This window comes from Bombus fervidus, chromosome 13 (assembly GCF_041682495.2).
Source record: "Bombus fervidus isolate BK054 chromosome 13, iyBomFerv1, whole genome shotgun sequence".
In the NCBI taxonomy this organism is placed as follows: Eukaryota; Metazoa; Arthropoda; class Insecta; order Hymenoptera; family Apidae; genus Bombus; species Bombus fervidus.
This window is the reverse complement of record NC_091529.1, coordinates 10,840,610-10,984,788: the sequence shown is the minus strand read 5'-3', so window position 1 is coordinate 10,984,788 and position 144,179 is coordinate 10,840,610. Positions and strand designations below refer to the sequence as shown.

Here is a 144,179-nt window from a genome sequence, read left to right as displayed (position 1 = left end):
ATATCTTCAAATTCTGTATTGTAAAGAAGAAATGAAATTTTTTCTAACACGGCTAGATGAGTTTATACGGTCAGCGTCGCGTATAACCGTGTTTCGATTTCAACGAACATTTATACATAGTCGCGCAGTCGTCGATAATTTGCTTGATGCGATATTTAGATAATCCAACTTCTTGTTATTCGAGAAACGTCGACGCAAACTTTCGCTCTCTCTTTTCTCATCCCGATAGCGGTTCGTTGAATTAAATAAAGCTATAAACGCGTACCCTTGCTACCATAAACGCACGACCACGGAAGAAATAACGCTACCCAAGAAGCAGGTCTATTCTCGGTCAGAAATGCTAGCAAAACGATCATCGGTCTGTGCTATTCTTATCGTTACGAGTATTATTAACGACTCGCGAAGCGATCCCCAAAATTATCCGCAAACGAATCTCCTAAAGATCGAAAATCGTTCTATCGAAAGGCTCGTTCGCGTGCGAAGGGCTGTCTTTCTTTACTCTGCTAACGATCTTAGTAAATAAACTTAGCGTACGGTGTTCGCATTAGGGTAGACCCAATTAGCCACTAGACCGATGGTGTACGGTTAGTGGAATCGATGTACGACGAGGTTGTACGATTTACCAAGCGTTGAAGTCTCTAAGCTTTCGACGCCTGAAATAGTAATTTCGGAAATTGTAAACGAAATGTTCGTATATAATGATCGTAAAGCAAGATAGATTATTTCGCGTTGATTAAACGAATCGGGATTCGATTATGGTAAATATCTCGGACGTAATCGCGGAAAAATGTTGTAATTACAGAGAAACGTAGAGTAAAATTCTTTCGTGTTCTTGGAAATTATGCCAAACATTTTGTTTCGATCCGAAGCAAAACTACGCTAAAATATAATATATTTTTACTTTGGAATAAAATAATATAGCGAACGTAGTACATTGTAACGCTATTTTAAATTATTACAAATTGCATAATAGCTGTTTGATAAATTTTTCCCATTGTTGGGGAAGAGACTAGTTCGGAATTGTACGGTGTCAACTATCAATCGTTACAAGGAATAAAAAATAGAAAAAATAGGAGAATGAAATATATCTTAGTAAAAAGAAATCATGTTATCGAGAAATGTTAATTTACGAATGACGTTTACATTTCGAGATTCAAGAAGACGTTTCTATAAGACGCTACGCAAGTGGTTGTATAAATCAGCGTTACCACTTAATATTTTAATTTACGGCCTCGTTAGATCGTCTTCTCGAACTGTACTTTTAGGTTGGGACGAGTTGTGAATGTCCCGTTGAACGCGTAGAGCTTCGTTCCAAAGGTTGTGTCGCGTTTTCGTGTGCACCGTACTATCTCACAGAGACAGTGAGTCACGCTGTAAGCGTGTACGAACGTCACGTTTAACCCTCTTCTAGTACCTAGAAAGTAAAACGATCACGTGTGGGCACCGTTACGATTTTGAGGCACTCGTAAAAGAGGAATTATCAATGATCGTCGATTCATCTTGTTTGTAGCCGCTTATCTTTTTCTTCTCTTAATTTTACACGATGTTTCGTTTATCCATGCAAAATGCGTTTCTTCGTGATAGGAATTTTCCTTATTTATTTTATTTCTTTGCAACAGTAGGGCGGTAAATATTAATTTTTTATTAGCAAAACTGCGACAGCGTAAAGATGAAAGAAATCGTCGGATTTGATCGCGGGCCAAACGCTTCTATTATTGCAACTGTACAAAGACAGAATCCACTATATCGCGCAACTATATCGCGTTCCAAGTACAATCGCACTTGAAATTAGTTGCAACAAAGCTAACTGAGCGCACTCGAAACGCTATTATCCGAAATGTTATCCGATCGCTACGATGAAATAAAAAACGATTCGTTGTTATTCAGGTTTTTATAAATCAATTTTCCCTCGAACATTCTGCAATCTACGATCTATTATCGCGTCGATGCATATTCGCTCGATCAACTACGTTCGTCCCTCAAATTATACATCGTTATTTTATATAAAACAAATTATAAATTTAATTGCCATAAATACTAATCGAGTACTCGAACAAGTTAACTATTTAATAGCGCGACAGAGTAAAAGTATAGTTACGCAAGAACGAGTTAAACGACGATGTTTCATGAATTTTAAATGTACGCGAACGTTATACCGAGGATGAATATCTTAAGCTCTCTTAAACCTCTCACGATATTCGAACACCTGTTACAACTCCTCAACACCATGTTCCAAGCATCCTGGAACGTCCGAAGGGCGTAACAAAAATGCTTTGGTACAGTTGCACGCCGTAGACACCTCAAATTACCCCGTAAAGAATATTCTCAGCTAAAACCGGACCTCGAAAAACTACATACCCCTAAGCGAATTCAATACTCCGATTTCGAACAAGTTGACGAGACATACGTTTAACGTACAGAATTTTCGAGATATCGAATACCGCAAAGAGTAAATATACGGCCGAGAAACGATACCATACCATAACTGACGCGTACTTTTCCTTGATTAACGCGAGCATAGATTTCAGAGCGTTGGGAGTTTAACTCGTCGATTAAAATATATTTTCGGAAGAAATTTCGTGGTTATTTTGTATAAATATTTCTAGTAAAGTTTATTTACAAATTATGTACACGTTAAATTGGCTTTGATTCGAAAATAAAGAAAATTAATAATTATACTATTGGCGTAAAAGAAGTTTCGGAAATAAATTTCCTTATGGCTGAGAGAGTTCCGTTGCATGGACGTGGGTTAAGTCAAGTTTTGTTTTAAATTTGATTTTTCTTTGGGTCGAAAGTAACCTATTTGGGCGCAATAAAGAATCTAAGAATAAACTTTCTTACGGTGAGAAAAGTCAAGATATGGTGCCTTTAGTAGCTTAGTCGAGCGAACCGATTAGAAGGCGATGGTGCAATTTATCCTGCTTGTCACCCTCTCGTAATTGCAAGCTCGGGAGCAGAGCTCCTCTATTCTTTGAGATATACTCGTATAGCTTGGGATACTCGTGGGACCCTGGTTCCAACACAATAACAATAATTGTGTCTTCAAATTATCGGATCGCTCGAAACGTTTCTAGCGAAACTTGAGAAAAATTTCAAGCCCATGTATTTTTATAAAATTTTCATAGAATCGAGTAATCTTTTCAAATATTGCGTTTGTCGGTGAATCTTTGCCACTCGTCGACAAAATGATCGTCGTTGTTTCGATAATCCTCTTGCCACGTAACCGATTATGGTCGTAGTTTAATTATTAATTGATAGAATACCACGCGACAAAGCCAAACGACGCATCTCCCTTCTAGTCTTCGTCGAAATCTTAATATTCTGTTTTACAAACACATTTTCTCACCAACCAGGAGAGCTAATATTCGTCGTGAAAGATTCGTCGCTAAAAGCGAAGAGGGAAACGCACAGTGAACTTCTATTCCGACCGCTCGAAGAAATTCGACGGTCGACACTCTTAACCGCATGATGCGGTTTTCCGCCCTATCTCGTCCATGTGTGTACGTTCGTCTTCCGTTTTTTCTTTTTCTCCCTTCGCCTCTTTCGCGTGTCTTTTTCCTCTGTCATTTTGCCTTCTTTTTCTCGCGGTTTGCACGCGTACACACTGGACATCGATCCGGCTAACGCGTGACCGACGCACGTACTTACACACTTTCTCATCCGCATTCTTCTCCGAACGGTTTTGCTCCGGTGAAAGAGACGACGAGAGAGAAGGCGATGCATGCAATTGGGTCCAGCTTGCGGGTCAGTCGCGGCTGCATCGTGTTCTCGAAGGACACCCGTGTGTACTGACTGACATCCGTACGCGTCGATGATTCGACCGCCGACTTTTATGCAACTGTCACGTTAACACGTTCAGAAACAAAAATGCGTTCCAACGTACGAAGAATAATATCGTTTATAATACTTAATGGGTGGTATTTAATGGGATTTTTATGCGATTATGAGAATTTAAAGATACACGGAATATAGTACTCTGTGTGATATCTGATAGGTCGTGTTTTAAAATTAAAAATTTAAAAATACAAAATACGTTTAAAGATACTCTGCGTGATATTTAGTAGGCAAGCCTGTCTAGGTCTTAATTTTTTAATCGTGTCCGTAAGAATACGAGCTTGAATATGCGCGAACGACTCGATATCCCAAATACTGAAAAGTTAATTAGCCATTTTTATGGATATGCTTTGTCTGGAAATATTTGTCGAATCGAAACTTGGTTATACAATCTGTTAGCGTGGTTCGCGATCTTTCGAGGCTTCCGCGGCAACGTTGACGGTCGCACTATAGGACGACGTTAGGTCATCGTCGGTAATTCGTCCGATATCGTCGAATACGAAAGAAAATCGAACTTTTCACATTCCACGATTTAATCCGGTTTGATACGCACGCGTTTCGTACTAGTTACCTACTTGAAACTGGAATACTCGATTCTGAGAACTTTGAAAAGTGGAAACATCATCGTGTAAAGTTCAAAAGATTGTACTTTGGCATTTGATTATAGATTCAAAAAGCAACCACGATGACACGGGTTTTATTTGCGGTCAGTTGCGAAACGTTTCGCTTTGAAAGTGTTCCGTTTCTCGCGTAATCGACCGGCTCCTTCGTTACGTTTTTCGCTATGAATTCTAAAGTTACATTGCTGGAAATAATTAGAGGTTCTCCAGATTCGAGGAAATTTACATCGGAAACGGAAAAAAGTCGTGGAAACGGAAAAGCAAGCTTTTCTTGTTCTCTATTTAATCTCGTGTTAATGTCGTTAGGAACGATCGAAGAACATTTGTCGATTATGACGATAAAAAACGCTTCGAACTGTTTCGTATAATGTTTCGTTAAAATCTACATAGTTGCGGAACTTTGTCGAAAATCGGTCCGTAAGACAATTTTAGTTTTCTGGTATTAATCGCGTTGGAATTGATAATTATCGTGGCGTTTAAAGAACCTTGTTCCTCTTCTATCTACGAAATAAACAAAAATTTTATACGAATACACTCGTCGGCATTTATATATTTATCACAGACTTACCGTTATCTCTCTTAGGAAGTTTCTTAATTACATTTTGATGGAAAATTTCGTTTCGAATAAAATGGTTGAATTTTTTTTTTTTTATTATTATAACGCGCAAATATTCCTTAATGATCGTTACGTTGAAACGACATTAAATATTCAGCTAATTTTCAAAGGAATTTTACTTCAAAGAAATAAAGTCCGTTCAACGAGTCGGCTCGTCAGCTGTAAACAAATGCACGTGGCGCCGACAGGGACGCGTGCGAACGCGCAGCATGACGATAAGACGATCGTCTACGTCGCGAAAGATTTCTGTTGTTTTTATACGTTCTATAAAAGAAAAATGGGCAAGGAAAAATAAAGAAGGAATAAAGACAGAGGACCGAAAGAAAAGGCAAAAATTTGAGAAGTTTGGCCTACTCGTGTCTGTTCGCCAACGCTATGCAACTTCGACGGACTGTTTTTTAGCGAAACTGGGTCGAAAATATATACAAATAAAACAATTTCGTACGGAGTGCAATGAGAAAGACCCGAGAGAGGATAGTACAAATCAACGTTACGTCGAAGGAAGATCTTTGCTTATACATATATCTATGCGTATACTTTCGTAATAATAATGACAATAATAATAATAAATAAATTAATACGAAAGTAAATGTAAATATGCAACGGAGGAACTAATATAGAAACGTAAGAAATATAAATAAATGGAGAAAATAAGGAGTAAACAAAGATACAAGCAATATCTCTGGCCTATCTCACGTGCTACAGTACAGGAGACATACAGCTGATGTTGAACGGACTATAAAAATATTAAAATTATTATTTTCACTGTCAAGTAGAATTACTTCCAAGCTCTTGACTTTGAAAGAAAGATAAGTGTTATCTGCTTTCGTTTATTTGTCCCAAATAAGTATAAATTATTCTTCGGCGATTACCTTTACGGTGCATTAAAATTATACTACGATTAGAATAAATATTCCGAAACGTTCCGAAAAGTCATCAAGATTTCAGAAGAATCGAAACTATTCTACAGGAATTTTATATCTTAGAAAGGTTAAGACCTTAAAAAGTTTAATCTCCTCAAAAATTCTATTAGACCGTTGCATAATAAATACCGCTTTCTCACGTGGTCTCGTTTCAGTTATTTCGAGTTCATCAAACATTCAGCGGCTAATTTTTTCGTTTGTCTATCGTTTCGCGCAAATGGTTCTACTCCATAATAAATAACATTCGGCGGTTCGATTTTATTTCGTAAAGCAGCAGCGTTTCACTATTTTTAAAACGCAACAACGGAAGCATCAACTAACAAATAGTTTTCATTGCTTTTATGCCTATAAAAAGAATATACATGTTACGATAGTAGAGATTTCGTAAGACGATAGACATATTTCTTTTCGATATAAGATACAGTTACCTATTGAAACGTTTTATCTCGAAACGATATTTATTATCGCACCTACATACGTATAAAATTATAATTTTTCTATCGAATCGCGTTTGAAATTACGTATAACATTCGTTACACGGGAAAATATTTCAAGTACAGGTTGTTATTATCTTATCTTTTTTGTTCTGTCCTTCGTACGTTCTCAAACGGAATAGTATTTCTTTTCTTTTTTTTTAAACCACCTAACACACTTCGGAAGTTCATTGGTCTTACTACGTGGGATGTCCAAGGTCGTTCAAAATCGTTCACCGCGTCTCAAAGTCCATGTTCAACAGTAACGTATTTATATTTTATACGAAGAGTGGCTCATTGAACTTAAAATAGTTGCACTCTCTTTTAGTGACAAAAAGGTAGTTAAAAATATGCGAATGCTATCGTTAAAACGTGATTTATGCCAAGGTCGCCTTAAATAGCATTTTGAAGTTATTTTTATTTCTAAAGTAGAATCAGGAGAACGTATCATTAAAATACTTAATCACGTAAAAATCTCTTAGCTACGATACTAGCGTAATTATATTTGAGATATTTTAATTAATCATAATATCATAAAACGAACCTTGGTTATATTCTTAATTATAACGTATCGATTACTCCGATTCCAAAATGCGAGCCACTCGCGAAATGTAGACCGTGACCTTGAATTATTTTTTTTTTCTCTCACTTATGTTTTCTTCGAACGTTTCCTCGATTAAAATCTCGTTAAGAATTAAATCGATCGGCACTCGTCCGCGATGATGTCCATGATATCGTTTCTTGCGAAAAGTGTATTCATCAGGTCGATGTAGAGATTCGTTCGTTCGACTAATCTACGATCGTCATTGTTTTCTTAATTATTGACAATGATATTAGAACTTTTCGATTTGCCGATAATCCAGAAAATAAAATAAAGAAGAAACAAAGAGATATAGATTTTACGATGGAAAGTACTCTGGGCTAAAAGGATTATATTAAAAAAAATTGTGCTACAGTTTTTCTTAAGAAGATACCGTCCTTGACTATCTATAACCTTCCACCACATAGATTAGAAGCGTAACACCGACAGTGACCAATTATCGTAAAGAAGAGGACATTCTGAAAGCACTTAAACCGATCGAACGAATTCTTGCATTAATTTGTAATAGGTATAATTTATATCGTAAGAAAGAAACGTGGAAGGCAAAAGCGCTTTCAAGCTTCTCGTCGATGATATACTTTCAGACTATGTGGCTCGATTTACTCTTCCAAATCTCAATACCAACCATACCGAATCATATTTGACATTCTATATTTTTCGTTTAGTGCCTCGGACAATAATCTTACTTTAATGCCCACTTATTTAATATCTTAGATAGTAGTAGACGTTTATTTTTATTCTTCTTAAAAGCCATCCGCCTCGGATAATTATTTCGACGATTTTAATTCTAGCGAATCTTTGATTTTAAGTAGAAATTTCCCTGAAGCAAATCGAACGTTCATTCACCGTAGCAATTAAGAACATGTTCTGTTTATACCTTATTTGTATCAAGCGTTAAGGAAATGAACTTCCTCGTTCGTTTTCCTCGTTCTATTGTTGCAAACAAATACCGCTTTGTCCCTTTGCGCGTCTTATATTATTCGTCTCATAAAATCGGAACACTCGTATCGTACGATCGTTAGAAAGGTGGCAAGTGAATTCAGGGAGCATCGAGCATTATTCTCTGGAATCGAGAGTCGAGAGTGATAAATAACTCTCCGCTTTGTTCGGCAAACGTTGCCGGCACAGATGCATTTCCACGGGTCTCGTAATAAATTTATAGATATTTCCGGGTAATGCTGGCTGACAATGCCGCTGTTTTGCGGTGGAAATATATCGGGCCACGGGCTGGAACGTGTAACGTATCGAATGGTCGAGTCTCGAAAGATGAAATAACGATCGCGAATCTGTCGACTCCGCGTTTTCTACATCTTCTCGTTTCTTCGTCTATTTTTAATTTTGGCCGGATAGACGATGATACTAGTAACGCTTGTTTTATACGTTTCTTTTTCGTTTCTATAAATATCGTAATCGTATTAGTTTTATAAATATTTTCTATCGTCTGGAATTTACTATTTTGTTTCTAAGTATCGTTAAGTTTATTATAAGTAGGTTAATTCGTAGAAATTTATATTTTTCTAAATATAATTGGAGGTATAGTAGAAGGTGTCGTATTTTGGATAATTTATATAGTTTTGTATATTACGTGCATTTTTAAATCTTCGGTCACAAATGCAGAAAAATTCACAGTCTCGTTAGAAATGTTAATGTTTTGCATTTGGAGCATAATCCATCTCTCTTATACAGATATTATAGGAACTAAAGAGAAATAGGTTCCGAAAGGAAGATGATTCTAAATATCTCTGAATTTATTTATGTTGATCGATATTCTTGCTCTTCTCACTGTCTATCGGTAAGACGAAAATCGAACGAATCAATGTCACCAAACTGACGCTACTGCGCGCTGTTTCATATATACAAATATATGTGTGTTCTTCCACCAATATCGAGTAAAGTATTCGCACACCATTGTATTTGTTACAGCATTTATGTACCAACAAATTAGATCCAAGTACATCAAGTTTCATATCGTTCGGTAGTACTTTCGTACGATTGTAAAAACGTAATGCCATAGAAATCAAGTCTGGTGGCTGATAAAAAAATGTCGCGGTTGAAAATTAAGGCATCTAAAAATATCTTTCGTAGCCACTGTATTAACCGTCTTCCTACGCACAGACCCCATAATTAAGCCGCGACAATTTCGATGTAAGAACGCCGCGAAAAGAACACGACTTTCGTCAGAAATCACGAAGCAGTCGGCTCTATCCAGATAAAACTGGGTCGCCGAAGCTTCTAAGAGAGATATCGTTCAGCGAGAACTAGGATCTTCATTAAATATATCTGAGAGCTAGACACGAAGTCAGCCTTGATATTCGGTCTCACGCGATCGATATCGTCGAAGTAGAGTTTCCTTCCACGAGGATGGAAAAGTATCGAACCGAAAACGGCTTTCGCCGAAGGTTAGTCGATGTTACACAACCTCCACGATCGGCCGTTTTCATATACGTATGTACTTGCGTTTCCTGCGTCTCTTTCGCTTTTTTTTTTTATACGTACATATCCAATGAAACGAGCAACGACTAATAATCTACCAAGTATAATTACAACTAAGAGACAGGCTGTGACATAATGCTCGCGTGCATTGCTTAACAGGTGTACATGCCCGTCGTTGTATTTCTCGTACTTTGTTTGAAAAAAGAGAGAGAGAGAGAGGAAAGACGTAAAAATTCAGAATTTATAAGTTTACGATATAGGGCTCTTCAAGATCATCTTAAGGTCAGATAAATGTCACTATGACCTGTGCACTTTGGTATTCTATGAAAATCTGAAATATTATTCCCTCTTTTTGTATATTTCGTCAGACGTTTTACCGTTATTATAGTTTTTAAGAATGCATTGTCGAAGGTGATGATAATTTTATCGAGTTTTCGGGCTTTTTATGCGACTTTATGTATAGGCAAGTCGGGAATTAATAGGTGAAAGAGTATAGCTGCGATCTGTGCTACTTCGATTAGATCGTGCTAGGAAAGTTACAATTAAGAGTTTAGTTTCGATTTTATCGTCGTTGGTTTGGTTGAAATTTGAAATTTTTATGGGATTTTAGGCATCCTGCGACGTGTTCTTTGAAAATCTATGATAAATTTTCATATTGAATCCGTTCTAGAGTTACTAATTACTTCCGCGCTTTATATCTTATTAGTATCTTCAAGCTTTGTCATTCGTGAACAAAAATTGACTCTACAAAAGTGTTGTAACGTTTCACCAGCATTGCAGGTGGATCGAGTATGCTTGTAAGGATATACCAGCGCGTAGTGTTCGGTATCAATGCTTCCTTTAAATCTACGATGAACTTTAGCTGCAATGCTGGCGCAACGTTGGAATATTTCCAAAAGGACAAGACGGAAGTCTCGGGTAATATTAATCGGTTCAGCTCGCTAAGCGTAATATCGATGGTTATGGTCTTTGACTATTTAACTTTTACTTTACTTTAACTCGTTACCGTTATCTTTAGGTTATATACGATCGTAATAGTTATTTAATGTTATACCGCATTCTTCATATTTATCTGTATTAAAGATCATTATCGTTTGACGTATATATCTGAAAAGTGTTACAACTTGGAATACCTTAGTCCTTTGTTAGAAAAACGTTAGAATCGTAAAGCGAGAGATTTCAAGAGCTACAAATGGAAAATTACAAAAATGATATCCGACGATTGCTTCTTACGATATATCCTTTTCGTCAACGTTACGCGTTTGGTAAATAATTTTTCTCTCAGGCTGCCAAGAAATTTCCCAAAGTATTGATTTTAATTTTTCCGAAAAATGTCGATTTCAAAGACAGATTAGAGATAGATAGTTTTATTTTAGCCTGACAGCATTGAAATAGGATTTGGATCGCGAATTTTCTAAACTTTTCAATATCGCACGTAGCTTCTTACTACAAATATCTACGGTTATTATCAACAACAGTTTGATTCTTCGCACTTGATCGCAAGAGTATCGATTATTATATTTTAGACTCTTTTATAAACTTCATGGATTTCTCGTTTATTGCTTAGGATCGAATAGGTTGTTCCTCTTTGCGATTATGTTACATCAAAGTGCATCCTTTTCGCCGTTAAATAACATCAAAATCGGAAACTCGACGAAATTGTACTCGTGAAAGATTTTTGCTAGCAGTTAACGAGTACGATCGACAATTAGCGCGAAAAAGGATATGGAAAAACTTCCTTGCGATCGATCGTTCTCGGAACTGCGATTCGATTCATCCGCGTGAAACGAACAACAATAAATTCTTTAATGCAACCGATGTTGCGTAATCTGGTTTTTGCGCAAGCGAATCTGCATGAATGTTTACGCGGCGATAGTAAACGAGCATCGAGGACGATTGTTACAAACTGTTACACGATTGGTCTTTTTTGTTGTTGTTTCTTTTTTATTCTCTTATATTTGCTTCTCGATTCTTCGTGCGCAAGAATTAATGGCCGATATCGGCGAGCTACTTTACTTCTCGCCTTTTTCTTTTTTTTTTTTTCGCAACTCTTTATGGTTTACGTTACACTCTTTGTTTCGATCATTTTGCCTGTATCGGTTTAGCGACTCGCGTTTAAGAACGCGTTATACTCCTTGGTGTATATGTACCTTTGTGTTTTCGCAACTAACGACAGTATTTATACTGCTGCTCAAATATTTGGTATTAATACTTTGCTGTTATTTCAAAGGATCGGGGGAAAAAATTAAGAAAGGGAGACAAAATGTCTGTGACGAAAAACGAGCGATACTTGAAATAAATTTACGCGTTATTATTATTCGAAATATCCCTGTACTTATTGTTTTTATTAGTATTGTTTATCGCAATTCTCGCCTTTCGACACAGTATGGACTCCGGTTTACGTCATGTTCGGTTCGGTTACCACTGTCTTGCGAACTAATATTTTCCGTAAAAGATAAGGACAGAAAACGTACTTAATTATAACCTAAGCGGTTTCGTAAAAAGCGTTCGATAGAAGTCGCGCTTATGGTTGCGGAAAAGGTTGTCGGCGATCACGTTCACCGAACGTGCATTTGAGGAACGTCTGCATATCCGATAAATGCCCATCGAATCCACGGTGGCGTCGTTGTGCGTTGATATTGATTTGTTGCGAATTTATATTTAGACTCGACGCGAACTTGCCTTGGAACGAGTTATTTATCCTTCGGTGTTTTCCTGTTGAGAGCGTGCTCGCTTACGGGGAATTACACGTCGAAAAGCTTCTTTATCATATCGTACCAGTTGTGCCCGTGCCGTTTATTCATCGATGGCTCGCGTTCGGCCTCTGTAAAATATCAGACGTCGCCCGTTCATTCCGAGTCTATAACGTTTTCCACGTTTCTTCCTTTTCTTTTTTTCTTCGGCAAACAGGTCCTGTCGATGCACGACGAAAACGCGATTGTTACTTGCAATTCGGGATGAAAGGTTCGGTGTTTTCATCAAACATGAAATATAAATTTCTTCGTTATCTCTTTCAATTATTTACGTTATCAACGTTGAGAAGGAGAACGCGAATAACAGTAACTCAATTCGTATTAGAAATTCGAGACTGGTAAGATTGTTTTACCGAAAGGTAAAATATACATTTTTTTAACTATTTTATTCGGTATTTGCGTTATCGTCGTTGCCAAGAATATAAAATAATATAAAGTCACATAAGAGTATTCGAAAGTATAGTATACGAGAAGTGGATGTATCTTTGACGTGAAGTTTCTTTTTAGCTTTATTATATATTGTTATTTTTAGTAATTCTATTATCGTTATTGGAAGATGTTTCAGAGTTGGTTATAAATATTGTTGGAGAAGTGTTTTTGTTGTGTAGAACATTGGCAACTCACAATGGATTTCGTTGTTATCGGATAATATTTCATAATATTACCGGTACGTTTAGTGCCACGTGGGTATGAGACCTACTTAAAGGATTTTCGTTTAGATCAGATTTTTATTTATTACAATATCGCAATACCTTTGCGCGCATTATTTACGATTCGTGACTTTCGCGTTCAACGATTAAGCTCTGTATTCTCATAGATTATTTTACAAACTTCGCGCGACGCGTGACATTTTTTACTTCATTCTGTATATCTTTTTCATTCAAAAGGAATTCCTTTCTGTCGTCTCCAAATGAACGATAGCGCGATAGCTAATGAATTAAAAGATACTTTGAGACTATCTCTGCCGTTTCATCGGCACCGATTCAAACTATTCGAACCGAGCACGGTGAAACCCAAGTCCACGTTCGAAACTCATCGCGATTAATATCGCGGAATTTACATTTTCTTTTTACGAACTCAAAATCTGTTGCCATGGTACTTAATAAATCGAAAAAAGTGACTAGAAACGATCTCTGTTTAAAAATCATCGTGACCGATATTACGAAACTTGTACAAATATCTTCCTACGATTTCCAAACGATCACCGAGACTTTTAAAACCATTTCTCTACGACATCTCTATTAACGGCCTACGTTCGCGACAAGTACTAAAAAATGTCGTGATTGGCAGCATGAAATTTATGCAAATGTCTTCTTCTAATCTCTAAACTGTAACGCTCGACGCCACTTGCAAAACCATTTCCGTTGTTTCTCATCGGCGTATTTAGATCCAACTTACATCTTTATTATTTCGCGTTAATTAAGCAAAAGAATACATTGGTGGTTGCGTGCGTATGGTGAAACTCGTGTGGGCAACGTCTGGTGGGCACGTGTGGGGGTACACGTGCACGATTTACCTGGCGACGACGAGGCAAACGGAGGAATGCGTATAGCGTGTGTAAGGCACAGTACCGTATCAAATAACGGTTGTGCCACGGTAAGCCGACCGTGTACAGACATTTTCGCCGTTTTCACGAAGGGTGTATCGCTGTTCGATCCAATTGGAAATTGTTTCGTAAAAGCCTTGTCAGACGCAGGCTAACGATCGAACAATACGGTGTTTCCGCGATAATTGTTTCCAAAGGGTTAATTGGTCTTTTGCATTCCACAGATCTTTAGCTATGCACAGGAATTCTACGTTACGTACAAGTACAATAATTTTTATTTTTAATTTAAATACGTAAAATTGCATCGTTGCTTTAAACGCCAATGTTTTTCTTCAAATATCGAAAATCCCTGGCTGAAATAGAAAATTTCAGTTTCCTTTGAATCGTTAGAATGTAAAATCGTTATCTACTAAACATTTTCCTGGTAATGTGATTCGATTATCTCGTTTATGCGATATCCTTATAGACCGTAGAATCTTGGAAAATACCGCCATTTTTGCTTGATTAACACAAATAAATAAACGGTACTAAGCGCTGTCATTTTATATCTTTATCTTTCGAATATGGACAATGTGGCGTCTCTGTGATATTTATTATATGCTTCTTATCACGCATAAATTCAGTTCAATAAAAAATCGAACGATCGTAATAGCAGTCTTCGTTGATAATCATACACAAGTGTGGTCTTAAGCGTGCATTTAATCATTCAGTTAAATAGATGTTTCATTCTTTCAAATTATACTTTGAATGAAATTCTACTTTCGATCGAACTGTATTTTCTATTATTAAAAAGTTCGTCGAGTTTGAAGAAACCATGAAAGAATTATTGCTCGTTTGAATTTTATGCTAAACGTTTCGTTGAAACGTTAATGGCTTCTGTGTTTATCGAAACGAAGAAAGCGATTAAGAAATAAAAGTTGCGATAGGAATAAAATATGAAAAATGAGTGTATATAAAAATTGGTTACGACTATTTCTTTGCGTGGAAACAAAGAAGATAGGAAGAAAGATCTTGCTTTAGGTTTAGCGAAAAGAAACATCACGCTGCTTTAAAAGTACGAACGATTTTTCCTTTTCCTTTCTTCGGGTTAACGTCAGTCGCTAAATAAAAGATATCGCTTATTGCTTGTTTTACTTGTCGTTTAGTAACTACTTCGCGCGAAATCGTAGTTATTATCGTGTCTTGTATTTACAAATAGCCGGCGTAGAATTTTAAATATGCAAAAGCAATCGATAACGACTTTGTTCTATAACGAATTTTCGCGGTGAAACTTCTGAAATATCGTTCGAAATAAGTCAACCTTCTGAAAGATATTAGCACAGATGCGTAGATTTAGAGATTATTTTTAATTCAAAGTATAGCGAAATAATATTACACGAATAAAAATTAGTTCAAGGTAAGTTTGGAGGAACGAATGTTCCTTTCGCGAATAATTCATCTTCAAGATCTCGGAAAAATGACAAATATCTTTTTCTAAATTTAGTATATTTATCTCTGAACCACTTATGCCGGAAGCGATAATCATTTTTCTTCTTTCAAATTTAATTTTCATGTTGCGTACGTATTGAAATAGCTGCGTTCAATTTTAGACGTTTTAACATGTCTAGTATTCACGGTGCAACTTTTGAAGTGTAGGTATCATCGAAGATAAAACGATCTTAGGTTTGACTACGCGTGTTTGGGAAGAATTACGAAGTAAAATGTTATTCTCATCCGAAGTTGATCACAGAATTCCAGAAAATCTTATTTCACTCGTATAAAATAATCTCCAAAATGTTAGATAGTTTGGAAATAGAAATTCTCTGGTGTTGGAAATTTCCTTTCTTCTCTTTCTTTCGTTCGTTCGTTAGGAGGAAAAGCTGGTTTAGTCATCGGTTAATCGCTGTATTACTTTCCAATCAGAGACGATAACCAGCAGAGCGATACGATTGACGTAGAAACTTCAAAATGTCACTAGAAGTGTTATGGACTTTAAAATATCTAAACAATTCCACCTTCTTCGTAAATTTTTTTCTTCGTAAAAAATTGAGGACAAATTTGTCGAACTCGGGAAAAGATAACTTACAAAGAGTTCTATTTTTTTTTTTTTTTATTCAAATTTTAATCCGTTTATATAGTTGAAGCACGAACTTGAGGAAGAAGAATAGAAATATGTTACAAAGTGATAAACTTCGAAATATCTAAAAAGTTGTATCCTTTTTATATAATACTACAGTCTCAACATCCTATCGCGTTTCACGTAGACATAAAAAAAATGTCATAAAAAAACAGACGAACATATTTAGCAAAGAAATAAACTAAGAGACACTTAAAGCCTTCCATTCTCCTTATTAATACGATACCGCACGTAGACTGCAGTATTTCATTACCATTTCGATTCACCTTCGTAAAAGAAATATTAAAAAGAATTTTCAAGGAAACGTAAACATCCTTTCCATGTATATTTATATTTATAATGTTATTTATGTATAATAATTATGTCTATTAAATCAATAATATAAAATTTTTTAAAATACCTAAAGTATTTTACTCTCTTTCGAATATGCGACAAAAATCAACGAAAATCTAACTGAAAGTTACAAAAGCTTGAAAAGGAAGACTGAAAGGAAGAAATAAATAAATACACGTAGAAAGACATAATATACCTGGAGAAATTAAATAAGTAAATAAATTTCCATCTCTCCTTTGTGGCAGAAAGGCTGATATCTGTTCTAATGGCCTAATATCTGTTTAGAAGGACTATATCGTCCAGTTGTTCCTGTACAATGGACATCCCATTGTGCTTGAAATAAATCTTAGAAGGGAATATATCGCGTGATATTAAGTGCACGTGTAGTTGCCTTTCGTCTGGCGAAAGAAAGTAGTCGGTCCCGTTACGAAATAGCGAGTGAATGCCGACTATCTGGGTCAGACAAAAGCGGAACTTCCGCGACTATACTCGAGGGCTGCCGAACCGTTTAACCTGGAACATTAGTTCAATTTTTACGCAAATTACACCCCCCCCCAACCACCACCACTATGTTTTTGTCATATATGTACCTTAGAATTCTCGTTTTTATCGTTGCAATTTACGCGTTCTTTCTTCTTTTCGTTTTTTAAGAATAGGGAAAAGAGAGACAGAGCCCTAACTTTTAAGGTTAAATGGTATTGTTTCCAAGTTGGAAAATAAATATCGAAGAATCGTAATAGTAATTTATTTGAATTTAGAAGAATAGATTTGGGATATTTAACCAGTTGGAGATAGAATGTTTGTTCAACTTTATTTGCTTTTTCATGTAAATTATTTTTTACGCCTTTGTCATATTCCTTAGATTTTTCTTTTTATTATTTCAATTTACTCGTGCTCTCTCCTTCTCTTTTAAGAATAAGAGAGGGGGCTGAGAGAGAGAGAGAGAGAGAAAGAGAGTTCTTGCTTTTAAAATAAATTAAATCGCCTTTAGTTTCTTCTAGTTTTTAGTTTTCAACTTTTAATTTAGCGTTTAGTTTAGTTGTATCAATTTTTTGTTAGTTCGATCTAGAATTAGTTCCTTTAATTTTTACACGTTTCTCAGTGCAAATTATTCTCTTCGCGTTTATCATATATTCTAGGATATTTATCTATACTAATTTTCTAATTTATTCAATTTCAAAATACGTACGATCGACCGTGTTATAGGAATACTCAAGTTCAGTAAATTGCGTAAGAGTTGTTTTAAGAATTTCAATTTCAATCTAGTTTAAATTTTTATAATTCCTAAATAAGTCGAATCTTTAGTGTCGTTAGAATTCGATGAACTCACATTCGACAAAAGTCATTTAGAACGTAGAATGCAATGGTAAAATTTCTTTAGTTTTCCAGGAATATTGTTAGACATTTCAAATTTCAATTTGTCAGCTCGTGTACTTATCAAGATATCCAATGACAGTGGTATAAATTTCCTGCAGGCTCTTCAATTTGTTGAGGAAAATGTGCATGGTCAAAGAACTATGATACATACGTGTACCATATATTACCGGTGAATGGTACTTTCCGTTTTGTGTTCAGACAGGGTGAACAGACTTTGTAAGGAATCATAAATCACCTTTGTGAAAGTGTTGTAATGGCGTTGGGTCTGCGTTGGCCGACTACCCTTCACCTTCAACTTGCATGCACCCTTTGTAAGTGCAACGTGCTGTTGGTTTCCCGTATCTATAGCTTTCGTGAATCTTTTACGTCTGTTTGTACTCCCTTTATTACGAATTTTCCTGTAGTGTTTAACTAAAAATATTTCTCTCATTTTCTTCGTTTTCAGCGGAGACACATTCTTTTTATACATAATTAATATTTTTCCTAATGGAATTAAATAAAATTGACTGTTTACGAATTTTACGACAGGTTCGGTAAAATACTTTTTCCCCCAAAATTTGTATCAATTGTCGTTGACAAACATCTACGAGATTCTCAATCGTGCAAAATTTTTTGCAATTATACCAACTTCTTTTTTCACGATAAGATTCAATTGGATAAAAATATTTTCCTAATGAGAAAGTTCTTCCTATCGAAATTGCTTACATTTCTACGGAAAAATATATTTACGCTGTCACAAAGAAAATTTCAATATCGGCAATGTCGCGAGAATCCTTATCCTTAAAATTCTTCGAGGCACATTGTGTCATATTTCCGACGAAAGAGCGTTACCCAATTAAGATACAACTCGTCGGAAAAATTTCAACCGGCCGTTGGAACGAACGAGATTTCTCGGTCTCTTCTATATTTAACCGCGTCTCGATTTTAATTTCGGAATATCGTTTCACAATGTCAGGAACTCGCGGTCGCCTGCTAAACTTCTAAATCGAGATGTTTACTCGGCCGGATATTAACACAGTCTGGAAAGTGCGTTCCTCTTTCTCTCTTTCATCCATCGAGGATCAAACGCGAGAATCCCGTCTTTTATCGTCGGAAAAAATGGCGAATCGTTTTCTCTCTCTCTCTCTTTCTTTTATTTTCGTCGAAAAGATTCTCGCTCGCCCGCGTTTTGAAAGGATTTTTCGGAACACGGCAGACACACAATCGCGAACAGAAAATGAGAGAGAGAGAGAGAGAGAGAGAGAGAAAGAGGCTTTCAGAAAAGTAAAAGGTGAAGCGCCGAACTGCAAAGAAGTCTACTTTTCACGCGTAAACGGGTATTTCGGGTTTTAACTTTCAGAGCGGCAATCTCGCGTTTAACTCATTTACCGCTATCGACGCATGTGTTGCGTCGCTTCAATTATTCGGGGAAATATGTGTTACAAGGTATTCGTGAAAACACGAATTTGCATAATGTATCATCGAAATAAAGCCGTTACGTTTAAAGGTCTCCTTTTACAGAAAAAAGGTTTGAACGTGTTCCGTCGAGTCGATTAGTTTGGTACACGTATAGTTGACGAATTTTCAAAACTCAATTTCGATTTTCGAGGATAAAAATTAGAAGAAAATAAAGAAGGCACGCGATTAACTAACAGCCCAAGTTTACTAAACGTTTGAAACGAATGCCAGGCAAGTGCTAGACACGGTCGAGTTTTCTTTCCAAAGATCGCATCGAGTAAGTCGAGAAATTGTTACGAACGCGTTGCACGCATGAAACTTGAACGAGTACGATTTTTCAAAGAGGTAGGCTCGGCCGATTTTTGCATCAAGGTTTTCAATTATCAGGCAGAACGTGAAATCGCAGTGTGAATGGGAGAGACAGAGACAGAGAGAATGACTGATACGAAGCGCGTGGATAAGATAGCTTCGTAAATATAGGTATTTGTAAACCAATTCTTGGCTGTAAGTTCGAATAAACATGTATGTTATATCACGAAGATAACTAAAGAAATAGAAACGAGATTTCTCCCGCTTGTTAAATACTTATTACATGTAACGAGTATCGTACTCGGAATGTTTTGCGTGTTTTTCTATGTTATATATGTGTTGTATGTATTTTTGCATGTTGAGACGCGCACAGACAACCGCTCTTATACTTGTAACGATCGTTGTCGTAAAGTTACGTTTCAAGGGAAGCGAGGGAAAACAAGGGATAAGCAAAGGGGTAAATAGTTCGCAACACGTTCGAATCCACGAACAGGCTTGCGTAATCCGGATAGAGGGAGGTTAGAGGCTTGTCGACGGTGCTCGAGCTTGCTCGTGGTCGCTTTTACTACCTTGACATGGATTCTCGGTTGGCAGTCAGGGCCGGGGACGCTCGCGAAGGACCCCCACGTGTTAATTTCACGCGAAAACCCTTTTAGCTACGAGGCGAAAATTCGATCGTCGTTATCGTCCTCGAATCGCGATACGATTTTCGCTTGTTACGACGCGGACGAGCTCTAAAATTCTTGGAAAACACGACGCTCGTACGTGCAAGAACTTTCATTGACCGATGGTCGATTAACAGACTGCGGATGTTTATGAATCTAATAGGGTGGATTTAAGCCGCCAAAAATTTGCCAAATCACGTAGTATATAAATATAGTAAAATATAGTTAAATTTCAGAAGCAAAGTGTTTGTTATAATATTTACCGGTTGAAGCTATTTAGTTTGCAATTTTTGCAGTTTCGTTCGTAAAAATATAAAATTACACACACACACATGTACACATACACATACATACACATGCGCGTACGTGTGTGCGTGTGTGCGAAGATTCGAACGAAATTGAAAGGTATTTATATGGATAACTCCTTGAATAGCACAACGTGCAATTAATAAATATTCATTTACCGTAAAAACGTATTAAGAAAGAGAGGAAAAAACGTGGCTCTTATTGGCGAACAATGTTTGCACGTTTTATCGTAGAATCTTGAACTCTTTTTTATTTAAACAGCCCCAGCAAACACCTGTTGCTACACGACGAGCGACACTGAGTAAAAATTCCGCCTCAAACTCTTCTAACCTAATTCTAATAGACTCGATGCTTTGTAGTGGTGAAAAATCCTCTCGCGGTCTTTTGCACGTATTTACATTCTTCGAACGTCAATTTATTGTATTACTTTATTATCGTCAGTATACCATAACGCGTAGATTAACCTACATAACACAGTAGCATCGTCTAGAGTCTAGGGGATGATTTCACGCGCGAGAAGAAGTAGAAACCGTAGTTTATGTTTCCGTTTATTCTATTACATCCTGAAATTGTAATTAATTATTATTTTAGTTAAGCTGGATATTCGTAATCGGAGGTATAATCTTATGTAATAGTCTTGTATATTAATAAAGAATAGAAAATTAGTCCGTCTATTTTTAATAAATATTTCTTACTTCGTCTTACGGTGTTGGACTAGTAATTGAAAAACAAAGATTGTACATTTCGAGATAATATTTTTAGCCTGTACAAAATATTCAAGCCGCCGGATAAGTAGTTTTGTAACTAACTTATAAATAGATGTACAATTGCATACTTTACAACGACGTTTATACTTACTAAGCAAATGTCTAATGACTACCTCCTTAAAAGCAAAAACTAAACCAAACTTCTATCCGAAAAAAAGAAAAAAAGAAAAGAAACGCGAAGAAAAGTTTTCTGACGATTCCTGCGATCTAGACTTTAAAAACTCTCGAAAAGTTCTTAACAATTCCTGAAAAATTAAAAATTCAATTTCTTTCCTCGACTGATTTTTTTACACGTTTCGCAACGAAAATTTCACGAGGTATTTGCACGAGCTCGTACAGCAAAGCGATAATATATTTGTTACGTGGAATTGACGAAAACCGCACTCTGTACCTTCGTTCGCGTTCAGCGTTGAAGTCGCGTTATTTTTCGCTCGAAGGTGAGAAGCGGAGAGGATATTGTCGCGGTATCACCGCGACTTTGGACCGTTGTTACGTTCGACGAAATTTCACTGCGTTCACGTAATCGAGAAAACGAGGAAAAAGAGAAAGAAGACGAGGAAAGAAGGAAGGATGGTTGCGCGAAAGGCGCAGAAGTGAAAGCATCACTGGTGACGTTCGTTCCGCGAACAGATAGCGGATCTTAACTCGATTTCGAGGCTTCAAGGGCAGTAAATTTCACTTTTCGTTGATTTTCGAGGTTTTGACGTTCTTTTTCTCTTCCATATAATTATGCAGGCTTTCGTAAAAAAAAAAAAAAGAAAAAGAAAAAAAGAACAGAAACTGTGCTTCTGTCGTCTGAACAAATGCACATCTTCTTTTGTGCGAAACATCTGTTGTTTTCTTTAATAAATCGATTCTTCGAAACATTCTGTCTAACGAAGCAGCGAAATACCAACAAGATCGGTAATTCGTGAGATATTTCAGATTTTTGTACCATGTATCTCGTTTTTTAATGTAAAATATCTCACGAATCATCGATTTCTTTGATACTTTCGCCTTTTTTCTACGAAAAAATTAATCGCGTCAAATTATTATATATTCCCCTCGAAACCATCCAACTTTTATGTGAAACATTTTTCGTTTGTATCGATCGAAGCGAATCGAAGCGAATTAAGGGTTCATCGTATAATGGACATGATTTTGAAATTTGTTAATTTCTTAAAGCGCGCTTCTATCCTATTGTTTTCTTCTTCTTTGATCTTCCTGTCTCTGTTTTTTTATAATAATTAAAGTTGATCGTTTTCGATCAATTATTTAATTCATTCTGTGATATTCGAAGATTCTTTAGAAACACAAAACTTTCCGTTCTTTTTATTACATTTAATCTGATTTTAATCGTAGATCTTTTTATTTCATAATAATTATTGTTCTCTCCTACTGCAATTCATCTTTCTTGAAATTCCCACTAAGCGTTAATAATTATTATGTTAATAATATTCTAAATCACGATACTTTGCTGTCGTGTCTCGTTTTATATTGGTCGAAGTAAACGAAACAACGAAAGAAAAACTTGGCAATGATAAGTAGATACTGAAAATATTCTTCTTAAGGAGATCAATGTTCGTGCATTTATATGTTAAAAGTACATAGTGACGACGTTAAACCTTATTAACTCATTACCCAATGATTTCTTTAATAGCTGTTTAAATAATTAGTAGCTGTTCGGTAATTTAACATCGCGCCACGTGGCATAAGTACGTCGAAGTACATAGTTCCATAGCATTCTTATACTTTAATTCTCTTTTATTAGATTGTCCCAAAAGTTTCGTTCTTTTTATACGCAAATTAGTAGGTGCACGACGCGTTTTGTTTTATATTATTTTATTGAATTACGTATGATCCATTTTGTAGTAATAGAACAAAGCGTGTCATGTACGATTCGATAAAATAATATAAAAGGAGAAACGCTGTGCATCTATCGTTTCCTCGTAAAACGAAAGAAACTTTTCGGACAACCTAATAAGTGTAAATAGATGTTAGAAAGCGAGAGGTTTAAAGAAAAAGAGAATACTTAACCTTTCGACAGTTGTATGTAATTTGTAGTATGACAAAATTACGTTAATAATTATACGACTGAGAAAAACGTCCATATTTCATTTTCTTGTTATTTCACCATTACACACAGCTCAAAACAAATAGAGGATCATTTTTCATGTCTCTTTGACCTTTGCGCATATTCATTTTTATTATCTCTATATCTATGTATATTTTCTTGCTTTAACTGTTTTCCCAGCATTATATCATACAGAGTTATTTATAAATGCATATCACTGCTTCAGAATGTAGATTTGCACGCGAAAACAATGAAAAAACGTCGTATAAATACGCGTGTCTCGGGTTATGGATAGTCGAAGAGAAGGTCGTTTCAAATTTTCATCTCGAACGATTTTCTTCGCTCTCGCTCCGATACTTTTAACTCTCACTCGCGTAAACGAATCACAGTCACGAACGTGAAATTCGACCGATAGAAGTCTTCGACGAAATTTAGATAACGAAGCGACTTGCGTAACGCGAATCACTGACAAATGAAGAACACCAATTAAGAAAAAAGAGGAGAGGGAAGGTAGAGCGACACGGTAGAAGCAGTTTATCCATGGCGAGCCAAAGGAAAGGCGGCGGTACCAATAGGCTGTTTCATATTTCACGGTTCGACTGGAACCGAGTCACGGTTCGTTCGAGATCGGCCATGATTCGAAGTAATTTAAACGGAACACCGATCTAACGCTTCCGGGCTGCGCTTTTGCTCCGCGTGTGTTCGTCCTTTCGCCGACTCGTTTTAAAAACACACAGCTGCATTCTAGCGGACCAGTATTTACGTATGCTTGTGTACATGCCTACCCGCACACCTGCCGATATTAGCCGCGCCGCAGGTGCGTACAACTTTGCACACCACATCTTGTACGGACCACCGTGCGCACGATATTTCACGATCTGGCCACACCGAGACGAATGACGAATCTTTGCGTCTTGCCTCCCTCCGAATCGGATTGTTTACACCGCGGATTGTTTTACTACAAACTGCTTTACTCGCGAGTAACAAGTGCTTCTGGCGAGGGAAATCGAGTCGACGTACAGTCGATGTGTGATATTGCTCGACGTTAATTCGTGTTTTTGAAATTCTTCTTAAACAAAGCTATCGGAGCGATTCTGACGATCACACGCGAGTCGCAATTTGTCATAGAAACTTTGTAGATTCGCGTTTTCCAGTGTCCGAACGATTCTTCGCAGAGACTTGTTTCTTCTTTTTACATCTTGTTAAATTATTTTAAATACACTGTTTTTAAATACACTTCTCGCCACGATTTCTTCGGTATTATGTAATACCATTTATCGTTACGTCTATATATATATGTTTATTCAGCCTCGAAGCCAAGAATTACACATTTATACCGTACGTATATTTTTATACGTATATAATATCATACCGGTTGATTTAGAGTTGCGAACGACGAGGATACGAGTCGTAGCTTCTTCGATGGGACGTTAAAGTCGAAATTTTCGAGCGATTTAAAGTATTTGTGTTATAGAGGGCTAATAACGTTTCTATTAAAACGTCAGTTAAACGTGTTCGCTGAAACGTCGACTAAAAAAGAACTTGATCAATGTCGATGAACAGGACGAGAAAAGAAGCAAGCGAAAGAGACGTTAGACAGAAGAAAGTCTCCCGTTTCGTCTCTTTTTCGTTTCGCATGCAAGGCCGAGATCGTAGTCGAGCCGATTCGATAACCGAACTCGGGAACCGTGGCGAGCGTCATTTTGCAATCACCTTCGTCGACCTTGTCTGGCTTTCTTGAAATGACAATCAGAGCGTAGATACAGACGCCAAACTCGCGAAATCAAAATCATTGCTGCACACTTGTCTCTTCCTTTTCTTGTCAAAGTAATTTTCGCTTAAACCGGTTCGAAATATCTAAAGTTTCTCCATTTTTGCGTATCTGTCTAATTCGCGTCTAGTTTTAAAAACATACAACAATCCGTTTAATTATCGCGCCTTGACTGTATATTGTATATTGGTAAATCGCGTCCTGCGTTCTACTTCGATGGAAACGCGGCTAATTCGAGCTTTTTCGAACATTGGCGTACAAATTTTTGCCGTCGTTCACCTCGAACAATAATAACTGTGTCTGCGTGGTGACTGAAATTTGCATTGATCGTAAAACGAGGAAAAAATATGCTCGGATATTTAAATACTTAATAACCTTTTCCGCGAATTGTTGTTAAAGTAATTAGTAATTCTTTCCGTCCACGTTGGTTGGAAAATTTGTTAAACAATTCGGGAATATCTTGCATCGAAGACGATGGACTGTTGCGCCGAATTTGCAATAGATCAATTCTTACGCATACTTAAGCTATAAATGTATTGGTCTTTGATAAATCTTCAATTTCGTTGGATCGTATCTTCTTTACGAAAAATGTAAAAAACATATGTTCCTACTGTAAACGATTGATAGAAAAATTGTTTCTCATAGGTCGATAAGAGTTCGATTTCGAGAAGAGTAAACAAAGAAGATTCGGGAGTCTGTTTTGAGTAACATCGTCGACGAATCTGGAAGACGGCAGAGAATGGCCGAAATAGTAATTCCAATAATTGGAAAGGCACGAGTTTCATTGACTTCCACGATTAACTTTCTGCTCTAATTGATTCACATTTTCTACTGCGTAAATCGATGAAATGCGTTAGTTCCGTTACGAAACGCTAGACCAGCGCGGACGTCTTTTTCCCTTCTCTCTTTTTCTTTATCATGATATTGCGTTCAATTTAGGAAACGGTAGTGAAAATTTGTTGGATTAAATAATAAAACTATTTATATAAAACTAATAATAAAACTAGACTTTCATGAAATTAGGATTTCAAAAATGACGTATTTTTATTCGACAAAGCTGTTAATCTGTAATCTGACTAGACACTGTAAAAGACTATTTTAAACGTTCCATTAAATCGCAGAGAGAGAAAGAGAGAGAGAGAGAGAGAGAGAGAGAGAGAGATCCCTGATTTTGTAATAAATTCCGTTCTTCGAACTCAAATTTTTTTCTACTATTAAACATTACATATTGGATGTTTTTTCTCTCTCCCTCTTTGTTTTATTTAATTTTTGCCTTTCGGCTTTGAATGATTTGCCAACTTTACGAAAACAGCCAGTTTTCACAATACCATATCGAATATTAAATATTAAATATTAAATACAATCGTGACAAAAAAAAATTACTCGTAAGAAACGTTCGATTTTGTCGGTTTCAACACTTTGGTTCTCTTTTGTCCAACTTTCTTACTTTCTTTCTTCCTTCGAAAACCTTGTGAAATTATCGTGGTTCTTAGGCCGAGATTCTGTCGTAATCGCTTTGTTAAACATATTTTATTCGATAAGGCGCGAACCCATTTCAAATCGTTTGCAGATGACTGTTCTCCCACGATATCTAATTCTAATCGACGCTAACGTTTTATTTTTAACCTCTTGTTTCTTTACACGGGCAAAGACCACCGGTCACTTTCATCGAACGAAATGCTTTCTAGGAAATGAAGCGATCGAGAGAATCTCATTAGCCGGAGATAAGGTAGTGCAAATGTTGCTTTAATCAAATTTTGATAAAGTAACCGGAATTTAAACTTTGTCGAGTTGCTTCGTGTTTGCTCGAGGAACAATTTACTTGAGAATACCATTTGGAATATTAAAATGATATTAAATTTTCATACAGCTGATCACGAAAGTGTCGCATATGAAGAGCTTTAACACTTATGTTCATATTGTGTGTGTGTGTGTGTGTGTTACATTGAAGTTGCATTAGCGTTGCAACGAGACACGACTGTCACAATTGCGTCAAATTCGAAATTAATCTTGAAATGTACACAGCAGCGAGAATAATGTAATTTATTTAACCGAGAATGCAACATATGAAAACTTTATCCTTTCTCTTTTACAAACTTTCGGACAAGCATAGTTATCTAATATCATCTTATTTCACATTTATTATATAATATACACGATCTGTTTCAACTTAGTTTGGACAATATTTATCGAACGAACGATCGTTTATTTTCCTACAACGATGTACATTAGCCAAAGATCAGAAAAGAAATCTAACGGATACTTTGTACTAATCCTGCGATCGCATACGCGAATAATCGTGGAAGTCTAAGAAATCTACATTTTTCCTAATTATGGGAATTATTATCTTTATTATCTTGTATTCCGCGGCATTTTCTTGTCTCGTGTAACGTTTCCTAACGTTTATTTCACAGATTGTGGTCGATATTCCAAAGGAAATGCTCGTTTTCAAATTAGAGGAACAAGGGAAACACGGGAGAAACGGGGACACGCTTCTATTTGCAAATTTTCTTTAGGAAATATACCGCTAAAAACAATTCACGAACCTTGAATTATTATTATTTCTATCATTTTCTGGCGCCTTTGTGCCTCGTCTGGGACCCTTATACCGCGACCAGAGATCGTAATTTAGATAGTGTCGTTGAAACTGGATTCATGAGTTTATATCTGGCGGATTTCGCCCGTCTAAATCAGATTTTTACGAAATATTTATATCGTTTGAACCGAGCGTGCCGCATATTTTTTTCTTTTCTTTCAAATTACATACATTTTTCATTCTTTCGATCTTAGTCCGAGAATGCTTGCAGAAAACACCGTAGGTGGCAAGAAGCGAGTTCTTCGTGAGAAAAAGAAAATTTACGCGTCAATGTAGTTTAAATTCATGAAAAAGAAAAGTGCGTGTATCGTCTCTTTCTCTTCGGAAAAGAAACTCAGTGATTGTTCGTTCATTTAGACAGACGACATAGGCAAAAAACAATCGACTAATTTTTATTGGCATTTATATCTTTTTTCTATAGAGGCGACATTGCGACACCTAGACCCATGTATCTTCCAGCGTTATTAACAACTATTTAGAAAAGGAAATTGCATTTGAATTCTATGCTATAGTATTCTCATTGGTATGTGCAACATTTTCCAATAAAAGTCGAAATTTTCCAATTTTAGCACGTACAGTGTTTTCTAGGAGAACCGTTCGGTTAACGATAATCAAATTTAACCTGAATTTTATTAGATTCTGAAGCTTGTTATTCACACTCGGCTTATAGCAAGTTAGACTTAAGAAAAATTTATTTTTTAGTTATTACGTTCGAGATCCGCAGAGCTATCATAATAATAGCCATATCTTTCACCGACACAAAAGTATCTACGTGATTGTTATTTCTGATCTAAAATTAAATATAACTATGCTTATTTATCGATATCGAGATAGTCGATCGATTATTCGAAAGTACGAGGAATGAAAGTTCAGACGATCGAAAGTCCGATTGGAGGCATTCAAATAGAAAGTCTAGTTAACAGTATTTCGATAACCGAGCTCCGATGAAAGTAGCTGCCCGTTTTCTGAAATCGATAGAAAACAATTAAAAAATCGTTATTATACCATCGAAATTCCACTCGTACAATACAGTACTTCTTTGACGGATGTCTGCGAGCATCGATCGAAAATTTGGCATAAATTCTTTGTCGCTTGTTTTATTTTTTGAGAAAATGGAGATATTAAGAATTTGATAAAAACTGCAGAAGGTTAACCGTTAAAGATCGTCGCTATAAATACGTTACGTCAGAACGTCCAAGTTTTGATAATGTCAACTCGAGAGGAATAACACAACGTTACATAATATTACATAATATTATAATAAGAATTTATTCTTTTCTTTTAGGCTGACAGCTTATTACAAGCTGATTATTACGCTCTTATTCTTAGTTTCTTACGCTATATTGTTTTGCTATTTTATAATGCTGCGTTATAGTATTTAATTCTTTCTTAATATTCAGAGTGTATCTGTTTGCGAATGTATTATAGCGTGGCGGTAAATGTTGTATAATATGTTACTTCGTAATATAATAAAATATTATCACCTGTATAAAATGTTGTTTCATTTAGGGCTAGACATTTCGATGTAATTATAAATCAATTTTTCAATGCAATATGTATTACTATAATGGTAACTAATACTCGCTTCCGTATACGTATATTCGTATATATTCTTTATTTATTTAATCCTAGAAAATATTCGACAAAGTCGCAAATGTAATTCAGAAAAGTTAAGATGTGTAATTGCACAAACATTGCAAAATGGAATTCAAGAAAATTGAAAAATCATTACGATATTTAAAATTCTACAAAATTGCCAATATGCAGTACGTATACTCTAAACGCGAAACGTTCGAACAACATATCAAATTATTCAAATAGAAATACAAATTTTGAAATGTTGTTCACCTCGTAATTTCGCGTAATTCACAATACAATTTACGATACCGTTAAATTCGAACGACCCCACTTTCCATTCTCAACCTACCTACGTGTCGCCTCTACCATTTCCTCTTTCTCGTATCCTAACGTTCTTCCTATCCTTGGTCGTTCCTTAACTTTACATTAAGAAGCAATAAAAAAGGAAAAAGAGAAAGGTAATTTTTATCACGTTTTGTTAAAAATATTTTTTTATTTTTTTGATTACAGTAAACCTGGCAGACAGCGCAGGCCAGAGGGTAGACATGACGCACTTCGATCTGTTGAAGGTCCTTGGAACCGGAGGTACGTGAACAAAATCCTTTATGGTAGCGATTAAAGTCCACGGTAGGACGTACAACCGGTCCCTTTCCCCCGTAGCTTTTCGCGCTCCAACCATTTTAGCGTTCGTAACCGGTTGATTTTTAATTGCGATCGTCTCGCGTCTTGGCGACGCACCATTGCGAGGTTTTCCCTTCGAAGCGCGGTAAACACACGCACCGAACCTTTATTATCCGACGATTCGCGCGAAATAGAACGAGTTTTAAGCATCGTTTCAATCGATTCCGCGTGGATTTTTTCTTTTCCTTTTTTCTTCGACGTATGGCGTTTGTATAAATTGCCTGATTCAGGGGCGGAAGATACGCGAGAAGTGCAAGAATCGATAAGACGTTGATGAATCGTGAAAATTACGGCAGTTTCGTTACGAGGAATAGACGCGGGATTGTACAAGATGTTTCGATAAATGTTTATATTATTAGCCGATAAAGGAATACACGATAAGAGATGGTAGTTTAGTTGGTAGGCGTAGAAACGTATTCTTCCGGATCCGGATTTCCGGATAAAAGCGAGTGGATTAATTTTTACGTCTAATGTTTATCGGTAAGTGTGATTTTTAGATAGTCTCTTGTTTCCAATGTAATTCAAAGTTTTTAAAAATTCTTCGCGTAAGTCGAACCGACCCGTAAGTGTACCGTATTCGTTGTAAAAGCATGCGAATTGAATTACGATGGAGAAAAATCGTTTTCTCCGCTTTTTTCCTCTCCGCGTTTGCATTCAAATTAGCAGATGCGAATAGTACGGAGAAACTCGATAGTTTAAACGATTTAACGAGCAGACCGATCGTTCATTTCGAATTAAAAAATCCTCGTTGAAACATTGAAACATCTTGTACAGCCCCGATCAAAGTTTCATCATTTATGACCACGTTAAAGATCGTTTCTATTTAATTGCTGACGTTAGAAACCATCCACGCGATTTTAATCCAACTTCGCTATTTTTACTAGTGCTTAGAATTTTATAAAATTCAGATAACAAAATAAATTTCTATAATTTTTCACGTTCCGTAAATTTTTGAAGATCGTTTCTATTTATAGCTTTCAGCTCTCGGAACGTCCAAAAATATTGGTCAAAGCATCGCCGTTTTCCACCTTTTCGCTATTCACAAACTTCCACGTCCGAAATATGTATCGGTGCAAACCACTCGATAAACCAATCTCACTCGTCGATCTAAAAAATCTAAAAGTTCAAATTCAATTTCTTTTTTTTTCTCACACCAGCAGCTTATCGACACGCCGTGTATCCGAACCAAAGATACACCAAGTCCGCTGAAATTTTGCGACAATGCGAACCGTCGAATTTAAAAAGGAGAAAGAGAAAAAACGATGATATCGAAACAAATCTGAGCGCGAAATTTTCGTTCGATTAATAATCCAGACGAGATTCGTAATTGTTCTATCGACGAACGTGTTTCTCGTTTAAAGAATGTTCGACGATGTTAACGAAAAATGGAAATACGTTTTTTTAACGAATTAGATCACGATAGAAAGAGACAAAACGAAAATCTTTTGCGCAGCTTACGGAAAAGTGTTCCTGGTGCGTAAGAGAACGGGCGCCGATGCCGGTCGTCTCTACGCCATGAAAGTCTTGAAGAAAGCGTCGATCGTACAGAAGAAGAAGACGACCGAGCATACGAAGACGGAGCGACAAGTTCTGGAGGCCGTCCGGGACAGTCCTTTTCTGGTTACGCTGCATTACGCCTTTCAAACGGATGCAAAGCTGCATCTTATTTTGGGCGAGTACATTATTTTTCTTGAAAATTATCGAAGAAATATTCGCCAGAGATATAGTTACAACGGGAAAGACGCGAATAGGGAAAGTTCGCGTACGCTAGATTCTCAATTTAACATAGTTTACTTCGAATAATCGTTTGATAGCTTTTCTAATCTTTATAAAGGGGCTATTTCCGTCTAAAATAAAGCGCGTGCCTGCGATATATCGCTCTGTAACAAAATTTAGTTTACTTGTTTAGTGGTCGTGGCTCAGAAAGCTGTGTACGGTATTTCGTTTTGATAAATTTTTCCAGTCTCGACAAAAATATAGCCACTCGGTAATGAGCATAGTTATACAGTGATAATTACAATTAACGCGTAAAAGGAAGTGCATTATACGCTAAGTAAACAACTTTAAGTACAACTTGTTAACAGCAGCAAATACTGGAAAATTAGAAAGAGAAGAACGCGTTTTAGCGTACACGACTTAAGTCGATTTAAAGTGCACTTTTGATGTAAAAAATGAGTAATTAGCGATGTTAAAGTACATGAGAAAATATTTGCTTGCAAGAGGATAGGACATGGTTTGTTTATCGAAAAAATTAATAAACTCTTTTTAGCTTCGACAACAGATCAGACACGAAAGATTCTTAAAGTTTCCACAACTATGCTTTGCATAAACTATTTTTATACGCGTCTTTTTATTCTTTATGTACGCATTACAGTGGCCAGTATGTCATACCGAAAAAAGTATCTAAGAAAGCGAAAGAACGAACAGCTGAGAAAGTTTTTAGATGCTATCCTGACATCATCGTCGAGTCGTCCGTGTAACGTTGTGCAATCTTCCTCCCCCGTAGAAACGTGTAATCGCTCGATGATTTCGTCTTCTCTTCAATTATTTTTCTTTAGACGACATCACAATGTACGAATTATTTTTGTTTCGCAATATGTAGGTCGGCTACTGTAACGTTTCCACGAGTCGGTTGTCGTTTTATTCCAATTTACATGCATGGAAATTCATTAACGATAATATTTAAACGTTTATGTCGATTTTGAAATATGGACTGTTTCGCGAAGCCCCGATATTGAAAATAAATTATTCATATTGCAATTAATATTTAAAACGCAAACTTTTCCGAAAAAATTGTACGTTTTATACCAATTTTGTTTTCGGTATATTTTTTGTATAGATTTTTTGTTCAGATTTCCAAATAATCGTACCTCGCGGAATATTTTATCGGAAGTAACGATAATTTCTAGTAGAAAAACACGATTTTAGAATATTTACTTGCGTCTTCAAACAAATTCACAGTTTTACTTTAAAAAGTTTGAAACGTTTGATTTAGGTAAACGATTCTACGATATAACATTTGTAAATATTTCTCAGGTTTGCACGTTCCTTAAAAATCTAAAACAGAGCTAGAAACTGAAATTCGAACACGCGAACTAGTATTAATTTTCTTCCGCAAAGTATTTCTTCGGTAATCCGTTTCGTTAAAGAGAGAGGATGACAATCGACGAAAGAGAACTATCGCTAGTTATCAAAATATCCAAAAATAGTATCGGACATTTTCTATTCGCCAGGAGAACACGATTGAATTCCAAATCTCGCATGCAGCAGTTTTGTCAATGAATATTTCATGCTTTACAGCGTTACAGCCAAATATCTCGTTGACGAGTGCCACGGCAGATAAATAGAGAAAATATCGTTATACGTTTCGCTGATTCTACGGGCAATTATCTTTCTCTATTTTTTCTATTCCTTTCAATCCCTTCGACGTTCGTGATATCTTTTAATTTGCAAGAATTCACCGACGATCGACGAAAATAAATATTTCGGAAAGAGAGAGATTCGGTCGAATCGAAGATCGTGTTCTCAGGCGTGTTGTCTAATTTGTCGAACGATAAAAATTTCGAATTTTTACAGATTACGTGAGCGGTGGAGAGTTGTTTACGCATCTCTATCAGCGAGAACATTTCACCGAGGACGAAGTGCGAATCTATATCGGTGAAGTTATTTTGGCACTAGAACATCTACACAGGGTAAGTATCGTTGTTCTCCAGAATATTGGAAAACTTACGCTACTTCGAATAATCGATTTAAGAGAATTTGCCTATTTAAAGATCTTTTCTTTTAAAACTTGACGATGTATGGACGAGACTTGCTACGCTTGCGAGTAATCGAGGAGTTTAAAATACCGATATAAGAATCGAATAGAAGCGTGCACGATTTTATTTGAAATTTCATTTCGAATCAATTTTCCAATCGATACGTTTAAACGAACGTTTTATTCTAAGCTTCGTCTTAAAGTCGATCGAAAGAAACAGAGCAATTAAATACGTTTCTCGTATCTCTTATAGCTTGACGATTGAACTAAAAGTGGTTGAATTTAATCTATCCATATCTCGACTATTCCTAGCTATATCGCTCTTCTAATTTCATTTATATTAAACTTATTTGCGTACGTGATCTCTACTTCAACCGTGACCCGCGAGATTACACGAAAAGGAAAAACGAACGTAGTCTCGAATTTTGCAGTTCCATATTATTACGAATATTTGCGCGTTGCACTGTAAATTATTAAAATATTCCATTCTTATCGTACAACCTGATCGACGGAACATACAATGTTGCCTTTTCTGTTGCAGCTGGGTATAATTTACAGAGACATTAAGCTAGAGAACATTCTGTTGGACAGAGAGGGTCATATCGTGTTAACAGATTTCGGGCTGAGCAAAGAGTTCCTGCCGCACGAAAGGGACAACAACGCCCGAGCCTACTCCTTTTGCGGAACTATCGAGTACATGGCACCGGAAGTGGTACGAGGGGGCTCAGCGGGACACGATATTGTAAGTCAGGATGAATTTACGTCACGATTTGTTCCCTTCGTTCTTGGAACTTCGTTATCGCGCCCGTACTCCCCGTCTGTCAGATACATTTTTATCGATTCGTTATTCTTTCTTCTCTGGTTACTTGAAAAAAAAAAAAAAAAAATGAAAAAAGAGAAATGAAATTTTGATATACTTTGTTCTTATTTTGTATAAAATGTATCATTCTTGTAAATCTTGCATTCTCTGCTGGCAAAGAGTAAAGTAGAATTTATGTAACTTGTAAATATCGCGAGAAGGATCATGTAATTATAGTAATCAGAAAATACGAAGTTCGCGTCGTATAAGCACACAGTGAGAAAGTTAGCATAATTAGACTAATTAAAAAATATAAAGATAGATAAAAGTGCACAAATTTCTTACCACGAATATTAGCTTTGAATTTATAGAACGTTTGAGAAAGTGATTTGATTTTGATCGATGTCGAGTTAGTTTTTATTTGGTCGCTCAAATTACTGGAAAACAGTGCTGCCTTTTTACTGTAGCGTAGCCCCTTCGGTTTTAAAGTTCCAAGAACGATCTGGTTCAAAGAATTTTCTATTCTCTATAATATCTATCGATGGTGAATTTGCAGGCGGTGGACTGGTGGAGCGTAGGCGTACTAACGTACGAGCTGATAACCGGCGCGTCGCCTTTTACGGTCGATGGCGAGAAGAACACGCAGCAAGACATTTCGCGTCGGATATTAAAAACAGAACCACCGATACCGAACTACATGGGTGCAACGGTTCGAGACTTTATCCTACGTCTTCTCGTGAAAGATCCGCGACAACGACTCGGCGGAGGTCCAGGAGACGCCAAAGAACTGAAAGAACATGCTTTCTTCATGGAAGCCCCGCCACCATTTAGCTGGGAAGCTCTGGAAAGACGCGAGATCACTCCGCCTTTCGTTCCTACAATTACTCACGAACTGGACACCAGCAATTTCTCGGAAGAATTCACAAAAATGATCGCAACCGACAGTCCGGCCGTGGTTCCGCCCAATTATGACAAAATTTTTAGAGGTTACTCCTACGTGGCGCCATCTATACAGAATGGAGACAATGTAGTTAGTAAAGACACAATTAAAGAAGCCACGACAGCCAGTACACAATATGAAATACCTTCAATGTCGGACGCGCTGGCTGTGAGATTCGAGGAGTCTCCGTTCTTACAGATGTACGAATTAGACTCTCGAGAGGAAGCCTTCTTAGGAGATGGTAGTTACTCGGTTTGTCGTAAGTGCAGACATAGGAAAACGTTGAAGGAGTACGCTGTGAAGATCGTCAGTCGCAGAATCGACTGCGGAGCAGAGGTGAATTTGCTGAGAACCTGTCAGGGACATCCGAACATAGTCAAATTAATCGAAGTCCATGAAGACAAAACGCATATGTATTTGGTAATGGAATTGTTGTCTGGAGGAGAGCTGTTGAGGAGACCGAGGCCATTTAGCGAGCAGCAGGCTAGTAAAATAATGCGGCAACTTGCCTCTGCGATCCTTTTTATGCACTCGAAAGGTGTGGTCCATCGAGATCTCAAGCCAGAAAATATAGTATTCGTTAACGAGAGCGAAGATTCGCCAGTGAAGATAGTAGACTTTGGTTTTGCCAGAATAAAACGTGGCTGTGAGCCTCTACATACTCCCTGTTTCACTCTTCCATATGCAGCTCCAGAAGTGATAGCCGAACAAGGTTACGACCAAAGCTGTGATCTTTGGAGTCTAGGTGTTATATTGTATTCCATACTGTCTGGAAACCCGCCGTTCAGGACAGATTCGCCAGATTTGGCCACCCTAATCAGGGCAGGTGAGATCGATTTCGATAGCGAATCCTGGAATCACCTGTCTGACCTCACCAAACAGGTCGTCAAAGGCTTGTTGACTATAGACCCGAGCAAAAGACTGACAGCTAGTGGCCTGGTAAATCATCCTTGGCTAAACGAATCTAGTTCGGTCGAAGCGGCTAGTTCGGTCGAAGCGGCTAGTTCGGTCGAAGCTGCTAGTTCGGTCGAAGCGGCCAGTTCGGTCGAAGCGGCCAGTTCGGTCGAAGCGGCCAGTTCGGTCGAAGCGGCCAGTTCGGTCGATCAAACCGCTACAAATAATTTGAATACACTATCAGAGAAGCCAGAAGGATTCCGATTGCGGGAAGTCGACGGAGCCAGGCTTGCCCAGCGCCGGAAATTGCACAAGCGTTCTACTTCTAGTTCCGTATCGTCATCTACCTCTACCATTTCCGTTAGTCCGTGTATTCAACCACCCAACACCGCAACTAACCTAACAACTTCCGCTTCACCGGCGCAACCAAGCGCCTTCGATTTTGGCGAAGACAAAGTAAATGAATATCTCAGCTCTTTGTCCTCTTCCTCCGATTCGAATTCGCCAAGGATCGCGCAACAGGAGTCGTCCAACAAACGTAAACAAGACGAGAACGAGGAGACCACGTCGAAAAGGCATAAAAGATACGCGCAATGTAAAGAGGATTGTAACAACGGAACTGGCCCCGTGACTAGGTCCAGGAAAAGGAAACTAGAGGAGCAGAACGTAAACGAAAACGATGTAACTATTATAGAGTCTTGCGAGACAAATCACGTGGACTTTAGGGAGGTCCGTCGGAAACAGAGGACAGGAAGACGACCCAAGAGGTTCGCCACCATCATCCTGGAGTAAAAGTTTACGCCAACTTTTTTTCGTATCTTCCCTATGTATATTATAAGCATTTTACGTAATGTGATGTCGTTATCTACCTTCGAAGCTCGAATCGACTCGGGCAACACACATTGCGTCATTCCTATTTCCGGGACTTCGCCCGTGAACTATTTGAATCCTATACGAGTTCGTCATTTTGCAACATTTTGACCATTTTGTTTTTTATCATTAACATAGGGTATGTTAAAAAAATTGTTTAGTTTTATTCTTTGATTCTTTAGCATTTTAGGTAATGTCGATCGACATATTAAGATTACGTAGACTGTACGAGATATAACGATAGAATTAAATCGTATAACCCAATATGGACCAATGAAATAATGCAATGCAATTATATAAATGCAATATTATTGAAAAACGTATGAAAGTGATTCATACATCGTTTTCTTAAAATATAAAGTACGTATCGGAATAGTATTTTGTAAAAGTTCACTACATAAATCAAAGATTAAAAACTTCCAGAATTGAAAAAGAATAGTTTATCGTATCGTTATAAATAGTTAAATTTCTTCAAGTTTCTTAAGATCGTACGATCTACGCGAAAGAAGAAACAACGATGAAAGTAATATTACCCAGACTCTTAGAATTTCCTTTCCGTAACATAATATAGAATTCGATAATAGGTTAACACGATAATGTTAATTAAGCGTTGTTGTAAGCAAGTAACGTTTCATTTTGTTGAGTATAAGAAAGGTTTAAAGCAAACCTTAAATACGTTTAAGATATTTTGACGAACTCGTACAGGATTCTAAATGGAGTGTCCCAAGACGACACTGTTCCTTATCGCAATTTTTAAATTATTGTAGATACGTTTAATTATATGCCATGCTTAGGGTTACGAATCACCGAACGAAACTTCGAGAGATAGTATTTTAAGTAGAAAATAACGAATACGTGTTCCTTATCTTTTGAAGCCACTCTGAACGTGGATGGAACTTAACCTAAAAAAAGAGTATTCGTCGTTCTTAGATAATAATATTATTATTTATCCTATTAGAGGAGCTTCAAAACCAAACGAATAGATAATTTCTATTCTTATCAACTATTTTGTAATAGATTATACGCATTATCATCCTTTTTGTATTTAGATTTTTCAACCATTATCAATTTTCTATGGGCAAATATCTGATCAACTCATCGATACTGTTTATGCGTATACCGAGTGTCCTATGGAACAAGACATAGCGTTCGAACGACAGAAGATAGAATAAAATTTCATTTAGAAAAATTGTATGATATCGTCCGATGCATGTGTCTTCTTGCAGTAGGACGCTCTGTATAATAAAGTATCGGAATTAATTCATAAACGTTCTCGTCGCGGCGAAATGTCGATTTGTACAGAAAACACCGAATAAAAGAAAACCAAGATTTTCGCTCAAAACGCGAGGAAAGATGGAACGGTCCCCCGAGATCGATTCCCTGTAGATTTATTTTCTTTCTTCGCGTTGTCTGTGATCAACCATGTATAAAAATGGAAACAAAAGGAACAAGAAAGTCGTCCAAGTGTTTGTCGACTTTTCTTAATCTTCGCTCTATCCCTGATCCTTCTTAGAGGAAATTAAAAGGTAAAAGAAGGGAATAGGAAGAGGAAAACTGAGGAAGGCGTAGAGAGAGAGAGAGAGAGTGAGAGAGAGAGAGGAAGAACGACTTTAAGACTTCATGTAAAAAGAAAAAAAAAATTCGATTCGTGAAAATCACGCATAGAAAATGTGCCTCAAACAGACGATTTATAAGGCGTGTGTGAATATGGTGTACACGCGTTTCAATTTTTTTTTTCTCTCCTCTCTTTTTTTTGGGGGGGGGAAGAAACAGAAGGATCTTCGTTTATTTCAGATGAAAAAGCAGGTTAAGAGAGGTTAGGAACGATAGAGGCGCGTGTATTCTCTATTTATTGTATCGACGCAAAAGTAAACGTATTGTGTTGTACGCGTCGATTATTATTATTAATTATATACATAATATATATATATATGAAAAAAGATATACACACAGACTCAAATCTAAACAGTTCTGTTTACACTAGCATATATTATATCGGATACATGCTATTCTTGTACATTAATTTTTAGCCTTGAATCTTTATAAGAAAAATATTATATACAAGAGGAAAAAAAAAATATATATATATATATACTTATACACGCGCGGTACTCACACAAAATCATATACCAGTGTACATTCTACATAGAATGTTCAAAGATAGGGTTGATCGAAGTCATTGAGTATTGTAACGATTAATGATACAATGTATCGTTTACACGACGATTCCTTCGTTTTGTACGAATGTGTTTTACGTATTATTACTTTCATAGATTATTTTTTCCTCTTCCTTTCGAATGATAAAATGATCGTGTGTATTATAAAAGGTATATTAACGAATAGATCATCGAATTATTTGTAATGAAACAGACGAGTTGGAGGGAATTGCACTTTGTTAGAAAACGTTGAAATTGAAGGTAGTTGAGATTTATTTTCGTAGTCTTCGATACCGTTTCGCGTGATTCCACTTCTTGCTGCTTTAGAAATTCATTGTATAAAAAATTTATTTAGATTTTTCGAATGACACGTATTTTTTTCTTTTTTTTTTTTTTTTACAGATAATTTACAGAAATAAATGTTTTGTTCTTTCAGTTGATTCGTCGTAGCAAGAGGTGAGAATAAGTATCATCGAGGCACGAAATAAATTTAATTCTTTCACGCGTGACGATAGTTCGTTAGTTTTCATTGTTTTTATTACAAATTACAATTGGTTATGCGGTGACTCATGGATATGTTCGAGTCCAGACCTTTTTAAATTTAATTCTATAAGAGTAAAATTCCAGACAGACGATTCTACGTTAAAAAATGAGATGTGCAATACAGTTTTTACGTGCGATTTTTCCCTTTTTGAGAAATTTCAATTTGAAAATTCACGCGAACCCCATTTAGATTAGTGTTATTTAAAAATAATATTTATATTTGTGATTTGATGATGTTTTGAAAAGTTAGTGTAGAAGCTCGTAAAGTCTCGTATAGGAAGGGGGTCCGCTTACTTTATTTATTCGTTTTATGACGTCGGATCATTTGGTAATACCTTTTAACGTTGCTATTTATAGTTTTATCTTTTATACTTTAAAATTTATAACCCGATATCTTCCAAACCTGTTGCATCTGCATCTTCCATACCAAAATGACGTCTAACACTTTAAGTAACTTCCATCCATTAGTTTAATGTAGAGAGTAAACTTTAATTTGCGATTAGTTTAATAAAGATACGAACAGATCTGCGAGTCACGATGTATCGTCTTAGTGTGTAAGCTGAAAGAGGAAAGAAGGGTGTTGACTGCTGTGAAGAAAAAGTGCAACGTTAAAGAAATAATAATAAAAGAATAAAAATAAGAAACGAGATAGGTGAAAATGAAAAAATAGACTGAAAATGGTTGTACACGGACTCAGGGAACAGAGAGACACAACCAAGGACATAAATTCTTTAAAACGGAGAAAAAGATCGATTATGAAAAGGATGAGAGCGTTCCACGTGGATGGAGAAACGCGTGCTTCTACCAAAGACGACCGAAGTAAAATCGCTCTGCAAAGACCAAAAAATTCAAGGAAAAGTCATAAAAAAAATCAACAAAAGATATAAAGATGAATAGAAAAAATTTAATCTTTCCAAAATATCGTGAGGCGTGTAAATTTTTGCTGAATCGTGTGTGATTTTCCAGGCGTAACAGTTAAACATAATAAATAAATAAATAAATAAAAGAAGTTAAAGAAGAAACGGAGGGAAAGAAAGAATTATTTAAATAAGAAATGCATAGATATATAAAGAATATTATATATATATATATATATATTATATATATTTAATATAAGATGATCATATTTCTTTAATAAGAGGATATTTCTATTTAGGGATCATACGAGTCATTATTGAGTCCTTAATAAGTTGCAATCAGTTGGATAGTGTCGAGGAGAATAACTGATTTTTTCTAGATACATATATCACTGTTATGTTATTAAAAGTAATTAACAGAAAGAGATGGAGGGCTAGGAAGATAAAAAACAAAAAAAAGCAAAGAATTTGTAAAAATATGTATATTTGTACAGGGCGTCGAAAGAGTCTAGTGCGCATTCTTTTTGATAATTCGAAATTGATCGGATCATCCATGTCAATATATTCACGATCGTTAGGTTTACGTCACGATGTTCGTTGAAATAATATCTCATGGCATTTTTATTTCATTCGAACGATGGTTAGTACACGCCTAGTAGAGTTCGTTTCTTTCTTTCTTTTTTTTTTCTTTTTTTTTTTTATGTATATGTATTATGATTTTCCGTGAGAAAAAGACCGAGAGAGTATTCTTCGGCGGCATGTGTTCTATTATTCGTTGTTTCGATCGCGACTTTTCCTCTGTCCATAGATAAAGTTTGCGATAGACTTTTCAGGCATCCTATATACATATATTATATATAATTATAGCTTCTATTATACGATAAAGAGTGCTGTTCTGCTATAAGTATGTAAGAGAGACGAGGTACCTTTGTTACTACTGGTTGTTAAATATATCATAACATAATATTTATTTACATAACGAATTTTTTACTTCCCTCGTGTATCCCAATTTTTACAGCGAATATCTTTGTTAAACGCCTTTTCAAGTGTATTATTTTATTTCGATTGTCTCGTTCATTTCAATAGTTCTTGGAAATTTTGGTATTGTTCATTTCATTATATTCAATCTTGGAATAGTTCTCTTACTTCTGCGCTCTTGTATTTTTATATATCTTTTTATGAAAATTAAATTCTACCTTATGTTGTAAATACTTGGGTCCTTTGGCTTTATAATTTTGAAATTTGAATCGATATTATTTTATTTGTAGTACCTTCGGTTGAACAAAAATTTTTTTTCGATGGAAAAAAAAACTTGACCGATCCTGCCAGGATTCGAACCTGGAATCTTCTGATCCGTAGTCAGACGCGTTATCCGTTGCGCCACAGGACCCAAGTTGCTAGCAATGTCTATTATTTTTAAGATAAGTATCATTTATAAAAACATTATCTTACGCATATTCTTAGTTTAACTTTAATTATAATATAACGAAGGAAATTCGATTAATTTCTAATTTAAAACAAATTAGGTAAGAATACGTAAGCTAACGAAATTATTTGTAATGGTATGTTATCTTTATTTTTAATACTTTAATGACAGTACTTAAATAAGCAATTCAGTATGTAATAAGAAATCAATTGTAAAAGGATAGTAATAATAAATATACAAATGCGTATTTTATTTCTTAACCTCAAAATTAAATCGAAATACATTTTGTACATTGTCAATATTGATACATTTTTCACTAGAGTTCAAAGAACGTGTCACAGCCTGTTTTTCTTTTGTACATGCAGAAGCAGCTTTCCTTAGAAATACATATTTCCTATTCTCACTAGGCGGAGACATAAACTTGATAGAAGATACTGTTTTGCCAAACTTTTGCTCGTCCAAAGCCATTTTTTCTCTGTAATTCCCTAAAGTGTTACGCATTATTTGCCTCTTTCTTATCAGAGGCGCGGTATTACTTTTTAGAATATTTATATTTTTATTTAAGTCGTGTGTCTGCCTCTCAGGAAGCTTTCCAGTGCTCAAACACATTTCTAACTGTTGAATACACCAGCATAATTCTACTTCAAATTGATCTTCGGCTTCTTGGCTCAAACCACTATTAGTTTCTACATCGACACTAGCTGAATCTGGCAGTTTTGGTGGTTCTGCATTTTTTTTATTTGCTGTCGGCTTCTTAGCATTCTGAAATTAGCGTTTATCGTAAAGTAGTGATTATTGTTATTGTTAGTCGTGATTTAGTCTAGGTTAGAATTAATAAAACATATATTTTCTTTTGAAACGTATAGTAATGGAAAACGAAGATCAAATTGATATACCGTTCTAGGTTTTGGAGGCATCTTTTATTATTGAAAATGGAGTAGTTCAGTATTTTGTTCTAATTGCTGAAGTATTTTTGGTTATGTAGTCTCTGGTAGAATTCCCGTGTTGACGTTGTTAGCCATTGTTCCTTTAAGTTTTAGTAAATTATCACTAGATGGTGAAGCATTCGCATCATGGCGCGAAATTTAATTTTTATATAAAGAATATGTATTATTTTTAGAAACGGTAATTCAGTTATGAATTTCAAGCATGTGATGGTACTTGATATATAACGAAAAATTCTTTTTTATTTGATTGAGAAGCAATTAGTTAAATAGAATGATACGAAAAACAAGATGTTTATAAGATTGAAACATAAATACTGTAGACTTTTGTCATCGCTTTAAATAGATGCAAATGAGTATTCACTCGTTGTGAGATTTACATTACACAGTTTAAGAGATAGATTTAGAAAATTGCTTCCAAATGACATCTAGGTCGGTCACCTGTTAAAATTTCAGTTTTTTTTTTCTCTTCTTTAGAAATTTCATAGTGGATTTGAAATAAATTATACATAGATAACTAATTTGTAAGAAATCTAGAAAATAAGCTTAACATAACTAAATAGTAGTTAAAGTTCAATAAAACCTAAAAAAATCTTGCTATAATTAAAATTTATGTTAATATTTTGTGTCATTTCCATCGAATTTGCAGGTATTTTGATTTTTAATATGAGAGTTAATTTAAATTGAAAGAGATTAAAGGTGATATTCTTATATAAACGAATTACAACTGTATTTTACTATTATCAAAATATTATTACTGAAAATACATTGACTTATACAAACGAAACAAACATGACACATATATTGGACTAAGGTACTAAATATTTTGGAGCTTATAATGACTAATATAATAGTAATTACGCAATAAATAATATCACATTCTTAAGATTCAAACGGAACCGTTAAACTAGTCGCTTATTTCAATATGATAAAGAAGTCTATGGCATCAACATTGACAATATTCTATTGCCACTCATCTTATTTACGTCTCTTCTATGTTCATTAACATATAAAGATATAGAATGTGTCTCTAGGATAGGCTCGCTTAATTTCAATTTTCGCGCCAAATTTTAACAAATTTCATTTATCGATAATAACGTGTTATTTGACAATCTAAGTAGACTTATTTATTTACTATGTATCATTGCAGGATAAAATATAAATATCTGTTATTAATATTGATAGTATTAATATCACTATATATATGATATATAAAACAATGTAAACATCTATTGTCCTAAATAAAAATGTGTAACAAAATTTATTAAAAGTTATATTAAGAAAATTTTCGTTATAAGTATGTATGACTATTTTAACTTATCAAAGCTTCGATTTGAATATTAGTAGAATTGTAAACAACAGTATTTATGATAAAAGATATTACGAAGCGATATTACCAGTAGAAACTTCTAGAAGTTATTTGCGATATTTTATTATTTCGTCCTGCAATGTGCAACTTTCAAAATTGTTTACATCTCTCTTTAATATCTCTTTCTTCCTTTGTAATAAACTTTGAATTTTCGTTGCAACACACCAATGACTTCTTATCCCGAGTTTGTACGATTTAGAAAAGAGAGACGAAGATTTATCATATATATATATACATATATCGACCTGTAATATCGACCTGTAATATCGACATGCTTTTCAACCATCGAGATATAAAGATAGAGTATGCGAGTCACATGTAATTGAATACGATATAGAAATAGAAAGAGAGAACGCTGCGTAAAGGCTTCCTCTGTTCTCGTCTTGTGTATTGTACCCTGATGCTGTTCGTTGAACGGTATTACACTTAAATACCTACTATATGACCGTGCGTAGGTTATTAGACAAGGATATAAAAGATTCTTCTGCAGCGTTCTCTTTCTATTGCTAGATTTCTTTTTCAGTTCCCTCGCAGTCACGCACTCTATCTTTAATCTCTATGTTTTCAAATATCCGCCATGAATCATGGATATAGCAAATCTGACAAGCACTTCGTGATACGTATATTATTCGAAAACAATTTATGACCACGATCCAATAATTCCTTCTTGTTTATGCTTCTTGGATTTATTAATCATTTGTAAGTACGCAACACGATGTATTCTTGGTTTATGCAACGGAATAGGTAAGTGCACATGTTGTTAATTTATTAGAAGAGTGATACAAAAAGATTGGCACAATCATTAGGAAAACAGTGTTTGGAATAGAATATAATTAATCACTCTGTTATTTAGCAAGAAAACTTTGCCTTTTTTACAATGTGATTAATGGTATTGTTTACTACTAGAAGAAGGATTAAAGTCTGATCTTAAATTGTAATGTTGTCCTTGTTAAATACTAGAATTTTATTGGATAATTATTCTATTCTAGTAAACGATATTTATTATTTTTAAATAGTTCATTTTTAGAGTTAATTTCTGCAAATATCTTGGAAGTTGTGTTTTTTTTTTGGACGTGTCACTCTTTTACCAAATCAATCATGTTATATTTATCAAATAAAACTTACAACATTACTCTCAACACATGTTCATGCATTTTTAAAAGACAAAATTAAGTTTATTTATTTAAGTTTATTATTCTTCTTCGGTAGATACTAAATCTTTTTGAAGAATCAGTGACACCATAAAAAGAGAAATGAAACAAAATAAAAAACTAGATACTTTCTAGTGTCAAAAAAGTCGAAGGAAGAAGGAAAACGGAAATGATTGTAATTTGTAATATCATAAGTAACGTTCACTGATTCTCCACAGATCAATTGTTTTTTATACGGTAACGAAAATCGTCTATTTTTAATTAAGCGAGATTTATCTCGGGTCGATATCGTAGAAAACCTAAAAATTTCTATAGGTAAATTATCGACCAGCGGGAAATACGATGAACATGCGAATTCTCGTAGAAACTCTAGTTAATAAGGATCAGTCTTTCTGAAGTTCGAAACATTTGGGTTAAGCTTCTCAATTATCGAGGCAAAAGTTATACCGTAAACCACGTGGAATTCGTGATTTCTTTCGAATCGATCGGATTAACGAGTTCGTCCCGTTACAATAACATCACCAACTTTTTGACGTTAAAAGCGACACAGCGACACCGTACCTCGTTAGCTCGACGATTAGTTCGAATTTTTTAATCATTTTCACAAACCTAGTTTTTCTTTTAAATAAAGGTGAGTCGTGTATGTGTTTTTAGTTGGATAGTTCTTCTAAAACGCAAGCAGAAGCGAATGAAATAAACTAATGATTTTTTGAACTACAATTTGCACAGATAAGCTAACTGAGATGATGTATAAACTGTTTAAAAAAGAACGATTTCTGTTAAATTTTATTCGAATTTCAATTTTCATACGTTATACAGTACCGTGTTTTATTCCTTTTAATTTTCAACAAGGGAAACTATTTGTTGGCTTTGCAACATAGAATTTTGTACAGTATTCTTAAAGCATTCTTCTTTTATGATTTACAAACGTAAATACTTGAAGTGCGAAAAAAGGAAGTGAAATTTTATCGTTTGTAAATTAAGTTAGATGCAATTCGAAGTTAGTTAGATTTTATCGCTCAGATCTAGGACAAAGTTAAATTTACCTCGACCTAGGTTATATCGCCATCACCGGAGCAGATAATTCGCGAGAGGTCCACGGTGCACTCCCGTCAGACTCGTGGGAAAGCCATCCTGGAGTTTTAGTCGGTAAGAGTCCGACACTACTCTGCCGTTGCTGGTGCAGCAACAGCGGCAGAGTGTCCGTGAGGATTTCTTCACGTAAAGAAAAAAGAAAAAAAATATCACCATATAGATGATCATACCAGATCAGATTGATTTTAATTTCTGAATGTGAAAACTAAGATCCGAAGCTTGCTGTATTTACACCAGGCCAAGATTAGGTTCCAATTACTTGACTATTCGTGAAATAAATGAGGAGATACAAATCCAAAGAGGCCAACCCCGACGTAATGCTTATGGCAGTTGCGGGCTCGGACCTCGTGTACCTATTCAATATCAGGAAGAGGAGTTTGCCGAGTTTCACGTAATCCAGCGGCCGCACGGGTTGCTGGGTATGCGTAAGCGCACTTTCCCCTCCTCGCGTAGAAAAAAAGAAAATAGAAAAGAAAAAAAGATAGAAGGTTCGAAATGTTTACTCGCACTTACACAGTCTCATTTTCCCTTTCAGCATCAGCTCAGCGAGCTAAAATATTTTTGTATCTTATCGTCATATGCTCTCATCATCCCGTAAAATTCATTCATACGTCTACCCTGCAATCGCTTAAAGTTCAATCTCGCAATTCTTAGTTACTCTGTAATAATCGTAATGATAATTAAGCGGGGATAGTTGATCTATTTCAATTTTCAAGCACCATCACCATCGCGAACTCGCCGCGAACCACAGATACAAGACTAATTTCGATCCAAGTTCCACTTTCATCGTTCACGATTTCAACGTTTTTACCTAAACCGATGTCGCATCCTCGAAAACTCAAACAGTGTTTTGTTCGTTGGTTTCGTTCCATAAAGTCATCGAGATCTCTTCTCGTCTAAGCTCCGACCTTCTGAGAGGACTATTTTCCGGGACAGTGCACGTGCTTCTTCCGGCGAGTTTCAAGGACTTTAAACCGGGGAACCACTTTAACAAACGCCACCATTTCTTCTCAGATTGGTTCACGTTCGAAAGCTTCACAGTGGCATATCTGACCGGCCTCGATTTTCTCGAACTCTCGCAGCAACCGACGTCCTTGTCTTTGATCTCTTTCGAGTCTTCCAGTCTCCCAATGTCCTCGTTGCCCTTCTTATCAACGTTGGTCCGCGTCGAGCCTGCGTTAACATGCTCGGTCAATGGCGCGTTCTGCTTTAGGCTGCCGTGGTGGCCAGAATTTCCGGAACAGTCGGTGCTGTCGTGGATGATTCCGGTGCCGCCTGTTCCCACGTTTCTAGAGCCGATCGCTCGCTGCTGCGATCGTGGCAGACTCGAGTACGATCGTTGCTCCGTGCGAATCGCCAGGCCGGGGATTCTGCAACTCCTTGACAACGTTTCCTGCGAAAACAAGAATAATGCTTGGTAGTTGAGCAGCTTGCGAGGACGAGGACTCAGGACAAAAATAGAAATCCACTTAGAAGTCTGCTCTAGTGGATTTTCTGTGAGTAGGACACTGAGTAGGACTCGGTGTCGGTAGGAATATACCGCGGGTCGCAAGTAACTTGTATTTGTTGGAGAATTCTAACAAATTTTACTTCGTTGAATACGCAAACTCGTATTTTTATCAGTCCACTTGAAGAAATGGAAAGTAAAAATAGACTCGTCTCGCTCATTAAACGTTACAACGAATACAAAATTGGAATTTTTACATTTTCAAATTTCCCACAAACGCATAAACATTGACAGTTCCATCGTAAGAAACGTATGGTACGAACGAAGCAATAGACTTGCAATAAAACAACTAGAAGATAAAAACCATGGGAAGCGTGTAATTTATACGAAATATCAATAGATGGTCTGTTACTTATGGCCGACAGTGGTAGATTAGGTGGACTTGGTTGTATTAATTTGATTCGTGTAAGTCGATTGATTAACGAGAGTAATAGAGCGATTAAAGGATATTGTGTGCTACGAATGATCGTAATATAGGAATAATGGGATTGTGTAGGAGTTTGGATGTGTTTCTGATTGCTGAAATTGGAGAATATCGTGGAAGTTAGCGTGCCGGTGGTTAGACGCGTTTTATCTGACATAATTGGGGAAAGTTGCAGTTTACATTATCGAGTTCTGTACTTCTTAATTAATACCGTGGCTGTGAAAGGGGAGATTCGACCGATATTCTTCGCGTTACTGTATGTCTCGTTTAAGAAATTGAAAGAGGCTGAATTATTTAAAAATTACAAACTAACCCTTTAATGGCTAAATGAACTAATCGCTTTCAAAGCAAACTATGTCCTATCGAATACAACCTGGTTTCTTAATCAACCCATACGTACTAATCCAACAAAGTTTCATCGGATAAAGGAGCATAATTGGATATCAATCAAGTGGACCATTCTACTAGATTAATCTTAGAGCCAACTTCTAATTATGTGGTGGATACTGTTACACCTAAAGAAGGACACCGTGACTCACCATGAACGCGACTCGAAATTTGTTCGACATGATATTATACAAAATCGGGTTAATCGACGTGGACACGTAATAGAGTACGCCAGATATGTAGGTCATCAGGGTATAAAGGAACTCGTCCAACTTGCTGTTCGAGCTCATGTGATCCTCCGAGTTCGTCCCGTGTGTGGCGACCAGTCGCTGTACGTGAAACGGCGCCCAACAAATAAAAAAGGCTATCACCACTGCAACTGTAACACAATTCCGTATTTTGTTTATTAGATTTTTTTAAATATACCATTCGATACGAGAGAAAAAAAAATGTCAAAAGACGAAGATACAAAATGTTCTTATTCTGCGGGTAACGTTAGATTCCGGATTGATCGTTCTAACTGGTATCAAGAAAGGTCGTTACGGAAGCTATGTGAGATTTATTTGTTATCGGTCATCGACAGTTTGTTTCTCGTAGCTATCGTTTTCTCATGGCTCGTCGTTTTATAATCGAGAAGTAAGATTATCCTAATAACTGAGAAGCGAGTTTGGTCTATCTCGAAACTAGATTTTCCAGCGAAATTACAAAGAAGGTTCCGAACGGGAGGTTCCACGTTTAATACTACAGGCGCGACGACGCGATCATCCTCCGTTATTCCGAGCTGTCCGACGATCGTCAAACCATAACAGCCTGCGACAACGGGTTCGCGCGGCTCGCAGTGTCTTCGCTGCTGCATCGTTCAGCGGCTGCGAGCGACGGTTCTCCCTAATTTCGACTTGTCTCTATTTGCTCAATGCCAGAAAGAAACGGAATTAAGAACTTGTTAATATTAACTAGTTTATATTCGATAATAAAGAATGTAAGATTGATACAACTACTACCATTCTTATATGCTACGAGATATAATACAATGGTAACTGTAACAATAGGAAGTGGTAACGCAATGGAAATGGTAACGCGTGACATTCGTAACAAGAAAATAAAGGCGCGAGACCAGCGGTACAGGTCTTTTTATACACTGGCCTTCACCACAGAGAGGAGTTTAGCCCACGTGCAGACACAATTTCGCCTTTGACGACTGCTGGTATCAGGGGTGGTATCGGAGCTCGCATTCGCATCCCTCGGGCGTCAAATACGGAGCAGCGATAGACACAAAAATTCGGAGTATTTACATGGTTAGAATAGCAAGAGGTTGGTAGGCCAATGTCATAAATTTCACGTCTGTTTCGTACCTCGCCGACGATTACACCACCGATAAGTCGTTCGCGATAATTCTTACGTTCGACGGAAGAAATCGCAGAGGGTGTAAGATTCGTGATTTTTTAGCAGATCGATAACAAAGTTCCATTTAATTTCACGTCAATCCGCTCCTTAGTCAATGACAGAATCAAAACTTTTTGACTATAGGATTACGCGAACAAATTTATAAGTTCCAATTATCCTCGCGTTGGGAGTACTCTATTTTTTAGAGTGAAACTCGAGTGTCGTTCGCAAGGGAAAACACCGTAAAAGTTAGGTAGGATTAATGGTGCCTGAGGAGATTGATGAAGTTAATCTTTTAGGTGAGTTGATCTTCGTAATTATTAATTAAAAACCAAAACAACTGCCATTGCAGCTAATTTTAAAATATTACATTTATATAATTGAAAGTTTTGTAATCCTTCGTTGGAGAAAAGGAAATCTACGATAGCGTAACGAATTTTGCTTTCATTGCCGTCCAATTAAACGATCTATTTCTTCTTTCTTCTTTAATAAATTATAATAGGAAACTGATAATCTCATTTTACAAATAAAATTATATCCTGTAATTGGATCGTGCGTTCCTTATTGTTATTGCAAATTCTATAATTACGTACGTAGCTATCGCGTAATTTGTGCGATTTTGTAGTTTGTCATTTAGAAAAGCGTTCCGCGTCAAACAGACGTATCCAGCGAGATCAAAATGGATTTTGGTAAAACAAAATGGGACAACTACTTTATAGAACGTGGCTGTTTCTCCTTTTAAGAAAATTGATGCAGGATCTCCTAAAATTCAAATCCCAGGATATCGTCCGGCAATATCAGAAATTTTTCATCTCGTTCATCCAGGAGGAGAAAACTTTTCGTCGGAGGAAGTATCACCCAGTTTCCCTCCGTTTCGTTTAAACTGCTTCCTTCCACGGAGCGATTCGAGTCTTGGTGCGAAAATCCCGGTCATTTTCTCAATTTCAATGGAAACCAGTTTACATAACTCACATAAATTTGCGACGATTTATCATCGACGCAATTTTCTCCTACTTTACGTTCAATCTGTTGCTTTTCGCTTCGGAAGGAGAGAAAAAAAATGGGGGACAAAATTGGAGAAGAAGATAATCGAAATGTGTCGCGACGTTTTGGTCCAAGCGCGTTATTCTCGGCGAGTTCGTGCGATTACGAGGCGATATTGCGCGGGCCGCTTTTCAAAGAATATGTAAAGACTGGAATTGATATGCGACTGAGGTCAAGATCAGTCGAGTTATGGCATTTCATAGCATCGTGCCGCGTACGCTCCCTTTGAATAATTCATCCACAAAACTGGATGTACGTTCGGCTCGTTGATTTTGCTTTCTTTCCAGAAGTAAGCTCCTCGCCCCTTTCTTTTTCCTTCAGTCGCACATTTTTTCCATTATTTCATTATTTTCAAGTTTTCTCCCTTCGTTCATATAGTCCTAAGTTTATTATTCTCCCTTCGCGCGTCTGCTATGTATTTCTATTCAGTGTTTCATTCATATTCTTTTTGCCAAATGTTATTGTAATGTAGGTGTAAAGGTGAGACACTAAGATCAAGCGAAGCGTTAGAGATCAGAAATATCGGTCGAACGTGTTCCAACTGCTTCGTACAAACACGCGATATTATTCCGAATGTTCCTACCGGTAAACGTTGGAAATAGTAGACTTTCCGATTAAATACTCCTGCATTCGGTTCTATCGTTCCATCGATTCAATTTCACGCAACTTTGAACTAGATTCTACTTAAAAAAATATCTTCCATAATATAACATCCATAATCTTGTCATTACTAAAGTTTGTATATACAGTAGAAGAAAGAAGTATCGATCGAACAAGTTTAAGCTGTATGAAACAAGCGCGTGGAACAATTTTGAAAATTCCTAGCAAAAATCGAGGTAAGTTATCCCGAAACTTATGGTAGAATCGTTGCTTCGAACTTCGAGACATGTACCGATATGCAATCTATTTTTAACTTTTTGCTCGTATTAAACGTCTAAACGTACTTGAAGTTACAGTTCAGTGGCACTAGTGTTCCACGATCTCTTAATTGCGTCCTATTTATTTCAAAGTAAATTCTGTAAAAAAGAAAAAAATCCTTCTCCGATAATATTTTTCTTTTTAAAAACTTCGATTATCAAAGGTACCGATTGAAACAAAATAAATGCAACGTATTGGCAGAGAGAAAACGTAAAAGTATCGAATATTATTATTCGTTACATGTCCTATTATTATCTATCGTACGATATCGTTATATCGTCGTTATTAAGGGTTCCCTAACAGCTTACGGCGGAGGCTCGAAGGGGACACGTTTCACGCATATTCGCAAGATCCCAATACCATTTAGTTCACGAAGAAGTTTTCCTAAGGTAACGCGCCATAATATCGAAACGAAAGTCAAACACTATCGGCGAAGTTGGATGTGGCGCTCGTAGTACCTCGTAGCTCAAAGAGCAACGGGATGGATATCCTGTTTGTGAAAGGTGAGACGTGACCCGTGTAAATTCCGCCCCTAAATCGGTCCACGCCGTGCTTAAAAATTCACCGTGGATGATTCCTCCTGAGACGATGAGATAAACCGTGTTTTCAGTCTTCTTCCTATTTCGAGAACGCATTTCGTTTGTGATACTTTTCGTACGGTTTTTCACGGAGATTCGCCTTAAGAGGCTCGAAACAGGTTCGATAGATTTGGAAGTAAAGTCGGACGAATAATAACGAAACACGTACAAGTTAAATATTATCTGACGTAATATCTTAACATTTTGAAAAAATGTACGAGGCGGCTGTACGAGTCAATGCAATTTTAGTTTTTAATTAACTATTTGAAAATTAATCTTAAGGTATTTTCATATAATTTACGATTAAATTACTATAAATATATAATATAGCGCTGCTTAAATTAATCGCGGTATAATTTGAAACAAATCTTTCTCTTTGTGGAAACTATACATATAGATATATAGAGATAGGAGGTAAATAAATAAATTTTGTCGAAACATTGCCCCATAATTTGTTTTACTCCTGCGGATATCGATATATGTATTTCACGGAATACCTGTTAACTATCTAAAAGCAAGTTTGTTACCAACGATATATAATATTTATTTGCGCTGCTGTAATTAAACCGTATCCTGCTATCAAAAATAAGGAAGTCTTTGGATATTTCGCGCAACAGCGTGTACCATCAAAGATACGACATATTAAATTCTTTCCCTCCGATCGGATCGATAAAACGAGATTATTAGTCGGCGAAGCTGGCTAACCGAGGATTACTTGTTTTTCTCTTACCAGCTGCTTTTTGCCTCTATTAATTGAACGAAGTTTTTACGTGATTAAGATAAGAAATTCATGCGTACGCATTTGCGCCTTGTTTATGTACGTCCGATAAATGACCATCGACTAACGGAAATGATGACATATGAAAGAAAGAAAAGTAACGAGAGTAAAACGGTCGGGCGACTTCTGTTACATCGTAATCTATAGACGGAATAATTAACGTCGAATCGGATGTATCGAATTCTCTAGAGTAAACGACTACAGGGAAACAGGAATCGGGAAAAAATCGAGGTCGTCCTCGTCGATCATCGTAATCGACGAAACGGGACAAGACGAGAAAACGAGTAGTAATACAAACTACTTTTCCGACAAAACAGAAGCCGAAGGAAATCAATTACTCTCGAACGACGATAAATTTTCCTGCTTTGAGAAGAAGCCGGAAAAAAATATAAAAGGAAACAAAATAAAAGATAAACTTGTCGTACACGCGCGTAAGCCACGTAGAAGCTAAAGTGAGATTCGCTTCATCGAGATTAATCGTTTATAGTTGAGAAATTACGCATCAATCTTGCATTTAAGTAAAGCGAGATATGTACGGAACCATAATTTCATTCTAGAACCTTGAACGTTGCAGAATTAGTTCGTTTCAGCATAAATCGAAATACGTCTACATACGTAGTTTCGAGTGATTTATTCGAAATTTGCAGTTTAAAGCAAGATTACTACCCAACGCGATGAATTAAACGAGATAATTTTCAAGATACACGTAATGCGCGAAAATATATAAATAACTAAAGGATATATATATAAATGGCGCTCGTTATAATATTTGGCGAATGAAACTATTTCTTTGTATTCACAAAAATGTGCACAAGCATCAACGGTATGTGATAATTGATAAGCAATAGTCAGTTTCTTGAACGTTTTTGAATCTCCCGCTACGGTTGCCGCAATTAGCCCCGGTTAAGGTAAAACAGGAAATGTCGATATCGGTCATTGTGATATTCAAAGGAAAAGAACAGATAATAAGATGGAAAAACGGTTCTCGGCTTTTTTGCTCGTCTACCTTGCATTCGATGCTTTAAATGCATTTATCGCAACGCAGATATGCCTCTGAAAGGAACATCTGCTGCGTTCGACGTCGTTTCCGATTGGATTTCTGCTAATCCCCTGCAAAATATATGCACCAGATATTTAAGTTCGATTCTTTGTTTCCGGACGCTTGAATATCTCTCCTTTGATTAAAGTAATTCGATGATTGTTCGCTGTAAATCGCAAATGGCGTTATTGCGCGCAAATAAAACGGACGAATCGACGATAGAAATGCTTTAAAAAGATCTTGTTCTCGTGAGAATTCAACGTTTCGTAGATTTCAACGAGAATTCTTAATTTTGCGAATAATGTTAATACGTTTTAATGAAAATTAATTGTAATATTCAATTTATTAATAATCAATATACAGTGGCTTCAAAAGGTATTACGTACTCTCATTTTTCAACGAAACGCTACTTTATCAGGTTTTATATTTCGCTTTCATAATGCTAAATTTTTGTAGTCGCGCGAAAACGCTACCAAGTGACACAAAATTCCATATACTCGTACCGAGTTAATTGGTAACAGGTAAAACTTGTCAACACTATCGGTAACCATTGTACGTATTACGATCTATTTTCTTTTATTATTTTGTACTACGTTAAGAGATATTTTTTAAGAAACAATCGTGGTTATTCAAAAATATATTACCAACTTGTTGGAACAGCGAAAATCGGCATAGGACTATTTGTTATCCTATTCGAATAAAGTCGAAGCGACGTACATAAATCTTCTGTTTAAAACATCAATCTTCTGGATCACTATCAGCTCCACGATGAATCTCGTTCTCCTCTTTGGTTTCTTGCTTATCCCTTCTCAAATTTTTCCCTCGATAGTCTCCCTTTATCGTTACAAACTGAAACTCGTTCAAATTGGAGATTTCGACAACTATTTAAGAAACACAATCTCTCTTTAAAAGGATCGATCCGGCGAGGTTTCGTCAAAGATCGGACGATAAGATTAGAAATCGTCGATCGAGTGAAACGGCTAATTTCAAAACCGAAGACTGGAAGAACGTTCTTTAAAAATCGTATTGCTGTTCGTTGGATTGAGTATTATATATTCATTTTGTAGTTAATAATTAAGAGATAATAAAAATAATTAAGATATAATCCTAGTAATTGAAACCGAGACCGACGATATGGTGGAATTGGCGTTGTGAAAAATAATCTAGCGTAATAATAAATGATCTATGACTTGATACAATTACGTGATTTAATTATGTAGATACGAGTTACTCTGCGACATAATTACACAGACGCTGACATTAATTGCAGCCATGAATTCCAAAACAACTCAGGTCCCATCGAGGAAATCAATCTTTTTTCTTAATTCAGTATCGAATAATATTCATTAATTTGTCCCTAACCTTGTCGATTTATCCTGTGGAGTATCGATTATATATTTTTATATTGTATTATATTTTGGATATTTTATATATTTTTCCATATTATGTACGTTTTGCGAATTTTTCCACTTTGAAGTTTCACATAAACGCACAAAATCTCATAGAAATCTGTAGTCTATCTGTAATCCTCTCTCTTCTCAAGGTCAAATTTAATTTCAGGTATTTTTTTTTTTTTTATTTATTCATTGACGTGATCAGAATCCGTGTAAACTCTAAATGTCATAGAAAGCGTGGATTCTCATCCGTCGCACGTATTCTGGTCGAGCAAGTTGTTTTTTTTTTTATTAGATTAACGATCGAAATTACCGACTCGCGTTATAATTACAGCAATTAGCGGATATCCAGACATCGAGTTAATACTCGTTCGTTTGTTATTGTCTTTGAATTTGATTGAAAGTGTAAAGTCATTCTCTGGCTAGATCGGCCATCGTTACGATATTATGCGACAGATAGTTTATGAAGAGACGCGTAAGTACACTAACTTAGGAAACGAACGTTTGATCGATATTTTTCGTCATTCAGAATTACCTTCTATATGCAAATATTGTCCACATTTTTTGCTGTTACGATACTCTGTATAATTTGATTTGTAAAAATTTTCTAACTATTTTTAAATCAGCTTGTATCATCATCCTTGATAGGACCTTTCTACATCTATTAGCGAGTTACACAGGCTTATTAATTATCCGTTGCACAATAGTTGCGAAACATAAAAGTTCTCAAACGATAAAAACATATTGTACGAGTTGATTCTTTCTAGAATTTCTTCTATTAATCCCAAAGTTGAGAAAGAAAGGACACATTATGCATTATGTTCATGATCCGGCCTGATCTCTAATAGAGCTTCTGCAGATTTGCAGTTTCCTCTGTCAGCTAAACCTATCGCTAAACGTGATCTTGCCACACATACTGTAAAATAATGTTAACACAACAACATTAACAAAATGTATTCTGTTATTAAATTGTAATATCACAGGATAAACTAAGCAGATTGCTGTTGACTGCAGCAGTACTTTACGAATAAAAAGATTTCATGCTACTGGGTGCCAGAGAACACGCGAGTCTCGCTTCGGGAGCTGTACATTCAGAAACAATGTAAATATATTATTATTATTATATATTATTATATATCATCTTTATAGAAGATACTCAAAATGACTAGGTTGCACTTTAAGGCAAGCTCGTGAACGTTTTGCCATTCCGGCTATGCTCTGTATGGATCCTGATGTTTACTCAATCTATTGGAAAGCTTGCTCTATTCTGAACCTTAGTATTCAACGTTTTCAACAGAGTTTGCTCTGTTCGCAAAGTTTGCTATATTTTATAAACGAAAACAAAAATATTCCGTTACACGCGTTATACTTTCGACTTGCTTTTACATCAGGAATTGTCCCATTTCCTAACTATTTCCCCTTCGAGGCTAAGAACTGTTTTGGTTGAACCGTCTTACAGCTATCATCGCTTCCACTAGGTAGATTCGAATGCACGCATCGATGATAATATAAATCGTATCTTATTGTTGTTCGTTTTAAAGTAATCGTATCATTGCGATTATCGTTGAAGTTGCAAAATTAAAAGGAATGAATCAACCTATATACTCCGATGGCTGAGTCGAATCCTTAATCAAACTTTCCTACGTCTATATAACATCGTTTCCATTAGCCGAACCTACATAGCCTTGTTACCGTAGCCATTATTAAACCGTTAAAGCGAAAAAAGGTAGTTCGTACATAGACGAGCATGCAGTTTCTAGCAGAACTCGGATCACCAGCCGCTATTCTCGTCACATTCATCAATTCTCCGGAGCCTATCGTCGTGTCCACGATAAACCAGCTCTGTTAATGAATTCACAGGCCGCGACCGGATCATTCGACAGGTACAAGGTTTAATCGTCGTGATATTGCACCGACACATGGTGCATCGTAATATCACGTTCAATAATTGCGCAATCGAACATGGATATGACAGTTGCTTTAAAGGTTAAGCAATACCTAACGCTGTTCTATCTTTTTTCTGCTATTTTTTCCTTTGCTCCCTTTTTGTAATTTTTCCGAAAGAAGGAACTTTTATGCCAAGCTTCTTTTATTAGTCAGGTCTTTATTAGTAATTTGGGTTTTCATTAGTTCAAAGATTGAAGAAAACCTCAAAACTGCTCTATTTTTTCAGAGAAGGTACTTTTATGCAGCTTCCTTTATTAATCCGAGCAAGATCGATAGCCGTTCAAACGTCGAAACAAAGATAGGAGGGAACGTTTTTCAGTTGCCTTTTATTCAAATTATAATTTTACGTAAAGCTGCGGATATTGCCGCTTCCTCGATACGTACGATCGTGCTGTACATACGATTGCTCTATTGTTCGAGCGATTGTAAAATAGTTGCCATTTTTTTTTTTTTCGCTTCGAAGGGAGAAATCATGCTGTGTCTGATAAAAGGAAAAGATTGAACGATATCGTTATATAAAGACGTCGTAGACGTATAGTTTGTAGACAGATACGTAGTTCCTTTGTCAAGTGGCTCGTGTTCTGTTATTTTAAAGAAGTTGAGTTTGGGGCTCGTCAGGTTCTTCCGTTTCGTTTTCGCGCGTTTAATGAAACATTGCATATACGTGGGAAATCGATATTTGGAAAAAGAGCCTCCACGATCATTTCTGTAAATTATTGTCATTTTTTACTGCAAGTAAAATAATCTTCCTTTTTCGCTGTCGTTTTATTCCACGTTAAAAGTAAAGTCTGTGTAACTCTATAAACGAAAGAAAGTTTCAACTTTGAATGTCTCGAAACACGATTTTTGCAGATACGCCAGAATTCCAAATAACTGATTCGTCTTTCTTAAATTTTAATTTCGTTGTACAAGTTCCTGTTAATGAACGACGGGGTTCACAGGTTAAGTAAGTAATTCATCGTATTTGCACAATACTTAATCATTTTGGCAACAATTCTTTTTGCAAGAAAAAAAAAAAAAAGAAAGGAAAAAAATAAAAGAAAAAGAAACGAACGAACGAGACGAGACTATTCAAGCGACTTTTCTATGATTTTATGGAACATTCGAAAAAATGGAAAATTTCGAGATGTTTTATATCTACGAAAAATCGTGCACGTTCAAGTATTAACAGATATTTGTCTTTTTCCACGATGGCATTTTTCAATTATTTTCGCTATTACGAAAGGCTCGTCGAAATAAAAGTCGCGACTTGAATACGAACTGTAAGATGTTCGTGAAATGTTCGTGTTTTATGCATTGTATTATTACGACTCATTGCAAGCGTGCAACAAAGACTCTACGGTTGAATTATGAATTCGTCCCGGAAGTTTACCTACAGAAATAATGCGAATTCTGCGTTTCGTGTGCTGCCGATGTCGTATATGACGTACAATTATAAATTATAAACTCATTCAATTATAAACTCACGATTCCGATTCTGATTTCTCATCGGCCTGGCAAACTACGAATATTAACCAGCCTGCTACGAGATGGAAGTCGATGAGAAAATTCTCGATCAAACTTTTCCATTTAATACGTTTCCATCGAACGTTGCTTTATCGAAATTTCCACTTGAAATTTTCGCTTTATAGTATTTCCACTTCGAATATTTCGCTATGAGACAGTCGAGTATTTTACAGTTTGACACTTGGGAAGATTCATACAAAGTTTTTATTTCCGAGTAATTTTAACAATTCTTGTGCCTGTTACGTTTTGTACGTACACGTACATTTACGTTTAATTTATATACACATCTTACATGGTAATTTCTATTTTAATTTATATAATAATCTATATGTTAATTTGTATATTTGTATATTCATGTATATAGTAATTTATATTTATATTGGGCGATACTTTCATCAGTTTTATTTGCATATACTCTTTTATTTTAACCTTTTATGTAGAAAGTAGCAACGCGTTTAGTTATCCATATTTCATATCTCGTCTTACTTCATCGATTTAATATTCGATGAAAAGAAAAATATAAAAAGATAGAGAAACGTAAATATGGAATAAAAGGGCGTACGGTTCGCCCGCGAATTATATTCGACCGATCGGCGCGCATTTTGCCTATAATTATAACATGATGTTATTAATAATTCTAATTTATATTTATTAATTTTAATTTAATTTATGTTCATTAAATCGTATTAACTTTATTATTATTTTATTAATTTACATTTATATTTAGCGTACTTAATTTTAATCTCGGCTAAATTTATACCATTAAATACAAGATTCGTTCCTTGAAATTCTCAAAGAAACGGTAATTAATTTTTGGGCGTACGCATAAAATCATTCCTTTTTATTCGAAAACAGATATCAAAGAATCGACGTTCCAAGACGATACCCCTTCTGTTCCTATAGTATATACAGAAAGAAACTGCAGATCAGATTTAGCAACGAGACTAAAAATAGTTGTTATTATCTCATATGTATATGGATCGCTATTTTAAACGCGTTCGATCGAAGGATAGGATGATTCGTATTCAAATTGGAGAATCTGTCATGCGAGATAAATGTTTCTGATGATTTATTCCAAGGATCGAAACGTATATATAATTATCTGCGTTTATACAAATTATTTTTCCAATAGCCGTTCAACCGTATTGATCCGTGAATGTTTCCATGAAGCGATCGTTTAACTTTGGAAGTAAAAAATTGGTAAAAAATTTACAATAAAGCAATGTCTTAGATTTCTTGTCGATATCGCCATTAATGCTGGAACCATCGATCATGCATGTAGATATGTAGATTACACGTAAGCGATTACAATTAAAACGATACGTCTAACGATATGATAAGTCTACTTTATCTCGATGATTGCCGATGGCGATTTTATTAAATTTATCAATTCGTTTGTATATTTTTATTAGTTTATTTTGCAAAAAAGTAAATGCCAATCCATAGAACGATTCTTACGTTATACATTTATTAATATTATCGAGCTATAGTTTCATTTTTAGGCTCGTAATCATTTCGCAGGGAATTTCCAAGTTACCGGAGGTGCGATCCGGAAAGTATCTCGTGATTCGAGATCGTCGAGATTCTCGAGATTTCCGAAATTTTCGAAAATTACATAAACCAGATTACGGAGCGAAGGTATTTCAGATATAATATTTCCTAATAAAATATTATATCCATCACGTACTTCGCTATTACTTTGCTCCATATTCTGGCCTAAATAATTGTGTAAGTCTCGAGAATCTCGAAATTCTCGAAAGTCCCGACAATTTGGAATTACGAGATACTTTTGGGAACCCGACCCGACCCCGAGAGAAACTAAATCTCGAGAGATATTTTCGCGTTCTCGCACAAACCCACATATTAATTATACTTGTCACTGTTAATTATGCCATTAAAAAACGCGATGAAATAACAACAAGAAATAAAATACACTGGACGGAAATAGACCTAGCCCTTTTCAAAAATTAAAATCTCCAAACTAAATTTACTTACTTTTAGATTATCAAGGGTTGGTAGATTTCTGCGTAACTTGGCTCGACTCTTATTACGCTTACTTATTATCCATTTTTATGTTACTATTTATTTAGTACTTTATCCTCATTATTTGGCATTTATCTTTATCGTACTATTTACTTAACGTTTCATTTCCATCGTGCCATCTTTTCTTTAAATGTAACGTAACGTAGAGAACGTTAAGAATTAAAAGTTGATTATTCAAAAATTATTTTCAGTATACAAGCATAAGTATATTTTAAATAACAATATGTAAATATATATATATATGTAAATCGATGACACGAACTCTAGTATCGTTAAAATGTCGGAGGATTGGTCCAGAAGACCTTTGTATCATCGCAGTGCTGACGTAAACCGGTTAAAATGGATATCAGTCGGAACAGTTGGCGATTTATGAAGTTGTTATTGGTGCTTTCGATGCACCTGGACTCTTTTACCATAAAGAAGAACAAATTCGCGAAATTGCCAATGTTGACAGTCGGTGACGGCGTATTTAGAGATTTAACATTCCGTCTTTGTTCTTTAAAAATTGCTCCCACGCTCGTACCGAATGAATAACAAACGTAATTTCTGGAATTCTCCTTTTCTGATGATATTTCGCGAATATAGTGGTAACTGGCTGGCGTTTTTAAGATTCAAGGCAAATTTTCGACATTGATCCTTTTCTCCGTGCAGAGGAATTCTCTTTCTTCGAGTTCCGAACGATTTCGATCTTTATAATTCGTATCTTTCGCGAGTGTTTCGCATTAACCGAGTCGATGGATCGACCTCTTAATACTTACACCCTTACGCCCACAACTATCCGGACACTGATGTATTTGCGAACTTTACATAATTACCTCACGTCACTTTCTTTTATGGAGTTGCTACGTCGTTTTACGGTCTCGATGTTATCTTTGGAAAATATTAAGCGATATTTATTAACAAATAACATTGATCAAGTTGTCACAAAGATGAATCGGTACGTCTGCGTTGCTCTGTTTTCACGTTTATCGATCTGAGATGATTCATATCCGTCCAAAGGACAGAGATATCAAACTTTATAGGAAGCGTGCAGGAAGACAAATTGAAAGCAAAAGAATCAGACATTCTCCTTTTACAGACATGTTTTTCTTTACACCTCCGTACCGCTCCTACGTGTACGTCTTCTCTCACCTATCGTTTATAATAATTTTATAACAATTTTGTAATAATTTGATCGTAGGACAACGTAGCGAATCCATAAAAGAAACTGAAGCAAAGCGATTCTACGGAATCCGCGGATACGTAAGCGTCCGGGCACTTATGAACGGAAGATTAAACCGCTTACAAGCGAGCAGATCTTAACCAGATTCAAAATTTAATAAAGACATTTCGACATTAGTATCCTACTAATTTGGGAACTTCGAGGTAATAGCTTTTCCCATTCAAAGTTCAATGCTCCATCGAGTTCGACACTTCGAAATTTAATGGATCGTGAAATGTAGGGGAGACCCAACGAAAACTGGATATATGGGTAAAACCAGCAGCTGCTATTATTTCTACAACGATTTGAAATTTTCCGCGTCAATACAATCGGTGATTCTTGTTATTTGGCTTGATGTCTAAATAAAATACAAGCGCGTTACACGCGTGCCTTCTAACGTTACGATACTTTTCGCATTTGCCGGTTCTCTGATATAATTTTCAACGAATTTTGAGCTTTGTAATTATTGAAATCGTTCAGGCAAGTACCTTTCGCCATGAATTATACTATTTGTCGCGTATCAAAATACGAACATGCGAATGGTCTTTTTTTAATTTGCCATGGTGGTACCGATAACTTATAATATTTATAAAATTGTATATCGGGCTAGAACCTGGTATATACGCAAGTTATGTTCGTGCTACGAACGCATCAAGATTCTTACATTAACATTAAGATTATTTCAAGATTTAACAAAGCGTTTCAGTATCGTAAGTATCTTAAATCATTTCACAAATTCTCAACTTACGAAATTTCATCGGTCGAACCATTGAAATTCATTTACGAATCCATTCCATTCGTAATTCCCTTCTCCTTTTGAAGTTTCAAGTGAAACTAGACCGACGATCAATGGGAGATATTTCAGTTTCTAAATGAATAACGATTCCCGTCACTGATCCTGATTGACACTTTCAACCCTCTCAATTGAATCGAGCGTCAATCCTCCACGATCGATCTAATCCTTGATCGAAAAAACATCCTAATATATCAAAACGTTTACCGGAGCATCTTTTCGTTGACGAGGTTTTTGGGTTTTGTAATCTCACGAACGCCCGACTATTCGACCATGAATTCCGCGAATAATTCCGATCTCGCAGTAGGAATTCTCATTTCTATATTTTTTCGAAACGTTACGAAAAATCTGTGGGCGACTCTCGTCTACGGTTCGAGTAACAACGAATAGCGAATATTAGGTCGTTTCGCGAAGATCGAACACGGTTCCGCTATTTTTCTTCGGGTAATGTGGAAAACTGTTGATTATAAGATACGAATTTTATTATCGTTATAAAGAGACAAAGGATGTTTCCGACGTTTTGAACGTTTTCATTCGATAAAATTTTATTTTTAAACGAGATACGCTTCGTTCGTGTTATTTCTTTGTCGCTTCACGAAATATCTCTCGCGTTATTTGGTTTTACCCTTATGCTCCAAATTATGGTATTTTTCGATACGTTACGCCGTTTATATTCCATTAAGCGTATACCAATCATTACGAGCTAAAGTGTTTATAATTACCGCAAATTGCTGCAATTTAGATCGCAGATCGTAGAGTAAGATATATATTAACAAATTATTTCTTGGAATCGTGTATTTTCATACCCGCACGTGGAGGTGTCATTTTGCTTTAAAAATAAATTCCAATTAAAACAAGAATCAGCAACAAGTAAAATGGAAGACGTCGAAGTTAAAAATCATTTAACATTGATTTTTTATATTTAACGTTGAATTTATCCAAATATTAAAGGTAAAATTATATCGAGCTGAATTATTGAATTTGGAAACTGGCAAAAACGAAGGAATTATTGAATTTTGAAATTAAAAAATAACGAAAAGTGACATTTTTAACGAGACTGAGAATTTCATTATCGACGTAGGTTTCATTTCTTTATTTATTTATCCCTTTTATAGGTCAGAAGCTCTCGTTTCTGAAAAAGCGCTGATTCGAGTTAAGTGCTACTACCTTTTGATCTAAATCAGACAACCCTTCAGCAAAAGATGTTTCCTTCCCTCTTTCCTAGTTGCACGATCCTTTCCTTGGAGAAAGGATCGAACTCCAGGTCGTCTTCTACCCTTAAATTCCCCTTTTTAAACAACTCACTGGCTGACACCTGATAGTCGATAAGTTTGACTCTTTCTATGGTGGACAATAATAAGGGGGGCTTCTGAATCAAGCTTTTCCGTTTGATCCTCTCCTGCTTTTAAGAGAATGAACATATATAAAACGTTTTCTTTTGCTGTTTAACGACCGGTACCTCCTTTGATAACAAGTGGATGAATTATAGGGTCTAAGAATTTAATTAAATGGTCAAATTGATTTTAGATTAAAAAAAAATAATCTTCCAGTTTGGACGAGAAATTGTTCGTTATGCTTTTTTTTTTTTTTAAGAAAATTGTTACCTCGATGGTTATTTTATTTTATTGAATTTATTTATGTGCATTCAGAAAACGTATTTTAGTGAATTAAAATACGACGATAGTGCCAAAACATTTGATCTATCGATGGCCAGATGTTAGAAGATTAATTACCATTATATAGAATGGCAAGAATTAGCAATTCTTATTACATAGTAATGTAATTACTTCCTGAATAATATAATACATTTTTCATGATTTGGATACATCTCGAGATCTACTCCAATAAACTTTTACATTATACATTTGTGCAATATTTTACTCGTACATTTGCTTCTCAATAATGTATCAATAATCCCCCCAGAAAAAGAAGAAAGGAATCATTCAATGATACGCATATAGTTTTAAGATGAATGTTCGAAACATTCGCAGAAACCCATTTCTCGAATTCCTTTTCGTAAATCGACATTTTACATCGATATTAATATTAACGATATTATACGAAAGTTGATGTTTTTCTTATATATTTATACCAATATCATCCCTATCTACTTCAAAAAAGAAAGAAGATATCTCATTTCGTTGAGTATATTTCCTTTTCTTTTTTTCCTTTTTATTCTATGTTAATCTCATCCTCTCCTATATTTCCCATTTACTTCGTTTCGCTGTTTTCACGATCAACTGACTTCGTAAAAAGGTCCACGTTTTCTTTGTCATATTTTTCGCTTCGTTTTAACGATCGCTTAAAAAATGCCATATCAAACATACCGATATGAAACTGACAAGAATTACCGAGAAACGAAACTCACCAAGCATCTTCAGCACTCTCCTCGACGATTTTCCAGGATGATGCCTACAGCTTCCACTTTCGCCGCTGCCTCTGCTCCTCTTCATCATATTCGACTTCCTCAGTTTCAGTCCGATCAACGCGTACAGCACCGTAATGAGAACCATCGGGACCACGAAGAAGAAGAAGGTGGACAATTCGAAGGAATGCTTGACCAGAACTCTCTTCACGGTACACATCACCATCTTTGGATTGCTGTGATGGTGGACAACTCCGACTTGCAACGCCAGTGGCAATGCGAACAACAGACCCATTAACCAAATTACAAGGATCAGCTTCACCGCTCTCGTCAGCTTCGACATCGTTTGCGACAAGAACGGATGACAAATAGCCAAATATCTTTCGACGGTGAACGCCGTAATGGTCAGCACCGAAGCGTTCGTGGAGGTTTCCGCTGCCAGGCCACGAAGAACACAGAAAACTTCACCGAATATGTACGGATACTTGAACCAGACCATATAAATCTCTGCCGGGAGACCAGAGACTAACAGCAACAGGTCCGACACCGCCAGGCTGAATAGATAATAGTTGGTGGCTGTGTGCATCGACTTGTTGCGCGCGATCACGATGCACGTGCTGATGTTTCCGATTGTACCGGTTATGAAGATCGACAGATAAATCACGGTCACTGGTATTACGATGTATAAAGAGTCTCTGAGAGGCAGAACGGTGTTCGTGGTGTTGGTGAAAGCGGTGAAGTTTTGGAGATAGGTTTGTAGAGCGGAGGAAATGACTTTGGGAGCCAGGGTAGTTGTAGGGTCCATGGTGAAGGCTGGTCATTCCACGCGAATCGTTGGTGTGTTTTTGATAGAAGTACGTGGGTTGATACTAATTGGTTTTCTTTGGTTCAGAAACTTGATTCCATCGTTTTCACTGGCAGATTTAGAATTTTGTTATTGATGGAAACGAAATCGAGTGTAATTTAGTTTGCGTGTGAATCGAAGAACCATTCATTTTCAATATATCGTGGAATTTCTATTAAATCGTAAAGTTTCAATTTTAAGACTCTTTCGTTAGAACTGGTAGTCAATATTGGTTTGGATTCGTTCGAAGAGCTGGTTGCGTCGTTTTCAGTTGATCGTGGAATAAATCGAGAGTTGTCAGAGTTTTTGTATTATTAATAGAATTTGAAGTTTTGATGGAAGAATGGAAATGATTTGTTTGAACTAAGTTGGAGACTGTTTCTGTTGAATGGAGCGGTCTCTCGGGTAAACTTACTCGTGTGATTTACTTTGTTGGGTCCTCGGAGCACGTTTTACCCGATTTAAGGAAGATTAAGTTTCAAAAGACGGAGTAGTGGCTCGTGGATAATTATTTGCAATTTTTCATTTTTACGTTTAAGCGTTCAATTTCGTTACAGATGTTTAATCTGGAAGCCCAATTTATGGTCTGCTTAAGGTATGGTCTATTTAGATATTTATTTTTAGTATCAAGTTCCTTGAGTTTTTAAACGACACATTAAATTCCTCTCGGGCACTCAAACTTAATTCCAAACATTCGAGCTCCTAATTATCACTGATAGAACCTTTGTCGATCACTCAATGTTGAAACTTCTCTTTCTGCTGAAAGCACTTCCACTGTCAATCTCATTTTTCTAACTTCCGCAACGTTGTTACGCGAAACTTCTTAGTCTCCCTTAACTTCCAATTCTACTTGAATAAAATAGTTTCACAGATATTCTCAGTTTTCTTCAATTTCTTCAGTCTTCCTCGACTTTGGCGCTATTTGTCTGCTAAGCTAGAGCAGCTATTTCTTTAATCGTCGGTTTTCAAGCTTTTTTGGACTTGCTTTTACCGTTCTTCTTTTAGGAAATTGCAAAAGAGTCCATAGGAAACAGTTGCGTGATGTTATCTCGATCGTTGCAACGTCTTCGACTTTTTAAATTCTTTCCCCGCTAAACCAAAGCAGTTTTACCATCAGCTTCCGGTTTTCAAGTCTTTCAGCTCACTGATTTTCTAATTTCCATTAAGAAATTTTAGGGAAATTCATAATACGGATTCGCTTCGGTTCTGCCAGAATTTTCCACAATTTCTTCGCTTGTCTGCATCTCGGAATAAATCTTTTCCTCTAAACCAAAGGGTCAAATTCCTTGCAGAAACTTTGTAAAAATTCACAGAAGACAGGAGAATAATATTTATTTTAGGTATATTGATCTTCACTCCCCAACTTCCTTAAAAAAATATAATGAAAATCCACAAAAAAGGAGGAAAAGAAAAGACAGCATAATAATATTACTTTAGAATTGTAATAATTTCCTCGACTTTCTCGATTGCCAAACTTTTTCCCCTCTAAACCAAAGCTCTTCAGCACCCTCGATCTTCAGTTTCCAATTTCTTTAAATTTTCCAATTTGCAGCCATCTTAAAAAGTTTTTGGGAGAATCCGCAGAAAGCAGTATAATAATTTCTTGGTCTTTCTCGTCCTAGTTACTGTTTTCTCTCAAAACAAAATCACTCGGGCCCGTGATCTTCAGCTTCCAACGTCTTCGAATCTCCAACTATCCAACGTTTTCTTCTTTCATAAGCGAAGCAGTTGCGCTCTTGACCTTCACCTTCCGACTTCTTCGAACCTTCAACGCTGCAATTATGTCGAAGAAATTTTGAAGAAATCCACAAGACCGGTTGATTAATGGCGCGGCTGTGTTTCGAGCTCGAATAAAACGTGGCACTTTGAATGTTTCGCGGAAAACGGCGAACTGACACGGACGCCGCGCGAATCACTACTGCGTTAGCCCTCGTCGCGGCGAGTGACATCGAGCACCGGCGCTTCTGCGCACCTCCGATCGGCGGAAGCGTCCTCGTGGCTTCCTTCGTTCCTCTTTCCGCGTCCTGATCGTTTCACGTTCTTCTCTTTTGTCCGATTATTCACCCCTTCCTCCAAAACACTCTGCCATTATTCTTCGTCTCCGACCGAAGCAAGAATTTCATGTTTCTTCACGTCCGTTTCTTTTCAACTTCTACTTTTCTTCTTTAACATTCAGCTGAATATATTTCTTGGATAAATTGATTTGTGTACGAAAGGAGGGTTTAAGAGGGAGGGCTTCCACGAGTTTGGAAAGAACGAACGAACAAGTTTGAAAAAGAATTTGGGAAAGGGACGAGAGAGAAAGAGAGAATTGACCGCGTCCTTTTTTGTTTCTTCTCTCTCTCTCTCTCTCTCTCTCTCTCTCTCTTTGAGTGTGTTTCAAATGGTATCAACGAATAAATTAGAAAATGTTAGTCCCCTTATGTGGTACAAGTTTACACGTAATACGTAATATAAGTTAATCGATAATGGTAATATAATTAAATCGAATAATATATTAAATGGTATTATTTTGTGATTGAATTAATCAGCAGCTCGATAAAGCACGATGTCGTGTTGACATATGCGTGTATTGTTTAATTTATATCAAGTAATATACAGGACGTTCTTAATTTAAATGGCAAAATTTCGTGGGCGTGTAGAAGGCCGATAAAATAAGAAAAGAAAATCATTTTGCGAATCGCTCGTTTTTGCTTCATTTTGGAGAAAGTCGCGAAAAGAGAAGCAGGAAGGTTTTCGTTTTTTTATTTATATTTGTTTATCCGTATTATCATCTATTTAATAGATGAAGATACTGTTCAAAATGCTGGTCTCTTGCAGCAACACAAGCATTACATCTAACAATGATCGCTCTAATTGCAGTCAGACATTGTTCCGACGATATTTGATGCACTGCAGCTACGTCTCGGTCTCGTCTCCGTTAAATAAATGATAACACGTATAAGCGGGAAAAAATATAGTTCAATACTCCAGGAGTAACAAGATAAGCGAGAAATTCGGAGAAGCAGAACAAAAAAAAGTTCTTTTTAAAGTTTAGCAAACATCGATCGATGTTTCGGCTCTTAAATCGAGCCGACTAATCCAATGGATTAAACGTTGCCTGCGTGACGTTTCTATTTCCGACGTGATCCATTCGAGGATGCAACGATTCGCGAAATCATCGAACTGCTTGGCTTTCGGAGACTGTCATGTCAAGTATCCCAAAGCTAAAGTTGTAAGCTTCCTTAAGTTTCATTAACTCCTGACTGATCCGTTCCATCGATACTTTATTCGATATTTTTCTGTTTATAAGGCTACTCTACCAAGAAATTCCGTCACCAAACAGCTTTTCTTCTCACGAACCCAGCAGGCGGCACAGTCGTTTTCTTTATAATATGATGTAATATTGTTGCCCGATTTAAAAATAAATCCTCCGCTAAATTGCTCAGGGATTCTATAAATAATTCTAAAGTTCCACGAAATATTTATAATCTTCAGAAAACGAAATGAATCAAACGAATTTTTGACAATTCCCGTTTCTCAAATTCTTCAAGATCGAAATAAAATTCGAGACGAATGTGCTTGGCAATCGTCTTCCGAGAAGCTTTTAAAACCGAGATAAAATTCACGGCACGAAATTTGCTTAGGTATCATCCTCCAAGAATTTAACAAATTTTTTAAAAATTGAAATGAAATTCCAGGTAAAAAGAAGTCTTCCAAAAGAATATCGACATCTACCTATGCATGATTTATCGATAACAATGTTTATATTTCTAAGAATGTATGTATAAGCGCGTTCGAGATGATTTAATTAAATTGTGAGATTTTAAACTGTCCAAGTTATTAAATAATAAAGTTAATTAAATTACTATATTGTAAAAATGAAAATTTGACGTACATTGCACAAAATTCATATAGACAAATTTTAATTATCTTAAAACGTGATAAATTTTACCGTACGCGCAAATTTTTATCTATTAAATTAAGTTGAACTAAAAAGATTCATTAAATCTTCGCACGCTTTATTTCTCATTCAAATTCTTATTAGTTAAATTTAATTAAGCTAAAAACGAAATGAAAATGTTATAGAGGTTCTTTTTAGAAAAAATGAAAACACGATACAAAAGGAAACAAAACAAATAAAAGTCCAGATATATAAGGTTCGCTTTTATTTAAAGAATTTTGCTATGAATTGCTGAACCTTTATGAATACGAATGGACATTTATTTTAACATTTGACAGCATACAAATTTTGTTATTCCAGTTTAATCTGTCATCTATAATTTTAACATTTATACAACAATTATTCAGAATTATTTATCGACTAACGATTTATCTATATTTTTAAACTTTTTCTTACAATTTAACTTTATTTACAACTATCTTAAAATCTTGACTCTATCTTAATCTTGCTTTAGCCACAAGTTTTTACTAATTGAATTAAGTGAAAATACGAATAAAAGCAGTATCATAATAATTAATAATTATACGATTGTTAAACTTCTCATAATCGATAAAATCGATATATAGCGTGCTACTGTTCTACCAATTACGCGAAAGCGAAGTAAAATGACACCAAAGAATAAAGTAACCGTCATAAACGAAATACGTTACGCGACATTGTTTATTATTTTTATTAATTAACAACGCTTTCCAGAAGCGCGAGATGAAAAGATCATAGCTACTTTTGCGCGATCCCGTGATTCTAATTACTTTGACCGGCAACGACAGTTAATAACGTTATTGAACATTCAGCTAATTCTGTTCCGACGCTATTTACACATGTCTAACAGTAATAAATGAGATTGTTACACTTCCGTCTGGATACTGTTCGGTCATCGCTATGCAACAAAGTCACCTATAAATATTAATAACTCTTCTAGGAAAATAGATCGTTATTTAAGTTGAATTAATCGACAGTGTGCGTCAGCGGATTCAGTTTGAGCGCAGACTTAAATTATAAATTGTAGCAAATATACTTAAACTATGTATTACGGTAACCAGGTTGCGGATGCTTATTTTCCTGTCGGAAATTTAAAGGTACGAAAATATACAGAATGCACGTAAGATGAGGAAATATTAAAATATTTAACGCGAGACAAATACCGTTCAAACGTATTATAAATGGGAGAATAAATCTCGGCTTAGATTTCATTTTCATAGTTGCGTTTGCAAACGTATGAATTTGTACATGCGCGGAATTAGGAAATATCTGCAGTCTACTAATAATTGGATAGAGATTTAGATTTAAGAGATGTAGATTTATTACAGTTATAAGCTGAATTATAAGTCGTAGGAAACTGCGATTTTTCTCATTTTTAACCGTTTGGATTCTACAGCAGCGTGCTGTTGCTTGTACTTAGATTTGCAACGAATAAATACCCTTCTTTCTATTTCTATTCTTTCTTCTGATGTTAATTCTAGGCTAAGTGACAATGATCAGGTAAGTACACAGTTCGGGAGAAGAGTCATCGCGTCGTTGGTACCGGTAAAAACATAATTTGTAAATTCGTGCATCGGTGCACGATATTATACGAACGGAAAAACGTGTTCAAATATTACTAATATATTAACGTTTATATATTTCTAATATAATACGATATTAAATTTTAATCTTCGATAAAATAATAATGTTGCGCCTCTATTTGCTAAATTCATCAAACTAGCCACTGTATTGTATAGGTTCTTTCGTATTTCGTTGCATGGTTTCGTCATCGCGGTGGCAGTCGTCTAGAAGCAGTTGGTCCCGTGACCTTGGATTCCACAACAACCTCAACCAATCCTTTTCTCCAGCCCCTGCTAAATCTTCGCTTCATTTCGCGCGGGAAACAGCCCTTTCCCACATTCCACCATCCTTCTTCGCTTTTTTATTTCACTTGTTCCCATTCTTTTATCTTCCACGTCCTTTTTCCTTACCTTCCTTCGGCATAGAAAAAGAAGAGTCTCCGCTATTCCCCACGCAAGTAGCTCCTGTTCGCAAGTGTCGAATTCGAAACGCGTCGTTTAACACCTTGATGGCGACATTTCTCTCCGTATTCTCTAGCTTCTCTGGTTTCCTTTTCTCTTTGGACGCTGTTTAGTGGTCTGCGAACTCGTCGATACGAATTATACTAGTGGCTTCGTGGCTGTTTCTAAGTCCCTCTTGGTTACTCGATTTATGCTTCGTTGAGTTTCGGTTCAAGTAAATTGAAGTTTAATTCGTAGTTTTACTGGGTTCTCGGCATTTCACGCCATGGTCCTAGCAAGTAGTAAAGGGATGGAAGGCGAAATGGCACGAGACAAGCATTTTTACCGTCGAGGAAGTTGTTTGGCTGCAGTTTATGTCGTGTAATTAAACTCTTTCTCTAGTTCCTTCTTTCAGTTTGGATGTAGTAGCTTTGACATTGAAAATATTTGTTGCTTCGTGAATTAGAGAGATCTTTGTTGGAATGGAAAAATATCAGCTTGAACGTTTATGTAACTAAATATATAAATAGCAGTAATAACTTATGTAAATAGTAGTTTATGCAATTAACCCTTTTTTTTGTATTCCAACAGTACTTTGATGGCGTCGCTATGGAAACTTTTTGGAAATGTATACCGTGTAGTTTGTTAAATTATTCGTTTATATACCGTCTATTCGTCGTTAATTAAATTAACTTGTAAAATGTTATTTGTATTACTAGCAAACTCGTTACCGTTACGTAAAAGAATCTATCTTACATTGGTAATTTGTAACTTGAAATTTGTAAAATTTTGATAATAATAAATAAATTCAGTTATATACGAAACTGCTTTCACAAGTTTAAATGATCTTCAAACATCTTCGAGCCTTTCGTTTACCGAATTATAAAATTTATGTCTGGTAAAACAACTATGATGTTTCGCGTACTTGTCAGCTCTTTGTTTCTTTTTTTAGATATGCGGGACATGTAGGTTCGACAAGGCACCAGATGTATTCTTGATATTAACGTTTTTTTCTCGAAGGAGACTGTGAAAATGTCCTGACTGATTGGTTGGTGCAAGCTGTTCGTGGACGTAATAAACAGCTTGTAAAGTTCTTCGTGGTGGTGCTAAACTTTTCAATTTTCTTCGCTCGTGTTGTCCTAGGACCTCCGTAACTGACACACTTTCGCAATGTTAGAACTATCACGATTTTCGAGTAGATAATTGGCTCCTTGTATATTTTAGCGTCTCAGGTTACAATAATAAATGTTAAACATTAGACTATACGTATTTATATGGATACTCAATTTTAAATGAGATCGTACGCTAATGGATTTTAAATCTTACGTGAAATAGACTTGCAGATGATAATCGTAAATATAAAAGAGAAGACTGAATTTCAAATGACAGAAAATGAATTTTGTTGATTTACAGATCGATTTATAATCTCTGTTAGCATATTTAATCAAGACAGCATTAAAACAAATTTAATTGCAAGTAAAATTGGATTTCGAATAAGAGAAGAACGCGCTTGTCCGGAAGCATTGACAATTTTAGAGTGGTTTTGTAGTATTAGAACGTAGCGTATAATGTTAGTTAAACTTCTTTTAAATATCGTTTCTGGAACATGAAGCGAAGAAGCTGTTTCATTTTATTACTTTACTGTAATTACCGTATGTATTATTTTTCAGTCGAAAAATAAATCGGTTGATTCCGGACGCGTATTTAATTGAATCTTTTCGTGAAACAAGCACGGCAGTTTTACATGCTTCGATAATCCAGATTGCTGACCGCATTCCTCGTTAAACGCACTTTTATACCACATGTTATTTTCTCGGTTTGGCCATTTCACGCGAGGAGACCTCTTAACGAACCACATTGATGTTCGGTTCAGAATCTTTTTGTGCCCTGGTCGTTTGTACTCGTGTGGCCATTTTCCGTTCTTTGAACTCTACGTATATCGGATTTTTCTTTTATTTTGACAGCTTCTCGTTTTCACAGTGATATCCTACATTCTTATAGACGTTAATTATCGTCGCTTGATCTCGATATATTTTCACTCGGATACCATAAACATTTCTGAGTGGTTTAAAAATGCCATTAGCACCGTTACGAACCTATAATGATTTTATCGGCAACGTTCCAAAGAAATCTGAAAATAGATTTAGAAATCACGAGATATTTTGTGCAACTAATACGTACTTATATTTTACAAATATCGCAAAGGCATTGTTAAACACCATGACAATGATTATATTGGTAAAACTTGATTGACAATTGTACCAGTACTAATTAAAAAATAAATAAATAAATAGATAAAGACGAGAGTGCTTTTTGGACCACATTTTTCAATTATACTGATCGTTAAAGAAGCTAATGCCATTCTTTTAATGCACAGATTCACTCGTATAATTTGTAGGAGGAGCCGATCGAAACTATCGAAAGGTCGATCGAAGTAATTTCTCGCTATCTCGAATCAATTTATTTATAAGCACAGATTGAAATTCTAGTTTGTATGCGAAGTAAAAGATATTGATACTGTTTCGCAACGGAAAGGATCAAGTTCGACGTTTCGCTGAAATTGCTTTCTTTGGAATATGGAATGTTACGTAAGATTCAGCCAAATGAATTTAATTAATTCGTTCACTGGGAAAGAGCTTCCTCCCCCTTCGTTCTCGCGAATTGAATTTCGTTTCGAGAAATTTATTTTATGAAATTTTGTATATGTATAGCGCTCTACTTTCGTGCCATACGTGGCTTCCATCGAGACACTTTACGAATTCACGTGTATGTTTCTGTATCGATCTTGAGGTTGCAGATATCTGAAATGCGTACTTAACGTTTCGTATGCCACCTCGTTGGCTATGTTTGCCTAATCTTACACAATTATTATCGGCGAGGTTGTTATGTGTACTGAACTGTGGCCTTTTGGAAGAAACGAAGATAAAGTTCAGTTAACTGGGAAATATTTCTTTTATAATGTTTTAACAACCGGAAAGTCTTAATTTTGTTGTCTTTTTTATACTATTTATGAAACATAAAATGATTTCTACCGAAATAATAATATTACTTAAACAGTATTTTTATCCTGCTCTTAAATTTCGTTTGGCGTACTTCTTTTCTTAAAAAACCTTAATTTTGATAATTGTAATTTTAAATTTCTTTCATATCTAGTATTTACTACATATAAGATAATTTCTAACAAAATTGTAACTTTGTTCGAATAACAATCCTGCCCTACTTTTGAATATTCTTTGTAGATTATGATTCACTTAAATACTTCTTAAAAAACTTTCGTACTTTCTACTTAAAAAGGAGTTTTATCTAGATAATATTATATCCTACTTTCAAATATCTTCTTTGGTGACATTCTCAGTCAGTTGTTTTCATCAATATAAATTTCTGATAGTAACGAATTACGTTAGAAACTTGTTATGATTTAATTAAGCATATTGTCGAAATATTTACCATTTATAGAACCGAATACAGTGATAATAAATTATCGAACTGTGTAATTGACGCAGAACGTTAAATAACAGAATGTAATACCAACCTTGAGTTTTACCGTAATTCTACCGAAATATAGTGGCCTTGAACTTCAGAGTACAAAGCAATTCTTCGTGGGAGCTTCAAGATGAGTTTAGGCTTTCTACGCAGAAAGCATCGTTTCCCCTTCGTCGTCAGTATGGAAATGTATATGTAACAACATTTTCATGTGTAGGAGATATCGTAAAACGGGGAAAACTTTACCAATTCAAATGTCGTGTTGTAAATCTGCCTTCTCCCGCAAAAACTTTTTAAATTCTGTACTCATCGAGTGAAAGTACACTCTGATATTTCTATCCCGTACTTTATTTTTCTTCATGAATGAAAAAAGAAACAAATACATATATAATTTCATTTCCCAATGATATAAAATTATAGAATAAATCATCGGTGTATAACGGTATACGTACACTATAGGTGCAAAATTAGACATATCGCTATGAGTTAAAATTAACAGAAATGTTGATATACGTAGAGTTCAGTTGTCTCAAATCTAAACGATGTTAGAACATCGATTACTATTAATAATGAATTCTGAATTTTAATTTCAATCTTATGATTCTTAATTTCGAATTGAAATTATGAAAGTTGTCAAGAGTATGCTATTCAATATGATGTAAAATTTTCAGCTGCTGGTATATATATTCTAAAGTTAATAAAGAAGAATCGAATCGATAAAAATTAATGAAGAACTCTCGTCAGATTGTATTCTCGACAGCCTTTTACGACCATTAATTTCATCATTCATTCTTTCACCATTCATCTCTTTACCATTTGATCTATAAGAATTCTTACATACAATAGAACTCCATTTATCTGAACTTCAGTTATTGAAATAATATTTTCATTAACAGTCTGTAATTGATCACGGTTTTTTTACGATTCAGAAATCACTAGGTAACTAGTATTCGGTACAAATGAATTGCTTGATACAACCAATACAAAATAGTGCATTGAATCGTTTCATTTTCACGTGAATTTTTATCATACGAACTGTTCGATTATTTATTCAATTATACATAGATTGCTCGTTCAGATAAACGAAATTCTATCGTGAATATAGTAAAAATGAATAAATTACACGTAGATATTTGTATAAATTATCCGTTTATTCGTGATCACGTTGATTCGTTAATTAAATTTAATTAAAACCTAATTCTACGTTCTATTCAATATTAATGTATCTATGTATTAAAGAGATCACACGTCGGTATATTATTATGGTACAGCACTGTACAAAACTAAAAATAGCGATATAGGTATGGCCTTCACAGTTGAATTATTCCTACATTCAGTGGTGAATTAAGCGTAAGCATTTTCATTTGGGGCTGAAATATCATGGCGTGGTTATTCGTAGTACAGCCTTTTGCAACAGCTCAAGCCACTAGGTATAACCTGAAATGGTCCACGGAAAATGTCACGTAACTGGGTGTAATAAGTTTACAAATGTGAAACAGGATTTTGGATGCAATTATTAAAATTATCTATTATCGAAATTATTACACAGGATATCGTTGATTGTTGGTGAGAGGAGAATCTTTTTATATCTCGTTGCGATTTACGAAACGTTTGTTTTCGAATGTAACTCGATTTTAAAGTACAGTTTAAACCCAAGTTTCACGTAAGAGTGACTTCAATTTAGATACAAATATGAATATAAATTAGTTGAATTAATTTTATTTCAACGTTAAGTCGATCAAGTTAGTTCTATTTCTATTGATTTCGATTCTTTCGCACAATAGATAAACAGCTTCAAACTCGACAAATCAAAAGAAAAAAGCAACAGAAAGTAGTGAAAAGACAAAGCGTAATGGAATATTAAAAATCATAGCAAAGTGAACATACGAAAATCTCCCCTTCCGCAAAAATAAAAGAAATCTGCAAGAACCACGAAAAAACATTAAAAATCACAGAAAAAGCAAACGTTTCGTATGCATCCACTAATTAATTACACAGTAAACTAATTATATGCGAAAAAATTGCATAGCTTGCGTTATTATTTCAATTATAAGAAACGGATAAATGAAAAAAAAAAAAAGAAAAAACTAGGGGGAATGAGCCTCGATATCAAACATTCACAACAGGTACTTAATTTACCTGGATGTGGTTGGACACGCCGTAGTAAGGGAAGATGCCACCAAGGATATAACGGTAGTATCCGTTGTGCCTAATACGATATTCACCAGCTTTGATGTCCTCCGGGACCTGCCACGTAATGGTCACTTGACTGGAACCGAGAACCATCGACGTCCTCTGCCACTGGAACCTGTACGGATGATACAGCAAGCAAACGGAGGGAGAAATATCGTTATTATTCGCCTGTCTGATGGTCAGAGCCTGATACTCTTGGCTGATCGATACTCTTATCCTCCCCCTTTGTCATTTCTCGCACCGATTTTTCCGGCTATCATTGATTTATGAGGGACCTCCAATGTTTTTTTTTTTTTGTTGTACGAAATGTTTGAAAATAGTGTGTTACTTTCTTTGAATTATTTATGATATAGTCGTGTTTTTATATAGTTAAAAAATGTCTCATACCGGAGGAAAGAATATGAGAATCCTTTACTTTAATTTTATGCCAAAGATTTTTCTTGACGTATTAAAATTCCTTTCGTTCGTCTAAAGGAGAGTTTTTACTTTTTTGTAGTATTACATGAGAGAGATTTAATATAAGATATGAAGAGGGAAATTTCAAAGTGGTCCAGGTTTGCGGTTGAAGTAACTATGACAATGGGCGAAGTTTAGCGATTTAGGTACTGACTTTTAACACGTTGCTTTGGTTAAGAATGCTTCAAATTGATCGTGCGGATATTTATGAAAATTCACATCTTCGTGAATACAATTTATAAAATAGAACTAAATGGAATTTTTTGTGTTTCGTGTGTCCTGTGTATCTTTGCATCATTAAATTTCCTATAAACGCGTAAGAATCCTAAGTCTACTAACGGCTAACGTTTAATAATCTGAGTAGTTCAGAGACTATACCGATTGAATACGTAAACAAAAACATAAAGATAAATTGCGATTGAAAATATTATCTTTTAAAATTAATCTTGAAATTTGCGATTATTCACGCTATCGCTACTGTAATAAACTCTATAGAAACGAGTCATTCATTTTTCAAAAATGAAATATTAAATGGAGAAACTTGTAAAAAGTGGAAATTGACCAATTTGTCTTCTGCGAGATTCGTTTGTTCTTATCTTACGTATTATGTAGGATATTGAGTCTTTCATAGTATAGGACGAGAAAGTTATTGTACTATTGATTTCACATCATCAATATTATTACATGTCACGTAACTGCTAAAATTTATTGCCTATAAATAAGTGAAAGCACGTTTGCTGTCTAACATACAGAGAATCTTAACGATAAAAGAGTCATCATTTTCCAAGATATTCCTCCTGAATTCTTTTTCATTTTGACACATGTATATTCTCTTTTTAACACCGTATACAATATAACTGTATGTTAGTATATATACTATATACTAACAATGAAACGATGAATTAAATATTGCGTCTAAATATACCTCATCTAAAATAAAACTACGCTAAAGTAGACATGGCCTGTATTTTATTCCAAATCGAAGCGTTCACGTTGCTGCATTCGTCAGAGACCGCTAAATTTCTTATAAATTAAATCAATTAATTTAATTAGAGAATATCTTGTTTTTGGTAAAAAATGTTTTATGATTGTTTGGTTAAAATGTAACATATTAGTTTAAAATTCGCATAAATATCCGCAGCCTAGTATTTGTATTTTCGTATTTGTCAGTTTGAGGATTTAAAATGAAAATTGATAAAAATATATACATACCTAGTCTCCCAACTGGCATCCGTGGCAACTGGCACCCATACCTCATCGTCGGTTAGCCTCTCGATCGTCAGATACGACCTCTCTGTCATCAGGTTGTTACGTGGGTGGCCAGCAACCTGGTGAAAATAAGACCAGATTTATGAGGCGTAATATTCACAGAATTCCTTACCACGTATCTCTTCCTTTTTCTTCATGAATAATAAGCTTACGGAATTTGTCAGCGCCCTAGCAGGTACAATATACACGATGTATGAAAACAGTATGAAACATTTTGAGAATAAATAATTAAATTAGACTTATTACGAGTGATCTTTAAATTTAGAATATTATAAAACGTGGATCCTGACGTGACAAATATAAAATATATTAATGTACAAAATCAACAAACGATTGTAATACAAGTTATATGATAGTAACAAAATTACATCGTTTGCAGCGTTCTATATTGAAGATTATAGGAATTAAAAGAGTTAGGAATACCAATTTTTAGAGTTCAAGATTTGAACTCACGAAGCTTTATCTTTTACAAATTGAGTACTCCGAATTGTAAAAGTTTTCAATTTGAAGCTTATTCTAACAAAGATCTTTTTACTCCTTGCTAAGTTATTTGCGATCAATTTCTCTTATGCAGTTCATAAGCAGATGTACTATAAGCGCAATCTTTTGTTCAGACTAACACGCAATGTGTTCCTTCTTATTTGTTAGCTACAAATATGATAGTGTCTTTAGATGTTTTGGAAAAGATGGGATAAGTTCAGCACTTGATGTCTTTTGAGTTTTCATATCTGGACGCTCTTGTCTGGAAAATTAATAACGTGGAAATTCGAATGAATTGCAAATCTGTTTATCTACCTATTTGCTGCCAAATCTCTCTTTCAATTTTCCCTTGTGTCATTTTAACAAAATTAGTATCAATATTTAGTATACTTACGAATACTGCACTGACGATATCGCCTGGTTTGGCGAGTTTCGGCGGTTGTTTAATACAGTCGCCGAAATTTTTGCCCCATTTTGGAGTGTCGAAGAGAACAGGAGTGACGAACGTGAGAAGATTCTTCTTTCTTAAATCCTGAGGCGTTGGACCAGGATCTACATCCTTTTTCTGAGATCATATTAAAACTACCGTTACTAGAAAGTGTGTGTATAAGCTAAATTCGTTTAAAGAAAATTTATAACATTTTTTGGGGGGGAGGGAGGAAGATATTTACGGTATACTTACAAGAATGGCGGATGTGACGAGTTCTTGGTATTGTTTTAAGTAAATGGTTAGAGTATGGGGCCCAAATATCGTGGACGCACCTTCGTATCTTTGGATCTAAAAGATTAAACAAAGAAATCATTGGCAAATCTTAAATTATAATGTTTCGATAAATTTATATAATAAATTCTTATATTGGTTGACTTTCTATTAATTTAGATATATATTTAACAAGCTTTTCTATTCGATTTTATTTATCACGAAGCAAGAAAAATGATAGAAAGGTAAAGATTCTAACGTAAGCTTAAATATTGTTCAACATTTTGACGCAACATCCTTGCAGATTACCCGTAAATTATACTATTTCATGCGAATATTCACCGCTTCAAATCTAATGCTCCATCTAATAATTCCTTTTTATTCGAATCTATTTATCATAAATGAAACGGACATTTGTTACGAGCGTAAACGGTTTTAAATTAGAAATTGTAGGATCTACAAATTATTAAATATCGATGGCATAAGGGATAGAAAATTATTCTAAAATTATCGGAAGGAAACGATAAGGATGATCTACGAGTTACTTGATATTCCTCCGGCGTAGTGATGTAATCGCTGTAGGTATTGCAGAGGCCGGCGACTATAACGGACGTTTCGTCGTCGGACGCATCGTTCATGACCGTTTTGATAGCCTCTCGCAATCTTCTTCCGGACATTGTTGTGAATTCTCCTGGCACGCCAGCGATGACAACGCTACCGATTAACGCGACCTGCGTCGCTACGATTTTCGGTTGCCAGTCGTACGGAATATGCATCTGAAGGTTGTTCAAATCATTCGGAAATTAAACAGACGAACTTGCGGATCTTGAAAGTTTAGAATCGTCGAAAAACGAAGAAATAAGATTTATAGACGTATAGAGCGAAGCACGTAACTGCAACCACTTCGGTTACTTTATAAGAAATAATTTTAATGGAAAATGTTTCAGATAAAAGTTGGATAGTTTGATCGGGGACATAATGTTATAGGCGGATGCTACAGGCTACATGAACATCATGTTTGTTTCTTCAAATGGAATTATGTATTCTTTTTTACATATATCAATTTTTCGGAATATTCTACGTCAAAAAGTATTAAGGTACAATGTTAAAAAATTCAACTTTGGAGAGAACAGTGTCCGATTGGAACATAACGAACGATAAATTAATTTCTTTAGTATTTTACAAATTGCGGCGACAATTTTCTTTTTTTTTTAATTTCACGGTCTTTAGAAATTTATTTAAAAAGGAGTTTCGTATTCGAATAAGGTTCAGCTTTTTCCTAAACGCTGTAACACTATCTTGTAATAATATTCTTCGACACATATTTAAACTTACGCGTCCAGTGGCAAGTAGAATTGGCTTTGCACCGTGACATTTCACATCGTCAGTGGTAGGAGCTGCTAAGAGGTTTCTGACTGCATTCCACATGGGATTCGCGGTGGTTGTGCCTTGTTCGAACGAGAACGACCCAGGACCGTCGATCGTTCCCGCCGCAAAACTGTATCCCATCGCTGGTTCACATCCACGAACCTATCGTAATATTCCATAACTCGTAAATAACGTTCAAAAAATCGTTCGAGCCTATGAACTATGATTCAGTTCATCCCGATATGTGTATACGTATTAAAATAAAAATATGCATTCTTTATTTTCGGGGAAACAAAGACGAAGGAAATTGTTTTCACAGAAACCACGACGAACAAGAATTCGATTCAGAGTTTCACTTGTATTGATTGACCTTGATTTTTGACCTTACTTGACCCTGAAGACTGAACGAAGGTTCTTAAAGGCTGAAAATTATCATTTTTCAAAGTCCTTCTACCGTGTTACAAATTATTTAACATTATATCGTGGATGAATGGAATAGACTGTGCATGTCTATGTAAACTTATATTTTTGCAAAGATAATTAAAGGGCTGAAACATCTACTTTATCAGACTTGATAATATTCATACACATACAGAGTGTTCTACCTCTACGAACAAAATTTGTCTTCCAAGAAATTTCCCTTTTATGACGAAAGCTCGAGAAATTTAACACAGAATGATGAGATTTGAAGAACATATTAATTTTGCAGAGATTTTGCACTGAAATTTCGTAGCATTTTATTGTAATGAAAAACGGTCTCCTCGCAGGGTGTGCAACAAGGTTTCGTAGATTATTGTCCGAACATAGAAATCCTCGAGTACTTTCTCGTTTTTTCCAAAGAAAAAAAAAAAAAAAAAAAGAAAGAAAGAAAGAAAGAAGGAAGAACAAATGAGATTTAATGAAACTCTAAAATAAAGGGAAGCAAGAGAAAACTACTCACAGTTTCGGTTCTTCTGGTGGTTTCATTGTAGTACTCTGCCGTCTGTTCCACCATGTTCACGTAGCGATGCACCACACGGAGGGGTCCGATCACTTCCTTGGCGTCCCCGTACTGCCATAAACGCTGCAATCACCAGGCAACGGAACATGATTATAGAATCGCGATACGAGCAACAAGCAACGCAACACAACGCAATGTGTACAGGCCAAACACGCATGAAACGTATCCGCCTCGCTGGCTACGAACTGTTCTCCCGTTTCTGCTTTTATTATGCTAATACCCGTTTCTCGAAACCGACCCTTCGCTCGACGCGTCACGGCTAAAGAGCATGCGAATGTACGTTAATTATGAGCCTAACGTTTTCTTCTCTGTTTTCTACGTCTCATCGTTTGTTCGATGAAAACAGTCAATAACGTAATTTGAATTACAATTCTCCGGTGAACGGCAAAAGTATGCTAATATTTTCTACATCGCTGTCTTTTGCTTGCGATTTTAACGACAGGACAAGTTAATTTCGCTTCCTTTCCGCTCTTCTACCCGATGAACTCATTATGAAAATTTCAAAAGCAATTCAAAGAAACAATTCAAGACAATCGAGAAATTTCTCGAATCTTCAAAATATCGCAAATAAACAGCAAGCGAGACAACTTAGAAATTCCCAATAATCAAACCCCCAATAATTAAAATCTCCTATAATTAACATCTACAAATACCAAAATTGCCACTGCCCAATTCGTTGTCAGATCCTACAGGTTGCTCTACCTAATCCAACACAGTGGCATCGTGTCCCTTTATCCTCCAACATCCTCCTGTCTAATGATTCTCTCCCCTGAAAATCCACTCTTCCTTTCGATCCTGACTCCCTTCTAGATTCCGCTATATCTCTTGATTCCATGCACGTCGTGTTGTTCGATATCTGGGATCTCATCTTTGTGCACACGCAACCTTGTCTTCCGCCACTTTCCCTCGATCAGGGAACGTAGAACCTAACGCTACGTTCTAGACTAGTGCAATGTTGCGCGCGTGTACACGCGGTCAAGAACACGAAGGACCAAGGAAGTTTATTACTTGATGGACGCCGATTCGCGCCATTGACGGGCCAATGGCGAGGAAATGGTCGATGATTAATGTCAAGGAATTATATGGTTCCGTTTGATTTCGTCTAATAGAGATCTTCGAGCAGAAATTTGGGATTTCGCCGCCTGCGTTTGATTACTAAGGCACTTTTGGCTTGGAAATTGAATTGATAAATGATCTGAACTGTTTGCAATTGGTATATTTTTCTGCTGGTACTACTCGGCAATCGAATTGATTTTATTAACCGAGTCGAACGAATGTATTGGGCTATGTGGGAATGTACATACATCTGGAACTATTTTTGAACGTCGGATGCGTGCCGTGTAAAGAAAGCCGCGTAGAAAGAAGTCGCGAAACAATCGTTTTGCAAGAAAGTATAAAACTTACGCTAAACCGAGGCAAATAATAGAAAATGCAATTTCAAGGCACGTAAGGCGATTTTTTCAAGATGCCTGATTCAAAATATTAAAGTAGACTTTACATTAGGAGCTGTATTGATTTTTCAAGGTTTTCTAATTTTCTTATTATGTAGTAGACGCAAAAGATATAATGAAATTCATCTTGAATATGAAGTAATCGAGTCATTATATGTTCTTAAGAGACAGAATTTCGCCTTTTCTCTCTCAAGATAACTAATTTAAAATCGTATTTTATTACTTGTTTACTATTCATATAAAGATATCTCGCTAAAATGTGGCAAAAACAAGTATTAAAAAATATACTGAATATTAAAATGTATTTTAATTTAAAATTACTGTAATTTCTTACTATAATTTATACTTGATCTACCTTCTAATGTAAAAATTATGTAGATAATGTCACCGATAATTAAAAGAAACATTAATCTACGCATTATTAAGGAAAAATAAAACTCTGTTAAGAATTTATTTAAGAGAAGCTATATGATAATTTGATTTCTTTAGCGGCTTTCGATCAAAGATACGCCGTTCTTGAATCGATCAAAAAATCCACGACGCGAGACTTGCATGCTTCCAAACATTGGGAATATCAGTTTGAGTGAAAATATTTATACACGCTATAGCAAAATTTCTCCAAAAAATTTCTTTATCGAATTAAATCACGTTACTTTATTCTTTGTTGCGCATTTGAAAGAAAGTTATTCGAAAAGGATGAAAATTCGTGCTCGATGAAATGGAATCAACTATTGCGATAAGAACGTTGTCAGATTTTCCCGAAGGAAGCTTTTTCTATTATACTTATATTAGTATAGATAGTATCACAGATGTCTATTTTGCTGGTGATCGCTTCCAACTTGTTTCGTTTGTAAATTACACCATACTTTCCGTTCTTTCAACGTAAGATAATTGTTATCTAAATTTCAGCAGCAAGTAAAATTGGATTTTCAGTTCAGCATTCACTCTACGAAGCAATAGCGTAACGTTTCAGGATAGACTCATTATCAAATAACTTAATAATTAAGCAGTACGTAATTAAACAACAACAGACATTTGTAATTAAAATTTTCATTTGCGTTCTATTGAAAATTCTCATCGTATTCATATTTCATAGTCAAAGAAAATATTTATCTTATCAAGAAATAATTAATTGTTCCAGCCGATATTTTTTATACGCATAGATACACATTCACTGAAACACTAGGTGCGTAATGAAGTGGGAGCATAGGAGGCCTTACGTTCACACGCGTTACAGTTGCACTATACTTGAATGACTCGAGCCTTCTTACGATCGACATTGAACCATTTACCGTGTTTTCTACTATAAGAGTCGTATAAGGATGTTACGCTATACGAACAGTTATGTTTCTTGGAAAAACGTCGCGAGTATTTCATTCGAGTACGACGAATCCTTGAAGGAGAAAGAGTTCCGTTTCTAATTTGTAATTATAACGAGTAAAGCGTCAAGGAAATATCGATTTGTTATCGAAGGATGAAACGTAGGTAGGAATACTAAAACTGAGAAGCGTGAGAGTATCATAAATATATGGAATAGGTTGAATCCTTTTCAAATTCGATATATCAGATCTGAAATTAAAAATTTGAAATCTGAAATACGAGGTTTTTAAATCTTCAGTTTTTGAAGTTGAAGCTTTGTATAAAATTTAAGCGTTAGGGATTTTGCAACCTTAGATTTTTAAGCCGATGACTTTGTAACTGAAGATTTTGAAATTGAAGGTTTTTTAATTCGAAACTTTATGATCGTTAGGTATTTAGAGAATAAAAAATACGAAGCTTTCCTGTCTCTCTGCACCGAAAACTTTTGCAATTTGGTAGCTTCCAAATGGAGATTCTTAAATTTCAAATTTTGCAATTTCAGATTCTGAAATTTCAAGAAATCTCAAATCCATCGTCCGAAAACTAAAATTTTCCGTTCGTTTCAAAGATACTATTATCAAGCTCTGATTTCACGACCGTTTTAAATCCAAATCGAACAATCCCTTCTTTGCTGTCTCGAAATTAGTATACAACTCTCTGGGCTCTGGCACCGGAAAATTTTTATTTCAATTTCCACACGCTTAGACTAGAGCAACAGGTATCTTTTAACGCCTTTCGCTATGGATAGACGTGTGAGAAGATAAGACAGTAGCGTGATTCACGAGTTCGTGGAAAGGAAAAAAGCCTCGGTCTCTCGAGGAAGGAACGACGGCATCGTCCTTGCGAGCGTCGAGCGTGAATCGTGTATCTCGTGATTCGTAAAGGGTGTGGCGGTTTCTGGGAAGGATCACACAGGAGCACCATGCGAGCTGACCTCGTTAGACTGCTAGTTTCCCACCGCTTGTCGAATCTACGTCTCGTGTGTGATCTCGAAATTGTTTTCATGATGTATCGCGTGATTTGTAATCTTTGCAACTATGTTCACGTTTAAACATATTAACCACACAGTATATACTTGTTCTTCTGATTTCTAATATACCTGCAAGTATTTCTTTATATTTACTCGTTCCGAATGCGAACAACCATTATGAATGATAAACATACTTTTTTGACTACACCAAATAAAAATTAAATTTCCGTCATCGATGATGGTTATTCGTAACAAAAATAAAATTTTCGTCGTCGATAATGATCACTGGTAATCAAAGAGATTTCAATCATTTATAATCGTTATTCGTAACGACGTTACGTTTTAATTAAGGACGTTAAATTTTATACCATAACTTTTAAGATTTGTCTTACGACAGTTGTGACGTTTGAACATTACGGATTGAATCTTCGCGATGCGAACGTCTACGCTATAATCATTTGCGTATCGCGTCGTTCCAATTTTGGATTTCAACACCTTCGTAATCCTCTGTTACGCCTTCACCGTCAAATTAATGGCGCAGAAGAATAATGGAGTTGATAGGAAATGGAACTAGTACGCTTCCTGTTGTTTTCTGTTTGCACGTTTGCGAGGAGACTATGCCGTGGTCGCGAATACATTTATGCGAAAGAATACTCGAATCCAAACTTAAGCAAAGTTCAACCCTGTTATCATGAACATATTACAAATACACAAGTAATATTGGAATATGTAGATAACAATTTATCAAATTCATATTGTTAAGAAACAACCCTATAGAATTATAAAATTAATAGAAACATTTAACGTATATTTTTCATAATAACACTCTTTATGAAATTGATTCTTTTATAGGTAACTGTCTTTACGAGCTTCATACGAGAGATTAATTTCTTTTTCAATATAAAATTTCTATTTAGTTGCTCAACTTCCATTTGGTATAAATTTACAAAATTTTGGAACTTGTACCACGTTATAATAATCCCCAGTTCCAATTTGGATCGCTCTAATTCTTATATATATTTAAAAATTATATTTCCAGATATTTAAAGTTTGACGCACGAGCTGAATTCTCTTTAACGTCGCAACAACCAACTCAATCCAACGGTACAATTTTCCACTACTTTGCGAAGATTGTTTCAGGTCATTGTAACGTAGGTAAACGCATCGCAAAATACGTGATAAAACTCTTTTCTTTTTAAATTTTTGACTTAGGCCAGTTTCATAATCACCGGAACATATGTGTTCTTAACTGGAATTAATTCGAGTAAATAATAACGAAACACAGTCTTAGCGCTGTTGTTGCGCAACTTGTTCGATTCCCGATTGGGCGTTGTCGAGACACGAAGACACGAAGACACGAAGAGACGCGAAGCCGAAAGGAGAGGTAGGGAGGAAAAAATGGAACGAGCAAAGAGCCGGCATAGAGATCCACGTGTTTACACGTTCCTGTTCCCACGTCTGTTGAGACAGGACTTTGCAATCGTCTACTATCTCACCTTATTATTCTGTTTATCTATAATCTCCAGAGACACGATTCTGCTTCCGCGGATGAAAATCCTTCGCCCGCGAAATAGCTTTGCACGATGACGTTTTCCTAACGTTTGGTCGTTACCTTATCTACTGATAAGCAAGGTTGTTATCAATTGATGGAATACGTATTGATCGATGCGCAGGATCGTTCCTCGGGATTAGAAATTTTTATTTTCACGCTGTTACGTATTCGTATTTCTAGTGATTGGCATAGAAACTTTGCGCGTCATACGTAACTTATATTAGTTGATTGGAAGTATCGATTATTCAAAGGATTAGTAACTTTTAATGTAAAATGTTGCGAGCATAATATATTGCATTTTGGTAAATTCGGGAAAAAGAAATAAATTTGTGGAAAAAAATTCTTCACGGTTATTTAAACGGTAGGTCTTAGTGTGAAATATTATGAACGTAATATTATATACTATTTTGGTAAATTAGATAGGAAGAATTGAATTTGCGTAAAAGCTTCATGCTGTCCTGTACGTGATCTTTGTTCGTTTATTCAGTATGTTGATTATTCAAAGGCTCGGTATCTCGGAGTGTAAAATGTACTATGATTATTATTCAAAATTGTATACTTAGCTGTGCAGTCGATTTTTTTCTATAAGATACAAAATTTGTACTGAACGATTGAAAGTTATTTAGATAAACGTAGATATATGATCTAACGTTTCTCTATTCGATATTTTTTGACGATTTTATGGCTACTCGCAGGTGTTTCTCGTAACGAAAATGTAGCAAAACTGTTTGTAGTACATATTCAGAAAATACAGTTGGATATAGTGGAGCCTCGTTACAGTTACATTAACGAAATCACGAAACGTTTCACATAATATACATAATGTGCTCATAAAAAGTTTCTACGTTCTTAACCGACTAAGATCCAAAAACTTTCAAAAACCTGAAGGATGGACATAACGTAGATTAAACGATAATCAAAAGATTACGTAGACATGTGGCGAAAGGGGGCCATAGTTGCGCAAATTAACCGACAAAACTGAGAAACGAGATCGCTAGCCGACAACGCGTGACTCGATAAACCGATTTTGCAACGTACGAATTTACGAGCAATTTTGTGGTCGCTCGTAAGCTTCTCGTAACTTCCGGATGATTCACCATCCAATTTGCAAACATTATAATTTTGAGGGAAGATGAAAGAAATGGACGAGTTTAATGCTCGTGAACGTCGCTTCCTTTCTTTTTTTTTTTTTTTTTTTTTTTTTTTGATTATTTCCTTGTTGCAGAAAATAATGTGCAATTTTGTTTTAACAATAGAGTATTATTCTCTCGTCGCGATAGGCGAAGTTTAGCATAGATGAAAAAATTGTAATCGCCATTGACTCAGGAAGAATCGTTTTTTTAGAATTGTGTCTGTATTACAAAGAGTGTCGTATAACATGCATCAATAGTTGTTTTCAAGCGATTAGTTTTCCCTAAAAACAACGATTATTAGTTCTTCGACACTGACTCCTTTAAGAGGGTAGAAAATTATCCCTTGTCACGATTCGTGATTAGTACGAATAAGAAAAATTTCAGTCACTAATCTCACAAGAAAATCATTCTTCTAAGATCGTATGTTCAGCGTAAAAAGCGATATAATAATATTTATTTCAGAGGTTTACTAACTTCGACGTTAGCCATAAAAACAACAGGTTAGCTGTTCGACGGTGTGCCACACCTTTGAGAGCGTAAGAAAAAATTAAGAAGCGGAGGAAAACGTGGAAAAAGAAATCGAAAATAGGAGCTTCCTCGTAAGTTACGACACGGTTATTCAACCAAATAGGTTTCACTCTCGTTCGCTCTGGAACACGCGGTGTGAAATCCAAATGTGATCGCGTCAACTATTCCAAGTTCCGTTTCCATCGCTCTACTGCTCTGGAATGACAAGCGTGTACCTGCTCTTTGCTCTCCGATGAACAAATTCTGTTTCAGGAAGAAGAATTTGCACGACGATATTTTGTACCTTCTCTTTAACTTGCTTACTGTATTACGCGTTACGAAATAGCAATCCGATGCGACGTAATGTCTTCTAATCTAACATCGTCGATCTTCTCTCTTTCATCCAGCGAACAGAATGCTCGTTTATATACGGTAGGGCGTATGTGCCGACGAAAGTTCAATGGACTCCTTTACCTCGACTTGCTCGAGTTTTATGGGAGCAGTTTGTGCGACCCTGTATAATTTAGAAAATTTTCTTATCCAATAAACTTTATATTTTGACAGACATGTTCGATTTTTTAAACCAGTCGATTGTTGGTTGAACAACTTCGAAGTAAATTGTTTCTTTAACGAACACTTTAAAAGCTCCAAGATACCTGCAATTACGAACAATATGCTGCGAGCAACGCGAGATCACAGCTGCCTATAATTCCTCAAATTATCTGTTTAGAATAATCTTCCTATCTGATCCGATAAGATTCCGAAGTTTATTTATTAAAGTCCGAGACACTGTGTGTGTCTATATGTCGAATAGCAATTAGGTTCGTTGTAAGTTAAACGCGGTCTCGTTCGAGCAAGTGTCTAACTTCTGTAAACGCTGGGTGCATCGGGGTGTGCCAAGGATACGTCGAGACGTTTCTTCCCCACGTTTCGTCGAGTTCTCACACGATTGTATTGAAATGTCGCTCGTAAACAATGAGTTGCATCAGAACGGTGACCAATCGACGGTGGTGCGAAGTGCTGGAGGAGTGCAAAGAATTAGGGGGAAGCAACGGAGAATGATTACTAACCTTCCGTCTCTCAGATTACGAAACGAAACACATACTTCGTTCTAATCGAAACTTCGTTTACGTATGTGTGAAATTCTTACGAGATGTGTTTTTAAGGAACATTAAAAAGGCATTTTAAAATGAAACTCGATCCCGCTTCCTGTCAGTACAATCATTATAAACTGAAACTGTGTGTTTTGTCATCAGATGCGTCGTTTCGATAGGCAAAATATAAATTTTTCTGGACGCTGACTGTGGTACGATTGGGATTTGTGGTTATCGATTTGTTTGTCTCCAAATTTTTCCTGTTTATATTTTTCGTATATCTTGGCATAACAAACAGTGTTCGTTAATCTTAAAAAAGAAACAGTGTACGTTGTTATTACGTAAGCATTAATTCTTCGTTGCATAGACTACGCAGCACGATAATTTCTCAAATAATAAGGGTAGTAGAAAAATGAAATACTATGCGTAGGTGTGAACTTAATAAGAAGCTACTGAGCGAAGCAGAGAGGAGATTGCTGGTAACATTGTTATTTACGATATCAGGCGAGAGGCCGTCAACTCACAGACGACAGGTTAGTAGTTTAGGTTCACGGTTGTACTAATCGAATTACACTGTAATTTACTACGCAATTTAATTATGTTATACTTCAATTACGTAGTGAGTCAAGTACGAAGACAACAACGTAAATTACATAATTCAAACTTTTCAACTGATTTAATTACTAATTACTGTAATCACGAGTGTAATTAAAATACAACGTAATTGACTATGATGTAATTGAATTACTTTGTAATTATAATTCACGGAATAATTCAATTGTAATTCTCTACGACACTGTCTACGGTTAATTCATAAAATCTTCTGGTTGTTCTGGATTACATTAAACGATGACAACTCATTCACTCGGGTCCTTTCAAACTTTTATGGATCTACATATTACGAGATTATCTTATCTTTTTCACACTCTTTTTTACGCTATTTTTTTTCTTTTTCTTCGCTATTATCTATACAATTTCCAATCGGTACAATTGTCCTTAAAATTCCTTAATTTCGGGTGTGTTAGACGATTCGCTCAACGTTCCATAAAACTCTCCTTTATCCTTAAGAACTGCAAAATCTAAATACGGAACCACGTATTGTCCTAGAAGAGCTGTCCAAACTAGAATATTCTTAATCTTAAAACTTTGCAAAGTATCGTACTGCTAACGTTTGTTCTGACGCACTGTCCACCATTCTGTTAGCCTCTCTATTTCGTCGAAACTCATAAAATACTGACTGCAATAGTCGTGTCAGTATGCGTTATGAAAGCGTTTACGTAATTTTCCCCTGTTTACTTTACCTCGATAATATTTCGAAGATAGTAGACAAACACGTTATTGGAGAAATTTCTCTAAATGAAAAGAAAGTAAAACTTCGTTGTTTCTTCGGTAAACAAACTTTGCAAGAAATATAGTATTTTTCCAAAGAGATTCTCTCTTGTAGTATTCGCGTTTCATCTTGTACTTTGGCCGGATGTTTCCGACAGCTACTTTACGCTAAAGTTTCGGTAGGTTACCAGCGACCCACGCGTAGCATTGCTCTCCCCATAATGCTACTTTGAATATGCATCGAACATTGCATGAATATTTATCTTATCCCATGTTACGATGTATCCCAGTTGCGAACTATTTCGTGATATCGCGACTAATCTCAGGAATGAGAATTTGAAATTGACGAATCGACGCGATTTTCCTTAACGCGTTGATTGCCACACGATGGCCATCGGCGACTCATGTCGATTCTACTATTAAATTTTTTAAAACGATTAAAATAAGATAAATTTCATAGACCAGACAATTCTCAACGATGTGAATCCTTTATGTAACATTGAGAAAAAGGACGTACGAAGAGACGATGTAATATTTTTCATAGGCAAAATAATAAAACAAGTTAACGATACTACAGCTTTAAATTCTTATTAATTTATAAAAATGCAATATGTCATATATGCGACAACCATCGCAAAGAGTTAGAAAACCGAAAACATTTGTTCTGTATTAAAGCGTCGCACGAAACGGTTATTTGGCGCGTGATCTTTTTTAAGAAAACGGGAAACTTGTACAGGAAGTAAGGAACTCGGTATCTCGTATCAGAAATCGCTGTGAGCCGGAAATTGGCCGCGAAAAGCGGTTACGATGGAATCGTGGGAGTGGACGATCTTTTTCCGCAATAGTTCTTTTGCCATTTGGAGTTTGTCCGTCATACTAAACAGCGTCGCAACGTGAACGCGGTGGCAAACGTGAAAACCGTGGCAGGGCACTAACGACGTGTGTGTGTTTGCTTCAACATTACGGTCACGAACCAACCTTTCACGATTTAACGGCTGTTAGAATTGTATCAAACAGGGAGGACGAGTTCCTGAACCTTTCTTCAGCTCCGAAACTGTCGCTGGACTCATTTGCAATCGGAAATAACCGCTTTCACATTTTTGTTGAACGTTACGTGACAGATATTAAATAAATCTCTACGGTGAGGACATTGAATGGGAAATTTTCTAATTTGGAAATGGTCCAGCGCGGAGAAAAGTGTCGTGAAACAATTATATATTTAATTACATAATGATTCGAACGTTTCCAGTTCAAAGTTTCACGCTTCTTTTATATATATATGAGAGTAATCCGAAGCAGCGTTTCTTAAAATTTCTTCATTCGCGATTTTATTATTATTAAAGATACAGCCAAAACATTGAAACATTAAAAGTAAAACATTAATCGATAATAAATCACAGAAGTTTAGTTTTAAACAATTCTTTGTTGTGATTTTAATAATAAAATACGGAATTTCAGTCTTGAAAGTGAAATTATATAAACGTCTTCTGTGATATAAGAAATATAATAAAGAAACACGAAGAATGTACACAATACGTAAATGTCTCGAAATGATAAAAGTAGACTTGCATCGATAGTCGACAAAGAAAAATACTCGAATCTCGTTATAATACATTAATCGAAGAGTCGAAACTTTTGTCTTCTAGCTTTCATTTTTAGAGTAGTTTAATATTCTTCTGAATTTTGAAGTTCAATGGAAACTGTTCCAAGCGAAGAAACCTGAGTTTATGATTACAAAAGGTGTTAAAAGAATGCCTTTGCAGATCCGTCGTTCATAGAACGGCTCGAGTAACAGGTACTCCTCTTTAATGACCCTTTCACGCCGCCTGACCATGGGTATTATCTGCTTTAACTGGCCGTAAAGTACGTCCTCACACGCGCAAGGTCCTTCTACGAGTTCGAACTATATCCAGCTGTTTCGTTTTAGTGAAAACAAGAAAGAAAAAAAGAGAGATCGATCCGTATCTCAAATGTCCGAAGTATTCTCAACGTTTAACGGGGTAACTTGAACATTTGGCAATCATAACTATATATTACTTAAGCCTATTTTAGCTTCAAACCTTTTCGTCGTTGCGTCTCCTTCTTTCCGAGGATATTCTTCTGAGAAAAACTCGACGTTTATGTAACATTTTTATATTTAAATTTAGAATTTGAGGAAATCGCGTAGCGAGTATTATTTATTCCTAGGTGGAATTTTTTGAAGCAAATGCGTTACGAATGTACATAACGTTTTATTGGCTTTTGCAAGAAATGGTTAGGATAAATATATTTGTATTACGAATTAGATTACGATTTGTTGCAAAAGTTTCAGTTTATGGGTTTATAGATTGGAATTTTTCAAGAAACATCTCGTTTCCAGATGTTACATCAAATAAATTGAAATTAAACGACAATTCCGTCACTAAATTTCAAAGTTGAAAGTTCAAACTTGAAACGAACGTCGAGATCGAAATACGAACATAATTTTCGAAACTCGATTCGGCGAGTTGAAATTCAGAATGAAAAGTTTCTTTGAAAAATGTCAACAACAGAGTTTAGATGTAAAATACAAATTTCTCCTAAGAAATAAAAATTCGAAATTAAAATTCCAAATTTGTTCGCAAACGAACGTATGTAACGTTCCTTCGTATTTCAAACAGCAAAATTTGTACAACGTAGAATCTGTAAAGATTCGAGTTCCTTTTTTAAAGCATACGTGACCTATGGCAGCCATTCGTTCATATTTGAATTGAAAATGAGACACACGTACGTGAATCACGTAAGGGTGGAAAGACCTGTATCTTTATGTCGACTCACGGTAAGGATGCAGAACTTGATCCAAATCTCGTCCGCGTTCCAGCGAATTTTTATCTCAATTCGCGAATCAACGCACTGAATACCAACGTTGTCTCTCGGTACTCATTTTTTGCATCGCATCGACAATGACTTATATCGTTACATTCCAACGAAGAAATATATTTTCATGCTAACGTTTTGATGAAAAATTCTTTAACTTAATTTAATTTAGTATTGAAAAATTAAGTTCAATTACGGTTGACTCATTTTTTAATTCTATCGTACTTTATCGAACTAAATCGCTAAATTTCTAATTTAATCTTAGAATTACAAATTTCATTTGACGTATCTAATAATGTATTTCGTGTAATTTGAAATCCAGCGATTTAATGCAATATACAATTTTGAAATTTGCAAGTTTCATTTGAAATTGAACAATTTATGTCGACAATTTGTTGCTTTCGAGTGTAATTCTTATCGAGGGTTTGAAAAATTTGACTCGACGAGCAGTGTTACAATTTTTAAATATTACTTTAATTGGTATAAGATTTGGAAATTAAATTCGATGTGACGTAGCTTGTAAATCTTTTTAATTAATTTAATTCAAGATTACGAACACGTTTTCCGGAAGAATGCGCGCTCGTAACAAGATCAGGTAGAAATTTCTCTTTTTATCGATAACTGGAAATGATATCTTCTTTTTCTGTAAAGTTCGCACTTGGCCGACTTTGCTGATGGCAATAAACGAGCGAAATCGTCGCTTTGCATAACGCCCATATACGAAGCATTTCCGTGATTATACAGGCGTGCTTAATGTGCAAGGGAGCAGTACCATTCGTTCGGGTAGACAAACGAGCTCTGTCGTGGATACTCTACTATTGCGTCACTTCAGGCGCGATGCGTAAGACTTTGCTCGACAAAGTCATTTCATCTCAAACTCGCTAAAGGTTGTAGTCGCTTTAAAAAGAAAGAAGAAAATAAAAAAAAAGATCTTAACGCCAAATTGCTACAATTACATTATAAATAGACTACAACATTTTCGAACAAATGATTTAATTGTACTCTTCAGGTACTTCGTTTTAGCTTGTATTTTATGTTTTACACAATAAAAATTATGAACGGCGTTTTATCGTTTAAGGTTCATTAAGTTAGCCAGAGTAACTTTTGTATGAATTTAATATTTTTTACAGTATCCTTTACAGTAAACGGTTACGCGGAGTTAAACGTACCTAGTATTTGTCCGATAGGAAGATTCATAAATGTTACTTTTTTCAAATTTGATCGCAAATGCAAACATGACGTTGCTAGTGTATTGCAAGAACGAAGCAACGCGTTTCAAAATGAGAGACTCTCATAAATAAAGGAATAATTATGTCCAAGAGGCTAGGAACCTGAATGACGAGTTAACTCGTCTTTCCAGGACAACAGGTTGCCAGAAGCTTCGGTTTTGGAAATTATCATAGAACACCAACGAATCAGCCTTCTTATATAAAATTTCTTTCGCTTCCTTCAAAATTTCGTAACGAAATCTCATTACAAAAACCCAACGAAGCATAAAAGGTTAGCTTCAAATCTACAATTAAAAGTAACTGTTTCCTCTGAATCGCGTCAGAAAAGTAGAAAAACTCGCCATTAATAGCCATCTAATGCAACAGTAGAGTATTAAAAGGTTCACGTTTGAGCTCAATTTCTTTCGAATTAAGATCGCAACGAACGAGCAAATTTACGAAAGATCCTGTTGATTTTCGAGGTATTTCCGAGTCATCAGGCCTGGTAAATTGTTAAATAGCAAAAAAAACGAGGCGATTGCGAGAGCAACTTCACACGTAGCCGAGTAAATGGAATGGGATAAAGGGTCGTTAGCGCGAACAGAGGGATTATTTAGATTGTTTTGCGATTGCATTCGCGACTTGGGCGCAACTTGGTCGCTCTGTGCTCCATTATTCGTGCCTGTGGGCACACGAGCGAGCTTTGTTTCGAGTCGGCTAATATATTACGACATTCCCTAACGTAACATTCGCAGGGACCACGCCTATTCCTTCTCAACGAGCTGGTTTTCTTGCTAAATTAATTTCTTCTCTTCCTACCGGATTTACGCGTGGAACGCGAATGTGTAGAATCGCGTTGCAGAAGCGTCTGAAACTTAGTCTCATATTTTTCAAATGGAATAGATTGTGAAAATCTTAGCAATGAAAATGCATCCGTAATAGTCGAAAGCTTAATTCCTACTTGGGAATTGCGTCGAAATATCTGTAACTGAGTCGAAATACAAGCTTTTGTCCGTTCTTTCGTTAGACAACAAAGATAACATTGTGTAATTGATTGTCCGATTGTCCAATCGACTATTAAAAGACTAGTGTAAATCGCGTGTAAAGAATCAAATGTCGATAAATCTAAGACAAAAATAAATCACTTTACAGGCCATGACCTGTCTAGGAGATGCAGACATCGAGCGAAATCTAATTTGGAGGAAAAATATCGCGTTTGTCCATGCTTCGTAAAGTAGTTAAAATTTACTATAAATTCGAGTCAATTTAACGGAATCCAATCACAATTTCTGGCTCTTGCAGAAGACTCGAAGAACGTTTCCAGATAAAATCACGTTACAACTTATCGTTCGTATAAAATACGAGAAACTCAACAAGCCGAACCTAACCGAAAGCAAACGATCCATATCGGACGATGTTTCTGCTTAAAGTACTCGAAAAAGTTAGCTTTCCTGAGAAATAAGCTATCCAAATTCAAAATTCTTCGGACTGGTCCTTCAGAAAATTCGCGTCACGACTAATAACTTATACAAAGTACTGACAAACACGATAATTAAGAAAGCCAAGTTTAATGCAAACCGAAGAATCCGCATCGAATTCGACGACTCCACAACCCAATAACCTCTCGCTACATTTTCCATTATAAAATACTGTAACTAAATTAAGAAGATCTGTCCATAAGAGGATGGGAGAAAATACACGGAGAGGTCAACATCCCCGCGCAATAAAGCAAATGCAAATTCAAAATCATTCGAAACCACGATCGCAACCGCGCGTCATGAAATCGAATCTCCGAATGCATCGACAACCGCGACTCGAGCCGCGAGTCCTCGCGGCCGACCGGAAGTGTCCGCAAGAGACCGAGGCATCCTTTCGCCGGCACGTGGACGCATCGCCTCGCCACCCTCTCTTCTCCTCCAAAGAAAAACGTGGAGAGGATCGTTTGGTTGAGGTGGGAGCGTCGTGGCACACGAGTAACGCAGTAGGAGGACGAGGGCTTTTGCTCGGAACGAAAGACGCGGCGCGGGTGGGAGATAGATATAAGGGCATCGTTTCGGAATAACGGCTATCAGTGAGTATCGCGCTGTTTTCGCATACACCGGCAACACACGGGACACGCAGCATCGACCACAATGCCGAAGGTACGACGGGAGAACCGGAAACCGCCGGGACCGTGTGCGCGCGTGACACCGTGCAGTTTTTCTTTCGGACATCTATATAGCCTCTTTCGTTGATTCTGCTTTAATTCTCGTGTTGATTCACCCTCTGAATAATTGGAATGTACGCTGTATATCGGGTCAGCCAGGAGTTAACGCTTGGCTCGGTTAATTAAGGGATGCTTTTGTGTACTCTTGCTCCGAAAGAAGTTTCAAGATGAAACAGTAAGGGAAGGGATATATTGGTTTTCGAAGGAAGTTGATATCGTTTGGTACAGATGGTATTTCAACGTGGTAGGTTAGTTTGCGGTATCTTCCGAAGATTCGTTTATATCTGCTACTTTGACTCTCGCGTTTTGCACTTCTACGCAGCATCGATAGTTAGAATAGTTGGTATAGTATCTGTATATTGACAAGGGGCCAGGAAATAATGTACGATTCGAACGGCGAGGGAACGGTTCTGTGTATTTTTCTTCTGAGAGAAGTTTGAAGATGGAAAGGCGTAAGGTGGGAGATGTAGATGACTGGTTAAAGACGTTACTACATAGTTATCGTATAGTATAGGTACTAATTCGTATCGGTGGTAGGTTAGCTTGAGGTGTTTTTCAAAGATTCGTTTATGCTTGCTACTTTAATTTTCGTGTTTCGTACTACGTGCTTCTGCACCCTCTGAATAATTGGAATATACGCCGCTCATAATACGTTAACTCACATTGAGTACTTTCCACTGTTTTTATCTTTTATCCACTTCCTCGCGAATCTGTTACTCGAATCGTATCATACGACGTGCCTTGCAATGTAAAATAGTATTAACGACAATTAATTGTATATTAATGTTAAGTACTTTGATATTAAAATTAAAGTAAAATCTGTCAGAGTTTTGCGATAAATGTAACGAGCAGGTGTCCTAATATTTATAGCTGGCAGTTTATTGCTCTGCACATTGGTTGGATGGATAGGTAAATAATAGTTGGCAAATAGTCAGCCAGGAAAAGATGTTCTCCTCGACCGGTTGAGAGATGTTTATGTGTATTTTACCTCTGACAGAAATTCGAAGATGGAAGGGTAAGCCGTGGGTTATATATCTTGCTTTTCGAGCAAGTTACAGGTGTTATTAATAGGTGCTGTACATTGCAGGTGATACTTTGTCCGGTGAAAGCTCTATTTCTGGTGGTTTTTGGAAGGTTCGTTTATGCTTAAACGGAGGTTTCTGTGAAAACAAGTGTTTCATTGATGGAAGTTGTTCGATGGTATTTTTGGATAGTTTCTATGTTGTAAGGAAGTGTTTAAAACTTAATTAAACTGTCAGTAAATGATCTAACGAGAAGCTTTTTTTTTCTAAAAGGAGTTATACTTATATACTTTTTTCTACCGTAAAACGATTGAAAAAGTATATTTCCTCGTACCAGAAAATATAGAATATAGAATTTTCTAAGTACATTTCAGTAAAAAAAGTTCTCTACTCGATATTGAAATTCTATTTATATGTTTCTATAAAAAAAATTCGTTTCTTCGATCGCGTATTGAAAAGACGATGACCTCGAGAAAAATTTATCCGCCGCGGTACCAAGAGCTATCAGCTTCGATCCTTTCTTTTGTCGGGTCGTCGATATGTTTCTGTATAACGTTTTGTGGTCTATGATCCGTAGGCGAAATACGGAAGCGGTGTAGCTACTTCCGTGGATTCGTATTAGTTTACGGAGCAAGGTCGACGCGAGAAAGTGAAAAAGGACACTTTTCTCGGGAAGGGAAGAGCTCGCGAAGCGACGCGAAAGACGAAACTCGAGAAACTTTCTCGAGTCATACGATGACTTTCCAAGTTCCCCTCGCGTTGATCTTGTCGCCGCCGAAAAACGTTTAACGACCAGGGACTTTTAACGAGAGTGTCGTTCATCCAATAGTCGAGGTAAACCGAAACGATCGACGAGTTATAAACGGAAACTGGTGTTTATGGCGAGGAAGATCGAGCTGCTAAATATATCGTTGATCTCGTTGATCGTGTGATTTGTGAGTCAGCTTTGCTTTGCTTTCGATCGAGTTTGGATCGTCTTTTACTTGGGACAAATGTCAATATATACTTTTAATGTTCTAATTTAGGGACTGACTTTAATTTGTTAATTTTGAACCGTAGCCATTTTCAGATACAAAGTTTTAGGTTGTATTTTATCATCGATTTAAAATAATTGTTTATATATAGCGTTAGGCAAAAATTTTCTTGTTTCACATTAAAGGGTACCTTTTATTTATTATCTCTAAATTCTATAATTATTTAGACGATACTACGTAGCGTATTGTTATGTATCATTGGAAGACACTATAAAAGTTCATTTTTGGTCAAGCTACGTTGAATTTAAGTTTCTATCGGGACTTCGAGTTTTACATAACATACTAGTTTTTTAATTTGAGGTAAATTTTAAGTTACATAACTTGACTTTTGGTTAGTTATACAGCAAAGTAACATGCTTTCTGTATATTTATTTTGTTTTTCGCTCTTAATTTATTATTAGTTATAATAAGTTTCTACAAATTCAACGAGAATTCATTTCCGTGTAAATTCAATAGTCATCGTTTCTTCTAACATTTTTACAACGAAAAATCGACATAAAGATGTACCGATATCTTTATAAGTATTCCGTAGTTCATCAAGAATTTTTTCGCTGATATCCGAGTTATTTTCTTCTTACCATTACTTGAATTATTAAACGAGATTTTGATACGAAAGGTCACGAAGTCGCGATTCTGCGTTAGCGTCATACGACATTCGCGAAATTCTCTTCGAAATTTTTCGAGCAAACTACAACGATATAGATAGATCAGCACTCCCATAATACCGCTACCTTATCGTTAAAGTTGCGTTCACATCGTCTATATTAGCTCGATGAAACGTTCGCCATAATCTCGTTTGTTTTACGAGCTTCTGATATACCGCGTGCTCGTGAAAAAATTTTTTGTAATAGCTTGTGCCTCGGGAATCGAGCGTCCGATCGAAAAATCCAATTTGATGGGTTGTCGACTTCTTCCATAGCAAGGAATCGTGTATAGATTTTCTGCTTACGCTCGAGAATTCTTTCGATAATCCCTTAGAAATTACGATCTATGCTCCAGGTAGCTTCTTACGTTTATTGAAAGCTTTCCGAATCCGAAAAATTAGGTCGCACGCGAAGATTCATATGCAAATGCGTTGGAAACGAATGGGTTGGCTTTTTACTTTCTCAGTTAGCTTCTCTATAGAAACGATGATAGTAATTGTACATTGTTCTTTATGCCGCGCAAGATGGTAGAGAAGAACGTGAAAATTGGCAAACCTAAATTGCACGGTGGTTATCACTTCGTGAATCTAATGTTTTAAGAAAAGGAAAATTCCTTGCCTTATTTCTAAATTTCAACTTATTTAATTCTGAACAAATTTTAAAGGAACATGAGTTTTACTATGTTTCTAAACGAGTATGACTCTTTAAAATTATCGTCACGAAGCAGACAAAGATATTTCATCGTTGATCTAATGATTTAAGAAAAGAAAAATTTATAACGACGCGCAAAAAGATATTCTTCCTCGATTTTTAATAATTCTAGAGAAATAGAAGCTTCGTTATACGTTTTAATTTAAAACAAGCTTGGAAAAAGTTGTAAAATTGTTCGACGAATTTATAATAGCTCTTCCTATGGTGTGAAAAATTCAGTAAAATTTTGACTAAAATTTCGTCGGCACAGTCGTATTGTTAATTAAGAAGACAATATAAACTTTAGTTTCAGATTCTATGCCTTTTATGTGCAACGATCGCAGTCAGCCACGCAGTGGTTTTAAGCGGTTACGACGGCGGCCATGGAATCTCATACGCGGATTACGAGGGTCTCGAAGGATATTCAGGATCCGCTGTTCAATACGAAGGACACGCGGTTCTACCAACAGTAGCGGTTCCGGTTCACGCGGTTTCCGCCTCACCTGTTCAAGTTGCAGCGACCCTCGATCATGGATCTCACGGATACGATCATCATGCTGATCACGAACACGATTACTACGTAAGCAATCGTATCTATTTTTCGTTCAATTTATCTTCATATCGAACTAATTATTTAAAAATAAATATTCCATCGTTCCTTATCCGATAATAATTCGATCACTTGAAAAATTACGTACAATCTTTGTGAAACTCGAGATACTCGCTATTTCACCTCTATAATTATCACCGTGAAACGAAATTTTTACAGGCAAAATCTTTAATCTCTGTCGGAACAAAAATTTCTATTTGCCTGCGGTGACAAAAAGTTTTATTCTTAAAAGAAGGAAAATCATTTTTTACGGAATAAAAATTACAATATCCTCGAAAAAGTAGAAAAGTTTGCTCTTAAAACAAAACAAAAAATCATCTACAAAAGCACTTTTGACAAAAAGAAGAGAAAACCAGAAGAGCAAACGAAGATTTGCAGTTCGTTTTGATTTACATTTCGATTCGATATATATTTATTGAATTATATAGCTGTCATTTTGTTCCACGACCTTTCTCCATCTGTCATGCAATTTGAATATTCCAACCTTCCAGAACCTCTCAGGTTTTTCGGCGAAAAACTTTTCGACATGATTTTTCGCGTCGACCAAATGTCTTAAAAATCGGAAGGAACTTTCCAGGCAAACCAATATTTTAACTTAATATCCTTCGTATCATTCGCTTGCAATTAAGATCAGATTACAAGCGATGCAGAAAACAAGTTGTAGTAAATTACGCCATTAGCGATCGTCGATCACCGGATAAGATACTAATTATCGGCCATCTGTATTTGGAATCGCGTATCGTATCGCAAATAGTTCAGAGCACGAGGCGTGACGTTCGCCTCGCCTCTATGTTAATTGAAATTCCAGCCTGTGAAAAGCAGTGCTTGGCATAAGAACTTCTTCCGCGACGTATCTCATTGTCGCGAACGTTTCCGCGACGCTTTCTCGTAACGATCGCTCGTTAGAGATCGTTTGAACGTCCGTCGCGTGGAAAATCGCTTATGAAATTTCGTTCCATTCAAAATACACGGCAGCTACTTTGGAGAAATTTAAATGTTGAAATTACGTAATTTCGTCTTTATATTTCAATATCGTCCTCGTTTCAGAAAAGAAAAAGAATTTGTAATGTTTCAAGAAGATGTTTGGCGTAAAATTAAAACGAGAAATTACGCATCCCAAATACGATCTCTCCTTACTTTGTTCAAAAAGAAATTTTGTTGATGGTAGAAAAATGGTAGAACGATGAAAGATGGTAGAACGTAGTGCCAAGTTCGTATCATTGAAAAGGAATTATTATTAAAGATCGACGATTAACAATAATTCGAGAATATTGGGGGAATTGAACAATTAGTTTAGAAGTTGTTCTTTAAGGAATTAATCTTTCGTTGCTAGGTTTGATAAAAATTTAATGGCAATTTGGGGTGTATGAAATCTTTCTTGACGATTAATTATCGAGGAATATCGAAGAATGAGAAGCGGTTTTGGAAATTATCTCTCAAAGAATTGATTCGTGTTACTGGATTCGCTACTAATATCGCTGTGCGACAGAAATTTATAAATAGTAGAACGATAAATAGAAATTTACGAAGAAATTATAAATAGACGTTTATCAACAAATTATAAATAGAGATCTATTGGCACAATCTCGAAGAATTTATTTTACCTGGTCTTGGTATCGGTACCACTGTCCGGCAGCAATTTATAAATAGAAAACTTGACTAAATGAAGCAGAAAATCGTCAACAACTTATAAATAGAAATAGAAATAGATATACAAATACAAATAGAAATAAAAATAGAAATTCATTGGCAAATTATAGACAGAAACTCTTCCTTATGAATAAATTATTTATTAACAAAATATAAATAGAAATTCCTTCTTTTCTGTTATAGGCTCATCCAAAATACACCTTCAACTACGGCGTTCACGATCCTCACACAGGGGATGTGAAGACTCAGCACGAAGTTCGCGATGGTGACGTGGTTCACGGATCTTATAGCGTCAACGAGCCTGACGGTAGCGTCAGAATCGTCGAATACACTGCCGACGATCACAATGGTTTCAACGCAGTGGTTAAGAAAGTCGGACCAGCGATTCACCCTAAACCAATTCCCGTAGCAAAATACGTTGCGCCGGCGTACTACAATAGTTACGAGGAATACGAAAAGCATCATTATTAATCGTACGAATATATTCGAGTGATAGAGGAAGAAACAAAAAAAAAAAAAAAAAAAAGAGAGCAGAAACAGGGTTAGAAAGAATTTATTTAAGTGAGACGTGCCGACGATTAACCCCTCGTTTTATAGTATCGAGTTAAATTTGTGATAGACTATGGTTGAAATATTAAAAAACAAGGACTATTTTAGCATCCTATAGGATCTATAGTATAGATAATACGCAGATTTTTGACATTTTCATTGCTACCGATGCACATGTTGCGTCGTTTCAATCGTTCAAGCAACGTTAACCGACGTAATTGTTCTTTTCCGTGTATTTCGATGCAGCGATTGAAGAAATAGAGAGAAGGCGGCGAAGTGTATCGAGATAAATATTATTGTTTGAAATAAAGACATTTTTTATGAAAAAGAAGAGATGCGTAATTCCAAAGGTGGAGCAGTATTTTTCAACACCGAGTGTGTTATATAAATACGTATATTATAATACGAAAATAAATTAATAATTAATCAATTATTGTTGATAATTCATCATTCTCTATAATTTCTGCCATTTCTTCCCCAAAAGTCTTTCATTACGCCCCGAGAAGATTTCCTTTGAATTTGTTTCAAATTCAGACCTTGGAAGAAATTTCTTACGAACTGAGTAAATGTGTTGCGGGTAAATTATTAAAATTACAAAATTAAAGATACGACTGCTAGTTATTTTCACAATAATCACAGTATACTTTGAAAACAGGTACTTCAACGATCGTAGCTATGAGGAAATCATAAGGCAAGGGGTTAAGCGATTCGAGTCATCCATATTTTCGAACGTTGACTTTTCCGATTAATTTTAAATTAATTCTAATTTCTATAATGAAATCGCGGATATTTATACAAACTGGTATTTAGTCGTAAACACAACCAAAGAAAGGAATATTTCATCCGCTAGATATTATAACGAGAATTATATTTTGGATATTTTGAAGATGTAAAAAATATCGCAGTGTAAACATAACGTGCAAAAACATGAAATATTCAGATACGTATTTATGGGAAATTTAATGGTGCAGAAATGCTGAAAACAGGTTTCTCATAAATGAATAAATATCCGTGGCGTAATTATATTTTAATCACTAGAGGTGCTTGGAGATGGAAAGCGTGCCAAAAAGACGGGCCAAGAAATGGTAAATTATTCATCGTTCAAGGTATATGAGTGTCTCCGAAGGAATTTGATCTTCCTCGCGAAACTTAAAAAAGGAGAAGAAATGCTCATAACAAAAACATGTTCCCAGGAGAAATTTCCATTTGAAGAAACGAGTTTCCAGCTGACGACCCTCCGAATTATCGGGAGGATATGTAAACGAGTGTTTACTGTTCGTTAATCGGTAGAAAGTGCCTCGGGGCGAAAAACGATTTGCTCGTGTACTTGAACAGTAGCGAAACAACTTTCCATTCTGTTTTATCCGATGATTTGCCAAGAAATTCGATGAAAAATAAATGATTGGATAACGGACACCAGGGAAGCGAGAAGGGAATCGAGCAGTGGTCATGGTGATAATCATTTGGCTGAACGCTCTAAAAAAAGAATTATCGTACTTTGTTATACTTTCTTTAGTAGTTCTTAGAAATTTGAGACGTTTGATCGAAGGTACCGGGAGAAATGTAGAATTTTAATAGGTGAGGAACTTTTTATAATTTTATTTAAGAAGAAAGAGCAGAGAACCGGGAAGAAATTTACGAATAAATTTCGTAATAAATATTATGTTACATTATTAAATAAATGTAAAGGTGATTGGAAATTTAATTGACGAAATTTTCAATCGGCGAAGACGTCGTCAATTACTTAGATTTTTTCGAATATTTTCATTCATTTCCTGTAAATTTTCTCTTTTCCAATTATTTCTCATATGCTGCAAATAGTTTTATTTATTTGCTGTGTACTTTTTTGTGAAAAAGTGCAGATCAAGCTTCTTTAATGGTGTACACCATGTCATTGTTTTCTAAAGAAAAAATTGTATCTGTCACTTCGCTACCTGAGTAAAAAATATCTGGAAGATTGCAATTTTTCAATGTTCGAGGAGAAAATTTCCTAGAACAATTTCCGAATAAATGTAACCAGTAGGTACCCTTGTATTTATAGACGGCAATGTACTTATCTTACTTCTGTCATTATAATTTAAATTATAATTATTTAAGTTAACTTATGCATGATATATACATATATATAAATTACAGACTGCTAGTTCCAATATCAAGAAGAAAGCAGAAGATACGAATCACAGCGAATGTTATTTACAGAATAATGATTTAATCACTGCGAATCTGTTCGACAAAGAACATCTTTCCTGTTCGTCGCTCAAGAAAGGCTTCCTTGAAATTAATATCCCCTGACTAACCAAATTAAAAAAAAAAAAAAGAAAAGAAGAAGAAGAGAAAGAATGAGCACAAACGTAATCAAGGAAAAGCAGTTCAGACACCGTCTAAACCATCAACGTCAGAAGTGTTTTATTACACCGACATTTTATTTCATCTTTAATTAATCTCGTTCTCGCGATATTCCGCATTAAGCGCTCTCCCGAGTGCAGCGCCATTTTCTTCGTTTATTCGATAGTTATCTTGCGTTTCTACGCTCATGATCTCTTCTACTGCATATGTATATGCCCCTGTAGATTATATTCCTATATACGTATCTATGTTCGAATATTTACGTGTTCTTTTACGCTGTTGATTTTATTATTCATCAACGAACAGCCGAGTATTCTAATTACAAATTTTCTCAAACGGAAGTGTACAAAATTGGAAGCATACCGACGGTGTAATTAGTAATCTCGATGCTCATTGCGCTCATTCTTTCTATTATCGTTGATCATTTAGTTTGCACCTTCATAGAATCGTTTTATATTACTTACGTTTATGTTACAGCGAGAGTTAAAAGTGGCGCGAAATTTATTCAAGAATTCTTGTACTTATGAAAGGTTCACGTATTTTGTACCATTGTATTTACTTTTTAACGATAAGCTCGTGATTCTCGAACTTAATATGTACGGTTAACGATCAAGTGTATTAGCAATCTGAATATCTAACAAATATTCCGCCTGTGAACCATAATTTTTCATTATAGACTCAGTTTGTAATTTCGAAACAATTAGACTGCCAGTATATGGTAGAATGATAACAATGTGGCAAAGATAAATTTCCAGTTATTTCTGTTTTCAATGATGTTTAATTTTACATCGAATGTACCGTATAGATATCTAGTAATGCTTCGATACTTGTATAATCAATTTTTAACAAATATACCGACATACATGCAACGACGTAGATAAGTTCGTATCTTATCTTGTAAAAAAAAAAAAATAAATAAAAAGATAGAATTGAAATAGAAAAAGTATCCAGAATATTATAACGATATTTCTACAATAAATTTCTATCTAAATTTCTTTTTCAAATAATAAAATTCCTAACATCGAAAGGGCTTACAGCTCAAATGAGGAAAATTCCCAGAACTTTGTAGTAAAATTTTTAATATTGCAAGGTGAAATGCCATCGGATAAAAAAAATTACACCTATATAGAATAAGAAAAGCGTACAATAAGAATGACTTACCCATGATTCTTTGAAGATCTTGTTGGCAATGATACTGGTGCTCTCGAACATGTCCTTTCCTGGCCCAGAAGCAAAACACATCTCCTTTTTTCTGGGGCAAGTGTATTGCTCGGAGCAGTTACCGCCAGAAAATTCGCATTTCGGGCCACGTGTGTTCGGTGAAACATCGCCAAGATTACTGGAGGCGAAGGCTGCTACGAATTGGCCCTGATTTCAAGGAATTTGTGTTACAACTTCTCGCAAAATCCACAATTGTATTCTTGTTTCGTATTAGCACAATTACTTGGATTCGTGAAATCATAAAGAAAAAGAAAGAGAGAATGGAAATTTGGACAGAATAATTTTAGAGATTGATACAATTTTGTATTCTGATCGCGGCTGATTACAAACAGTAATTAACTGTATGAGCTGTAATTAATAGGAATTTTGAAATATTACTCGCAAGTATAATTGAAGAGTCTTACGTCTTTTATATGAAACTGATCCTAAAATTCAATTTTATAAATCTTATTGAAAATTATTTGGAATTGAATGTGTATTTTGTCATTCTTTTGGATATTTCAAAAGTATTCATTGGTATAAGATGAGTCGTATCCTTATCGTTTTTACAAAGTTTCATAAATTTAAATTTATAATAGGCTCTTAATTCAACTACCTATATGCTATGCTGAAATAGTTCTTTGCAACCGCCAATCAACATAAAAATCAGCGATTCAAGAATAAGAGACTATATAATAATAAACTTACAAGTTCTCTGAATTCATCATATTTGTATGTATTTCTCGTTCTGTTGTTGCATATTCTCTTTCTCTTTCTCTCTATTTCGCAAATATTATAGATTGGTATTCTACAATATATTAGGAAATTTTTAACAAGATATATCCGTAATATTGATTTAAAATATATTTATCGCCAACTTGAAATACGTTTTAAATAAACTCTAAATTATTTAAATGTCGTAGATATAAATTGAATGATTAATAGAATTATGCAACGTGTATATGTACGAATATAACGCAACGTATAATGAGGATAATCCCTTTATAACCCTCGAGATTATGTTTTCTTGTGGGCTTTAAGGTATAAACCATATCTTTCTTCGTCTTATAATTTAATTGGATAAAAATGACGAAGGAACGTTGTTGCTTTCTGACACAATTTATTACGAAAATATAAGAGGATACGAATTGAGAAAATATATTATTTGTAACTCTTGAAACAAGATTGTCGGGTATGGATCTATTGATCAAAAAATACCAAATGCAACTTGAATTGAGAAAAAGTTAATAATAATCACTTTACTAATGACTTCTTATATATCTGAGAAATTAAACTAACTGAGAAACCATTGCTAAATATGCCTCGTAGTATCCTTAGAAATTTATCTAAAAACTAAGCGATAAAGTTCTTAATTTTCCTAAGTAGCTTAATAATATTCCATACCGAATTAATATGTCATCAAATTATTTCTAAATTAATAATTAACAACGCATACTTAAAATCCTTACCTTGCCAGGCAACGAATCGTTATTCATAATTTTCTCGAAAAGAATCGAGGCATAGCCAACATTGTCGCTGGACAATAGATGATTAGTATTATTCATACTAGTTGGATGGATCGCGAACCAATTAATTACACCCAATCGCTTGTTGTCAGCTCCGACAAATTGTATCTGTGTCATAATCTTGTCCACATCGTACTTGTACCTATCACATTACGAAATGAATTTAATTGTTAACGAAATCGAAGAAAAGCATGGGAAATGAAAAAAAAAATGATTTAATCGTTAAAATATGGACATTTACTTGTTTCTCTCTGCTTTTGGATTGTTTAGATAAGCGGATGGACTTCTATTAATGTTCACACCATGAACTTCTCCATGGGTGATGAATATTCTGCCTGGAACTATGGCATAGTGAGCACGTTGAATACTCTGTAAAATGTATACGATATTTATCGATTAGATGATCATACGATAAAGCATTTATTAATATAAGAAATACAAATCTATTATAACATGTATTATAACATTAGCTTTTAATTTTCTCATTTCATTCCTCGAGATTGTAAATTGAATTTGATCGTTTGAAGGTTCATAGTTAAGAGGAGAATAAAAAATTGACGCGTTTCTATAATATATAAAATTTATCAACGTTATACGATTTAATCATGTAGGTATTTTTAATTCGAAGAAATTACCTTCGTGATTCCCTTGACCATAGCATCGAAGGTCTCTTGAACGAAACCGAATGTCGTAATATCGAACAACATGTGCAACATGAATCCACCGGGTGTGGAGTGCGAGTGAGTTGCACTGATCATCACATTTTTCTCTGTGTATAGGCTGCCAAACTCTTTTTCAAGATTCTGCAACACCTGTAACAACCAACATATTTTATCAGGAACACAAACTTTTACAACTTGTATAAACCCAATAAGTAAAAATTATGAAACTTTATTTCCGAGTAGAACACTTTGAAATGTATTGAACACGAAGCGTCGCATAAAGAAATTTTGTCCTACGTTTCTCACTTATTTTTTCACGTAGAATCTCCTCTTCTTGATTATGCTACGATTACTAGGATATCTTGCATATACATACACAAATGCATGTTACACAAAAATGAAAGACAAAGAGAAATAATATAATGAGATAAATATACGAAGAAAGATTCCAAGAATATTGTAACTCTTTGTAATAAATAATTTCGATTTAAACAAACATTCGTTAATGTCTCCTTAGAAATCATTTTTTAATTACTTTAAATTGAATTTATCTTTAAAGTACTATCGAACAATATCTCGATGGAAAATATTTTCAATCGTACTATACCGCTTATCTATCTCAACATCTTTAATTATCATCGATAAAAGGATGAAAGATGCGGAAAAATACAATTAATTAGATAGATTTAATTTGCGAACTTTGTGTTCGAAAAATGACAAAATTTTTATTTATTTTTCTATTTATATCAAAGAGCGAAGATGAAAGGATGCAAGTGGGATTACCGTTTGACGAACGCCGTTTCCTATCATAGCGCTATCCACGCTGACGAAGACGAACCTCTCCTCGCCATCGTCGATGATGAATGCGCGGGAGAATGTTCGAAGATGGATTCCTGATCCTTTCTGATCGATCTTCGCGTAGCCCATCTAGAAAACAAACAATTCCCGTCAACCACTGTACGAATGCAAGGAACACGACTTTGCGTCGCTTCTGTCGGTTGTTTATTGCTCAACTCCGTTGCATAATTCGTTCCAACGCACCGATATCCGTCGAATGGGAATTATTTTTCGTTCTATAAAATTGAATTGGATGTGCAAAGATGTAACGCGTATAACGTGCAAGAATATACGAAATATCCAAAGTAAAATACTATTCATAATAGTTGGTTGGTAATTGATAAACAGGATGTTTATTTATGTTCTATTTCTTTAATGATGCGCGCAAAGATATAAATTAGCTCTCTAGTGACGAACAACTTGTAATTTCAATATATTATAATTTCTATGGTAAATACTTGTTCGAACATGATACTTTCGTACGATACTTACAAAAACAATTTCAGCAGCGGGTCCAGTAGCATCTGCTCTGCCCACCCCGATGCTGTAAGACGCGATGGCGCCGGGCACCGCAAGCTGGACCAGCCATATCGTCAGCAACGCAAGGATTTTAAAGCGTCCAACTGCCGGTGCCTCCATTCAGTTTTTCTCTGCCGCCAGTCTGATCGCGCTGAAATCAAACAAACCACTGTTTTCAATCATTGTTTCAACTTGACTTAATATTATCGTCCATTCAGCGATAAGCGAGCATACTACAAAAACAGAATTCCTATTCCATTTCCTCGCTTCCAAGTCGTACTTAACTCGTTGAACGCATCTTCTTTCAACGTAGAATATTATCGCACAGTAGATACTGTCGTATCTGAATAACGATATCAATGATTTGAAAGAAAATGCGCGAAAGAAAGTAGGTGAACTTCGATTTAAACGGACGATGTATTTGTATCGCGTATGCAAACTGCAATGTTGAAATAACATTAACTCGTGATCGTCGATCGTTGTAATAAGATGTTATTCGATTGCCTAATTGTTTTTTACGCGCGAATTCGTAAGAAAACATTTTACGCGAATAAAACTCGTGCAGAAAATTTCACGTATGTTAGTACACGTAGTTATATTGTAACGGTACATAAAATGCATAAAATAAAAATTATATATAAATTTATAAGAAGAAATTGTACTATAAAAGTGTTAAGAAATAATGTAAAAAGTACTGAAAACAATTTTCACTTTGATAACATTAAGGACATTTCTTTACTCGTTTAAATTTTAAGGAGCGAGATGGAATATTTATACGTCCCAAGGAACTCTCTTCGTTGGAAGAAATTTCTTGCTGCTTCGAAAGGTTTCCATTTCTAGAGAAGAAGTTGAAGGTTATACGAGGACTTTCGACAGATATCATGACTACCTGGAATGTGTCGAAGCAAGAATGCCTATTAGCTGTCTCAAGAACCACGCCTAGGTTCTTCTCCGAGAGGAAGAGGATCGTGAAAGTTGAAATACCGAATGGTAAACTTGTCACGTCTCCAGGAAATTTTGACAAAACTCGTGTTCGTGTGAAAAGAAGGTTTCGTCAGATTAAATCGTCGGATAAAAGCGATTAAACTAGTATTTAAAGAAAATTCTCCCATATTAGTCGTTTAACAAAAAGCAAATTAACTCGTTTCTAAACACTAAAAGAATCAACGTGATAAATTTAATATAATAAATTTAATATAATAAAATAAAGTAGTTTATACGTATTTCAAGTAGACTGCGGTTTGGCAAACGAATAACGTAGTTTCTTTAAATGCATACTCTTTAAATACGAAACCATTTGGTTTCACCCTCTTCTTGTTCATCGCCCTTGGAAAGACACCCTCTTAAACACATTTACACACACAGTGATCGCTACCATTTAGTCACACTAATCCCTCCAGAGTCTTCATTTCTCAAGCGTCAGAGATATCCTCTTGCTTGCAGTCCGAAACATTTATCTTATAACTTCAGATAAGAGTTCAAGTGCAATTAGTTTAAAATAGAACACGCGAATGGATAAAATTGGGACTTAAAAAAATATTAACAGACGAGAAACGCGTTGCCCTAACGCAAAGGAATTAAAAGTATCAGAATTATTCCCATCTTCTTACAAAATAATATATTGGTATATGTATTATCGAAGGTTTTTGAAACATGCCTACTCGTTAATATAAGATAGAAGATAAAGTTGTACATAAATTTGAAGTTCTATCGCAACAACATTTTTAATTTACGGTATTTAAAATTAGTAATAACTTGGACAATGGATGTATTGATTGCAAAGCGCAGAGATGCTCTGTTGACGCAAATTTAATTGAAATTTAAATAATCTCTTCGATAATAATGAAAATAAATAATGAATATGAAAATTGAATAATCTCTTTTGATCTATAAATTCATTTTAATAGATAAATATAACGCAATGTATATTATGAATATAATACGATATTTTTGTAGCAATATTTTTCAATCACGCTCCTTATGATCTGATTATTTTATGTTACGTAAAATTACATATGAAATACGAAATAAAACATTATTACACAAAAAAAATAGTGGAAGAATTACTGTTCGTAGAGACAAGAGGGTATAGCGAACGATGGACACTTCCATGAAATTACATGTCGGATTATCATTAGAGTTAGGGGCGTGTAACGAATCTTTCTTTGGATCAGACATTGTTGTTATGCAAGAACGAGGATATTTACTAGTACAATTATGATTATGACGGAATTTGACAAGTAACTGTGGTAATTAGATACTCGGAATGCGAATGACAATGATCTTAGACTCGATAACGAATCCAGGGTCAACGGGATGACGAATGCGACTTCTTCCACGGTCTAAATTAAACTCAACTTACTGATCGACGATTCAGGTGTGATTCAACGTACTCGTGTAGGTAGAACTTATCTGACCGAATCTCGATCCAAGTGAAACTGCCCTTATATACTCCTCTTCGTACCTCTCTGTAACCCTCGGGTCAGAGAGAGCTATTTAATTACTCCATATCTCTGTTAGCTACACGTTCCTTTCGTGACCGTGGCTACGTTCAACTACCGTTATGTCATTTCGAGCTCAAGCCCACTGTCATAAATCTCGGCTACCCGTACTCGGACTAAGTCATAAAGAACTATTTCTCAGTTTTTATTATTTAAGTACAGCTATAATAAAAGGTCCGGACTAAAGTATCGGGGACCTTCTCAAACATTTCAAAAGAAAGGCCCCGATGTCCTTTCATCTCCGACATACATATTGTATAAAAACGAATAATCCTTTGTCTCGATACTCGTTATCACGCGAGGCAGCCGACACAATGCTCGTATTAAAATATACATATCACGAATCAGTCGACAATTTCCTCTCATCAAATTGATAATGTTTTATCGTCGGTGCTTCTATTGTTAATAATTTTCTATGGTAAAATTGATCAACTTTTTTTAGCAGAATTTCGATCGGTAGAATTAATACAAAGATTCGTGTAAAAACATTTTTTGGCGAATTCTTTGTTCGTTCTTTGATACTTTTAGCGTGACACGTCGAGTCATTTCGATGAACAGGAATTTTATAATCAATCGTATTTCTTTGAAGATAGCTATGGAATTGAAACTTATAGGAGATTTATTCCACTTATTGAATATAACTTAACAGTTTTGTACGTTTTATAGCATTATGCGCATTCTGTGCACTTTTGCCTTAAATTTACTTTTATCTGACATTTCCAATAAATGAATAAACATTCGCAGTATATTAATTAGTTTCAAAGTTATAGAAAACTTTGTCGTCGTTTCAGCGAATCTCAGTTCCAGGATCACAGAAATATGTTCTTTCGACGTTTCAACATGATTTGGTGAGTTGATTTTTCTATTTTAGTAAGTGGAAGCTTATGAGTAATTCCAGATGACAGAAAACGCTCGATCTTTGGAAGCAGTCCAATCTTGATGGAATAAGATGCAGTGATTTTATCTTTCTGATAGTAAAAGCGTTACAAATTATAATTGCTGCAATAATGTCTATAACCTTTCTAATTATTCCGATCTCACAGAAAATATTCCTCTTGATTATATAGACAAGTTGTCTGTTTGATTATTCTTCTGTATTTGATTCTTTTCGAGGATTCGAAGAATAAAGATAACAATATAAATTTATTACCTTTGTACTTTTAAATATTAATACAGAAGGTTCTTCGAATAAAATAATAAAAGCTTTTTCGAAGATTTAAAATATGACAGCGACAAACTGTTAAATATTAATACGCAAGAGGCTTTTAAAAATAGAATAATACAATTTTCACTCTAGAATAATAAGATTTATAGAATGGCAGTAACAAATGAGATTCATTGTTATTAAACCTTTAAATAGACATCGTTCCGCAAAAGGTTTCAAAAATAGCGTAATAAGAATTCTATTGTATTATACATCATCGATCATTAGATCGATGCTGAAAAGCACATCCAAAAATTCCACTATTCAACGAGGAAAATCTTCACTATTCTTCGCCAGTAAACAGATTTTATGTTACAAGACTTTTATAACTTTTATCGTGGCAGTAAGTAGATTCAATAGAAATCGCTACAAAGTTTTATACCGGATAACAAGGATGGCAGGGAAGTTCTATTAGTTGATATATGGATACTTTATTCGTGACCCGGTTCATTAGAAGCACATAATGGAGAAACGAGAGTTTGAAAGATAGAATGTTAGTATTTAAAGTGTTCATAAAACAGTAGTTCTATTGTGTATACTTAACACGGTTCGATAACACTGTTTCTCGTGTTTTACTCATATTGCTGCATTTTTTTTTTTTTAATAACTGTTGTAAGAAAAATGATAATTCTATAATTATAATAGAATGTAAGATTATTTATTATAACGATTTAGCTGACCTTTACCTTTCTTCCGTAAATATCATTCTTTGGTCAAGCCAAGTTCTGCAAGTCGATAGGATGAAAATGTTTAAAATTATTCGTGGTTAGAGACGAAGAAAGGCCTAGCTAATGAAATTTAATTTTTGCCAAAGTGCTGGAGGTGTGTTAAAATTTTTTAGAAAACAAATATTACTTGTATTCATTACCTGACAATGATATCTGTGTATTCTGTCCCTAATAACGAAGAAATATTACGCATGTCCTTAACAAAGATAAAGATCGATTATAATTGACGATAAAGAGATAAGAGGAATCTAAAGAAATAACGAAAAGAACTGTAGTAGACGTAATAATGGAAAAATAATAAGAAGAAGATTATTTACGTTTCTTGCGATAAAAAGAGATCATCTATGCTTTAGCAATAAGAAATAACGTAAGCGAATAATAAAAAAGATAACCGCTCCGACTTAACTAACGTTAAAGACACTTCTACGATTCTATTCTTAAATGTTGCATAATATTTACTCTAATAATAAAAAGAATCATCCACATTATCAAGAAACAGAAAATAGTCTGCACGAGCGAACGTAAGAAGATAATAAAAATAAGTCGTATAATAGATAAATATAGAATACTCTCCATGCAAGAAGCAAAAGCAAATTCATCCAAAACAAAACAGTTCTCTGCTCAAAACAAAATCAACTTAAAATCAACTCTATCGCTGATTGCAAAAGACTCACAAAAATATCTGCAAAGTATCGCCCATTCGATTTTCCTCCTTCCGCTATCGAAGAGAAACACACTCGACCGCGAAATGAACAAAGAAGATAACGAAGATCCGTAGCACCTCGGGAATAATTTTCCATGCAACTGATCGCGCCCGTGCTTGCATCGAGCGTCTACAAGGGGAAAGAGCGAAACGACGAGATAGCGGATAACAGATAGTGCACACTTGCCAGTGGGAATTTTCGACGCGAGTTCTATTATCAGTCACGCGATTAAGGCTAATCGGGGACAAGCACGATTATCCAGAAACCTCGTTCGCTTCCTACGTTTTATGATTCATCCTTTCGTTTCGACTTAATTCGTCGGCTTTTCAGGCCGCATAGCCCGGCCGCGACGACTCAACAAAAACAAATTAATTAGACTCGAACCGCTGCACTGTACGCTTTATATTCCATACGATACGTATGAAGCAACTATCCGGCCATTAAGGCCTTTCTCTGCGTGCATCTAACGTTTCGTTGTCGTGAGACGATCGATTCGAATCTCGCTTAGTCGAGATGATCGATCGTGAGGAGACTGCGAGGTGATTTACCTCCGTTCAACACGTGAACGACCCACTGCGCTACTTTGTGCGCCTCTGCGTTCGTGGAAAAATTACGGGTCGCTTCTTCGGACTGTGTTTTCGACGATTTTAAAGATGTACAGGACGTCTCATTTTTATCCCGTAAAACGGTGTCAGCGTATGCTACGATCGGAAGCGAGGAAAAAATGTTACACGAACGTAGATAGCATCGCGATGCTTTATTACGTAGCTGTAACGAATTATTTAGATCGTCGGTCGCGATTATTAAAAACGTTGTTCGAAGCATCGTACGTTCTTGTAAATAGGATGATTCGTAATAAATAATTCACGATCCAATGTTAATAAAGCATTTTTCCCTCGTTTTCGATCATACAATACGTTTGAACGACACCGTTTAACGGGATAAAAATGAAACACCCTGTATATTTTAATTTGCGTTGCCTGTACGAGAAAGTAGATGCGTTTATACGAGAAAAAGATAGATTTTAGATATTTATTGAAACTCTGCGGACCTTTAGCTTGCTGATAATGATTGCGAAAATATGGTAAAGAGTAGATGATCTTTTTGCGAAGTTTTAATAATTTTAGATTATGCTTGGTAAACTCCGAGTTGATTTTTCAACATTTTATTATTTTCGTTGCGTTGATCGAAGGTCGATATAATAGTGTGATAAAAAATGAATGAGTCTTTCTTAGTATCTTTAGATTGTTAAGGTTCAGTCTAGAAAAGCAACGAACATATTTTGAGAATTTCGAATATTTATGATTGAAGACCGATGGAAAGGTTTTACGGTTCCTTACCTCGATGATTGCTACTGGAAAATGAACAATAATGAAAACGTACAGAGTCTTGTGAGACTTTCTATAAATTTAACGAGTTAATGTTACTAGCGTAGTGATGACGAATCGTTGCTCGAAAACGAATTTAAACGATGGTATTATTCCATGAATGAGGACGCAAGGCTTCTAATTGGTTTTATAATTAGTATACGAGTGAGAGTACATCTTGCGAACAATCGTGAAATGAATGAAATTTTTCTCTACTCTAAAGTGTAACGAAATTGTCTGTTTCGATGCACTTTTTATCTACATCGGTCGTTCTGTAATTTTTATAATCAATTCTTCCGTTCAATTTCCCAATTACCGAACGTTCGTTGCATTTTCGACGTACGATGTCAATTCGAAATTCTAAATCGAAATTCACAACTATATCATACCTTGGCAACGCAATCGTCTTCTCTATTGTTTCTTCTTCGCTTAAGTATAACACATAGTTTCACACAGTAATTTACAAAAGTATCACCAACGATGTATAATTTCTTCATAGCAAACGCTTAGAATCGGAAAACATTCAAACTCTCGGAACGATATTTAATATCCATCACTTTTCGATGATAACGATCGATAACCGAAAAGCACTTAAAGCTCGAAAGAGATTTTATCGAAACGTTTCAAGTTATTAACGTTTCGAAACCGAATTTGACTCGAAAAATTCTCAGAACGACATTCGAAAGTCGTCGCTTTCCATAAATATCAATAACCTAAAAGAATCAGAAACTTTGAAAAACATACCACGAAGAAATTTAAAATTGAATCTAGAAAAAGTGAAAACCGTGTAACAATTTCTACTAACATCGCACGAATCGTAGCACAGAACGATCAAACTTTCCTCATTCACCCCAATTTCTCTGACGATCGACTAACCAGAACGGAAGCTTCTTATCTGACTTCCATCGAAATCGGTTCGATTATGCTCGTCAGCTGGCGGATTCCCACCAAGAAATTCCTTCCTTTTCTCGTGACGCGTGAATAAACACTGAGACGAGATCGAACACAACGCTGGTAGGTGGATGCTGCAGAATTTCGACGATATTCGCCGATCGCATGGCGAACGTTCGCTTTCACTTTCCTACGATCGACCTTTCGAAGCGGGTATTATGTCCATTCTCGATTCTCTATACCGCTGTTGGCCACCTGTTCCAGAACGAAGAATACTCGTCGAGTCGATGTGATGTAAACATTGTAAACGCAAGATCGTTCGGTGACATGGACATTTCTTGGAAAATTACAGCTGTTGTTAAAAGCCTGACAGCGAATTATACATTGGCGATTTAAGTTTGCAAACTTGATATTTTGTCGAGTAACATCGTTTATCGAAATTATGAAAGTAATCATTTTTCATCGAAATATGTATTCCACGTTCGAATCGTAATATTTTGCCATATAATATTTTTCGTTCGGCGATTTTTTAATTTCTCCGTAGGAGTGGATCTCTTTTGATTCAAAATATACTCCGTACATAAAAGTCACTTCATACATAATTCAACTGGAATTCAATTTATTATTGGACAAATTATAATACATTCGGTTAAACGTTGGAGAAAGTTCGATCATATTCAGATGAGATTTTGAGCAACCACGCGCCATTCTTTTGTGTCCCAGTTTCAAGATTCGTTCTATATACTCGAATTTTCGATAAGAAATCTCCTTGCCGTCGTATCGATCTCCATAGAATCCTCAATTTCTAATTATCAATGGCGACAGACAAAAGTTATTTTTGTTCGGAAGCAAAGTCCGCGTCTGTGTTTTAGTCGTCGACCGTTTATCGACCTGCGTCGATCCATTAAAATCAATTTCGATCTCTCGATAGTTGACAGAACCGATTAACGACGTCGTTATTCCTGCATAATACTCGACGGCGTCATCGTCTCGCTGTAAAACGATAACACTGAATGATCGTTTCGAACGTCTGACGCATGGATTGTGTAAAACGAGTAAGTGTATACACTTTGCGTAAAACCGAGAAGCATACGATGTTTCTGGTCGCCTTATCGAAATGCTATGCAATTGTGCAAATACGGGGCTACTCGATCGTTAGCGAAACACTCTCTAACAATCTCTAAATATGTGCAGAAGTTTAGTTCACCTAGCAGTCGCAAATGTTATGTTTTTAAAGATGCTAGACGTTACATGAAATATATTGTTATTTCTTAAGAATGTTTAATGTTTCGCTTTTGTTCGATATCAATTATTTTTTCAGTAGTAACAGTTCTTCAAAAGTATTTTTAAATCCAAAGACAAGAATTTTGTATAATCGATGGTCGAACGATTATATGGATAAGGCGTATATTTAGCACGAAATGTATTAGAAATATTGATTGATAGCGAAATAATTAATATTTTACGATTAATTATCGTTATCGAATCACCATCGTAAGTGGTTCCAGACTTTTGCACCATACATACATATGTACGACGTATTTTCTTCGTTTGTTGACAATGGTCGCGCTGCTCAACGCGATGAAAACAGAGAACAGTAGCGTAATAATAAAAGATTAGAAACGAACCTATTTATCCGATGCCGATGGCCAACCGATAACAAGAGAAAGTAATAGTACAGATTTAATCTATGTTCTATTCTAATCGAAACATCTGTCGTGATTTCACCGATAAGGAGTTGAGAATGTTGGATTAATCGATGAGATTAATGGAAGATTAATAGTTTGTCTTTTGCGTTTGCTCAATTTCTTTTGTCGATAAGACGACAAAATTCTACCGTTCTTATAAAAATTATTTGATTACAAATTGTTACGCCACGAGGCTTAGCATAGATCGTATCTCTAACCGTCGCTCGCGGTCCTTCAGCGTCGCAGACGGATCGTCTTATTTGCCCGACGAAAAACATACAATGTATCGACGAACGCGTAGTTGTCACCAAGCAGCGAGTTCTGGAACCGTCGATTTCGGACCGTTATTTTATTCTCACAAAGAAATCGGCCTACGAGCGATGGCGTGATCCGAGCGTAGCTAGGGTTGTCTCCCCGAAAGACAAAGAATCGGTTTAAGGGCAATCAGTCCGTTTTGAAAAGTCTAACCGCATACATCGAGAGCTCTGAAAATAAAGTCGCTTAGTCTAACGGATTCATTGAGAGATATCGTAAAGTCGGGTCGAATTTCTGTAACGCATTAACTGTATTCATCGCTAAATAATTTGCGACGCTCTTATTATTGTACAATTTATTGTTGAATATACACGCTATATTAACCTGTTAACACAGTGTTAAATTCATTGAACCACCCCTGTTATCTTAATCGAAACAAGGGGAACGACTATTTCGCGGCGTCGATTATACGAATCGTAGCGAGAATTTACGCCTCTCGCTGACGCGTTTTCCTCGCGAACGGTCGTAATACAAATAAATACAACACGATCTCTTGTCGAGACATATCTATGTCTCTCACCGACTGAATTTAAAATACGAGAGTAAAACATTTTTGTGGAAATTATGGATCATTTGAATCTAATTACCGAGTATAGAAAGTTCAAAACTAAAAATATTTCAGTCTTAATTTTAGTTTGGAGTATTCTAGTGTCGAAGTTTTATTTATTAAATATACAACTGAGAAGAGAGAGATTTAGTAAATATTTGATATATTAATATGCAACGAAAGAGACTCGTGCAACTACGTACGTACTCGAAGAATATACTTTCTAAAAGAATAAAAAAAAAAAAAAAAAGAATTAGGGCCAGTTACAGAATAGTACAGGTTAAACGAGGAAAAATATTGAAAGAAGACAGCGAAACGAGCGAGTATTCGTGTCACGTGCTGTTGGAAGAATCGTAAATAAAAACGAGAGTGCAGATGCAATGCTGCCTGTTTGACAAACGACGATCTATCGCATGCGTTACATTCATGCATATGTTTGATAAAGGACAACAAAGATATTTCATAATACGATCGACGATGTACTCGAAGATATTCGTATTCGCCAGGTTGATTGCAAAACGAAAACATTGTTATCGGTGAGCATAATTTATTAATTAGGATCGAGATTAAAAATATACTTACGATTTGAGAAAAGCAAGATAATAATAATAACTCGTGTTGATTCATTCAACTTTAGAGGTAAATACACGTGTTATTCGTTCCATTTGGTATTATAATTTCTAACTTGTAATATGCTGGTACACTGGTAGATTTTACCGATGAGTTATAAATAGATTTATGAATTCATAGTATACTATATATAGATACATGCTATATCGTACATACGTAAATTTTTAATTACATCGGTGTTCTATTTCATTCGAGATAAAATTCAAATCAATATCCTTGTTTCTTAGAGAAATGGGGTATTTCAGCAAGATGGTAACTTAATTCGCTTTTACCAAAAACGAAGCAAACGCGGACGCTATTCATTCGTCACGATCCATGTAGCAGAGAAAATTGCTGCACAAAGACAGCGTCTACTCGCTTCATGATAAACACCAAATTCTAACGATATCCGTTCATCGCAATACGCGTGACAAAGAAAGGCGTGCAGAGATAACACACGCTTTCAAACTTTTCTCACTCTTGTAAATAATAAACCATCGAATCACGATCGTCGCCACAAAAAATGTATCATCCATACATATAATACTCGTTACGTAACTTTATGTGTAATACTTTGCGATTCCTGTCACTGTCGTAAACAACAAACCATCCAAGTACACCTGCACCGGATCCGATCGAGCGAAATCCATTATTCGCAATGCACGTCTCAAAAAATCCATTATCCAAAATCGTGTAATACCGAATTCGTAGCTTCGTACGTATACTACTCGCTCGAGAAAGAAACCAACTTCGATCGGTACTCACCGTCACAATTCACTAAACAAAGAGAACTGAACTAGCAGCTACACAAAGGTATTACTCACGCGCTCAAACGCTCCAGCTCATGACCACGTTGATCAAACGAGGGATCGATGCGTAGGTGATCGATGGATCGGCAGAGACGGAGCGGAGACGCGGCTATAACAGCTGGTCTGCACGGCCAGTCTCGCCGCGAACAATTGGCGCGAACACTCTTAAACGCTCTCTCTGAAATACACTTTGAGAGGCAGCGTGGTCGACGTTGTTCGTGGAGGGGAAACGGAAACGATTCTCCACGGCTATTCTCATGGCTCACCGTCTCGCTCCTGTCGTCTCGGCTGGCACGACGTTTCGCGCTTCGTTTCTCTCTTTCCTTCGTGTATTTCGACCGTGTTGGGGGATTCGTACACTCGTTTTACAGTGTTCTGCTTATCTGGCCGGCGTAAAAGCGCGTGGCGAACGTTTCCAGGGGTTTCGAGGGTCGTTTCGAGGCTGCTTGGCTATGCGACCGTGTCTCGAGGTTTCGAGGGGAGACGTTGTACGATGCAGGGTGGATACGGTCTTAGGCGGAGGTATATAGAAGCGTGTTAGAGAGGCTGATGGAAACGTTGGACCGTTGGATGGGTTTGATGAAGCGTGAAAGCAAGCTAAGAGCGAATCGAGATGTGCCAAATTGCGCGAGATGAAAGATTGGGTAACCGGTGTCTTTGTACAGAATGCAATTTCAGGTGAAGTTGATTTCGATGCAACTTGATTTTACACAAGTCCGTTTGTCCCAATGAAATTTTAGTAAGCTGCTGTTATGCGAACTGCAGTCGTGTAAATCGTTTGTCCCCTACAAGTTCGAATGAATGGAATTCTACTGTAATTGCTTCGTTTATATTACTGAATAATGAGAAAATTAAAAAAAAAAGAAGAAACTTTAAAAAAAAGAAGAAACTTCCAGTAAAGAGAAAAAATTGAGAAAAGCTTTGATATAAAGCAGACATGCTAACAATCGTGTTTTACCACGTGTCGTCGGAAAAAGAGAGATTTACAGAGATTACATCGAAGGTGGCAGTAAGACGAAGGATTTGTTCCTTTTTGTTCGCAATACCTACGCCTCTCTTTTTTTTTATTGACTATTTGTTAAAATTTTTACAATTTGTCCAGAAGGACATTTGGTAAAATATTATAGCTTAAAGAATAAAAATATAGCATGTGGATGGTTACCCCCAGCGGGGTTCCATCTTCTAGGTTGCCTATTGCATCTCTATTGCGAGGTCTGCGGGATGCTTCCTCTTCAGTCTTCTTTCTATTTTGGTTTTATTTGTTTCAGCAACCAGCTGGTTTGGGTATGCTGCAAGTCTTTCTTTGTACTTTTTTGCGTATCTAGCGATTTCCTTTTTGACTGTTGGAATTTTTAGATCTTTTCGTAGGTCTTCATTTCTGACGTACCACGGAGCGTTAACTATTGTCCTTAAAATTTTTGCTTGCTCTATTTCTATTTTGCTTATGTGACTCATTGCTGCCGTCCCCCATAGTGGGACTGCGCCTCTCTTTAACGTCATTTTTTAATACAAACGTCGTTCTTTGATACGATATCGAAGCGCGGTGTTTGAGATTAACGTGTCCAGAATCTAACGGTTCTGCTAGGGGTAGTTGGAAACGAAAGGTTTTGTAACAGCTGTTCATTTTCATTTGCGCCAAACGATTCCTAGTATTTCGTTTTTAATAGAACGATGAAGTAATTATGCGAAGTTTTAATGTCATAAGTCAGTAGAACGTGGACGACACGAGGTAAATCAAAACCAAAAATGAAAAATGGGCGTGCTCGGCTGTTTCTGGTTCTCCTTGACTTCGATACATCGCTATGTGCCAGTTTGTTTAACTATCATTTTATATTCTTGCGTATACTTTGCTAGCTCGAAGAGGATAAACCGCACTATGGACGCTACGTGACTATTCAGCGTTTAATTTTTCTAAAGGAACGTGATAAAAACTTGAAGTTCTTGAAGTAAGATAGTAAACTATAATTTTATTATTCCAAGATTATTTTCAAACGAATACGAGGTTTTAACAATTAGAACGAATCAATTTCTTCGTCTTTCTGACGCTCGAAGAAACATCTATTGAAAATAATCAGCATCCATAGCGAAATATTTGTTAAGGCAGTTCTGTCGCGAAAGTATTTAGGAACTATTCGTGTTTTTCATCTTCTTCCGTCATGTTTCTACGTTTGAGTTAAAGAGATCGAGTAAAAGTAATCAATTTCAATGAAAGAAGTCTGTTAAAAAATTTGTTAAAGTTCGTAGACCGGAAGTTTATCAGGATTGCTAGCACTTTTGTTACAAAAACAATCAAAATTCACTGATTTTCTGTCTTCTCTGGTTTAAATCAACAAGATCGGCCGTAGACTAGCAAGCCCGATAGCACACGCTACTTAAGAATTCTAAACTGTTTCCAAACAGGAAGTTTACCGAGGTCGCTAACACTTTTGCTACAGTCTAAGAATCGATTATTTGCTTTTGCATTCTTCGATCGAAAAAGGATCAACCGAGAAAACCAGTTTCGGTAAAACTTATAAAGTAAAATTTCTAAATTCAAAGTTTCAGAACCGGAAGCTTGGATAATTAGGTTCCTGAATAAAATTATCGAAACAATTATCGAAAATTCGTATGCTTTCTACCATCTTCTCTATTTAAAAGTTCTAAAACATTTTTAAATATACATGTTGCAAGCTTACCGAGATCATCAGCACTTTCGCTACAGAAGCATATATGATTCAATTATTTTCCTTCATCCTCTCGAGTTTGGATTAAATAAAAGGACCGGTTCTCATAACTCGGTCACTTTCTTCACCGATCGCTACGAGTTTTTATCATCTTTCGACGATGTCAGTTCGCAGAATTCGTATTATCGTCGTGTCATTCTGTCTTTCACTCCGAAAAAAAATGTTGATTTTTTCAACGATATTCATTTCGGATCATTTCACAGAAATTCTCAGGCAATTTCGAAGAAAATTGCTCCGTAATCTCGAAGAAACGCGTTGTTAGTTCGATAACCTTGAAATTTTCTAGTTTCTAGGTCACCTGTCATTAGCATAACACGATTACATCTGAACAACTCGATCACCGTACGCCATTTTATCTCAAATCTATCGTAAGCACGAAATGTAAGAAATTTTTCATAACTTTTCACTACTTTTTAGTATACTACTTTTTTTTTTTTACTGATTTCGACGAGTGATTTAAACGCGTATAGTTGGTGTGTTAGGACAGACTGTCACTTTCATCGATCGACAGTACAGCTAGTTGAGTGCTGGCTTGGAGAAAGTAACGGAATAGCATCGCGTGTTGCGCAATGATTCGTATTACATTGGCTGAAATAATTCCAACGTAATCGGGCTGGCTCCAGCTACCATGCGAGTTATTCACTGGTAACCTTGGAATTGCTGGCATTGACGGAGTCGCTGGTAGCGTGGATAGATCGACGCTAGAGGAGATTTATTTGAGTGAAATTTGGATGATTTTGTCTTAGCCAAATGGAATCAAGTTGAGGATGTTCGCGGCACTTTCCGTGATGGAAGTATTAAACTGTATTACGATTGTTCGCACATTTACTCTGTACATACACAAGGCTCACAAAAGTATTACAATACTTGTAGACGTCCTTTAAGTGTTCGTTATGTTCGTATTAACAAAGTTTAAAACAAATTAAAAAATGGCTAGACTGACCGAATTATCGAAGATATAAAATTCTCGGAATAACCTCCTCGTAATATTTAGAGAGTGAAATAAGTCTCTAAATGAAAGCTATACTTCGAAAAGAAAGATGCCTAAGGCAGATGTTTCTACACCGATCCGTGCATTTGTTTAGTTTTCATAAAAAATTACCTTATTAAAGACTCGGGTCTGAAGACGATCTACCAAAAAAATATTTCATTTTGCAAAACCTCTAACACGAGAAACTACGTGAAAGTATAGAAATATCGCGAACATTCGAATACGTTAACAATCTTTCCTGAGGGCGTTTGATACGTTTATTCGCTCGTAAAATTCGTGGAATATTAACAGTAGTTTGAAAAACCTATTTCCGCGTAACAATCATATATAGACACAACAAACGACAATTTGAAAGATTCTCCGTCGTAAAATTGCAAGTCTCGTGCATTCCAGCGGCCTACGTATACACAGTAATTAATGGAAATTGATGACAGCTGGGATCTTATTACGCTCGAGACAGGGCGAAAATAACGAACAGAAGTAGAATTATCATTTAATAAGCATTTATTTCAATTTGTGAAACTAGAGATTTCACAATAAACAAGGAACGAAACGGTAGTATCTATACTAAATTCTCTTTCTTCGTTCATTTATTCGTACATCCCTTCTTTCCCCGTTTACACATAAATCCACTGATTTTCGTATCAACTCATACATCCATTTACCTTTTCGTCTACGAAAAATTCACCCCCGATTCGTGTTTATCCTTTCTCATACCACTAACCAAACAGCGTCACCAATCTGCGTAACTTTATCGATACAGGACATTGTGTCGGAACAATTTGCATCTGATTGTAAATTACGATATTCTGTTCAATTACAATTTACAATTTTTTGCGTTTATTCTTTCATTCATTTTTCTATCCGTCCGTCGATCCCATCGTCGACGAAAGAATAGAAGGAAATAAATGTAAAGGATCGATTCGAAGGCAAAAGAATCGTATTGGCGATTTATCGTTCGATGCGTATACTCCTATTTAAAGGGTCATTCACTTTATCACGATGATGAAATCTCGTTAGCCCGATTTTTAGCCAAGCCGTGACAACTGCTGACACGTTCGATCCAAACCATCGTTGGTTCGTCGGATCGAGCATCGAGTTATTTCACGTGCATCGGTTGCATCGAGTGCACGGATCATCGACGAGAAGCAAGTTTTTCGGAAACGTTTTCGAGGTTGTTTCAGCAAGAATACCTACGGCGATCCATCGAATAGAAAGGGCGAAGAGAAGCGCTCTAAGACCTTGCGAATGTGAGTATCGTCTCTTTCGTATACTTTCAAAGAACCAACGTACCGGAAACCGGAATCGCGAACGATGCAAAACGTCGTGCGTTTCGCGATGGAAACTCGATACTCGATATTTCAGATCGATGAAAAAGATCGATAGTGCTTCGTAACGTGAACGTCGAATTATGAAATATCATCGAGAGATACAATTATGTATCTCGGAATAAAATGTTTCTATAATTTTATGAAAGAATTTGTATCCTTCCTTTAACGCGATAATCATTTGCATCGAAGATATCGCTATGGATAAACGTAATACGTACTCTGCAATAAATAATTGTTCCGAATAACGAAAAATGTTGAAATATTTTTAATCGAATATTTCTAATTGTTAGATCTAGATCGACGAGATATTAAATCAAATATATATTAATACGATATTAATATTTTAAACCTACTTTCCACTGCGTACTACTTGATAAACGTGGTACGGAATCGCCGATTTGTAAATAAGAAAATTACCAAAATTATATAACATCGGTGTTATTTGTCGGCATCGACCGCGCGCAAGTTGCATAGGAAATTCTTCGACGTGACCTTTTGCTCTCTTTTCACTCAGGTTTGTACGAATCTCTTCACCATGAATACAAAGTACAAGATCTCTCTTACGAAGCTGGAAAATGTACCAATAACGGACGACCAGTGTTGCATTAACTTAACAACTTCGAAAAACGGTACGGTAATACCTTGATATTTTCCGACCGACTTGTTTGTCTATTTGTTTTCAATCTGATACATACACACGCGTACACGAGACGCTTATCCGATATAGATCTCGATTATCACATGGCTATATCTCGTATGTTACGTTTCAATTTCAGCAAGTACGACGGAACATAGTGGAAGCTCGAGCAAATATACGCATTTGAAATTTATGAGACGCCATAGACTGGTGTATCTGGTGCAAAGTCTAATCCTCATATCGATCTTGTCTTTTGCTGGATTCCTGATATATTTGGCTGTTGTTTCAGGTGTGTAAATCTTTGTTCTATTCATTCACGGCCTACGTAACTGGAATTAGGGACGCTTTTAATATCAGAACTACAAACGTAATTATGATAAATTTTTCGTTGATAGTTTATAGACTTGCTACACGTTTTTAGGAATTCTTTTTAACGATCTGGTTCGTGTAAGAGTATGGAGTAAGGAATGCGATTTAAAGAAAAACTTTGATATCAGAGTGAATCATTTATCAATTTGTTATGAAGCGCAGGATTCGTAATTTACAATGAACTACTAGTCGAGAACACTGTGCATTTTTATTACGAATAGCTTCGCGATGCTATGACTTTTCGAAAAGTCGAAATGTTCATTTGACTTAATTAAAACTCTCGGAATCGTTCTCATCTGTCTGATTAACGATATTAAAAATCATTCTCGAATAATAAAACGTTGAGAAATATCAGTATCGATTTTTCGGAAGAAAACCCTGAGTCATCGATGACCTATAGTAATCGAACGTATTATGTGGTTTCATATTTAGAAACGTGAATATCGATTTTGCGAAAGAGAAATCCTTGCGTCGGTAATAATCGGATGCAAACTTCACGCGTTCGCACTTTCATTCTGGTTAGCTTTCTAATATTCTACCATTCGAGAACCTAACAAAATATTCACTTAAATCAAAATTCGATGCGGGATCAATGAAAAATCGTGAATCTCTCTTTCTGTACCCTATGTTAACGCAATTCACTGAAATTACCAATTACGAACCAATTATAAACCTCTAAAATCACCAATTGGAACAAACAAATTTTCTGTATTACACCTACGATAAATAAATAAATACGACGATATTTTAATTCGCAGCAGGCTACATCTACACTGCGCACAAAATACAAGAAACTAACGAACAAGTAGATCTCATGAGAAACGACTGCCCTGCACAACAGGAAACGACAAATCCAGCTCTACGAAGTCTGTATCGATACTTGTACAAGGATCAGCTTGATCAACAAAATCAGATGCACTCGGTAGCACTGATGGATGAATCTCGTCGGAAACGCGAAGATTCCAATGCGAGTGCCTGTAAGCAAAACATAAAACACTGCAAGGAAGTGATCGATTCGATGTGGAGCATCGTGAGCATCGTGAACAGCAGTGTGCCACATTTGCAGGCATTTTTCAAGAACTTTTCTACGGAGACGAATCCTATCAAATCGAAATTCGTCGAGCTAGTCGAGTGTCTGCAGTGCAAGAACGACGCGACTACGTTTATCGAAGATTCTGATCCGAATACTCGTACGAGCAACGCAGGAACGATGCAGGAATACTCCGATCATAGTCAGATTAAGAACAACATTGATATCGTAACTAATTTGTTAAATGACGAGAAACACGACGACGATAAACAGAACTTGAATACCGATTTCGTGGATGCGGATACACTGAAAACGACCAAGGTCGAAGAGAACGTACAGAAATCGACTACGGCGAGTTTTAAGGATAGTTTCGAAGGTAATGGAAAATGGGATTTGAATGGAACGACGAAAGAATTGGAAACGACTGAGAGAATGTGAGTATCGTTCGACCGTGTAGTTACTAGACTGCGGATATTTATGCAAATTCAATAAATTTATCTTTCCATATCTTCGTAAAAATATTTCTTTTCAAATGTTGATAATTTCGCTGATATTTCTTAGTAAATGGTAATTTTAACGTTAGCTCATCCACGACTAGAACGATGGAATATAAAGAGACGAACGCGTCCATGGAAGTGGATACGATTAATGCAACGACCAACATGTCGACTACACCGAAGGCGGAAGAAACAACGGTCAGAATCAACGACCAAATGATCGGAAACGATGATACTAGGCGGACCACGGACGCGACAACCAAACTAGGCGATGGCGACGTGACGAAAATTGCGATCAACCCGATGCATCCTTCGATGCATCCTCCGAATCAGGGTCACGAGCAGAAGGTAGCGGAAGGGGAAGGTGAAAACGGTAGATGTATAATTTATCACTCCGTTCTATGTTCGAACGACGAAAATGTCGCGTCAAAATTTTTTCTTTTTTTTTTTTTTTCTATTTCTTTTAACGGTCCAAACACTCGTTCAATAGAAGTTTATTATTTTCACGCTGTTGATACGATAATACGATTTATTTATCGTACGTTTATTCATGACAGATAATACAAGTAACGAAACGATATTCTTGAAACTATAACACTGAATTTATTTCGAATTTATTAGAAAACCTAGCGATAACATAAGAATCTTGAAATTAAAAGCGTCTGATGAAAGTTTTCAATTTCAGCAGCCAAAAATTCCAGCAAACCGATCTCCCGCGATAAGTTTGGAAGAATCGTCTCCAAAGGAACCATAGAAATATCTTCGGGAATGATTCCCACGGCAGAAACGATAAAATCGAGCCAACAACTAGTACTGACACCAACGATCTCCTGGGTGCCTCATCGAGTCTGTTTTTACAGTCCAAGCGCGAATAATCCAATGAAACAATCGGGTCCAGGTCAAACCATGTATCCAGCATCTTCTCCAGGAGTTTCGTATTTGTATCCGATGCAATCCGAACGACAAGGTTTCCAGAATCTCGATCAAACGCAAGGTTACTTGCAATCTGGCCCTGGTAATTTTGGATCATCCAGCGGTCAAAGAGTCGATCCATCAGGCCCTGCGATTCTGAATTTTCCACCTATCCCTGGACATCAAACGTCTTCCGGCGCCTCCGCCAATTCTAATAGCAAAACACCTTATTACTGCACGTATATTCCTGCACCAACCTTCCAGTTTCCGGCTATTCCTGGAGTCTCCGAGTATCAGAGATCTTCCGTCTCGTACGACAAGGAAGAAGCGGAGAATACTTTTGCCAACAAGAAGAAGGACGATGAGGAATTTCCACGTGGTAATGGCGTGTTTCGAAGATGTAACAGAACTCTATTTGTTAGAACTAGAAAATTCAATTTAAGTGATTTGAGAATGAAAGGATTATGCGTTTGCGAGAAGATGGATTGGAAAGATGGAACGATGGACAAATAAGGTTAAACACGATAAATACAATTCTTGAATATGATACGATTGATAAATGGAGGCGGTAAATAATGAAATTCCAATAAATAGAGTTCTATCGCGTGGCTTTAATGATTTGTTGTTTGATCCTTGTTTTTGATATTTTATGTGCTAGGATATTCTGACGACTGTCCCTCCAATACGATTCGATGCGGCGATGGCAGGCGATGTGTATCGAGATCGCAGTGGTGCGACAGTGTGGTGGATTGTTACGACGCTAGCGACGAGAGGACGTGTTCTTGCAGAGATCGAATATCGCTCGAACGACTTTGCGATGGGTATTTCGATTGCCCGCACGGGGAAGACGAGTTGGGATGTTTCGGTGAGAATAAATTCTTGCTCTTTAATACGAGAAGTTAAAAATTTGCTAACCCGAAACTTCTGACATTCTGGAAACTAAACGCCCGTAACTCTGTAAGCTTAGAACTGGAAACTTTTCGCTCTCTAAAACTGTAGAACTTAGGTATTTAAGAATTTTGGAACTTTGAAGGTCGAGAATTATGGAGCTTTAGAATTTTAGAATTTTATTGGAGATCCAAAACTTTGGACCTCTAGGACTCTAGAACTCTAGAACTGTGAACGCTAAACGACAAAAATTCTAGTACTCTAGATTTTTTATTTGACACTTTAGAACTTGAGAATGGGGATCTTTAGAATTTGGGAGTTCTAAAAATTCAACAACTGCGAAATATTAATTTTTAACTTTAAACCTCTTGAAACTCGTGTGCTCTGGTGCTCCGGAATTTCATTACTCTAGAATATTCGTATCTCGGCGTTCTAGAATCTTAGAATTCTAGAATTTGAAGACTATTCATCATTTTTATCACCGTTTTACCATTTGAAATTATATTATTATTTTCACGTTAATTTTGATATGCTATACCTCTTACGCGTGTACAACAGAACTCTGTTTCATCGATGGAGTAACATATACATCGAAGTTCTTGTCAGTTATCCGATGTAAAATATCAAAAATCTCTCGTTATAGCGTATGATCGATATAAGCACCGACGAGAAGCGTCAATATGTAAATATGAAACGCGAAAGATCGAAATTTCACATAAAATCAGTTTACATCTTACATCTCTATACGAACGCGAATATTTTGCACGAGATGGCACCAGGTACTGCGATTTTATTTTCCAATTGGAACTATTTTATCCGTGGAAGGAAGATCCTGTTTTACTAACTCGTAACGTAAAATTCTTATGTTTCGCTACATGTTATTACACTTTTCAGGTTGTCCAAAAACTTCATTTAGCTGCAACGATTGGCAAAGACCATATACTACTGATACTTGTGTACCGCTTTCCCAACGATGCGACGGCAGACGGCAATGTGTTAGTGGAAAAGACGAAATGGACTGCAATATTCTCACTCCCTCGTACATCGAAGGAAAAAATGTAAATCACGCGTTATCTTACGCATTAGATATCGTGCTTTGTACGTACGTACATTAGTATATTATTATTCTTTAGTTATTCACGATCGGCTACACCGAGGGATATCTCCATAAGAACTACAAGGGTCAATGGTACCCCGTGTGCCCACCGATCGACGCATGGGCCAAGGATGCCTGTATCTCTGAAATCGGCTCGCAAATCAAGTACGGTAAAACTTAAGAACTCGAAAATTTAGAGACTCTGGATTTATAATGTTCTACAGGTCTAACATTTTGGAACGGTAAAACTCTAGAACCACGGTACTCTAGAACTGTGAAACTTGAGAACTCTGAGGCCTTCGGATCTCTAGAACTTTAGAAATCCAAAACCAAACGATTCAGAAACTTTAGAACTCTAAAGATCTAAAAGTAAATATTCGAGAGCTGTAAAACTGGAAACCCAAAACTAAAGCTTGGAGAAGTTTAGAACTCTGAAATTCCAAAACTCCAGAATTCTGATCGTAGAACTTTAGAACGCCAGAACTTCGTAGAACTCTGGAACTTTAGAACTCGTAGGGCTCCGGAGTGGAGTAGAATTTCATTTATCCGGACGTTTTAATTAGTACGAACTCCGGCCGTTTGAACTATTCATTCCTGAACGAATCTGGGCTCGACTGCAACTCATTTTAATTCTCAAACGACATTCTTACTGGGTAGATGGTTACTCGTCTTAAAACATGTTGCGTTACCGATAATCTTGATCTTTTTCAAATTTGATTACAGAAAAGCTCCCGAAATAAAAGTGCATTCCGTGCCAGGTAACGCGTACCAGGGCCCCTATCTAACACGAGTGAACAACCAAACGAAATTAATTCCCTCGTGCATGGACACAGCGATTTTCGTACGTTGTCCACGATTCTCGTGCGGAACTACCGTGTTTTCCAACAAGGATTATCTACGACCGCACACACTGGAAAAAGAGGACCGAGCTCCTTTACAGATGTACGATGCAATTATATTTCCACCTGACGATGATACTTATATCGAATACGAGGATATAAGACATAATGAAAATAAGAAAATTGTGTTACCATCGGACGATGACGATATAGATCCAGGAGATAACGAAAGTAAGAGGATGGACAGGAAGCAGGACGACATAGTTGGTTCGCAATTGCGCGTCGTAGGTGGTCGTGCGAGTCATCCGAAAGCCTGGCCGTTTCTGGTGGCCATTTACAAGGATGGCGTTTTCTATTGTGGCGGTACTATTCTGAACGAACTTTGGGTGCTTACAGCTGCTCACTGTCTCGAAGGGTACAGGCATTTATACGATTTGAACATAGATTTTCGACGGATGTTTGAAAATTTTTGGATGATTATCATCGACAGTAGGTGAAAAAAAAAAAAATGATTAAAAGTATGGCAACATTTAATAATAAATTCGCGTAACTCAACTAGCAATTGTAATTTGCGTACATGTATCTGCATATTGTTTCTATATATTTTAACGTAGAGATGCAGAAACATGTCATTTTGTAAGAATAAATTCATAGTGGTCTGGAATATGGCTGTGAGAAACAGCTTTTTGTCACGATATTTGACATTCTCGGTGAATTTGTTTTTATTTTCACCTACTTAAGATTAAATTATATCAAAACGTATCGCATTCTCCAGCAGTGTCCTTTGTCATTTCGATGTATCTTTTTATTCGTAAATTTGGTACCTTCCGTTTGTGAATCATTCCAAAAATTGATGCGGCGTACGATCAAACGATATAAATATTTCGAAAAATGTTGAGAAAGCTATTCATTCACGATGCGACTATTAAATTTGTAAACAGCTATACAGGCCAATATTTTGAGATCCAGGCGGGAATACTTCGTCAAAATTCTTTCTCGCCGATGTCACAATCCAGAAAAGCACGGTACACGGTGATGTATTCGCAATATAACGCTAGACATCTGCAGAACGACATTGGTATGATTATGTTGGACGATCCTCTGCGTTTCAATCGATGGGTGCGACCGGTTTGTCTTCCTGGCCCGAATCTCCTAGGACCCATGTGGAGAAACAAACCAGAACCTAATACAACTTGTATAGCAATTGGTTGGGGTACTATTACAGAATTTGGATTAAATCGTAAGACATTTCCTTTCGGTCTAAATTTCATAAATTTCCTTTAAATTACACAAATGTATACGATTCACCGACGAGTAAACTATACTAAATTTAACGAACTTCGTTCAATGACAAGCTGTACCAGAGTTAACGACAAGCTTTCCAAAAAATATGTAACGAATTTGATTTAACGAATATACCAATTTTAATAAATTTAGTTCGGTAACAAGACAAATCTAATTAAGTTGATATAATTCTTGGATTTTCCAGCCGATCATCTGAGGGAGGTAGAAGTTCCGATATTACCAAATTGTAAGTACGAAGACGACCAGAACGACGCCTCCATTTGTGCTGGATATCTTCACGGAGGTCGTGATGCTTGTCAAGGAGACAGTGGCGGTCCTTTATTATGCAGGTATACGATTATCCAATTAATGGAAAATATCATTTTTTCTATTGGCAAGGATAACTAAGATATTAAGAGACCAACGATAAACAAAATGATTATTTCACATAAATCGGTAATTGGCGTTCTCTAAAAATAATGTAGCTTTTAATTGGCATGATAATCGAGACCGTGAATTCCAGGTCCACCGATCGATGTTTCCAAAAATCCAATCTTTTTTTCATTTGTTCGTCCTACTGATTTTTCCTTCGTGGATTGCTTATGTATACACCTTCGCTGCGTATACATTTCTAACGTCGTTAAATCATCATTTTTCTCGTAAAAAGGTTTCTGAAATTGTTTTGGAATTCATGGCGTCGATTGCTGCGCCCCATCGTTGAAGTATTCAACCATATAATGTTAGGAAATTATTATTCGAGAGAGTCTAGCTAGCGTAATTCAGAGTTTAGTCTATGATTTGGTTAATTCGTGTCATTCGTTCGTAGAAATCCGTACTCGACATCGCAGTGGTACGTGGCAGGCGTAGTTAGTCACGGACAAGGCTGCGCTCGACCGGATGAACCGGGAACCTATGCGAGAGTCAGCTACTTCCTAAGTTGGATTCAAGAAATTTCCAGTGAGTCGTATCTCTGGCATTTTTATTTTCTTGTTCGAATTCATGCAAAACGAGTAGAAAAGAACAGATAAAACCAATAGAACAAGTAGAACAGATAAAAAATCAATGAACGCTACATTTTCGTGTGCTGCTATATTTATGCTTAATATTTAGATGGTCGAAGTGTGCCTCCTCTACGGCGAACTCCTTTGGAAAAATGTCCAGGATTCAGTTGCGAAGGAGGCCTAGGCAAATGTTTACCAATCGAAGCGCGTTGCAATCGAATAGTCGATTGTTTGAACGGCGAAGACGAAATTAATTGTAGCCATTATCCTCTTTACAAGCAGTTGGAAAACGTCACTCACGATTTCGAGCCTACACTATCAACGCCAAGTATAGATAATTCTATGATGACTAGCGAGATCGTCACCACTGGTAGGCTTTCCACAATTTCTTATAGTAATTTGTTTCGTCATAATAATTTTAACTCTAATAAATCTGGATTATATTCAAGGCTTAATTTCAATAACGTTGTTCCGCTTCTATTAAAAATGTAATAACAAATTTCTAATTCTAACAGCATTCGTATGTAAATTATTTTTAGAGTCCACAATATCTTACGATACAATCGACAATGCGACTGAGGAATCTGTGTTTACGCAGCAGGAAGATGATGACGCGGAATCCGAGGGTGACTATAACTCGACTTCGACAATTTCTACTATTGCTTACGCCGAAACTGTTTCGCCATCGATACCGAAAACTTTTCCTACGATATTCACTTGTACAAGGTACTTTTGTTTTAATTAAAATATTCAACACGAAACACGTTAGTCGACAAATATATTTATTTCGGCAATTCCGACATATTATCGTATTTGTAAAATTCACAGATTGCTTCAAACTATTCCAATCGAGAAAAGATGCGACAGAGTGGTGGATTGCGAAGACAGTAGCGACGAAATGAATTGCACTTGTAAGAACTTTTTGCAGAATCTAAAACCGACTGCTATATGCGACGCTTACGTAGATTGCGATGATTTAACGGACGAACAGGACTGCGGTAACTAATTATTCGACTATCGTACTTTTTTAATTATACCGTTAAATAGAAAAGAATCGTACAGTATAGAATAATTGTACAATTAAGTGTAACCAATGCTTTATTTATTTTATAGAAATTTGCGCTGAGAATCAATTTTTGTGCAAGACGAGTAAAACCTGCGTTTCGATGGCGAAAAGGTGCGATGGAAACTTCGATTGTACCTTTAAGGAGGATGAGCTCGACTGCTGTTAGTCATTTTTAATTTAACAAGTTTTTAAGATAAGATAAGATAAAAGAAAAGATATCTTGAACCGTTTCGTACATATTTATTCGATATATATTTTATACGTATATATCGTTTTATACATTTTTATACAAAAATATATCACAACGGTTTAAAGTTTTATTTATTTCTTTTCTTACAGTCACGTTGACCGATGGTCAACGTGTATATCTCGATGGTGATAGAAAACCATTTTTAAACGTACAAGGAATTCTGACTAGATACATCGAGGGAAAATGGAAACCAACTTGTCATAGTCCCAGAATGCACAAAAACCAATCTACTGCCTCGATCATTGGACAAAATATGTGCGAATACTTTGGTCTTGCGTAAGTATATTTTCAACTCTACGAATTTTTAATCATTTTATATTCCACGCTCGAATTTGATTTTTCGATTATCCTCGGAAACTGCACACGGTACCTACGTAACGTAGTGCCAGAATAGCGTGCAAAGGAGCGTTTAGATAATCAATATTATCGTCGGTACTATTGTCAATATTACTGTCAATATTCAGGATCCTCGTCAATATACTGACAATATATATATTGTCAATACAATGTCGAGTACCCTCAATATCGGCAGTAATATCGACGATAATATTGATGGTCTAAACGGTGCCGAAGATTCCTATGAACCAACGGTTTCAAATATACAAATTCAAATTCCATTACTTGCGCTCTCCTCTGATTCAAACATCCTTAAAGACACGGCTAAAGTTCGGTGCTTGATATTCCATAATAAATCCAATAATCTTTCTTCAACGATGAAAATTCCTCTGGTAGGAAGAAAGAGGAAGAAGAAAGAGGAGTAAAGATTCCGAGACTTATTTGGTTATTTATTTTTCGTTGAAAGAAACCTTCGGTCGTCGAAGTCCATCGTCGTGAAAAATTCGGAACTGGAAAGGATAGACTGGCACAAAGGGGACTCCACGTACCAAGAGAACTCATCAGCGGCCTCTCTGGACGAAGAGGACGAAACATGTTTGGGACTTTACATTCACTGTGCAGCGATACCAAGCGGCAGTATGTACACTCACTTGACGATCGACGATAGAACCGGAAACCGTGACTACCTGTGGCCCTGGTTGGCTGCCATCTTTGTCGACGGACGCTACCGTTGCATGGCGCTGCTCTTGGACTCAAACTGGTTGCTGTCCGCCGCGAAATGTCTCGAGAACGTCAGGTAATCGAAGCTATTTCGACTATTCAAATGGTTAAAAACTCGACAAGTTTGAAGTTTCAAAGAATTTCGAACGGATCCTATTTGGTTTGAAGAATCGAAGGTTTTAAGAAATTTTACGCGAATTTCGTACAATTGTGAATTTTATGGATTCGAGTCGATTAGTATTCGCTGCGAAATGTCTGAAGAGAGCCAGGCAATATTTCGATAATTAAAACATTTGATCGTCTAATCCTTTTTGCATCAAGGAATTTCACGTAAAGTTTGCATAATTCCATCGCAAAATTTTACTCGTTAAAGTGATAAACTTTTTGTTTAAAAAATTTGAAGTCTCAAAGTACTTTGCGTGCAATCCATCTGGTTGAATCGAGTCACATTGAGTTTTCATGTTTGAATCATAATATAGAATCACGGAAATTTTTCTTTCCAAGGGTTTTTGACAGATGCCCAAATGTTTGTTTTCGAGATATTAAAAAATATGCTTTATTTATTTGATATTACTTTAAATTTGTGACTGTAACATCAACTTACTGGTTTTTAACAAACGACATTTGTAAATTATTTCCAGGTTGAATACAAATTATGTAACAGCCGTACTCGGTTACGGTCGATTATTCCGTTGGATAAACGGTCCTCATCAACAGGTATCGACCATCGATGAGGCGCATTATGTGAATAACTCGGTGTCGATTTTATTGCATTTGAAAAATCGAGCCCACTTCGGTCGTCACGTGCAACCGTTGTTCGTCAACAAAACGTAAATACAACGAATTAAATTTGCCAAACTTCGTCGAATCGTTTATAAACATTTATCGAATATCTGCAGGATTTATCTGCCAGGAGCGATGGACACTTGCGTGGCTGTTGGAACGAACGAAGCCTACGAGATGAAGTCTGTTTTCTTGAAAATTATTTTTGAGAATTGCTTAAGTTGTCAACGATGCTTCGTGAATATTTCGAGTTCCGAATGTTCGGTAAATCCTATTTTATTAAAAAATTTTTATTCGCTAACAAACAAATATGAACGATTTTCGAAAATAAATCCTTGTTGATTTTATAACTTCTTATTAGTATTAAAAAACGATTGTACAAGTATCGTTCGTGGTTGTTCAGGAAAGTGAGACATCGAGGTGGAGTGGCATAATATTCTGTCGTGGCAGAAAGGGATGGTATCCTGCCTCCGTTTTCCAAGATAACAAAGGAATTTGTAATTTCAAAAATGCGCAAAATATGACGAGTATCGAACACGTAAATCCCTACCTGATGGAAGTAATCGGTAAATGTGTATTTTACTCTGATACTACTAAAACTAGCAATCTAAAATTCTACTCTATAAACCTGTAAAATTATACAAATTGTCCATACTGAATTCGTATTAAAATTACATTGCATCGTACTAAATTTTATATTAAATATATTAAATTCTATGTAAATTTAATTAGATAATCCAAGACAGTCGGTGGAACCAATTTGTAACGGTTTTCGATGCAACATTGGACAGTGTATTCCGCAAAACCAGGTTTGCGATGGTATTCCGGATTGTCGTGGAGAAGAAGACGAGGACACGAGATATTGCAAAGAATTTCAAGAAAATTGTGAAAATAGCGTGGACAGCTGCAGTAAGTGCTACGATAATTTGAATAATAGGTTTATCTAGATTTATATTTCTAGGAATTTTAAATTTTTGAGTCTCTTAAATGTACAATAATTAGACTATTATATACATCGATTGTTCGACACTTTGGTTTATTTATATTTATTAAATCTATATGTTTGCGTCGAATAAACATGTTTGCTTTTCAATTTGCATTACGACTCGTAAATAAATTCGTAATACTAGAAATTTTACTTGGATTTCAAAAATCAGAGAAAATATCGAACTAAAATTGAAATATTAACAAAAAACAACGTATGAAAAAATAATTTCTTCGTATTACATAAAGAACGATCAAAAGACGTATATATTTTAAATGTTAAGACTGCGTGAAGACACAGCTTCGCTGTAGAAATGGCAAATGCATCGACAAAAGTGCGTTTTGCGATGGAAATATCGATTGCTACGATGGATCCGATGAACCTGCGATATGTAACTGCGCGGAATACCTGAAATTAACATCGCCAGAGCGATTGTGCGACGGCGTACGACACTGTCTGGATAAAACTGACGAATCACCGGAAATGTGTTCTTGCAAAGATGTCAGCTTCAAATGCAAAACGTAAGAATTTCTTTGCAACTCGACGTTTTTTATAAAATTTCAATTATTAGGTGACAACTAACGAAACAGAGGCGTAATAATAACGTCGGTGTCTTTGCTCGTATTTTATAAGTGTAGCCCTATATTATAACCAAGAAATGTTTTCCTTACGAACAAACGCAATTGTAGAGAGTTGATAATGGTTTTCTCTGTCGATAGAACAAGCGGAAACGACACCTGCATAGCGCAAGATTTCATTTGCGATGGGGTGAAAGATTGTCCTAACGGCGAGGACGAAGCAACGTGTAGAATGTTAAAACTACATTCAAACGATAGGTATTTATCATTCTTATTTAATATCTTTGATTGTCTTGTCTTTAAGAATTCACCCATTTCAATTGTTGATTTTTCCTTCTAAAATATCTTTCTCTTTAATTCTCGTATATTCGATTCGTCTTCGCATTCGATTTACGAATTATTTACGGTTATTTCGTAAACGAAGGATCCGACATTAGATCCTACGCTTATAGAAAATTTTTAATTTTCAATTTTAACGATAGCTCCGGAGAAGTGATTCGCCGAAGTTACGGCGTGTGGTACGCAGAATGTTTGCCAAGTCCTACCGTGGACGAAGAAGACTTAACAAGTTTGTGCAAATTCATGGGATATTCTTCAGGAATCGTCAACAACGATACTGTGGTCACAGACGAGATTATGGTTCCCAAAAGAGACGAGTTTTACGCGGTGAAGATGAACAAGATATCGTGGATGTTTTTAAGACACGACAAGCCACTGATAACTTTGGAAAAATCCAACGAAACCTGTTACCGCACGTTTGTCACCTGTTCCTAAAGTTTGCCAAACCTTAACATACTACCTGATTCTTTTCACAAATCAAACGTTATCTTCACATATCGAAATAATTTAGGTAATGTTGTAAAACTTCGTATTTATTTCGTAATCTATTTAAGAGCGTTATTGTATTTATTGTAAAATAGAAACGAGAAGACAATGTTATAAAATTTTGCTATTTTAAATAAAAGTAAATGTAAACGAGTCTTTTAAATATCACGTTATAGTTAGAGCACTAAAGCGTATAAAAGCGAAGACGTCGAATAATGGAGAGCGTAGACAAGATAGAACTTTGTATCATTTATTTGTGAGAATTCAAAAATTTATTTGCGCACGATACTTGAAAAGATATGGAAAATTAGAGACGAATGTTCGTTAGATTTCCCTGTTTCTGAGTTTATGTTAATTTGTCGGATTTTAAATTATCAATCGTCCAATTTATGGCAACGTCCGATACGAATAACACACAATCGTTTATCGTTCGACTTTGAAATAAAAATTTTTTATGACAGCGTATCTCTTTGGCTATGAAAATTCACCAACAAATTTTCTATGGTAAAAATATTCTTACCAGCGTCCTATGTGTCCCATGATCCACCGATTCCTCATCCAACGATCGTAGAAAACTCGAAGCCTGGTCGCAATTACGCAAGCGTCTTCTGTCGAGATGAAAGAAGAAGGCAGAATTAAAAAAAAGAAAGAAGGCAGCGCTGCGTGAAGACAAAAGTATTGAATAAGGTTGGCTATAGCAAGGAGGGGGTGGGGCGTGCGAAGGGGAGTAAGGAATGCCACAAATGGGGTCGCAGCCGTTGAAGGCAAACGACTGCGCCCTGGCGAAGTGCCTTCGCGACGGAAAACGCTTGTCCATTCACATTCTACGGCTGACTAATTCGTACGGTTGTCAGGAACGTGATCCATACCGTGATTCCTGCGATCTGACGTTACATCGTCACTATGACACCGTAACCATAGTTGTTTAACTCTTTTACAACTACTGACCCATGTACGTAAAAGGTGAAGAAGGGCATAAGAGCGCATAAAGAGGGTAACAATTAACCGTCTTCGATGATGTAGATAAATATAATTATAGCTATATATACACAACGTTATTGACCTAGAATATTGCTATAATTACATACACATAGTGTACTACCATATATAAGTGTCGCGTGAATCACG

The 144,179-nt window shown here is 36.0% G+C and overlaps 6 protein-coding genes and 1 non-coding gene across 10 annotated transcripts in view; 3 read left to right on the top strand and 4 right to left on the bottom strand.

Moving 5' to 3' along the window:
• The window catches only part of LOC139993659 (ribosomal protein S6 kinase alpha-5), a 53,412-nt gene extending 12,918 nt beyond the window's left edge, over positions 1-40,494 (top strand). For both annotated transcript variants that reach the window (XM_072015583.1, XM_072015582.1), the window contains exons 2-6: positions 29,618-29,692; positions 31,242-31,460; positions 33,365-33,480; positions 34,087-34,287; positions 34,901-40,494. In XM_072015583.1, coding sequence (XP_071871684.1) covers positions 29,618-29,692; positions 31,242-31,460; positions 33,365-33,480; positions 34,087-34,287; positions 34,901-36,970 — 2,681 coding nt within the window. In that variant the 3' untranslated portion in view covers positions 36,971-40,494. The remainder of the gene's footprint in view (positions 1-29,617; positions 29,693-31,241; positions 31,461-33,364; positions 33,481-34,086; positions 34,288-34,900) is intronic.
• Positions 40,495-41,921: 1,427 nt separating this feature from the next.
• Trnar-acg (transfer RNA arginine (anticodon ACG)) lies at positions 41,922-41,994 on the bottom strand. The gene has a single exon. It is a non-coding gene; the product is annotated as a tRNA-Arg (tRNA).
• Positions 41,995-42,259: 265 nt separating this feature from the next.
• LOC139993657 (UPF0488 protein CG14286) lies at positions 42,260-43,141 on the bottom strand. 2 transcript variants are annotated; one of them, XM_072015580.1, is made up of 3 exons: positions 42,927-43,135; positions 42,608-42,792; positions 42,375-42,515 (listed from the first exon to the last, which is right to left on the bottom strand). In XM_072015580.1, exons 1-3 carry the CDS (start codon positions 42,945-42,947, stop codon positions 42,434-42,436), a joined length of 288 nt encoding a protein of 95 aa, XP_071871681.1. In that variant the 5' UTR covers positions 42,948-43,135; the 3' UTR covers positions 42,375-42,433. The 2 variants fall into 2 exon arrangements, with proteins under 2 accessions (XP_071871680.1, XP_071871681.1); XM_072015579.1 differs by having other exon boundaries at positions 42,260-42,792; positions 42,927-43,141.
• Positions 43,142-46,251: 3,110 nt separating this feature from the next.
• On the bottom strand, positions 46,252-68,692 carry LOC139993651 (pyrokinin-1 receptor). The gene is made up of 3 exons (XM_072015572.1): positions 65,900-68,692; positions 49,060-49,286; positions 46,252-47,982 (listed from the first exon to the last, which is right to left on the bottom strand). Exons 1-3 carry the CDS (start codon positions 66,699-66,701, stop codon positions 47,428-47,430), a joined length of 1,584 nt encoding a protein of 527 aa, XP_071871673.1. The 5' UTR covers positions 66,702-68,692; the 3' UTR covers positions 46,252-47,427.
• Positions 68,693-77,280: 8,588 nt separating this feature from the next.
• Cdase (neutral ceramidase) lies at positions 77,281-124,080 on the bottom strand. 2 transcript variants are annotated; one of them, XM_072015570.1, is made up of 15 exons: positions 123,926-124,080; positions 112,521-112,698; positions 111,975-112,118; positions 111,165-111,341; positions 110,771-110,898; positions 110,473-110,671; positions 108,965-109,171; positions 83,555-83,677; positions 82,582-82,776; positions 81,792-82,022; positions 81,229-81,324; positions 80,941-81,111; positions 80,010-80,125; positions 78,288-78,456; positions 77,281-77,585 (listed from the first exon to the last, which is right to left on the bottom strand). In XM_072015570.1, the coding sequence occupies exons 2-15, from the start codon at positions 112,665-112,667 to the stop codon at positions 77,538-77,540; spliced, it is 2,151 nt and encodes a 716-aa protein (XP_071871671.1). In that variant the 5' UTR covers positions 112,668-112,698; positions 123,926-124,080; the 3' UTR covers positions 77,281-77,537. The 2 variants fall into 2 exon arrangements, with proteins under 2 accessions (XP_071871671.1, XP_071871672.1); XM_072015571.1 differs by lacking the exon at positions 123,926-124,080 and adding an exon at positions 117,655-117,799.
• On the top strand, positions 99,046-105,888 carry Cpr6 (cuticular protein 6). The gene is made up of 3 exons (XM_072015578.1): positions 99,046-99,193; positions 102,956-103,228; positions 105,092-105,888. The coding sequence occupies exons 1-3, from the start codon at positions 99,185-99,187 to the stop codon at positions 105,377-105,379; spliced, it is 570 nt and encodes a 189-aa protein (XP_071871679.1). The 5' UTR covers positions 99,046-99,184; the 3' UTR covers positions 105,380-105,888.
• Positions 124,081-128,705: 4,625 nt separating the features above from the next.
• Positions 128,706-143,512, top strand: Ndl (serine protease nudel). Its single transcript, XM_072015218.1, has 26 exons — positions 128,706-128,874; positions 129,470-129,584; positions 129,732-129,881; positions 130,723-131,425; positions 131,590-131,861; positions 132,174-132,776; positions 133,059-133,265; positions 134,183-134,346; positions 134,422-134,549; positions 135,108-135,638; positions 136,165-136,463; positions 136,713-136,857; positions 137,334-137,464; positions 137,618-137,878; positions 138,048-138,234; positions 138,337-138,506; positions 138,622-138,735; positions 138,914-139,100; positions 139,627-139,956; positions 140,522-140,710; positions 140,780-140,927; positions 141,067-141,229; positions 141,396-141,572; positions 141,932-142,169; positions 142,368-142,484; positions 142,709-143,512. Exons 2-26 carry the CDS (start codon positions 129,491-129,493, stop codon positions 142,998-143,000), a joined length of 6,000 nt encoding a protein of 1,999 aa, XP_071871319.1. The 5' UTR covers positions 128,706-128,874; positions 129,470-129,490; the 3' UTR covers positions 143,001-143,512.
• Positions 143,513-144,179: the final 667 nt, after the last annotated feature.

Bases quoted from the DNA above. Each gene is read 5' to 3' on its own strand.
- Cdase (XM_072015570.1), bottom strand. From the start codon at position 112,667: ATGGAGGCACCGGCAGTTGGACGCTTTAAAATCCTTGCGTTGCTGACG. The intron at 110,672-110,770 runs GTAAATGTCCAT...GTAATGTGATAG, and splicing joins CCAAAAGCAGAGAGAAACAA to GTACAAGTACGATGTGGACA. The intron at 80,126-80,940 runs GTAAGTATACTA...TATTTTCACCAG, and splicing joins ATATCGTCAGTGCAGTATTC to GTTGCTGGCCACCCACGTAA.
- Ndl (XM_072015218.1), top strand. From the start codon at position 129,491: ATGAATACAAAGTACAAGATCTCTCTTACGAAGCTGGAAAATGTACCA. The intron at 129,585-129,731 runs GTACGGTAATAC...TTTCAATTTCAG, and splicing joins CTTAACAACTTCGAAAAACG to CAAGTACGACGGAACATAGT. The intron at 134,550-135,107 runs GTACGGTAAAAC...ATTTGATTACAG, and splicing joins GAAATCGGCTCGCAAATCAA to AAAAGCTCCCGAAATAAAAG.
- LOC139993651 (XM_072015572.1), bottom strand. From the start codon at position 66,701: ATGGACCCTACAACTACCCTGGCTCCCAAAGTCATTTCCTCCGCTCTA. The intron at 49,287-65,899 runs GTGAGTTTCGTT...ATTGTGTTACAG, and splicing joins GAGAGTGCTGAAGATGCTTG to TTGCAGTGGTGATAGCCTTT. The intron at 47,983-49,059 runs GTGAGTCACGGT...TTGTTTTCGCAG, and splicing joins AATTTCGAGTCGCGTTCATG to GAAACGTTGTCAAGGAGTTG.
- LOC139993657 (XM_072015579.1), bottom strand. From the start codon at position 42,947: ATGCCTCCAAAACCTAGAACG. The intron at 42,793-42,926 runs GTATATCAATTT...CGCTAATTTCAG, and splicing joins TGCCTCCAAAACCTAGAACG to AATGCTAAGAAGCCGACAGC.
- Cpr6 (XM_072015578.1), top strand. The intron at 103,229-105,091 runs GTAAGCAATCGT...TTTCTGTTATAG, and splicing joins ATCACGAACACGATTACTAC to GCTCATCCAAAATACACCTT.